This window comes from Gymnogyps californianus, chromosome 3, assembly GCF_018139145.2.
Source record: "Gymnogyps californianus isolate 813 chromosome 3, ASM1813914v2, whole genome shotgun sequence".
In the NCBI taxonomy this organism is placed as follows: Eukaryota; Metazoa; Chordata; class Aves; order Accipitriformes; family Cathartidae; genus Gymnogyps; species Gymnogyps californianus.
The window spans coordinates 18,890,473-19,018,485 of NC_059473.1; the positions used below are offsets into that span (position 1 = coordinate 18,890,473).

At 49.5% G+C, this 128,013-nt stretch overlaps 1 protein-coding gene across 1 annotated transcript; it reads right to left on the reverse strand.

Annotated features, from left to right (window-relative positions):
* Window positions 1–12,238: 12,238 nt before the first annotated feature.
* GALNT14 (polypeptide N-acetylgalactosaminyltransferase 14) lies at window positions 12,239–112,848 on the reverse strand. The gene is made up of 16 exons (XM_050894216.1): window positions 112,720–112,848; window positions 75,266–75,435; window positions 52,718–52,816; window positions 43,343–43,410; window positions 40,677–40,742; window positions 39,354–39,356; window positions 38,466–38,587; window positions 33,779–33,866; window positions 33,013–33,097; window positions 31,516–31,619; window positions 26,853–26,979; window positions 24,112–24,204; window positions 22,686–22,769; window positions 21,360–21,504; window positions 13,863–13,982; window positions 12,239–13,281 (listed from the first exon to the last, which is right to left on the reverse strand). The coding sequence occupies exons 1-16, from the start codon at window positions 112,846–112,848 to the stop codon at window positions 13,123–13,125; spliced, it is 1,662 nt and encodes a 553-aa protein (XP_050750173.1). The 3' UTR covers window positions 12,239–13,122.
* Between the last annotated feature and the right edge of the window lie 15,165 nt (window positions 112,849–128,013).

Sequence of the window (128,013 nt, forward strand, 5' to 3'; positions counted from 1 at the left end):
CTCTAGTCCCAGTAGCTTTCTCCAGAAGTTATAGCTGTAGGATTAACAACCTGTTGTACTGGCATCCTTCTGACATTATCTAAAATGGATTTTAATTTAGTGCAGAAGACTGACAAGAGGTAATGTTGAAAATTTTAGCTCAAAACGTCAGAAACAGTGAAGACGTAGCCTGCAGCTGTAAGAGTTTGGGCTTCGCCCAGCCCTGCTGTAAGATGAAAGCAGAGGATCTTGTGCCTGCCTATGAGATGCTTCCATTCAGTTCATCATGACAGGGTTCCCCCAGGTCTTACAAACCCATAACTGGCTCTGCACAGAGCCTCCCCGCTGCAGATGCAGCAGTGGGTTAGATGAGGGTAGATTCCAAAAGCACTCACAGGTGACACCAGAAGTGTTATTAGCTACTCATCAGATGACACTCCTGTCACTAGTCCACCATTTAACATTTTCACCAGACAGTAGGAAGCACTCAGGTCTTCCAGAAGCATCATCCTAATAGCTGTGAACTGAACCCCCTTCTGCATTATGTGACCAGCTATAGTGCTTTTGAAGAGTGTGGTCATACTCTTAACTAAGCATCAGTCTGCCTCCTGATACACACTCCCAGCCTGGTCTTCATTTCCTAGCCTAAATGACATGTGTATCACTTCCAGGTGGCACTTACTGTCATGGTGACATACAAATTGAGTTTATGAAGCTCCTTAAAATTCAAGTTGAGACCTGATTCCAGCTTCCCTGTACTTTGTGTAGCCATCTGAAGCTACACAAAGAGGACATGAAAAATGACCATTTCAGAGAGGCGCCATTTTGCACTCACCTTGCAGGGTTTTAGGTGCCTTCACAAAGAAGAGGTAGCAGCTGAGGTACTCTCTTTCTTTTGGTCAATGGAACACAGATCTTTGATATCTTCAGAAGAAAATCCTCCTGCTTACAGTTACATTGCAGCAAACAATGGGACTTGTCATTTGGGGATTGTGTATTTATTTTCTACGTGGACATCCCATACATGAGAATCAGCATAGGTTGCCCCAACAGGTGGGAGCCTGCAGAAGTGAGAGCCTGCTATAATGTGGAGGCCATATGATGACAGTGATGGCTTAGAGAAAGCGATGCTGCTAATTGCAGCAATTAAACAGTAATGATATAATTAATGCAAAAATTATGCATGGCTCAAATCCAAGCTATTGGAGTGCAAGAGGTATTCATCACACCTAGATGAAAATCATTCCCATTGAGATGATATCAAATCTGCTTTTACGACTTGATCATGGATAACGGTTACGGGGAATTCAGGGAACAGCGACAGACTATGTTCAGCAGTAGAAGCAGCTGATGGGAATGGCAATGAAACACAAAAGGACTTTAAATTTGATTGGACAAATTGAGCACCGAAGGTAAGGAAAACTGAAAAAGTCTTGCTATAGCAAGACCCATCAGATCCATGCCCCAGACCAACAGCAGATATTATGCCCCACATAGCCAGATGCAAAGACTGGCTTCAGTTGCCAATACACTTAAACAGACATTTGGTATGTCCCCTTCCAAATGCATGACAAGAAACAGGACCAGAAAAGTCAACTGGTTCATTTTACTTTTTGCAAAGCAACCTTTAGTGAAGAGCATGTTTAAGACCAGCATTAACTCTGCATAACCCACATCCTGCATTTCCAGTCTAGTATATTTACAAATCCCTAATTTGAGAAATGAAAGAAATTAATTGAAAGTGACATTACGAAACTTTAAGAAATTTGTATAATATTGCTTAAACTTCAGAAATCAGGTATTCCCAGATAGCTGGTAAAAAAGGGCTAGTTAGAAAGTTAAAAGTAGTCTGTTTTGTTTGCTCCATCCCTGTCCCAGCTCTCAGTTCATTCTGCAGTTTGGCTTCTAAATTTTGAAAATCCACCTTGTCATATTTCAAGGTATCTATCTCCCATCAGGGCTGTTAGGAAGACGTAAAAAAAAATGGCTGAGAAGGCCTCATAAATTGCAAAGAAAAGATTTTTTTTTTTGTGATGTTCAAAGCCAGTTGTGGCAGCCCACAAACGTAGACAGTCACATCAGTAAGATGGCTGTGCCCAGTAACTCTTTCCCACATTTAGACCAAAAGACTATTGCTGTGATTGCCATTTGATTGTGCAGCAACAGCAGAACTGCGAAATGCTTAGAGTTGTTTGGCTATGCTACAGATCGAGACCATTGTATGTTTGTTGGTCCTACAGAAATGCTTTGGATTTGCAAAGCTGGACTGAAAACATGGCCAGCCCCAAGCTGAAATCCAAGCCCACAAATCCAGCTTGAAATATTACTACATTAAGTGGTAGTTTACTGGAACGATATTATTTATGCTTCCATATTGGGTACCTTAATGTAGCGAAAAATAAAACCAAAATGTCTGCTGTGTATTACCATACATTTTACTGATTGGTCTTCCTATGGACAAGGACAGAGGTCTCAAGGAAAAGGGAAGGACTCAGAGCAATCTCTAGGCTGAAAATACACAGTGCATATTAGAAAGCAGTCTAGTTGCTAGCGCAGAGTTTTCTTGCGTGTTTTTTGTACCATGGCCCACATGCAACCACTTTTAACCAACCCCTCTGTGCTGAACCCAGAATCCTCTCTCTGGTTTCTTAGCAAGTCACTGGGGTGAAGTCACTAGGGAGTTTTGAGAGTCAAAATTAGCATATGGTGTAGAGCTTTGTCCTCCAGTAGCTTAAAACCTTTTGGTTTATTTGTCTCTAGCTAAACATAGAAAGCCCTGAGGTCCAGTAAAGCGGACCTAGTATTTGTGTGCATGCAAGCATACAATATATTGGCCATTTGGCTTTATGAACATACCTTGTTTGGTGTCTAAGAAGGAGTAATGGTTTTCCATTTAGACTGTGGAGTCTACTGCTTAATAATAAATACACTCCTGACATTGTTAAATGATAGCCTGCTTCTAATAAACCCCATGCTGATCCGAATGTTGGTTAGAGTGGGTAATTCATCTTCCTGGGCTGTTAAAACTTTAGCTGGGATTATAGAGACAACATGAATCAGACACGATCAGCATGTCCCCTGCTGGTTTGCTCATTTTCTCCCCATAACAAAATACCGGCTAGTTTTCTCTTTGCGTTGCAGATCTTGTTACTGGTTGATTTCATTATTAATGGCTCCTAAGGCTTGGGAGGCCTTTCCAAGGCACGTACATAAGGGATCCACATGGTCTACAGCTAAAAGATCACTATACTTTCATGCTCACACTTCTCCCAGGCTACTTGGTATCAAGTTGTAATCCCTTTGTGTTACTGAGTGAAGAGCCTGCAGCCACACTCTGACTCCACAAGAGTGAACTAAATGCTCCAATTTTTTTCTTGATTTGCTACCAGAAAAGAAAGAAAGAGGGGAAAAAGGGGGGAAAAAAATCATATTATCCTCAAATCTAATTATGGCCTCAATAACTGCTGAGGTTTTGGCTTTATGAAGTGGCTCATAAAAGCCTTCCTCATCATCATGCCCACTAATACCCTTTGGTCTCACGTGCTGATAAGGGCTTGTTTGAGCCATTTTAAATTAGCTGATAATACACCAACAAGTAGGCTGCAGGATGCATCAGACAGCCAAGTGCCCTAGAAAGAGCAGCCTCCAAGGAACAACTTGCAACTGCCTGAACAGACCTGGCTTCTTGCTCCATCGGGGTCTCACCAAAGGTAAACGGGCTCCCACTGGCTCCGGTGAGGTTGGCATTGGTCCCCCCAGCAGCAGGCGTGTCATACCAGGAAGGTATAGCATACCCAGGGCATGCACAGCTCACCACCAGTGAACCTCCACAAGCTATCACGGTAAGCCTGGGGAGATAGGACTCCCCAGGCCCCAGCACAGCCCTGCACACTTGAGCACACAGGACACACGATTTAGAAAGCAGAGCTTTTAACTCCCCATTGCCTCACATTAAAACAGCTCAGGGCTGACCTTTTAAATCACAGACCGGGTAGCGTGTAGTCCCTTTGCACCCATCCACCCACCCACAGCTGCTACTATTATTATTTGCCACAAAAAGTTGAAGTCAGGTTAAGGACATGTTCTTTTTCTTCCCCCAATCCAGTTACTTCTTACAAAATCCAGTTGAGGCACCATGAATTTTTCCTTTACCTTCTGGCTGCTTACGCTCTCAGGCACCTTTTGACAACTACCATTAATTATCGCGATACATGACCACGGACCTTTCATTTCCACAGCTGCATACAGGCAAACCAACAGGTGGTTTACTTTCTGCCACCAAAGGCAACAAGCTCAGCTGTGAATGTCACCCTGTCCCCTGCAGAATGACCAGTGTCTGCCCTAGGCCTGGTCAGCCAGGGTCTTTTTCCCTGTTGTCTCAGGGACAACCTGAGTTGGCATCTATTGTTAGGAGTCCACCTGCTCCTGTTCGGGGATAACTTCTCAGTGTTCATGAGCCAACCTGGCACTCCTGCCAAAGGAAAACAGCAATGCAGGACCCACAAAACACACACAGTCTTGGCACAACTGGAGCTGGCAGCGCTGTGCGGAGGGAAGAGAGGGGATGACTCCAGACAGGAGTTGCAATGCAAATGCATCTATATCTCCAGTACCAAAGTAATGTCCCAAATCCTGATACCTCTTAGATATCTATCCTAGTTTCGGCTGGGATAGAGTTAATTTTCTTCTTAGTAACTGGTACAGTGTGTTTTGGATTTAGTGTGAGAATGATGTTGATAACACACTGATGTTTTAGTTGTTGCTAAGTAGCGCTTATCCTAAGTTAAGGATTTTTCAGTTTCCCATGCTCTGCCAGCAAGAAGGTATACAAGAAGCTGGGAGGGAACATAGCTGGGACAGCTGACCCGAATTAGCCAAAGGGGTATTCCATACCATAGAACGTCATGCTTAGTATATAAACTGGGGGGAGTTGGTTGGGAGGGGTGGATCGCTGCTTGGGCATCAGTCGGTGAGCAATTGCATTGTGCATCGCTTGTCTTTTCTTGGGTTTTATTTATCTTTTTTTGTTATATTCCTTTTCATTACAATTATTATAATATTTTTATTATTATTATTGTTAGTATTAAATTTTATTTTACTTTAGTTATTAAACTGCTCTTATCTCAACCCATGAGTTTTACTTTTTTCCCCCGATTCTCCTCCCCAACCCACTGGGAGCAGGGAGGGGGGAGTGGCTGCGTGATGCTTAGTTGCTGGCTGGGGTTAAACCATGACAATATCCTAAAAATTAGATGTTAGCACACATCAGGAAAACCTATTACAAAAGACCAAGAGAGATGGGGAGGAAGGAGGGAGGGAAAGGTGGTGGGTTTGTTGTGGATTTTTTTTTTTTCTCACTGCTTTTCCCTTTAAAGCATACCCTCTGTTTTGCTGTTTTCTGTAGATTGGCTGCCAGAGTACCTGAACAGACAGGCACCAGCTGAGGACCAGACTGGAAGGACCGAATTGGTCAGAGGAGGGGAGAAGAAAGATACAAGACACTGAATCTATCCAGAGAGAAAAGCAAGCTGCATGCGTGACCCTCCAGAGCCACCGCTTACCGCCTGGCAGCCCAGGTAGAACCTCACAGACCAGCTTGCTGCCTCCTGAAGGCATCGGGAGCAGCCTGGCATCTTATTTGCAAGGCAAGTCCCTCAAAGCAGATAGAGTTGCCTCACTTGCCCTGGTAATATGCTCTGGGTTACACCACCAGGCCTCATGAGTCTCTGTAATATGATTGAGAAACATGATACACCTGTCCTGAATTAGTGTAGATAGGTTTATCTCATTTCAGAGCCAACTCACGGATGGGTAGAGATCAGATCAGCTGTAAGAAATTCCTTTTATTGTGCAGCTTGTTATTCATGGTAGGGTGAAAATGGCTTCAAAGGTGATCTCGTGCACTCTGAGGAATATCTTCTTATATCTAATGTAGTTTATACAAACCAAATTGGTTTTTGCTTCAAACATCTCTCCGCAGAAGAAAATCAATTTCAAGATGCAATGGCTGTGATCTTTCAAGCTAAGGATCCATTGCAAACATACTAAGTGTTTGGCAATGCAAAGCTGCAGAGACAGAACAAGTAATGCACATTATCAACGTATGTGCCGTGCCCAAATCAAGGTTTCACTTCCAAGGCACTGAATAATCGATTGCCACTCTAACAACAGTTTCACTAACAGAAGCGAAAATATGTTGTGACTAGATAAGCAAATTTCTTTTAACCCCTACAGCATCCTGGGGCAGCCATTTCAAGCCACTGGATCAGTTATCAGTCAAAATAAAAAACCCTTAAAGTGCAAGGTGCTCACCTGAGATCCGCCCAGGCTCTCTGCACCCCTGGGAGCAGGCATTTTCATGCTCAGATGATTTGTAATGCCCTTGGTTACTCCCCAGTCTCACCTGACCTGCTGCAGCAGCAGCAGCCTCACACCTCCACAACTTATAGTGCATCTCATGAACCCACCCACCTTGCCCCCTGTCAGCTCTTCTCTCAGTCAGACTACCTGCCAGTGCTTCCCACCACTGCCAAACGTCCAGGAAAACTGCCTTTCACCTTAGCTTATGCACAATACTCCCCAGATCAACGCCCCAAGGATTAGTACGGAGGTGAAAGCAACCTCAAGATGAGGATTAGGAGCACTCTCTCCCAACACTGCATGCTCTTTTGCTTCTCATGAAACGATCATTGCTGTGCGTGTCCTTGTTGTCAGTGGCCCGGGCAGCTAAAACTTGCAGTCCAGTACAACTTGCAATAGCTATCTAAATTGTGTTGGCTTAGCCCAAGAGGGTCAGAGCTAATGTTAGTGGATCAGGTTGTGACTGCACGTAGACTTTGGGTCTCACTCTGCGTTTAGAGAAAACAATAATCTCTGCTAGAGAAAATAGGCTGGATGTCCATGGGGTGATCCAGGATTGTCAGCAGGATCAGAATTCATGAAAACTGCTCAAAGTGCTTCTAACACTGATTTGTCTAAAAACTTTTCAAATGCAAGAACAGCATTACAGTACCAGGATGCCGACCTCCATTAAAATAGGCTCAGGCAACTTCTCCAAAGCTGAGAGCAGGAGGCATGGCAATGTATTTGTCTGCTGCAGAGACAGACAGACAGACACGTGGATCATTATGTGTCTCCATGGTCAGAGTTAGTTGGGACCATGTAGTGCATGTTTAATACCTGATACAAGCACGCTGCTCTGAAGGACCACAGGAGCACTGCAGAGTCGCATGCTCTTTTCAGTAAGAAAACCAAGGATTGGGGGGACTTTGCTCTGGTGCTGTGTTACAAACCTGACCCCATGGCGTAGCTCTGAGTCACTGGGGCTGAATTTGCAGCTCACTCGGACAAAGCACAGCCACTCCAGCCCATGGCCAGGAGGTCACGCTGCCACTTTGCAGAGGGTCCTGCCACAGCATTAAGGTGCCTCGTGCGCTCTAAGCGTCCTGGCAAAGGACTCCCTGCTGCAGCAGGGACAGCCACTACCCTACAGAGAAAGCAACACTCTCCCTCACACAGGGTAAAACTAAGAAATTTTAAAACTAGGAAGACTTACATCAACTTGACCTTTAGATGGGAGTTTCCTTCTTCCCACTTCTCTCAGTTTGAGTGGTGGGAACAGGCTAGCCAGGACACTTCGGTCTGCAATCAGCTCACAGCCCAAGGTAAGAAAGCTTGGGTCACAGAGACTGCAGGAAAAAGTATGTTTACAATCAGTAAATTTGTTCACACTTAAGATCTCTTTTTTCCACTCTTCTCTTAAAAATAACCCTAAACACATTCCTACTGACTTGCAGACTCCAAAACCTTTCAGCCTGGGAACAGTCCTGATTTTGCAATATCTTTCTTTTATTACATGTATCAGGTTACATACAAGCTTTCAATGCTCCTTTTCCTTTTTTTCCTCCTTGCTTGGTTGCTTGGTTGGTTTTACAACTGAATTTAACCCTGTGCAGTAGCAATGTCTTGTCTGGACACTTCTTTCACATAAATCACAGGAAAATGACAGACATCACTCATTGTGATGGACAGTCAATCATAATTACTAGACGAGCACTTATGCAAAACCCAACCATGAAACTCAGTCATGTTTTCTTTTGTACATCACACACAACCAGCTTGGATTTCCTTAGTGTCCAAGTAATACCACAGAAAACAAAACAGCCCCCTATACCACAAAAGCAGCATTCTTACCTGCAAATTTATATGTTGCTTTTTGTCAGCTTTAAGCTAAAATGCGGCTCAACTTGAAACGTAATTAGACTCAGTTGGAGAGGTAGTAGCTTGTAACAGGTTTTTATTCTTACAGGGTTCTGAAGGCACTTCCAGTGAGTAACAGAACAGTGGACATATGGAAAACATCCATAAATCTAGAATAATTCCACTGGATTTCAGCCCTTAAGTCTGAACATAAGCTGGACACCCATACCAGGCTTCCTTAAACTCTTCAGCCATCTAAAGTAGCCACATAATATTAAAACTGGAGCTGGACGGATCATTCAAAATTAACTTGGCCAGAACATTAATGAGCTACAGTTTCTTCTGCTGCTTGTGTGTAATCTGTTTGATTTCGATTCCTTTACCACTTCGACAAACAATTCTAGCCCATAGCTTTTCACTAAAGTTTAAGATCTGAAATTTGAGCAGTGCAGATCCTATTGCACAGTTGTGATCAGAGTCCAAGCCATGAAGAATACCAGCCTGTTACAGTACAGACCCTGGTTTGCTTAGGGCAATGTGGTGGGTTGACCCTGGCTGGCAGCTAAGCCCCTACCCAGTTACTCACTCACTCCCCGCCAAACGGGGTGAGGGAAAGAATCAGAGGGCAAAAGTGAGAAAAACTTGTGGGTCAAGATAAAGGCAGTTTAGTAAGTGAAGGAAAAGGAAAGGGAAAAAAAACAATCAAGTGATGCAAAGGCAGTCACTCACCACATGCAGACTGATGCCCAGCCAGTCTCCGAGCAACACCTACTGTGGAAAAACTCCCCCCTCGTTTTATTGCTGCGTGTGACATTACATGGCATGTGATATCTCTTTGGTCAGTTTGGGTCAGCTGTCCCAGCTGCGTTCCCTCCCAAACTCTTGCCCAACCCTAGCCTACTCACTGGGGCAGCAGAGTGAGAGATGGAGAAGGCCTTGACACTGTGCAAGCACAGCAATAACTAAAACATTGTTGTGTGTTATCAACACTGTTTTGGTCACCAGTCTAAAACACAGCACCATACAGGCTGCTGTGAGGAAAACTCACTCCATCCAAACCAGACCCTGTACAGGCAGATAAGGGCCCATGGAGCTAACTCCAGAGACTGCCAGTCCATTGCCAATCCAGTACTGCTGGTATAGCATGCAACAAAAACTAATACTTGGCTTTCTCTCTGTTCAAAACATTCAGTCTTCACTAAAAGTTTGGGAAACTGAGGCAGGAAAATGAAGTAAGCTATCCCAAGTCGCTCCTAGAAGCAGAAGGGATTAGCACTCAGGGCTGGTGCTTGTCTTGAACCACAGTCCTCCAGTCTTCATCCACCAGCCCCATTTTCCTATTGCATCACTGGATAATCAAAGATCTTTGAACTAAATTACTACATCAGCATGTCTTAAGCTGAGGTTCCAAGCACTGATGCTTTGGGTTATCACCTTATGGTACTGTGGTGGTACAGAGAGGATGAGCACAAAATACCTGGAAATCACATAAGCAGCAAGGTAGGGACTGTAACACTTCCCCAACCCAACTAAAACCAGATAGATTTGTTCTCACTGGAACACGGATCTCCTTTCAGAGGGAAGGGGAAGGCTAAGATGCTTTTTGTGGGTTTTTTTGCATAGCTTTTGTTGGCTCTTTAAAAGGCAGTAGTAGTTCTAGCCCTGAGTTTCCTGCTCTGAATCTAATTTTCCCAAGGCACAAGAAGTGACTTACCTGGAGATCATAAAGGCTGTCACAAAGCTCAACAGCCAGGATTAGAACCATATTTTCTACTTCATCATCTGTTCTTTCAAGTCAGTGCAAAATGTTACCAAAAAGCATTACTACCGAATGACATTAGGGCTTAAGAGGTATAGGCATAGGAGTCCATCTAGATACACCTATCAATGTCACGTATATCTCTGTTCACAGCATGATAATAAATGTCTAGGCAAGTAACAAATACAAAGCAAAAAAGGTTCATCTGTCTCCAGTGTATTTTAATGAGTGAAATAAACCTAAAGGTATGAGCTGGATTTCAGCAGCAGTTAACCTTTCCCCTGACACGATGGAAGGTCTCTTCACAGGGACACCAAGCAGAAGATTTGCTAAATGCCGTATTGGGGCTAACTCTGGAGACTGCCAGTCCATTGTCTGCTTATACAAAACTTCCCAGGAGTCAGGCTGATACCCTCGGGCTTCTCCAGAAACAGTGCTGATCCATATGGCTAATCTTATTTCTCGGACCATGAAATAAGCTGTAGTCTAAGGGTTACAGCTGATGGATGCGTGAGACACAATCACCAGTTTGCCGAGTGGCTGCTGCTCCCCAGGTCTGTTAGGTACTTGGTGGCTTTTGGGCCTGCAAGAGACTTAGCTGAACGATGCTACTCTCTGGTAGGGGACACCATGCCTGATGTCACCTTCCCCACTGCCTGCCTTTCACCGCCCCCAAAGAAGTTCACAGTGATCACCTTAGCGCCTGTGTTGGAATAGGAGGGGTTTGGTATAGCATTTGGGTTTCACAAAAGGCAAGAGAGCTGAAAAGCTGGTCAAACAACTTCTTCCTGAAATACATCCCTGCAGGTCCCATGGGTCTGTGTGCTCAAGCACACACACGTGTAGTGAGGTAGCTCTTTCTGCTAAGGCAAAGAAGAGCATTACCTATTTAGAGAGCTTTGGCTGTCAGCAGAACGGATACTTTCAGCTTTGGTGGAAAATAATAAAGCTAGATAGGTCTGAGGTCCTGCTCAGAGTGTACCTGCCAGGTGCTGGACTTCAAAACTGATGCCAAGTTGTTTGTCTCTTTGAATTTTCAGAATCGAAGTGCCAGCAGCTGGGCAGCCCCAGGCTGTAGGCACAGTACAGGTGTGAACACTTTAAGCTTCAAGCTCTTGGGAGCTGCTTTCCCTTGTAAGCACTAGACAGGGAATTACTACCACTTGCCTGTCATCACGGATGTGAAAAGTAGGTGTGATATTTCCCGGTTCAATTAAATAGAAGGAGTCCAAGGTCACTACCCTTCTTTGTGAAATGGGTCCATTCCATTTTAAGTGCTTCCCTTTGTTTCCTATGCAAAGTAGTAACATGGAAACAATGTCATCTCCCAGCCCTTTCCTCAGAGAAGCCCTTGAAGTTTGCACCAAGGGAGCCTGATGAGGTTAGTAATCACTGCAGCACACGGAAAGCACTTACACCCTGTGACCTTTTGTACATAAAGACTTATACTGGTTCTGCCTCTAAAGCTGAGGGAGATTTACACATACGGCTTTCTCCCAGCACTGAGGGAGGAGAAACTGAGGCAGTAAAATCCTGAAAACCAGAAATTTATTCAAGAAGGGATGCTGAGAGCACTTGAAGGCTCAAAGCTCATGCTATTTTACCTGTAGTTTGCAGCACAGGAAACAAAGGATAGGGATTTTCATTAAACCCTAGCATTTTTAGAGACACAAACTGCATCTTTTTTCAAGTCACATTGACAGTCCTGTGAAAGTTCTCTTGGAGAGTTGTTACTACACAAGAGCTGTGTGCACAGCTCTTGGTGATTCACTGCCTGTTACCTGTTGCTGTAGTGGGAGCTGCTCTGAAAGACAGGCTTGGAAGGAGCTTCCAGTCTTCTATTCCTAAGACCCCTTCTGAGGTCTTCTGTCCTAGTCTCCTTTGGCAGTCACCTCACTCCCACATAGTGATAGCACCTGACATGACCTCTGGGTAATGACTTATCTCCAAAAGCTGAACAAATCATTTCTGCCAAGTCTGCCTATGCTAAATGACTTTGGGAGAGAGGTACTTTGTGACCCAGGTTTCCCTGCTCACAGGTTTGACTGGGGGAATCCCAAACCTTTCCTTCAGTACTTCACATCTTGGGCTAAAGATACCTGGGAAGCAAAACCAGGTAATATCCCTTTTTCTTTCTCAGAGCAGTCTCTAGTATCAATTACCTCCTCTGTTCCTTTGGTAGCAGCACTTCATAGGAGTCCCCTCTTCTGTAGTTGGGAAATTGGGAAACAGAAATATGACACAATTACCTTCAATTACCAAAAATATTACTTTTATGGAAGAAAAGTGAAAATTTGACTTATTCCAGATCTGAAGCAGTGAGAGACACATAATGAGATTATAGGGGAGTTTTCAGTGACCAAGGCTCACCCATGGCCTTCAGAAAGGAGAAATAATCATGTTACTGCTTTTCCTCCCAGCTTCACAGCAGTTTATATCCTTTAATCTCACACACTGAATCCTCTGTTTGCTTGGGCTTTGGAGATTCAACAACCCCCATGTGCGGTTAGTACAGAGCAGGATTCCCCCATTACTTGCTGGTTTGATCCTGGCCACAGCCATAAATGACTGCCCTGCCTCTGTATACACAACATGTACGTGGATCAGATACGAATTCGAACGTGCAACAGGGCTCCACCCATGCTGTCTGCAGAAGACAAACTCATCCACAGCAATGAAAAGTGCAAAGATAATTCAGTGTTTTCCACTGGATCCCAGGCGATGTTTCTTAGCATCCCTTGGCACATCCCTCCTTGCGCACCTGCCTCACCCCCCAAAAGCTATTGAGATGCTTGTTTTGCTGAGTCCAAGTCTCCTTTTGGTCTACAAGGCTCTTCTGCGTGTGTTTCCAGAGAGATTAATCAATACTGTGCACACTGAACTTCTGTAGGGCCCATCACAGGACCCCCGGTATCCCTCTAAAACATTTCAAGTTTGTTTTTTTGCCAACCTTTCTCATTGAATGTATGACCGCCAACAGGCCAATACCGGCTGCATGTCTTGCAGACAACATCCGTTGTTCAACCTGGAGTGCCACATCCTTATTTTTATTTCAATGATTCTTCTCCTGTCCCGTAGTACACAAGGACCCCCAATGGTTTTGCATTTGCGCTCTATCTGGTGCATCTCGGCTGCATGTAGCAACATCTCAGTGCCCATCCCCGCTGTGTAAGTCCTCCAGCAGGTCAAGACATCACCATGTCCCAGCGCTGACTCATGGCTGTGCTCTCACAAGGGTTGATGACAAGCTCTTTGGTGCTTTCATTTGTGTCCCCAGTCGTCTCAGTGTCCAAACAGAAGCGTGAAGCTATGTGTTCAATGTGTGACCCAACTTTACCCCATCGCTGAGGAGAGACACACACAAGAGGAGAAACAGGGGTGAACAAGCTTCCTCCTCGTTATGCTTTTACTATACTGTTCCAGCATCAAGAGGACAGTCATCACTAAGCCTTTGTGGCCTGATGCTGGGAAGTACGGGGTCCCCAAACCCACTCCAAGTAGAGCACACGCTGAGCATTTCTCCCATCAGAAGCACACTCATTTAAGCTCAGCCTGTGCCTGGCTTCAGGAAGATAATATATTACTAACAGCTTTTTCCCCAGGTCACTGGTTCAAATGCCAGCTCGATGATTAACTGCAGAGAAACGTTAACATCTGCTGGCTGACTGGCAGCCCGTGTGAACTAAATTGCCAGTTTTGGTTTGACTTCTGCAGATAAGTATCCAGATCACCACCCGCACTAATAGACATCCTCATCAACACACTCATTTAAGAGGCAAAGGGTTGAACAGGCCAGAGTCTGTACTCCCAGATAGACTGTGCTTCCCAAATGAAGTCAGAGCACACAGGCGATTTGATGTGCAGTAATACTATGCTGAAAGAAAGGCAACTTCAAAGAAAACGGGGGATCAATGAAAGGGCTCACCTGCTTGTTGTCACCTTCTTTGCAAGGTGACAGCAGCACCTGGGAACCGGGGAAGAGAGTGTACACAGACAAGCACAGCTGCTGCTGGCGGACTTGGTGGTTGTATGTATATGTCCATTCCTGCAAAGAGGAAGACAAAGAAAGGAGGTGAGAGATCAGGGTTGATTCTTGGTATTCTTCTACCTGGAAAGCAAACACTTTGGCTTGGATCCTGCCCCCTCTGAAACCAAGCACAAACCTCATTGACTTCAAGAGGCATCAGGATGGGTCACTAGGATGTTTCAAGCCTCCCCAAAACTGCAGCTGTCATTGGGGGACTGCACGTACCAAAGAAAACGTTTACAAAAGCTGCTGGAAGAAAATGGCTCACAAGGCAAAGGATTTCATAGCCAGAACTGGGCTGTGGTTGGGGAACACGGGGATGGAAAAATGGCAAAAGAGAGGCAGAAATACTACACACGATGTGCAATCCTCTTTTTGTGAGGAAGAGCAGCAGAAATGCTTTGCAACTGGCAGCAGGAGAGAGAAGGTGATGTATAGCAAATGTGTGCAATTCCCAGGATTCTGTTCCCAAATATGACAAAAATCAGGGATAAAGCTCCCCTTTATATCAAAGGAGTGGGACCAAACTCCAAACGTTTGCTGTACTGGTTTGCTATGACCACTGCTATTCCTGCTCCCCTGGGCTGTCTTGGAGCTTGTCTCATGCTGCTTTTCATGTTCACCTGCTCTTTATCAGCTCCTCCGCCCAAGAAATAATCTTTGGCGGAGCAGAGACTCTGTCCTGTGCAAAGCTTACCATACAACAGAGGCTCTCTGGGATCATCCTCTTTGCCACCCATGGATGTTTTTCTTGGGAGAAAAAAAGAAGCAGCTGATAGTTTGACCAGGATTTCAAAATGTGCTAGACAAAGCATCATGCATGTACAGATACCCTGCTTAGCCCAGGAGGATTTCACAGAAGTTTACTCCAATGGTTATTCCAGTTGAACGTTTTCTATCATTCACCTGTGCTCACATTACCCAAGAGCACCTCCTGTGGGTCTGAGACTGTCCTGGCAGGGATGGCTCCCTGCTATGTGTGTGTGTACACAAGCAGACAAGAGCTGCTTTGGCTTAAGGGAAACCGCAAACCCTGCTTTTACTTAACCCCAGAGAGTGACTTCTGGAACAACTTTTTTGCTTATAACTTTGTGTGAGTATTAACTCTAAAATTAGGGCTGGAAGGGGTTTCTAAGGGCCTCTAGCCAGGGGGCAAAGCAGGATCAACTCCTGCTGTGTAAATGGCTGTGAGACAGCAGTCAGGCGAGCAGCAGTGGGAGCAAATGGAAAGCAGGTTGCTGAGCCATGGCAGTGCAGGGCAGCAGGACCAGAGGACAAACAGCGGGCTGGCTTCACTAGCACAGGGCAATAACCACGCTGGAGAGAGCAAGGCCAGGGAGCAAGAGGGTTTCCGCAATAGGCCCCAAGAGCCAAGGCAAATGCTTTGACAGGGTGCAGGCTATGGGAACTGGGAAAGCTGCTGTGAAAGAAAAGGTGCAGAGAGAAAGCAAAACAGTTGAGAGCTCAGATATGGAGGAGTCAGAGCTCCAGGGATGTTGGCAATGGAGGGGAAGGCAGTGCTCAAACATATCGCAGTTAGGCTGGGTCTGGAAAAATGAAGGGTAAAAGCTGCTCCTGGGAGATTGCAACCCTTTCTGAGTGCCAGAGGGGGAAGTGAAGAATGGCTGCCCGGACGTCAGAGCTGGGACGCCTGGAGCTCCCCCTGACTTTGAATGGTGGAGGCTTTGGGTTGCATTAGCATGAGTTATTAGAGCAGGGACATGCTTCCACCCCTTTGGTATTTGTCACCGTCAGCAGCTCTAACTCCTCTCCCCTACTTCAAAACAGACAGCTACAGGCATTTAATTCCTGGGAATATAAATCCCACTTCATTCAGGTTCTTAGCCACCTGGAAGGGAAAACACGCTTTTGCACAGCAGACCCAGATCCACAAGGACTTCACACTGTGATCCTCACACCTCGCGCTTCTTAGCCTACTACTCCCCACCAGCTAATGGAAATCAAACCTGGCTTTCTGAACAGCCTGCCCACAGGCTTCTCAGCGAGAGCTGCCCAGGATTTCAGCACATAACAAGCATTCATTTTCAAAGCCGTAGTCTGCACCCAAAGGGCCTTCTGGCAACTACTTCTTCTTTGTCAGATGGAGCAGAGTTTACCTGATCCTACAGTGAACATGTTCCAGACATCCCAACCATGCACGCTGTCAGCTGCTGTGTAAACCACCAGCCTGGGAAATCAGGTGCCAAATTAGTCCTGCATCTGTGAAGAACCAAGCCCTACGGGGCAAGCTCCAACACCTGTTCTTGGCGCCCGCGCTGCTACAAGCTGCTTTGAAAACCTTCTTTACGTTTTTAACCAATTGTTCGTCATTTTAGCTCAGGACAGGGCTGGAGCTGCACCCATGAGGCTCCTCAGCAGCAGCAAGCTCATCCTGTAACTCGTGTATATGTTGAATCCCCCAACTAACTCAGGCCATGGGACTTTTTTTTTTTTTTTTTTGCTTTGACCTCTTAACCTCCTCACTTCACTGAGGCACCTCATGGAGGACTGCTCCTCCCAGAGGTTCTCCATGCTTTTTTTCCAGGCCAGGCTCTGTTCAAGCCTTCCGAATATTCACATCCTCTCAAGGCAGGACCATCCTCTCATTCAGCAAAGCGCCATGGGATAGACAGGGTAGTGGTAACCATCTCTCCTAAGCTGTTGTTCATCATAAAAGTGAGGCCTTCAGAGCTAGATATATGCGTCAGTTCGATAGCTGACATTGGATCCTCCCCTCTTGCTCCCAGGCCGTCCTGCTATTGTTTTTATCTAAACTGACAGATTTTCACACGGCTCTTCTATTTTGGCAGAATGGCTTTTTATGGAAGCCAATCCTGTTGAAAATGTTTTATCCAGTTCTAATCACGTCTTGTCTCTTTTCAGCCCTAGATGAAAGCCAGACAAAATGATGCAGAAAATGAAGACATTCTGGGGGTGGGGTGGGGGGAAAGTCACTTGAGCACCACAGGATCCATGAAAAGCTTTGAGTTAAAATACAGGCAAATGGCCATGCAAATTTTTATCTTACCCCATCTCTTCCCTTATCTGTATCAGCTGGGATGAAAATTCCTGCTTTTTTTCCCATGAGAAACTACTTTGTTTTCTAAACCCTGGCACGCTGAGCACTCACGTGGCCAGCACAGCAGCAATAACAGCAGACCTTCGCACCCCAGAGGTTGAGGCGGATGGGGCAGCCCAGGGTACTCCTAAGAGAGACTTTCAAGGAGGTAACATGGCTTCAGGGCTGCAGTCTGGCCTGAAGAGATGCCAACGGGGTTTAGAGCTGACCCCGGCACCAAGGAAAAACAGACATATGAGGTGAAACTGAGATCAAGATTTCCTCCCTTTTCAAAGACAAAGAGGAAGTGGTGGTGGAGCAAGGAGGAAGAGGGTGGACTAGGAGAGCAGAGCTACCAGCTGCATACCACAACCAGCAATCCCCTTCCTCCAAAGCCTCGGATAACACTAACCCCCATCTGAGGCTTGCAACTATTTTTCAAGGCTTTAGCATCATTTGAGCAGGCACCTGTCACTGTTACTCAGCATCATTGTGAACTGAGGAAATTATTTTAAAATGTGACCTTCGGCTTGGCGTAGCCTGGCTGGCAGAAGGAGAAAGGAGCCCCTCAACCTAGCAAGGAGCAGCCCCATGGGAGCCCAGCATTATGTGACAGAGCTGTACATGCTCTGCTGCTGAGCAAGAGGTCCACTGTACCCTAAAGCCGGGGCAGCAGCTAGAGAAAAATGTTTCTGAAGAAGCTGGGAACAACCTCAGCCCTCAATTATCTTTTTAAAATCACAGGGAAGGATTTCCCAAGGCACGCAACTGCATGGGTCACCTAAGGATACCAAAGTGCTTCACTCATCAAAAGGCCCTAGGATGCAACTAGCACTTACACACATCTCAGGAGAGGGAAAGCAAAGTACAAAAGGTGCCCACAGCAGCCTGGGTGCAGAGGTGACACTGCTGCCAGCCAGACCCTCTGCTCTGCTGGCTCAGCCCAGCTCCCACAGCTCCAGCCGGCCTACAGCTGGGGCAGGACGTGCCCATGGAGGAGAAGAACGAAGACTTTTGAGGGGAGGAAGGTCGGAAGAGAATTTTTATGGTTGAGATGTCTCAGGAGGGACACTGTCAGGTTAGTTTGGATAGATGCTAAATGTTCTCCAAAGAAAGGGCAGATCTGGTCAGCCCACAGAGGTCCTCGAGCCAACTAGGGTAAGCTTCAATGCCACCTCAGGTAGATTATCACATTGCATTTCCTTCACAATGAGAGTCAAGGACATGCCAAACAAATGCAATGGCAGCCAGACAGCTCCAAGGCCCAGATATTTTGGGGTGCAGCCCAGATATTTTGGGGTGCAGGCCAAGGAAATGGATGCTGCAACCTTCCCACTGTTTCCTCACTTGTCTAGGAGATGACTAATTTTACACTCATCTTGCGGCTACTGCTTACACGTGCGTAAGTATCCAGGCCAAAGTGTCGTCTGCTTTCTTATGTGAAGTATGTCAGGTTTCATGGAACTGCTAATGATTAATGGTTTATTAAATAAATCCCAGAGTCAGATGTCTATTCCAAAAATGTATGTACTAATATCAACTGACACTTAGTTTGAAAAGAAAACTAATCACCGAAATCTTCATCAGGTAGACCAGGGCAAAATTATGATCAATTATTTTCCCTCAGATGCATTTCTCTTGTGAAAAACAAAATCAATCAGTTCATTTAGCAAATGAGACACAACAAGACATAGAGTACCAAGGCTCCAGTGGGCACGAGCGCAGGCAGAGCCCGCTGTGCCCTGGGGATGGGCAGCACTGCATAAAGACCTCTGCCACTCACTATCTCAAGAGCAGGTCCCTCTGAGAGCCACCCCAGGGGACAGAGCCTGCCCTGACTGCTACCAGACCGTTTGGAAAGGGAAGGGCCAAGTGGATCCCAGGGATGAGAAGACAGAGCTCTCCTACACAAAGATGAGGGGTTGTCTTGTGCCTCAGTGCCCCTTTTAGTAATTCAGGACTAACACCAGACACCACCAAGGAGAGTTTGTAAGATCTGGTAGGAGCGTAAATCTGATTTCACTGCAGTCAGAGTACTCTTCTCAATTTACCTAAACTACGGATGTGGCCAGAGGGCTCACAACATCCTTCCCCTGCACTACAGATAGAAAAAAAATAAAAGTATAGAGCAATTGATTGCCATCTGACAGCTCCTGTTCCTCTCTCCTCAAACCATGGTGATGTATGACAGCTCAGATCTTCTCACACCTGGTCCCAGGACTTCATGCATGTAATGGTGGTAAAGGGCTTGGGGAGCCTAGTAGGGAGACAGCTACAGAAGGGCAATCAAGCAACAAAATTAATGCTGCTAACGCTGATCATAAAGGATCTGGATGGCCAGAATATTTCCATAGTACTTACTGAATGCCAGGAAAGCACAGCTTTGATTTAGCTAAGCCTATCTTTCAAATAATGAAGCTTAGGGTAAACAAGATGTGACTTCAGCATGTTAAAAGTGAAGATTATTGCTCTATTCTGGTAAACCAAATACAAAACGAAGTAGCATTCAGGACTGCTGCATAATCTATCCTACACAGCCTGGTGACTATAACCCTCATGACATCCACAAGTTCAGGTGGTCTTGTAACAATTATGTAATTAAAATATAAGTTTCTATTCACAATGAAAATTTAAATATCCTGCTTTCATCTGAAATATTCTCCATGGGTACAAGTAACAGAGGACTATCCTAGAAAGACAGAGAAAGATAAAAGGAAAAGGTTTTTCTCTATTCCTGCCTGTGTATTGAATGTAGCTATTCAGCAATCTGTTTGTAGTGTATTTTTCTGTTCCCCTGCAGAGTTAGTCCCAGATGTGCACAAGAAATGGAGTTGCCATCCAGTGGGAAGTGCTGACCTATTGCAAACTGCTGCAGAATCAGAATGGGAAGATGAAAAGTTTGTGGCATGAAAAATTCCAAAAATCTACTCCACAGAAATGTCAAAACAAAATGTGTTTGATGGGAATGAAACAATCCAACTTGTTGGCATGACATTTCTCATTTTAAAATATCACATCAAATTGATATTTCAGAAAGACCAATGCCATTTCAATTTGAAACACTAGCTTGCAGCAGCATTTTCCATTCTGATTTTCCCAGATTTTTTTAAAAACATCAAATTAATTGAAAGTTGCAATTGTCACTAAAACATTTTTTTTTCCTTCAGCAGAGTTGACCCTGCAAAACATGATGATCTGCTCTCATCAGCTTGCTTCTCTTGCTGTTTGTGTAAAAAGTCCATGTAGCAGTGGAAGAAAGAAAAAGAATTCTAAAATGTGGAAACCAGTTAAACCATAAGAACTGTAACTATGCGGTACTTGCAGTTACATTCACTATATTTTCTGAACTGACTAAAACTCAAGTAGTCATTGTTGATTTTACCAGACTGTGAAGCAGATACTATTTTCCTGACTAAAGGCAGGCATGCAACTGCATGCAAAAGCGATACACATAATGACATGCTACATTTGCACGTACAAACTAGGGACATTTTCAGCAGCATTTCCAGGCTGGGCCTTTTATATGCACAGCTACCTGGTTTGAATGTATAAACATGAGGGTTAAGGTTGTACAGTCAAGTGGAAGCAAGCACACTGTTGCCTATTAAATTATTTCATGGCACCCCGAAGAAGCGAGTGATTGTCATCCTCCCTGTTTTATAGATGGGAATAGCGAGAGAACTTCCTGACATGCCCAAAATCACAAAGGAAGCCTGAAGCAAAGGCAGGTTTTGAAGCTGTGTCTTCAGGGTCTTGCTCCAGCGACTCCACTGCAAGGCACACGTGCCTGCTCTTGGCTCTAACATTTCATAGAATATGCTTTTGAGAACACTGATTCATATGGCTTTTTCTCGTCTCAGTGAGATTGCAAAAAACGAGATCATCCTCATTAAATTCTCACTAGTTTAATGGGCAATGTAATATTGAGAGAATGCAGACTATGAAGTTATAAATACCATTGCAATTCAGTGCATTTTGAAAGAAATAAGGCTGAAAGATGAGAGGAAATTATAGTTCTCTGTCTTCTTCTGATCTCTGCAGATGAATGGCGCGTGGCGTTCCTGAGCAGCAGTAAGTGCTCAGCGCAGGCTAGCACAGAGATAAGCGGTGCTTATCTTAGCCTGTACTGTGGCTCCTGCACCAGTCCCTGCTGCTGCCCAGGGCCTCCACCGAGGTAAGGAGGACTTACCAGGGTTTAACTACATGCTACCTTAGGAAAGGGGCTGGCAGAACGGGTAATCCTCCAACAGAGCTTTAGCAAACTTAGGAAACCACCTTGAACCTGCCGCGGAGCCTTCCCTCCAGCTGGCATCACGGGGATAGGCAACACATCTTACCTGTGCTGTTGCTGCTGTGCCTTTGCTGCTGATGCAAGGATTTAAGCTCAGGATGGGGAACTCTTGGGCTTCAGACTTGTGTGACTCCAGGCAGCTCTGCCTTTGCCTGATCATCCCAGTCTGATAGAGCGATTCCTCGGGAATCCTGCGGGAACAGCATGAAAACAACATCCCCACTCCCACAGGCACATGGAGTACTCAAAGGGACGCTCAGTGGGGTAAGGAGGGTGCAGTTGCACCATTTCACCTTCAGAAAATGAGAGCGGCAAGATCTATTACAATACCGAACCACTGAGAGCAGTACATGGACAGGGACGCTGCAGAAGCAGCACTCAGAGATGGATGGATGGCCTTTATAAGAGAAAAAAATAAATAACACTGCACAAGGCAAACAGAGGAGCAAGAAATAAACTGTGAGCAGGCTGAAGGTCAGCCTTCAGCCTACAGGAGTGGGGAACTTTATAACAAACCGCCACAGAGCCCTGGCATTCCCTGTGAATGCTGCTGTGCAATGCCACCCATGGCAAAAAAGCAAGAAAACAGCTATAAATCATTTTCACACTGTGATTCTGCACTCAGCCATTGCACTAGCAGGTCCCTAGAGGTATCTCCAAAACTTTTGCACCCTTTCTGAGGATGGCTCCTGACAGTGATCAGGGGAATGGATGCAATAGTTTCTGGAGTAATTTTGGTGACTAAAAGGGATCTGTGCAAAAACAACTGTGGAAGTACACATTAAGCAAAGCATTAGGCTAGGAGTAAGGCAGAGCCACCTGAATACAGGTCATAAACTCCTAGAGTGGATAGTTTCACAACAGAGACGTCTTGAGTATCACAGAAGAGTGTGAAAGGACTAGAAATTAGGTGCTTGTTTTGTAAACAAGAGTCATTAAGTACTGAAGCAACCCACCAGAGGCTATGGTGGATTTTCCACCTTGGGATACTTTTGTAAGGAAAACTGGCTATTTCCCTATACCACCTGTCCTGCAGCATGGGCAGGAGGATACCTGAGGAAACCCCAAGAGCTAAGAGAAATAACTGGTGCTTCGTCCCTCACCAGCCCTGCAGCAAAGAGCCACGGAGTCTATAAGACTGCTTAGAGAAAGCAGGATCACAAATGAACCATGTCACACTGTGAGCAAGCTGTGTTTAAAGCCAGTACAAAATTCACTATGCACTTCTGTGAAGCCCAAGGGAGGGGGTGCCTCTGTCTCTGGGGCAGGGGGAGGTGTGGGGACTGGAGGTGCAGAGGAAAGCTCTGTGGGGCAGGAGGGATGGGGCATCCCGCTGGCCTGCTAGAGACAGGCGGAGATCGCACATCCATACCGAAGTTCGGGATAAACGTTTTCCAGGTACCACTTGAAGCTGTGGCATTTCAACCTCTTCCGCAGCTCCACTCTGCTCTGGACGCTGTGGGAAGAAAATATAGAGATACAATGGAAATCATGGAGGTGAGACCCAACGCACCAAAAAGGGAGGCTGAGAGAAACCCAACAGATATGCACAGACAGCAAACACAAGAGCATCAGCAGCTCTATTTTCTGCTTAATTCTGCATGAGCTCGGGTGACTGTTTCGATCTGTGTCTCTTTGGACGTCTCACTTGGTAAAATGGCATGATGACATACTGCCATTTTGACAAGGAGCCTGGAGTTTGGTGGATGAAAAGGTTCATGGAAAAGTACAGTCATTTAAAAATTATTAGTAAAAAAATGTATGCTATCTACTATATGCAATAAGCATTAATTTAATATATTAATGCACTAGGAAATTAATATATGCTATTATAAGTTACTCTTAGTTTACAGGACTACAGAAGGCCTTGATTTCCAAGAGCCCCTAAACACACCTTTAAGTCAGCAGAAGTTAATCACATGGTGAAATACTTCTTTCTTTCATTAACCAGGGCAAAATTTCTGCTGAGGGATCATGCTGTACAGTGACATTATCCAAACTCCAGCTCCTCCCTGGGCCACCTGTGGAGCTGTTATGAGCTGGGATTTACAGAGCAGTAAGAAGCCTCCACTACCTTCCCTTCACATAGGCTATCTTCTCTACACCCTCATATATGTAGCAGGACAGAGCTGTTACTTCATTCGATGCTGACGGATGGGAAGAGGATACGAATTCAGTAGAAATAGGTTAGTCACCAGGACTTCAATTTATTTATCCTGGAGACTGAAGAGTAGCCACAAGGAATTTGGGTTTGGATTTGGAACCTGCTGTGGTCCCAAGGAAACTTTCTAAGGAAAGGAAGAGTATACGAAAATGAGAAATTAACACAAACACTTACAGTCCTCCTCACAGGGAGGCATTTCTGACTGTTCACAGAATGAATGGCAAACTCCCTGCATACAAAGCACTTGCTCCTTTCCAATAAAGCCTTAGCGGGCCCAAAATTTGATGATTTTCCTGCCCCTCAGCTACCAGCGAGACCTCTGGACTCTCCCTGTCAAACTCCGCTCTGGGACCAGAAGTACTTGTACCTAATGCCAAGGGCAGGACATAGGCAGAAGGGGTCTTCCCCCTGCTCGATTCGGTTCACTCACTGGGATAAACTAGCACAGCATATAAACTAGCTGTTTATATGTTTCATTGCTGGGCTTATAGCATCTGCCTACCATTAGCATTTAATTGAGCGTTACTACAGAAACAATGCAGGCAGGTTTCCGCAGCAGGGCGACGTCACCGTGAACACCCACTGCAGCAGGCAGGGCACAGGCATGGCACAGGCAGCAGAGAAAGACGCTTACTTTCCATAAGGCCTCCCTTGGGCTGCGGGACGAGCCGCGTAGTAGTACTGCTTGAATTCGTCCATCCACACCTCCGCGGTGCGCTTGGTGTTTCTGAAGGAGACAATGAAAGACAGGTGAAACCAAGGAAGCCTCCGAGGTGACATTTTCTAAAATGCATTGACTGATCCATCCTGCTCTCCTCCCATCCTCAACTTAGTCTTTCGCTTCACTTAAACCAGCTTTGAGCCAGCCCACCCCTCACTACTAGAGAAGGTACTCCTCCTCCCAGTTACTCCAGGGACCAAACACAACAGGCCAAAGCTTGCATGAAGAATTCACCATTTCAAACTCACTTGGATGCTTTGCATCCCCCGGACTCAGAACTGAAGCTTCTCTTAAGCATCATCTCCCAGGCAGGCATGCCTGGGGTTTTATTTAGTGGCTTGGATGGAGCTCTGAAAAGTGGTGCAAAATTTGCCAAAGATTGAAGGCAAGTATTTCCTTTGCATCAATCCTGCATGGACTCTTCTGCTTTGCACTCCTGGATTTCACTGAGGCAAATCTCAGCATTCAAAACTTAAGAGAAACCACCCCAGCCACAGTGCTGTAGCATAAATCAGTCTTCCACATCAATCAGGTGCCTGCAGAAGGTTTATGAACCTCAGGAAATCTTCTGTTGACTTCAGATGGCTCTAACTCTCCTTGCAAATGGCTTTGTTGCCCCATGCCTATCCACCCATCCCTGCCTGGGTCAGGGGAGTCCTCCAAGCTCCCGCTCCAAGGCAGGCCAGTGCCTCCAAGCTATTGCTATCATGCCTCTGGGCTGCGGGTGCCGCAAGGCAGGCTCTGATCCAGTCGAGTCCCACATGGTCAGAACAGGAGATAGTCTGCACATGAACCCAGCACAACACTGGAGCCTGAGCTGTCCCTCACACTGAAGAAGAGGCTGTGTGGGAAAAAAAAAAATCAATATCTGGCAAAAAGCTGGAGATATTTTTTGCTAACATCTCTGTTTAAACAGAGGTACCACATAGCATCAGGTTGCCAGAAGCTGCTTCTCCTCTCAGTCTATATACTACAACATTAAGTTTAAGGCTGATAGATACCATCAGATTAATAAAATCCCAGCTCCTAATGCCTACAGATATGTTTCTCCAGAGTGCTTTTCAGTCCCTTGCTGATTCATGGTGCTTCTTCCTCTCTCTCTACAGCCACTGCAATAGTCTAAGTGCTCTTGCTCAAGAGATGCCAAAGTCACAGTGTCTACATCTGTATCTAACCTTCCCCAAAGTTCAGAGGTTTTTTGTCTTGGCTTCCTGATCTCACTTTGGTTTATAATAAACATGGGGATAAATGCCGAGGCTCACACCTAGGCGTTGATTCAGACCTCCCCAAAGTCCCTGTGCGCCTGTGCCTGGGGTGCAGCCAGAAGAGCTGTACCCATTCAAGCTCCCCTTGCTCCTCCTGCAGGTGATGCATCGCAGACGCTGCCTTTTCACTCAGGTTTGCAGCGACTCCGACAGTGGAGATTTTGCCACATCCCAGCCTCTTCTGTAGGAGTCTTATTTCACTACCAAAAGCAAGAGCCCTCCTCGTGACTCTCAAATTTGTGCCCTTCTCCTTGATGCCAGCAACGCCCTGTACCCCTCACCACCATCTTTTTGAAGCAAGGTGACAAGGTCCCCTTCCTGCCCCACACACTGTGTGGCTGGAAATCACGTTATCAGGTATAACTGAGAGGTGTAATTTGCACTCCCCCAGTTCGTTGTCTCATGCCAGGCGTGGGGAAGCTGCAGAGAGCCCGGGTCAGTGGTAACCTTGCTGCAGGCGGCTGGGTCTTCACAAATACTGTTGGCTCTTTATAACACTGGGAAACCCACACTAAAAGGAACGCCGGGTGCGTAAACACACACATATGCAGTTTAGCTGAGAAACAATCCTGCATTAACTGTAAGTGCCCCTAGTGCTTTTCTCTGTCATTTACTTTATGGACAACCTTCAGCATCATGCTCTAAAAAAGGAGGAAACCCTTCCTGACTTCACTAGCTGCTCCCATCATCTTTCCCATGCCGATTCCCACTTCTGGCCTGCCTCCTTCCTTGCCTGCTGTTTCCAGGATCTTAGCCCATTTCAGCCGGCTGTTTCAGTACCTGATTCAGTCTATGTTCCTGTGTGCGAGGACGTGTCCCCTTCAGCTGGGATGCCCTGGCAGTTCCTTTGTGTCCCCGCCAGCGAGGTGCAGCCCATTGCTGCCTCTGCTTGAGAGACAGCACCAGCTCGGAGGCGAAGCCACCCGCTCCGGCACGCTGCTCGGCTCCCCTCTTGGAGAGGCATTGGGAACCAAATTTTCTGGTTCAGCTGAGCCATGCTCAGCCCTCAGCTAAGGTCACTGGGTACTGACAGACATTGCTGGCAGCCTGATTTCAGGTCATTATAAATGTGTTCTGATGACCTTAGGGTCTAAACCATTTGCTGTTACGGTAGCTAGTGCTCAGGGATACGCTGGGGCTGTCCCTCCATTTCTGTGCTGATGAAAGGTACAATATAAGTGTCCTATTTCTGTCATATTCTCGACACTGTAGAAATCCCAAGGGAGAGTTGTACTGACTTGCATTTTCTTCAGCTCAGGAGATTCCTGCCCAGGGATATTTCAAAGTTTTCCAAACAAACTTTCCTCCCTGTCTTCTCTGCTCCCCCCTCCCCACAAGGCAGCACCTTATTCTGTTTCACAAAAACCAAAGCAAGCACAAAACACTTACTTAATGTACGTATTGGCATTTCCCTCTGGAAAGACATATGGATGTTTCTTCCGGAAGACGTGTCCAACGCGGCTGCAGGGGATGATTTCCAGGCTCCCTCCACACATCCACACACGGAAAGAGATTTCTACAAGAGAAGCAGCTTCAGCATTTTGTCCTTCTGTCCTAGAGCAGGCTGGATCCTGGTGTTACCTCTCACTTCATCCTCTGCCACATTAAACTGGGGTAAATCAATTACCAGAGGGGCTTTCCTAGGCACAACTGCCTTAAAAGTGCATTTCAAAGCTTCTTGCAATCTGTTTGAAGTCAGTGCACTTGAAACCTGCCTATAGCACAGCAGGTGCTATCACAATGGCAAGAATGAGACGGTAAGTAGGTCCCTTTTCATGCAGCTCCGCTTACATCGCAGAATCATCTTGCCAGTTTTGTGCTCCCCTAATTACTTCTGCACTGCCTATTTCAGAGTCACTTCCCTCCAAAGGGCTGTCAGGTTCACCAGGAGAGGCCACGAATTCTGTTTATTAATGACTACAATGGTCATTATCTTTATGAATCCACCATTGATTCTGCAAAGTGAACAGAGAGCTGTGCATCCATCATCTGTCCCAAAACGGACAGGAGCTTACCCTGCCCAGCACGTACTCTGGGCAATGAGGGCCGACGTTGCGGTCCAACAAGGCACACACCTTCACACAAGCAAAGGTCAGTGGTGGGAGGGATTATCCCCCCAAAATCTGGATAAACTGTCAGTACGGGCAATGTCTCCCAGTTGCCCCAAGCTGCTCTCTGGCTGGTCCACGGGGCCCTTCTGGAGGAAAACGAGCCTGTGGCACAATCGACACCAGAAGTTACGGGGCTCTTGGCAGGGAGCTGGATGAAATCCTAGCTGGCGAGGTAGGACAGGTGAGCAGAATGGCTGATCTAATGGGTCCATCTGGTCCTAACACCTGTGAAGCTAGGAATCTGCAGCTATATTGTCAGAAAGTCATGCTTAGACAGAACCAGCATGGAAAAGAAATGAAATAAAAAAGAAAAGGCTTCTGCAGTTCTTTGCCTCCTGTTTTATCATCTGTTGACAGTATAGAGCTACACATAGCATGTATTTACTCCAAAATTACAAACTCCTTTTCACTCCCCGCCTCCTCTTAACTACAGAAGTCAGACAGGAGGCCACCCATCACCTCTGCCAGCTCTTGCTCCTGGCAGTCCCCTCACACACGCCAGCACAAGGATGACTTGTCCCCAGGTTGGATGTTGGCAAGACAAGTGCCTGTGGCAGGAAGGCTATTTGGGCAGTATGGACAGGAGTCCTCCTCCTCCTCCTCCACTGCCAGCCCGCAAAGCTGCCATCCCTCCGAAAACAACTCACAGCTTCAAGGAACAATGGAGAATTGGAACCTGGACGTCCAAAGCCACCTACTCTCAGCACACATGGCTCAGCCACGAGGTGCACGCCGATGCAGAGGTGGGAGCCGCCTTCACTTTGCTCCCATCCCCACTCCCAGCACACCCGCCTGCTCTTGAGCTGATAGAAACGGGATGCTGGCACAGCCACAAAGCCCTCTCGCCTTGATGCCCAGGTCCAAAATTCAAGGCTTGAGCCCATCCCCAACAGCTGGCCCTGGCAGCAGGGGCCAGCAAAGGCTGGGGTGGGAAAGCACAGCAGGGAGAAGTATTTTTTCCCAGAAATCCCCTCCCCTTCTCTTCACTGCTGTGTTTACAGGCAAGAGCTGCCACAGCAGCTGGAGCCTCACCACTTTCCCCAGCGCTGGATATTAACAGGGCAATAAAACATGCCCTTGTGCCGTGTCCTGGTACTATATTGGGAGCAACCTTAATCACTGCTGCAGGGAAATGAGATTACGGCAGGATGCAGCCGCTCTAAGCTGCTGTGCTCGGTTCCCCTCGCACGTGGCTGTTGCTCTCATTTGCCTGTGTGTCACAGCGCCGGCCACACCACCAGCGCTGCTGTGTAAATCAGAAGGGCACCCGATAAAGGGGGACAATCAGCCAAGCAGCTGTGAACCACAGGGTGGCTGCTGCATCGTGCCTTCCCCTCCTCTGGTCCTTCTGCTCAGCCTGGGAGAAGAGCAGCTCCCTGAAGCGCTACAAGGGAAAGACTTGCACCTTTCAGTCCTCGCTTGCTCTTAATTTAAAGCCTAACGAAGAGGTGGGCTTAGGTGATCTCTGTGCACTGCGAACTGGAATGAGAAGACAGTGCTGGGGAGGCAGGAGATGGTGAGGAGTGTGAGCTCTCTGCTTCAGACATGTTGCACCCTGCAGACCCTGCTCCAGTCCCAGCAGAAGCAATTAAAGCACAGGTTTCGGCAGGTAGGGACGACCCGCAGAGCCTTCCGTGGCAGCCAACAAACAAGGTCTCCAGACAGGCAGCCGAGAGCTAAATGCCTCGGGAGGAGGGAAACTGAGGCACCAGCAAAGGCATGGCATGGGGCCAGCTCAGAGGAGCCAGGGGAGCAGGCACTGACAGCATGCTTCACCTGACCCTCGAGAGGTGTCTCCAGTGCGGGTGGCCCCTCCAAGCAACCCCCACAAGAGATGTGAGCAGTACATATTGGGGTGCACTGGGCTTGGCCTTAGCTTGGCAAAATACCTTTAGCGCTTCTTGCTAGCCTGCAAGTCCTTCTGCCATTACTCATCAATTCACCTACAGGGGACTAAGTAAATTTAAGAAGTAAAACACCTACAACGTCCTCCTCTTAACCCAAACACACTTGCTTTTGTTTTGCCTGAAGTCTCCAGCCCCCTCTAGCTGCCCAGTCAATAACATTAAAGGCAGCAGCAATGCTCCCCAGGACCAGAGTCCTGCATCCCCTCAGGACTAAGCTACCAGAAAAAGCACGGTTCACTGCAATTGCCCAAAATGAGCAGCTGCTCGGTCAGCTCCTGCCCTCTGTCATCTGCCCAGAAGTGACCAGGGCCAGCACGGTCACAGCTGCCCTTGCCTGTGTGCGAAGGAGAGGTGGGACACGCTGCCCTTGACTGCTGAGCCTGCAGGAGACGCAACTTTGAGCTGGGCACGCTTCTGCTCTCAGGGCGATGGGGAAGACAGGATCTGCCCTGCTGCTATGCAGACTTGCACCTTTTATTGCAGTGTTAACCTGCCTGGCTTCCCTTTGTCACACCGATGCCCTGAGGTAGCGTTATGCCCTGCAGCCCAGCCAGCTTATGTTCAGTCGGGACCAGCCTCCCGGGGCATAACACCAGTAAGGGAAACATCGCGCTCCGTAGGATGGGCCATAACCACGCGTAAGGATCACAACGCCTGCTGTTGCAAGGCATCGGACAAGCTGCCAGGACGGAGCTTCCCCGGAGGGCAGGCTGCCCTGTCACTGTTCATCTCCCAGGAGCAGCTCAGGCTGGCTGCTGTCAGAGATGAGTGATGAGCAGAGACAGACAGTGGGTCAGGCATGGCGCGGCAGTCCCTCTCCTCCTGTCTAGTTCCCTTCTTGAATGCTTTGTTTGGGCCACTGATCCAGAGGGGGAGGCGGGAGGGCTGCCGCTCCCTTCCTAGGTTTCCTCAGAGCCACCCCACCCAGAGGAGCAGATGCTTTGGGTCAGTCTGGTGGCAAGACACCCACCCACAGAGAGAAAGCAGGAAGGAGTGAGATCCTACTGCACAACGAGATATAAAAAAATAAAATATGCTAGAGGAAAAAGGCATGTGAAGGAAACAACAGTGCCAGGCAGCGGATGGGTTACTGCAAGGCAGCAGCATCTGTTCCCTTGGATGACTGACAGCATCGCTGTATGTGTTAAGACACAAGATCCTTCCTTCCTTGCTAGCCATACTCCCCAGAGGTGTGAGCTATTAAAGCCAGGTTCTGATCTGTCTCCCTCACATTGAGTGCCTCCCCTTCTTTCACGGATACAGTCTATTGCTCTGATCTGCAGCATCACTACAGCTTCAAAGAGAGAACAGCCCAGCCTGATCCAGCTCCGCTTGACATGGGGGACAAGGGACAGGCTGTTACCTCTTTCATTTGCGCTCTCAAGTTTGCATGCAGATTTCTTAATGCACGTCTTGCCCCGTGACAATGGGCAGAGGTGACTGAATTTAGGTCAGCTCTTGACCTTTTTTTTTTCCATGCAGGAAAAATGATAGTGTCAAGGTGAGCCTGGCAGCACTCAGCCATCTAGGGATACAGGAATGGATAAGCAGCCATGTTACTTTGCCACCTGCTTGCAGCATACCGATGGAGCTACCGTTTCAGGCACTCTGCAAATTCAGGGCGGCACTGATGCCTCAGTTCATAGCTTCGAAATGCTGTCGTCAGACAATGGAATAAGACACATCTTTGCTTTATTAATGAGAAAATAAGATCAGGAAGGAATAGGAGGCTCTGTGTGGTGTTCTATCATCTGTTGGTAACACCAAAGCTGAAAACCCTGGTTTAGAGTATTTACTTACAGAAAATCAAAGCAGCATGGAAGGCAGGGAGTCCCGAGTACCAACAATTGCTCACTTCCCATCGTTCATGGTTGTTGGATCCCTTACTCACCTGAGACCGTAACTTATGAATGTAAGTGAGGGAAACCATGCAGAGCATTCAAAGCAAAATCCAAAATGACCTTGTATCCATCTAGCATGACTCAGGAAGAGAAGCCAACACAGCAAGGCATAGGAGGAAGAAGAGTTACTCACCAAAGTTCTCCCCACCCCAGATGTCCATGGCACTGTCGTACTTCCCCAGGTGGTTGAACCAGGCTTTGTCGATCACAAACAGCCCCCCAGCAATGATGGGAGTCCTGCAGAATGGGTAAGGGAAGAGGGGACACATTCTCAAACACTGCTGCAGCACCTGGATGCACAGAAGCAGCCCTTCCCTTTGCCTCCTCTTCCATCGTCAGGACATTACCTATGTATCTCCTTCTCACCAAACAAGGACAACACACCTCAAAAAGCATCTGAGCCTTTCTTTCAGCTGCCTTGGTATTTTGCTGTCAATCATAAATTGCCTGGCACTTAATGACTGGCTAATGCACCCGTCAGCACAACTCCTACAAGCCCAAAGTTCACAGCCGTGATTGTAGGCTTCAGCATCAAAAATGCACTTAGCGCTCGGGGGGTTATTCACTCAGACGGGCTTTTTGCCTGCAGCCAGCCTATTAAGAGCACCATTCCACTGGGGAGGGGAAGGCAGAGCCAATTCAGAAGGGCTTTTTAAAATTCATCACTAGCTGTGTGATCTTTATTTCAAAACAGGGTTATTTTTCATTCTTTGGATTAGCTAAGAAAACTGCACAGAGAAGGTCCATGGAGGAGGGGAGGGCAGACCCAGAAGATAGCTCGAGGAGACCTGCCATTTGCTGGCACAAGTCCCGTCTCCATTCAGTTGCAGACGGTGTGGATGCCTTAGCGTAGGCTTGGGAGGAGCTGGGGTGACTGCTGTGCCCAGGCTAGTCTCCACAACGCCCTACATGGCAGGATGACCAGGAACGCCAGGTGAGCCTTTGGGAAGCCAGCAAGAGCTCCTGTTAACAACAGCATCCTAAGGAGAAGCAGCGCTTTGCTCCCCTGTGAGCTTTCTGAGGCCCTCAGCTTCCCCAACACTTGGTCTCCTCCATGCCGCACACCCCAGCGCTAGGCTTGCTGCCAGGAGAGATTTTCACCAGAATGAAGGACTCCCTCCATCCCACGGCATCCCACGGCATGAGGACAGATGGCATCTCTCCCGTTCAGTTTCGCTGTCTCTCCTGCACATCCTGCATTTCTGAGGAGCCTTCAGCGAGGTCCAGAAGAGCAGTGCTGATCTGGAAAGGCTGGACTAGACACCACGTTTTCATTAAGTGGGCTGAGGACACTGCCTTATTTTTAAGTGATAGCTGAGCTGAGAGAAGCAGGAGTCTAGAGCACTGAGCTTTCTCCCTAACCATATTCAGCCTCCTTAGCGCTACCAAAACACAAATAACCATAAATATACCCCTTCTACCTTTGTAGCACCCTCAGGCTTCAGTGTTGGGAGGTAAAGCTGTACTGCAAAACCCAAGCTAGCCAGGAGCTTGCTATAGGATTAGAAGTTCAGAGCTGTCCTGGAAGGAATATCACACTGCAATGGTGCATGGTGACACACATGAGGTCAGATGATATGCCTGTCCTGCCCCACGTTCCTCAGGTGCCTCCTTCCCCCTCTTGACTTACTTAATGGGTTCGGTGGGATCAAGTCGTTTGGCTTTCTGCTCTGGGGAAAGCTGCTCCCATTTGAAATGTAGACTCCAGTCAAAACCTAAAACCAAAGTAGAGAAGTACCATGGGGAAATTAGAAATGGATATGGATTAGGAGGCAATGCAGGCTGCAGAAGCCGTGTTTGATGGAGTATTTTCCCCACTTTCAAATGACTTAAGCCATGGAGATGCAGCTCTTGGGAGAAGAGTCCAATGACTAACATATTTTACTACCGCATACAAACAAGAAACAACATATTGCATTACAATTGCAAAGTCAAGCACTCCAAAGGCAGGAAAAGTCAGAATTAAAGCTGCTGCTGAAACCTCGCTTTGTCCCCTTGTGCACACAGATACACGCTCTGATGGATATTGCGTGCTACAAATAGCACAGGCATACTAATAAGCGCTACAGTCGCATCCTCCATTTGTTGCCTAGACATCCCCCGTCTCCTCTTGTCGGCAGCCCGGCTTTCAGTGCTGCCAGCAGTGCCTTCGACATGACCCTTCCTTCCTGCTTGACCGCCTTATCCACTGTAGCAAACACCATTCCTCACGCCACGCTTACCTGTCTCTAAAATAGCTTGAAAACAGCCAGCGGGGAGCACTGAACAGTGCTAATGCGCTTTTTGCAAGGTAGCAGGAGCCAGCGGTGTGGTGCAGGGCCACCAGCTCCTCAGGCCAGTGCATGTTCACACCGTGGGATGGATGCCCACGGGGCATGCATGTGGCTTGGACTTACCTCCTCTGAGGTCCGAGGAAGCCGCCACATAGGCAAAAGTGTCCAAGTTGATGATGTCAATAACGGGGCTGACCACTCGGGTGGGATCCTGGAAAGCAGAAGCGAAACGACCCATGACTTCAGATCCCACCGATCAAACTGGTCAAGGGATGCTCTAAACTCTTGGAGACACCAGGTGGCTGGAAATCTTGGTGTCATTCAGGTTTGTCAGGGACAAGTGCCCATCACTGCCGCCTCCTCCTCAGCCATCACATCAGTTCAACCAAGGAATTAATGGCAGCAGCACCAAGCGGCAGAGGTACTGCTGGGAGCCAGGGGCACGCTGGCAAGAGAGGCTGGGAAGGCAGGCACTGCCTCTCCTGGGAAAGAGGACCGCTGGGCTGCTGGGCCGCTGAGCTAGCATCTCTCACTGGCTTTGGCTTCACCCGCAGTCTCTCCCTCTGCAGGCTATGCATGTACTCGGTGCCCAACTCGGCTGGATGCAAAGCTCCATCTGCCTTTTGCAAATTCACCAATGTATTCCCCCTTCCCCTCCCTTAAATACTTTCTACTGGATTTCAGAAGTCAGGCGACAAACAGGCAGTTGAAACGGTAGAAGGAAAACACAGGCAGTGAAGCAGCTTAAATACAGGTATTTTTTAAATGTACAAACTATGGTTATACAGTTAGAGTTTTGCCAAAGGTGTGAAAGGGTTAAAAAAAAAAGACCTGAATTATTTTAAATAGTTGGTGGTGACTTAATTAACGTCTTGTTATGGGCAAAGAGATTATACAAACAGTTATGAACAAAAATATCTACAGGAGGAAGAGACTCTGACAGCTTTGACTGGTCTCTTATCTCCCTTTTTCTTTTCAAAAATCCCAAACTCCAATTATAGCTCAAACTTCAAGCTTTTACCCTCGCCAGATCAAATTGTTTTTCACAGCCATGCAAAGGAAAGCATCTGAGCACACACGGGCTTGCTCTCTCGTTGGAAAAGTCTTTGTTTTAGAAATTAGTCCTAACAAAGAAGTATTCAAATGCAGCTGTAGGAAGAAGCAACCAAAGGCCATGAGCTGGGAGCTGGACTAGAGCTCAGGTTTTCCAAATGAGCATGACAAATACTTGGTATTTCCATAACAATGTCAAGTGAGGAGTCTTAACATGACTTACTTTCTGTCAAACATCCCTCTGAAAGGGCAAGGTCTGCTGTACCTACATATCACGTGGGGAAATTCAAGTCAGGGCCAAGCACAATGAGCCTTTCAAACCCATCGTAGCTGCTGCATAGTGCCCCCCAAGCTGCCACAGCTCAGTAGACCCACGCATCCTTTAGTTGCCTGAGGGCAGAGGAAAGGTTTTAAGCAAAGCATCTGCTTTGCGTGATGAACACTGCAGGGAAAGGATCATATCTAGTCATTTAAAACTTGCCCCTCAAGCAACTTACTGGTGAGCACTAACTATTGACACTCATCCCCAATTTCGATTCTACTCCTACTCATTGCACAGCACAACTTCTTGCAAGAAAATCCCCTTTACATCTTGGCCGAGTGCATTACTGCAAAATCCTAGCCTTCAGCATTGCAACCTTCTCCCTGCCTCACTTTCCCTGCCATGTCCTGGGAACATTTATATTTACTCAGCTTTCATGAAGGTCTCTCTGACCTTCAAAAGAAAAGCACGGCATGCTCAAGAGCACAGCGCTGTTGCTATGATTTATTTTGGGTTGAGCACCAGATCTTATTACAGGCAGCTTCACCTTTCTGGTTTTTTTATACCCTCCCATGCCAGGCCATGTTAATATTAACAACACCCAAATCTTCAATCCTCTTTCACATGAAATTCTCAAAAACCTGAGAATGCATTTCTCCAATACACTTCTCAAACAAACCAAATTATGGAACTAAATCAACACAAAAAAACTCTGAAAATGGTCCTGAAGACAACGGATATATTTCAACCTTGGAAAAGGACCTTGACTCCAGCTTGTCTCCTAACCTCTACATCATGACCTTGTAACGGCCAACAAAAAGGGCCACGGTTGCTCCTCTGGCCCCACAGCAGCATTAGGCAAGGCGAGAGGGCCAGGCTGCCCCTCACCTGCCTCCCCCTGCCCCAGGAGAGCACCAAACCGGGGGAGTGCTTGAGCTGGAAGTGGGGGGTCACCATCCACTGGTTCATCCCAGTGCCATTTGCAAATCCAGTTTTGGGGCGAGCTCATTCAGTCATACTGTAAAAACGCCTTGGGCTGGATAATTACATTTTTAGAAAAGTTATTCAGTTGAAATGCACCATTAATGGCTTTAGAGATATTTGTTCCGTAAGTAAAAACAACAGCCCGTGCCCACGTGCTCACAGTTATATGCTTGCAAATGTGCTGGTGCAAAACACCCACTGTTGCTGCCGCTCCCTGGGACACGCACCCTCCCACGCACAGGTCTGAGACCCCCCCGCACCCCTTCTCTTCCCCCCACCCCCATCATGTCTCTTGCACTTTCTAGTCCTGCTTGTTTCCAAATCCATATGTTGGGCACATGCTGCCCACACCCGAAAGTAAGCGTTAGCCTGGGGGTATGCCATCGGCTGCTGGGAAAGCTCGACGTGGGGCTTGAGGGGCAACTTCACACGGGTACATGGTGGCACACATGGGCTCTGGCGTTTCCCACCATGGAAAGCTGCAGCAGTAGCTGCTCCGGCTGTGAAAATAAAAGAGAAGCAACACACAGGGTGGCTGGTGGTGGTGAAAGTGCCGGGTGTGCTTCGAGGCACTCACCGCTCCTTTGCTTGAAACTTAAATCACGTTAACTCAAAGCAGACTGTTCCTAGGAGCAACACGGTAAGAAAATGCTCTTTCTAGGCGGCTAATCCTCACCGCAGTGGTCGGACAGGGAAGCCATCTCTTTAGCACAGCCTGAAGGTGGCAGCAGTAACATTTCATACACTTCATTGATCAATATTTTAACCCTGACGGAAAGGATGGGTATGGTGGGCCTGGGAAGAAGGAAACTGAGGACTCTCCGCCCTTATCCTGCAGCTTTTGCGAGCAGTTAAAAAGCAAGCAAGTGGGATCCCACTTGCTTTGCAAGTCCCTCAACACTCTTCACACGAAGTCTCCCTTGCTGCCTGGGCTGCAAGACAGTGGGTAGGGTAAGAGCAGCATGAGCAGCATGAGCAGCAGTGCAAGCTTACAGACTGCCTTACTTCCAGCCAGAGAAAGATTTAACCCAGAAGAGCAAATAAAAAGAAGTTTACGGAAGTGATGTGTGCATTTGATCCTACATTCAGACCACAATGCAGTAAAACTCCTATGGCAATGCTGCACGTGGCATTCACATTCACCTACCGCATGGGAAAGCAGCTCTGCCTGCCTCCTTCCTGCCACCACCGCTGCCCTTCTCCTGCCAAAACACATCAAAAGCTCTGCCTGGGAAAGAGGCAATCCCTCTGGATATGCCTCACCGAAATACAGCAGGGCTTTGGCAGAGAACAAGGAATGCCTACCTTAAAAAAGCTCAGAGGAACAACCAATGCAGTAAAGTTTAGTGGTGAATGCCACCCTGGGGCAAGCCAACTACAAGGCTCAAGTGGGGTATCATAGCACGTGTTCTTGTAATTCCACTGGAGCTCCGATCGATAATATGAAAAGGCCATTTTCATTATATTACCATTGATCAGCAGCACTGTGGCCCAGCCTGCAAACCGAGGTTGGGACCTCTCCAGCGCTGGCTGCGCCACGAGTGCCAGCAGCACCGACTGCCCTCGCCCACTGCGGAGGGACCTGACCTGGTGCTGTGCCCCTTTCCCCCTGTCCCATCGCTGCTGCACACAGGGGACGCACAGCCCAGCCAGCACAGCTATCACGTACGGAGGTGACAGGTGAAAAGCAGGACGCCTTGGATGAGGGGCACTGTGAACGCCAGCTGAGCAGGTTTCTCCATAACCCACCGCCTCGGCTTCCCCTTGCTCCTCAGCTGCCCTTATTTCAACATAATTCAGTAGTTGTAAAATTACCGAGTAATAGATACTAGCAATCAGGAGCCAGAGGTGTAGCAAGGGTGGAGGAACGAGGCACAGCGAAGGGAAAGGACCATGCATCCATGCTGGAGCTGAAGGCTTCATCCCCTGCACCATGCCAGCAGGTCGCCAGCACAGAGCTCCCTCTGGCTCAAGTGACAAGGTGCCGGCAGCCTCCGTGCACACGTCTGGCAAGAGAGTTGCTGCCAGCAAAAGGCGAATGTCATTGTCTGCTCCGAAATCAGCAGAATTTAAATCCTATTAAATCAATTTACTAGCGCTTAATTTGCATGAAATTAAATTCGGCCCCTATTCAAGGAGCCGTCACTCCCTTAAATCATCAGCACTGAGCATTTTACATGAGCCTAATTAAAAACTCTGCTGGAGCACTGCCCACATATTCCCCTTTCACCACTCAACCTGTGCTTGCCCGTTAGAGCCCCACTGCCCCGGGAAGCATCTTGTCCCACCCACCCACATGCTCTCCCAGTCACGGAGACAACCCCACCTGGCTGCTGGGTGGAGGAAGACCAGCAAAGGCCACTTTGCACCCCAAAAGCTCCTCGCTTTCTTACTCGGACGCCTGCATGCAGTTGGTTACGGTTGGGTGGTCATCCCCATTGAGAGGGAAGAGGAGGTGGACACCAGTGACATGACCCCTGAGGGTGGCTCTGGTCTCTCAGGAGCACTCACCTCTTTGATCCTCTGCAGCAGAGGGAGCAGCCAGTCCTTATTGACCTCACAGTGACTGTCAAGGAAGGTCAGGATTCCTGCTTGTGCCACATCTGCCCCTCGGATTCGGGACCGGATCAGACCTGTTCAGGGACACACCATGTCAGCTGCCACCCAGATGGATGGGCAATGTCCCCGGGCTCCTCCAGCATGGTCTCCTGCACTCATGCATCTCCTGGGTTGTGACCCATCTAAATCCCACTTGGATAAAACATGGATCAGGTTCATTGCCTCCTTCCTGGTGCTGCAAGGCACACCAACTGTTTCCCAAGGTCACCAAAGCAAATAAACGGCTCCACCTAGATTAATGATTTATGGCATTTGTGCCAATCCTTAATTTGTGCAATTATTTCTGCTGTCACCTTCTGGGGCAAAACATGACTCGAAATGCTTCCATAACCCCCTGCAGGTAATAAATCTAACGTAGACCTAAGTCAGCGGGAAATGGGCCAGGGGAGTCAAGGGTGGGATCACCTCGTGCCAGTATTAGGCTTTTCTTAGACTGCTGACTTTCCCTCACTGTGCCCCTTTCCATGTCCCAGTGACCCCCAGATCCCTCTCCCACCCTGGGGGCACCGCTGATCTGCAGCTCAGTGGGAACACATTTTCCACCAAGGAAAGAGGGTCAGCTCTCAAGGTGCTAAGAGCCCCCTTGGCTCATCAGGGCCCTGACGGTGAATTTAGAGTCCTTCAGAGCTGGAGATGGATTGCTGCATGCATTTGTGAGAGAGAAAAATGAACAAAGAGGGAGGTCATGGAAAACAGCTGCACACATGGATTTCACACCAGACTCTTTGATAAGATCACTGCTCTTACAGATGCCCTGTGTCTATTTATACAGGAGTCAACCGGCTTTCCAACACTCCTCCTGCCTGCAGCCAATGCTCAAGTGAATTGCAATGTAAGAAAGGAGATGGTCCACTGGCAAACAGGAGGACAGGCAGGTTGCTCAAGGGGAGCGGAGCTTCTTGATGAAGGAGAAAGAGCGGCAATACGAGAGGAGACAGGGGCAGATAAAGAGAGACAGAAGGGTTTTGGAAGCCACTGCACCTCTAGTCCATGCAGGAAGTGGTCACTGACTTTCATATTAAAACTCCCTAGAGGAAAGGGGCCAAGGAACAGCCTCTGAGCAGGAGAGAGGGGGACAGGAGAACGAAGCCTGGAGCAATCCAGCATTTGCTGAGGTCGCCTCCTGCAACGCAGGTTGTCCCCGTATCTCTCTCTGCAACTTCTAAGACCTTGTACAGTCTGCTGTACCCACCCCAGCCCTCCACAAATCCTGGCAGGTCCTGAGGGACACAGCTTCAGTGACCTACTAAGTGAGGTAAGCCCTCCAGGCTGGATTTCCAAATCTTGACTGCTTTATAGAGCACCAACACCTCCAGGTCCATCCAGTGCTAGGGGTGAGCACATATGTCCCCCAGTAACACAGGAGAGAAGGGTGAGAAGGAGGTGTATGGACACCTCCCCCACTCTCCTGCCAACACCGATATGTCTCTTACACCCGTGGGGGTGGTGATGCCACACTGACACCAGACCTGCGGAGCTGAAACCTTCTGCAGAAAGAATCCACAAACCCTCTCCGTCTCACAATCTCCCCAACCCGACACACACCTGGACTCATGCCTTTGATTTTCAGCACGAAAAAACTTCTTTGTTTTTTGTCTTCCTAACACTGCAAAGCAGGACTTGAAAACACCCATTCAGACTATGGGGAGCTGGAAAATGTCTCAAAAGGTTGCCAGCAGCAGCCCAGTAGGACATACATTCATCCTCCATATAGCCCTTCTTAATCTTTCAAATATAATTAATTTTTTTTTTTTTTTAAATCCCACAGAAGCAGCAGGAGCAGATCTCCTCTCCTTCATTAGAGCAAACATCTTTAAAAATAAGACCCGAGGCTTTGTTTTGCCTGTTCTAATTTTCTGGCTAATAAGCTACAGCTGAGCCTCATTGGATATCTTAATAGTCCCATCTTTTTCCGTGAGAGAGGGGGGATCCATTTCAAATCCCAGCCCTTTATCACATCTGTTTTTATCAGGGCCCCCCATCCCCAGGAGCCGCTGACCTCCCTCATCACCCACTCCACGGAGGTCCCCCCTCCCGCTCCATCACTCTCACGCCTCCCGAAATCTGGGTTTCCCACCTGGATTGTGGGCAGGCAGCTCTTACCTTCTCGACGGCCGTTCCGCAAGCACTTCACCTTGGGGAGCTTGCCCAACAAGCGGCAGTCGTCAGCTTGGGAAACACAAAGGGAGGACATGTCACCCTCAGCCCTCATGGTGGCTCTGGCAGCAGAAATGGTCCTAGGGGAGACCGGGAGCGGGGAGAGGACCCTGTCCTGGACTGGCTGACGGCTTGTTAGGGCAATGGCACTGCTGGGGCACAACAGTCTTACCCCTCAGCTCATGCAGCATAAATCAGGGCTGGCAGAGCAGCAGTCTTCATAAAACTACTGTAAACCCAGCAGATTTACACTGACAACAGCCGAATTACACTGTAAAGTCAGCGTAGAAGAGCCGTGGTTGGGGTCATAGTCAGAGGTTTTGCACATTAATGCAAATAACTATCTTTGGTAGCTGCAAAGCAACACATAAGCCGTTTGATGCATGTCTGTGTGGCGGGGCAAGAGCCTCCTGAGGTGGCCTGCGAGCCCTGAGCGAGAAGAAAGGGATGGTCAAGGAGAGACCCGTGGAGCATCCAGGGGCCCCTCATGCCCAGGGCAGCAGCTCTATGGGGCAGAGAGGCCCCACAGCCACCCACACCCAAGCTAGGGAGGTCCTGCAATCCCACATGCAGTTGCTGCCATTGCTCTTGCCCCGGTGCTGCCTGCAGCCCCGGCATCCCTCCTCACCTGGATTTCTCCCAGCAAGAGCTGGGTCTGCGGGCAGGTGCACCCATCACAGCCCCCTCTACCTCTGCACACCCACACCGTGACCTCCACAAGCCCTTCGTGCCTCTCACCACTTCTCTGCCTCTTCTTCCTTGGCACTATAGACACACATATGCATGTGCCCCATCCCCACCACCCACCCCGTGCGCCCATATGGACCTCCAAGTGCTTTCATCCCCTCCAGTAATCTTTGTTGACAAGAGACATCACTGTACCCGTATCCCTAACTCCTCAGGTATAGATCTGTGTTGCTCTGTGCACACCAGGGCAGCAGAAGTGTCAGGGGCTGGCTATGGACCTACGATTGAGATTTGCCGGGAAGAGCGGGACCCCACGTGCAGAACGACTGCATCCCAGCGAATAAAAGGTCAGCGGGCAGAAAGAGGTGAGAAACGAGACACAACTGGGCAAGAGATAAAGGCACCAATTGCTTGGGGTGGGTTGGAGGGAGAAAACTGACCGTGTGTGTATAGCATATTATGCAAATACATGTATTTTATGTAAATGCATGCAGAATAGATGCCAGCAGGCTCAGACTATCACAGGAAAGAAGATGTAAGACAGCTGAGAAGCGCTGATTTCGAGTAGCCGAGGGGCTGCTCTAAGTTACACGGGAAACAGGCTCCCCCCTGGTGCCCTGGGATGAGTTTAAACCCAGCCCTGCTCCTTCTCCCCAGCTCATGCCACTGGGCATGCTGCAACACGGGAGCTGCTTTTCTACAAACCTTTCTCCTTTCAGGAAGGCAAGCGCTTTGCCTATTTAGCCAAATACCCAGCATTTACTTCCTCCACCCTTCAAAAAGCCTGCTCCGCTGTACGTCAGGGCAGCTCGAGTCCTTGCACCTGCTCCTTTTCTCCATCGCAGCCATTCCACCGGTCCCCAGACTTGCCTGGCCTGCCCCCCCCATGCACTGGAGTCGCTCCAAAGCTCACTGTAATCACTGCAACCCCTTCCCCTGGCTTCAGCGACTTCCCAGGGAGGTGTCGATGCCAAGAAGTGGGTCTCGTGTGAAATCTGTCCCTAATGCTCTCCGAGGCAGTGCCTATTTACAACATCCAAGAGCAAAGCGTAGATCCTTTTTTTTTTTTTAAACCTCTCTGGCTTTGTTTTCACATTTCCTGGTAAATGGCTACATTTTGCAGCTCCTTGAAATGTAAGTGCCATGGACTGCTCAGCCTAGGTGTATTTTATCATCCTTTTTATGCCCGAGAGGTTTTTTTGAGCATTTCTCTCAGCACCTGGATCTTCCACTCACCCATCTCACCGGGCAAGGTCTTTAGCTGTGGTGGTTCCCTGGGAGCCCCCAGGGCTTCAGCTATGGACTTCTGCTGGAGATCAGACCTATTGATTTCACTTGAGTCACACTATTAACTGGGAAAGAATGGCAGGAGGACGTGGGCTGTCTGTGGCATACAGCGCTATTTATAGTGCATCTCAGAAATGGGCAACCCATGCAGGAAATCCTCTTTACATGGGTGAAAAAAAAAAAAAAAAAAAAAAATCAATCAAGAGTTGCTGGCCACCTACATAAATGTATGCAGAACATATGCATACATCAAGAGGGTCAGACTATCATTATCCTGCACAATTCCAGTGGTGTCAACCCAGAATTGCTCCTGGCTGCAGCTGAAAGCCAGATCAAACATACCATGGCTGTGGCAGGATACAACTGGGTAAGGAATGGATTCACGTCTGCTGGGCATAAAAATTATTTGCCATGTGCTCTTCTTGTATTATTTTCACAAGAAGAGGTTTGATCATTTGGAATTTGAATTCTCCACGTGGTGATGCAAACCTGGCACAGCGGGGTTTGCTCTCCAGACCTACAGAGCTTTAAATTTCCTTCCACTTCAACAAACTCTCCCCCCTCTCTGTATAAATCCCAGTCTCTCACAGGCTCTTTCTATGTTAAAAGCGAGGGGCCAAACCGAAAGGGTCACTTACGATCATCACTGAAGTCATCCACTAGTATGATTTCATGGACGAGGTGCACTGGGGTGCGGTTCAGCACACTAAAGAATGAAGAGAGAAAAGCCATGACAGTGCTTGACCAACTCAACAACCCAGCAAACGGGGCGGGAAAGCCTAGGAACCGATCCCTGCCAAAGCACAGAAGACCAGGCTTGGATTTCCAGAAATGATATACTAGGTAAGACCCAGAAACCACCCCCCACCACCCCGCAGTAATCTACAGTGCCCAGCTATCAGCTCCCTGGAGCCTGATCTAAGAGCCGAGTGCCTGGTGTTCCTGGGAAATAGCTGAGATTCACCCTTACCACCTTTGTGAGCAAAAGCAGAGCGCCACATAAAGCCAGGAGAAACAGGCTGTTCAGCAACATGCTCGTCGCACCAAGTTTCCTAACGGGGCTTACAGCAAAGCTGCTGTCACCCCACCACCTCTCTCGGGGCTAATGATATGGTGTCCGCTGACAGCAGGGCCAACACAGAGAAAATTACCCAGCTCAAACCCATCTTTACAGAGCTCACAGCCGTGGCAGGACAACTCCTGTTTTTATCCGTGAGCTGACTGCATTTCAGAGACTGCCGAGAGGACAAGAGCAGGGTTGGAGCCCGCCTATTTAACGAAAGAGAGAGGCTGGAGGATGTGGTTCACAGCTCCCTCCAGGTGGACAGACACTGTGGAATGTGGCTGAAAGCTACAATCTTCCCTTAATTGTGCCACCGAGAGTTTTTTTATTATTATTATTATTAAAAAGTCTAGACCTGTTCTTCGCCTTTCTCGCATGATACAGAGGTCGGCAGAATTACATGCGCTTAAAATCCTGCCCCAGCAAAGGGTCAAGGCTGACTTCTTGAAGCAGAAACCCCAGGGCATCCCAAAAATCTCCTAAGTGCTTGACTTGGGCTTTGATGACGCCGCTTGGGTTGTACGGGCATTTCCAGCATTTAAACCTCTTTGCCTTCATCCTAAGCGTGGCTCCTTTTTCACACAGGATTTAAAATCCCCCCAAATTTCACACCTGAGTCTGCCTTCTGGTCTGGGTTAGAAAAAACCTTCAAACATCCCACTGGCATAAGAGGGCAGACACCCCACGGGCTAACAACCTTGAAGCCCCTGATGCCTCCAGATCCTTATTCACAGGTTTCCCTGGTCTCTCAGGCTCCCAAAGCTCCAACAAAAAGCCTGGAAGTCTGGAAAACCACATCCCTGGCCCAGACCCCAGTCAAGAGGGCTCCGAAGGGCAGGATCTCCGGGGCACCTGGGTGCTCAGGAGCCACCAGCCCAGCTGGCAGGAACCTGGAGGGGTCTCACGGCATCACCCCCGGATATCTGAGGACATTCAGCCAAAGGGCTGCATTTCTCTGATGGAACCTTCTTGATGAGAAACTGCAAGCCCACCCCACCCAGAAGGGCTTGGAGTATCTATGCCTATTGCCAGGTGCCTGCTGCCTGCACTGGTGCACCCCCATCCCACCAGGTGCTGGAATTACAACCCTCCAGAGAGAAAGAGTTGAGCCAGATATTTTTGGAAGGAGAACAGGACATCCCAAGGCAGATACTTGAAATGGATCCTCCCTCCATGGTTTGTTGGTTTGTTTTTCCCCCCCAGCAAAAATCCTGAAAAAAAGGGGGCTTTATCTCAGACCAGAGTGGGTAAGGCTGGCACCTCCCTTGTGGAGCTCCTCAGAAATCACTTCCAAGAATTACTTTCCCTGGAAACACAATCCCTGCCTCCTCCAGTTTCAGGATCTTGGCAAAAGCCATGATTTTCCCCCCACTTCAGATGCCTTGCATGTTAAGGTTGGGGTGGGGAGGAAGAGAAAGCCTCTGTCCCCTAAGCAACAGTCATGGTGGGAGCCCTAACAGCCGGGAGCTGCTGCGGCCACCCCGGCATCACCAAGGCTTGCACCAAGCAGGGTTAGACAACACCACCTCACCAACACCCGCAGCCCGCACAAAGTATTAGAAAAAGTGGCTGAACGCCCCTCCTCCCGCTGGGGCACACAGAACAATTTAGATGTGCTGTTCCCACCTGTCAAGTGTTTTTTAATTATTATTATTAATAGGTTTGTTATTTTTAAAAAATCCCCATATGTGAGAGCTGAGTTCAGCAAATTACCGCAGCTGAGCGTCAGTACAGAGAGACAGGAGAGCAATATCATGCTCAGTGGAATATTTAACAAGCGCTGATTGCCTGGAAACCTAACTTGGTGAAACCTGCAGGAAAGAAGCAGACTTGTAAAAAAGCCAGCAAAATAAATAAATAACCCGCTGAGAGCAGGAGGAGGGGAGGCAGCGGGCAACTTGAATATTCAAAGCCTGCCTCCGCCCAGTCTCCCCTATAGATTCAGCTGCCAGAAGTGCAATGCAGGGCTTAACTCTACAGCAAGGTGGTTGCAAAGGGGCTGATTCTGCTTTTGCTGGTACCAGCAAGAATAACTCAACCAAAACCACTGCACTGGGCTGTAGACTCAGACCTGGGCTCATAGGAGCACTCAGTGCCTTGGAGGAATTCCCCCCAGGGCACCTCTTATGGAAGAAAATCCAGCATGGACCGTTTTCAAGGCACTGGGCTGGGGAGGTGTGCAGCCCAGTCTCTGCTCAGCTGCAGGCTCCCGCTGTTCCCAGGTCAAGCAGTTTGCTGCCAACTCTGTGCCTCGGCTTGCTGCCCCCTAAATCAGGGATATGTCCCCTGAATGCCAACGATGGCCATCTGTGGGATGCAGAGGGCTGACCAGAGCAAGGGGGAAAAAGCCAGCAGGCTGACTGAAGAGGGAAGGATGTCTCCATGGGGTTAATGACAGACACCACCATGGGTGGTGCAGCATCCCCTGGCACTGTGAACAGCCTCACTCCACACCATCGCAGCCCTCTCCCATCACTTCCCTTGTGGGACTCGCCCACCGCACAACACTTTGCCAAATCCAGAGTGAACAAAGCCCTGGTGAGGGTGGTCCAAAGGCTGGGTCTACCACTGCTCTAAGGGACCTGGTGTCCACTGATTTCTACGGGCTTTGAGCTCATTATTGCCCTTGCAAGTCTGTGCACAGACACGCGCAAGCCCCAAAACTGTCGCTAAGCTAAGGGCCACTTGACGCAGGCACAAAGAGATCCACAGCAAAGGCTGCAATGCCGTGACCGCAGCCCGCTTCCCAACACAGCCGAGAGCAAGCATGCCGGCTTTTCAGCAAAGCCAAATTCATGTCTCCAACACATTTTCTACCTGTGCTATATTAATCACACAATAACGCACCCATGCCGCTGGAAACACAGGAGATTATAAACACCCCTCCTGCGGCGCTCCTCGGGGAGGACGGGAAACAGACACACCGAATCCTGCGCGTTTTGACGCTACAGGGATTTTTTTTTCAGATGGACTATAAAAGCACTTTTAAAAATTCAAAGCCAGCTTTTCTATTACTTGTGCCTTTGCTCAGCTTTGATTTTTTTTTTTTTTATACTTTCTTGTCTTTCTTTATGTGTGTGCATGGCTTTTTTTTCCTTTTTATATGGGTAAAATCAGAAGACAATATTTAGTGCTTTGAAGTCCTCTGTTATTTATAGATTTTTTTCCCCTGAAATCAAACATAGGTAGATATACTGCAGTGACGGGCATATTTTAACAAATCAAAACAGCTTTTAAGTTCTGTTGAGCCAGAGATCACAACACTTTCTCCCTTAAATTGCCAAAGGACCTGTTACCATCGAAATGAAAACTCATGCCTCTAGTCCAGAAAGTGCTTACGCTTACTCAACCCATTAAGACCAGATTCGCTGCTGAATTATCTTGAAAAGTTAATGCTGAAATTTTCTTTCTTTCAATGGATTTAGCAGACATTATGCAGATGTAGCCATGGAGAATTTCACCTTAAATTTTCATCGTAAGGTCCTTCTTCTGTCCTCCTCAACAATTTGTTGGGATCCTTTTCCACCTACGCAGAGGTAAGCACCAGATCCAACAATTTCATCTCCAAATAAATACCAGTGCAAAAGTCATCCTGACACGTAAGACATGGAAAATGTTTGCAGGGAGGAGTTCAGATCTTCTGACCAAAGGTCGGTATGCTTTTGGTCATCACCCAGAATACCAGTTGCTTTAGAGAGGTGACTGTGGACATTGATCCTCAGGAACTCATGAACCCATTAATTCTCTCCATGGCAACATACTGGGACTTGTTAGGGGGAAAAAAAAAAAAAACAAACCTTTGGGAGTATAATAAAGTGTCGAACGGACCAAGGGTCACAATTATCGAAATCAGACCAAGAGCGTGGAGAGAAAATGCCCACCAAAATGAACTGCTTCAACAACCCAAAATGGCTAATTATGTAGGAAGAGAGACATCACACCAAGAATAACCATAATGAGCTTTGATTACACTGCGGCTTTTGCATTTTATTCTTTCAAATACCCACCAAGCTCTTTGAAATTCAAGAGTTCTCTTATGTTAACATCAAAAGGTAAAAGCGCATGGAGGGCTGTGTACTTAGTCACTGTGAGAGATAATTAGCAAATTAAGAAAAAAAAAATGTCCAGGGTTTAAGCAAAAAGAAGAAAAAAAAAAGAAATAAAAAAATAGTCAGCACAAAGTGCTAATTATACAGTTTCTGCGCAACACCTGGCTTGTTTTTGCTTCTTTAATCAGACTCATTTCAGTTATGGCACAGACTCTATACGATGCCACCACTGCCTAAGGAAGGAGGCGCACAGCTTTGTCATTTCCCTGTCTCAGATGTGTCTGGATGCAGACAAGGTAGCAGCACGAGGGGAAGGTGTGAGGTGCTGGCTGTCCAGGACATCACTTCTTTTACTTACGAGCACTGGAAAATGGAAGGCATGATAGTCTCCCCACTAACTGATGATCTAAATATTTGATGTGGTATTCATAGCACTCGCATCAGGACTTTTGCCAAAGGATGTGTTTTGGTTTGTCAGCGAGAGGTAAATAATTAAGTCTCTTTATTCCTGTTCTGAGCTCCCCAGCTGCAAGTTTGAAGAATAAATAAATGAAGACCACGCAGCAGAGTAAACGGGACTCTCTCACCCTCTGCCCGGCAGGTTGCTGGCACGACAGCCTCCTACGCTCCTCTCCTGCCCAGCCTGCGCCAGCACTGACCGGCCATCGAGCTCCCAAAATTGCCTCGCTGGAGAAAGTCACAGCATGTTGGTCTCTGATGGTCCGGGAGCAGAGCACCACCCCAGGCTGCCTCCCCCAGCCCTGTCTCCAGGGCAGGTAGTGTTTCTTTCCCTGCCACTTCCAGGCATGCTCCCAGGGACGGGGCACGCACCAAGCCTTGCTCCCCGGGGACCTCCGCAGGGGATGCCACACCGCATCGAGCCCTGAAAGCACAACTGGTCCCCCAGCAGTGGCCACATCTCGGCATGTGAGCGAGCATGCCGATGCCTGCAGAGGAGGGACAGCAAAGGAAAGGGGATGATGTTCTCATAAGCAAGCCATGGAATAGGTCCCCCTAACCACACAGGGTTACATGATGGGGAGGCACTATTACCCATCGCTGTCGAGAGCCCCAGCACCCAGCCCGGCCCCAGCTGACGAGGAGCGCATCTCCTTTCCCGGCCACGCTGCTCCTTCCCCTCCAGTGACTGCTGTGGCCTTAGGGACATCCTTAAGCTCTCCCTCTGCAGGAGCTGGGCATCTAGAGCTGGGCAATGAGCCAGATTGCCTTCCTAAATCCAGGCTAGCATAGGAATGAAAGAGAGGAAAGAAGAAATTGTATTTTTTTTTTAAAAATGCCTCTGTATTGCTTATTCTCTCCCTTGCTCCTGCCTTCCCTCCTTGGGTTTATTCGCACGGTCCCATCCCTGTACTGTTGGAGACTCTCACCATCTTTAATGCATTGAGCTTTGGAGCTTGAAATATGTGAAACCGAACCGTGGGGGGATAAGAAACTTGCCCAAGGTCATTCGAAAAGCGAGTGGCTGAAACAATAACCCAATGGCAGTTTCTTCACTGTCTGCACAGAAAAAAAAAAAAAAAAAAAAAATCTCAAGAGCTACTTTGCTAGTCACCATCTCCTCCTTTCTGGCCTCTTCTCCCCTCTTCTATTTCCCTTTCTTATGACACCCATCCTCTGCTACCTGGACACTTGTACGTATTCACAAGCATAGTTACATATGCATTTATAAATGCTGACTACATCATTTGCAGAGATTTGGGCATTTGATTAATTTAGCTTTTCTTTTTTTTTTCCCCTCCTTTTCTTCCAGCTGGCAAACAGTCAGAGAAAAGATCATGAAACTTTTAAATTAATTCATTATTCAACATAGTCCACTAGCTTTTCTCAATAGCTCTGACAATGCAAATTGTTCATAAACGAACCGTCCCAAACACTCGCAACGTGACTTGCATAAGGAGTGCTGCTGAGGCCACGTGTTGGTTCCTCTGCTTCACGGGTCAGAGCACTCGCATCCTCACCAAGAGCCACATGCAACACACTGAGCCTGCAATACAGCTCAGCCTCAGCACTCGGTGAGCATTAAAGCTCTCAAGCACCTAGGAAAAGCATAGGAATAGCAAAATCCCTCCTGCTCATCATGTGCATGGTCCCTCCTGCAAGAGCTGATTTCGTCCCCTGCAAGGGGGTGCCTTCACCAGCATTTCCCTCTGCCATGCCTCCGTGTTTACATAGGGTCCTGTAAGAAGTGCTCCCTTTGGGGGGACGGTGCCCCATCACCCATGGCTTTGAACAAGCCAAGCAATGTCCCTTTGCCCTGTTTCTTGCTCCTGCCATGGTGGTTAACTGAGAACATTCACTTTGCAATGAGGCTGGAAAACGCAACTTGCTGGAACTCAGGAAACCAGGTTTGCAACCCAAAATCCTCCACCAGCCACAGACAAATCACCTCTCTGTTGCTCAGTCTGTCCGTCTGTCACCTGGGTTATATCAAGAGCACACCGTGGAGATGTACTGGGGAGAACAGGGTAGAAGTAGTGCCCATTTTACTCACCACTGTGCTCAAAGCACTTGGAGACACTTGGCTACAGACTGCTCCAAAAGGCACAAAGCAGTGTCAGGAGGACAGAGTTTGTTTTGAATGGCCATGGAAAATGATCCATGTTGTTACAGCCACTTTGGGATGGAGTTATCTGGAAGATCTAATTAAACTAAGCATTTGCCGAGCAAGGGGGAAAAAAACAGAGCAGTCAGAAGGCACAGCAAATTAACCTACAGAGGCTGAAGAGGCAGATGAGCTTTCAGCTGGGTCCAAAAACAGGCAGGGAGGTGGCAATACGTGTAGAATCACGGCCGGAGAGGAGCAGAGCAGAAGCCACGTCACCAGCATGACTTGCCACCAAGGGCTGGTACCCCTAGGGCCAGCTGGATCAAAGCAAGCCTCAAAGTACTACATCCAGGAGGAAAATGGCGAACCCTGATGCCAGGAGGCCACCTCCAAACCATGTGGACCAGAAAAAGGAGGGTCAGCTCAGGAGAGCTCAGGATCTCAGCCCAGGGAGAGGCAGGGGAGATGGGGACCCAAGGCTGTCAGCTGAGTTCCTCACTGCCTGGGCTTGCCTCTGCGGTGCAGCTCAGTGGGATGCTCTGCGGGGCTCTGGCACCATTTGGAGATCAGCCTACAGGAAAGAGGGCTCAGAAGGGGTCCCAGAGCTGGGGAAAACCTCCTCACAGACAAAACATGAGTGCTGGAATTGCCGGGGCACGTGAGCGGGGAGGAGCAGTGCATGGGAGCAAAGCTGTGGCGGAAATCACATGCAACTGGGTAAGGAAGGCAGTAAAGCCACCTAATCAAGTCAAGCAAAGCAAAGAAGAGGAACAAGGAAGAAAGTCTTTTTAGAGCTGGAAATCAGAAACTTCAGAGGACAATATCCTAGAGGAAGAAGGAAAAATTCAAACTACCTGTATTTCTAACCTTGCCATCATTGCAATGAACAGTTCTCTAATGAAGCCAGATATGGGGGATCCAGGCATAAGAGCCATATCATGGGTCTAACATCTCTCATGTGACAACATCACTCATGATTGTACCTGCCAGGACAGTCAAGTGCTGAGTTGTGGGGAAAATTGAGATTAAAGTCCATCCCTGCACATCCTATATCTCAGGGGCTAGAGGACTGCACTTGGCTTTGCTTTGCCACCTCTGTTACAATGGGTTCTGGAGGACGGTAAACCTATGCAAGGCACTGCAAAGATAAAAGAGAAGGTCCAGGATCAAGGAGGTGGTACATAGCACCAAGTGTCAGTGCTACGCACACCTGAAATCCACACACCCTAGAGAGAGAAAGTGGTGATAGATTATTAAGTGTGAAGTGAAGGAGACGGGATTGGGCATGAAACCATAAAGCAAAGCAGGAATTCAATTTCAGGACTGTCAAACTCACTTGTGGCACTGGGTGCGTTCACCTGAGGAAGGATGCAGTTTTCAGAGGAGAGCCCAGCGAGGACGTGACAGTGAACAGGGCACAACTGAAGCCTCTCCCAGCCAGCAACCCCAGTCTGACCAGTACCGACGATGGCAAGGGGTCTCTGGGGATGCCAGGGTTTAACTGACAAGGCTTGCAGCAGGGCACAAACCTTCACTATGTGAGCATGAGACACACCTGCAAAACACTTATTACTGGCACAGAGCAGAGCACATGCAAGCTTGCTACATAGGAACCCAGCAGCCAAGACCTGGAGATAGACCCCTCAACGGTCACTAAATCTTCCTGCAAGAGAACCTGCAGATTCAAGGCACACATTGGGATTAAATGCTGATTTCAAAAACCTGTGATGAAAATGAAGCCTTTAGTCTATCCACTACAGCAAAACACGGCCAAGAACAAACTGACAAATGAAGGAATGGCCACATGCTCAGAGCGCTCCACCATGTATCCAGAGGAGTACAGAAACCATCCTTGAAAATCTAGTCTGCATGTGCAACATTAGGGCTTCTCAATTAGCAAGCCTTTCTGGCACTCGATGCGTCACTGGAGAAGCTCAAACACCAGTACCGGAGCAGACATCTGCAGAATAATAGCTGTCCCTAGAGGACTGGGACAAAATACAGCTGAGCACTGATACCCAGCTGGATATAAAACCTCTTATCCCAGACTCTAATCTTTTGCTGCTCCCCCAAGAGCGCCCCGTGCTAGACCCTGCAAAGGGAGCACAGCTACTTACTTTCCTGAGCATCCCACTGTAAAACCTACTTCTCAGAGACCAGCTTTCACCCTAATTTCTCCCGGTAATCATTTGAGACCGTAGCTGGTAGGTCCAGTCCTGTTGCTGCGGTGAGTGCAAACAGATTCTGCCTTTAACCACGAAAACCTCTAGCCCGCTCACCCTTTTTTAAGAGCGTTTATAAATAAGAGCATTTCCAGCAAACCAGGAGCTCTTACCTCCGAATCGTCCTTAGCAGGGTTGACCTGGCCTCGTTGTGGAAGGTGATGATGACGCTGGTTGGCGGGAGGTCCTGGCGATAGTGCAAAGTTGTACACCTGGGAGGGAGAAAGAGGAAAAGGCTGCTCAGGCGCTGGAATTCAAAGTGGGAGCTCACTTCATTAACGCAGGCAGTGGAGTCCATCAGTAGATAGTCCTCCAGCTGCTATTAAAAAAAAAAAAAAAAAAAAAAAAAAAAAGTTTTTCTGTGTGAATCCTCTCTGAAGGAGTCCAGAAACTGCCAAGTAAGTCACTGAGGATTAAAGCAGCAAAAAGAGCTTAACTGTCATTAATAGGAAGAGATGAGAAAGGAGGCACCCAGCTTGCAGCCCTTTTCTCTAACCATTGCTTCCCAGCTAGCACACCCTCCTGGTGCCACCAGCCTCCCCCATCAACAGGCAGCGGGAAGACAAAGGCCCTTGGTTTTTATACCAGTTAAGGCAACACCACCTTCAGCAAAGATGCTCCTCGCTGACGTTAGCATGATGGGATCAGAAACGAGTCCTTCAGGCCAAAGGTAAGGCACAGGCAAGATGCTGGCAGAAGGCCAGCTGCAAGTCTTATGCTGCCTTAGTGGCTTTGTAGCTTCATGGGGCTTTTGGTGTCATCCCAGAAGTACTGGGTTATCGTGACGACGTTTTTTTCTTTCTTAAACTGAGACAGGGGCCCAAGCACTCTCGCACCCACCCGGCTGGTGGCACCGGCAGAGGTAAGAGCACCATTGCAGCTGCAGCTCCGAGCCACCTCATTCCCACCTCCCAAGGCAGCAATTTCCACTGGCCAGCTGCAAGGTAAGCCAAGTCCTGTTTCTAAATTGATTGTTTCCTTATTCATTCTGCCTTAACGGCATAACCTGACTACAGGGAAGATTGGGATTTAGCACTTTCCAAGCCAGCCTGCAGAAGGTGAAAACCCACAACTGCAACCACAGCCCCTGCTGCCTCTTTCCCAGGAGGAAACATCGTAGACTCTGTAATTACTTTGACCTTTAGCTGATGAAATTTGTGGCTTTTATAGACCAATGCCAACATATTCCTAGCTCAGGAAATCCAGATACACCTCTTACATCTGTGCTGCTCTTTCCTGGTCCCCGTCAGTCCCTGTGACGGCCTTAAGATGACACACCACAGGCAGGAGGGCACCGTGTGCCCAGCCTGAGGAGCTCCCCATCACAGCCATCGTGTCCCTTCCCATCCACATGCCACTCGCCTGCTCTTGTGTCACTGCCTGGGTGCTACCACTACCATAATCAAATGAAGCAGGAAAGAGGACTGAGCAACGACTCTTTCAACAAACGATCAGTTTGCTCCCCCAAAGCTCTGGACCACAGTATCTGCAAGGCGAAGTAAAAACAGATGGAAAAGTTAAGTTGGGGATGGTGAGGAGAAAGCAAGTAAGAGTAGCTGGGTATTGCTGGTTTATGCTATCATCAGCATGGCATGTTGCACCTCAGAAATGCCAAAATGCTTGACATATTCGTTTTAACAAGGTTTTTCATCTTTTCATTTTGAAATTGCATTTCTGATTATTTACAAAGTGAACTAAATGAAAGGAAAAAAGAGTGTGCAACAGGTGAAATAACTCCAAAGATAAGAAAAAAATTACACCTTGGGTAGGACAAAATATTTGCAAGCTCACGCTAAATCGGTTGCTGCTTTCTCTCATTGTTTCACTCAAAACCTTTCCCAAATCCTGCCTCAACTTGACCAAAGCAGATTTCTCATTACTACCCTGTTCTTTCAGCATAGTCACCAATCCCAGAAAATCATCATTGAACCAATTCTAATTCTAGGTCCATCCTCAAAGGACGCCAAAGTTGCATGGCTACTCTGCATGCAGGAGAAAATTCAGTAACATTGCCCCGTGCGACAACACCCTCATTCATCAAAGGTACATCTCAGGGATGCTAAAAACAGAGGGTTTCTGCATTATTAAACAGCACTGGGTCATGCCCCAAGCTGCTCGTCTGGGTCACTGTGGCCCCTTGCATCATCCAGTAACCAACTTCAGCTGAGCTTTCCCAACCTGATATGATGAGAAAGAAGCTGCTGCTTGGCGCCTTTTTTGCCACGCTCAGGCTCAGCTCTCGCTTGCTTTGCAGAGCTGCAGGGACAGACTACGACAATTGCTCTCCCTGTGCTATTTATACACCATTATCTCCTAACCGTTCCCAGATGCATGTCCTTCCACCCACTTCCAGCACAGCATCAGGAGGGGTTCTGTGGAACAAACAAGGGAAGCTATTTCTGGAAGAGAATGAAAGAGGGTGAAAAATATAAAGTCATCAATACTTATGTTATAACAATAGTTAAGGAGCTAATAAATAAAGCCACAGCGGATGCGTGCTGTATTACCCACCAGTGGGAGTGCTGGGGATATTGCACGCTGGCTGAGCCTGCCAGCGGTGCGATGAAGGCTCCTCGTGCGTGACAACAACTTCCTTTTAAAACTCCAGATGTCTATGAACCAGATCAGCCTAACTAGACAACGTGCATGTGGGAAACACTGAAATATCACATATGAGCACTTCCAGAGCTTGGTCACTGGCTCTGCGACTCACCCCTGACTTCTGTCTAACGAGGCTTGTCGCAGCCCAAAGACAGGACCGATGACTGCACTGCTGCTACGGAGCAGGCGGGGAACTGGCAGCACCCCTAGACTCGCTTCGCCTCTGTGACCAGCACTGCACCGCAGGTGGGACTCGCCTCTCCAAAAAACAACCCGAAAAGAGTTAGGCTGAGCTGCTGCATCTGCCAGGGCTCCTCTGGGGTCCCAATGTGGCCCTGACTCTGCCCTTGCCCAGGATTTTACTCCTGGGCCTTTCTTTCAGCAGCCCTCCCAAAGTTTCCTCCAGTTGGTCCCTTATCTTTTTTTCCTTCCTCCCCCAGTGTAACTGCAGCTAAACATCCTGGCTCCCCAGAAGGCAGATTTCAGTTTAAGTTGTTGACTACAAGTGTTTTTTTGGCACTTGCTTGGGTAATAAAAACCACAGCTTGGAAAAGCATTAAATCCAGCACGTCCAGAATTATTTTGTGTGACAATTACATCTGGGGTAATTTCAATTTAATACCTCACTGCAAGTGAAAACTGCAGCATGCAGCCCTAAAATTGCTGTAATAATGAAAATAAACATGCTAAGAGCTGCCTGTGCTACCTCAGGCTGTCACTGGATAAACGTTTTGTGCTGCTTATGGTATTTCATAGGTCACCCAATTGCCAACATGAAAAAAAACCCAAAACAACACCCACAACATTTTCAGGAAACCAATGAAAGTCTGAGGGGTTTTTTTTTAGATTGTTCCAAAAAAAAAAAAAAAAAGGAAAAAAAAAGTAATAACTGCATTGCTTATATATGCAGTGTATTGAAACTCACTGGCTAAAGTCATTTAAAGTTTCATGCTTTGAAACCTTGCAGCAGGACTGGGGAGCAAACTTAGCACAGCAAGTGCTAGCAGGAACGCTGCCAGGCTGAACTGCCTGCAACGTGGGCTGTTCCACCAGCTCACAGCATCTGGGGGGCCAAAAGAAGACAGAAGCTAGGCTGGCCTGCCCTAAAAACCCCAGAGAGCGCATCCAGCCAGAGAAACAATTATTATTTCCTCCTGGAAACCCAGAAGTCAAACTTTGGTTTGATGGGAAGTTTCACTTTTCCATTTTAAGGTTATTTCCTATTCAAGTTTGAAACAATTTCACAATCAAAAAGTTAGGAAAGGGGCATTCTGGCTGTAGATATCTTAAGAATCACCCTTGGAAAATCCCAGCCTGGATGGGCTGCTCACCATACCTCCTTCAGGGTGGAAGGAGCAGCATATCTCATCTCCATGTTCCCAATACGCCGTTAACAGCTCAGGAATAAATTATGGTGCACTCATTTGCAGGGACAGGGAGCAGACGGCCAGAGCCCTGCACTCATCAGAGGAATCGCAAAGCCCTCCTGCAAAGTCCCAAACTTTGGACAGGCCTCTGAAGTCCCCCACTCTGGTGACTTTTTTCTTGGGTTGCTTCAACCCTTGTGCTCCTGGTGAGCGATGGGGTATCACACTCCGGTGGCCTCTGCACACAGCCGCCCCTGCATCCCTAGAGGTCCTCCTGATGGGGCAACGCACGCCCATTCCCAGGGCATTTCAACCCGTTTTATGTTTAAAATGGCAGACTTAACTCATAGTGCCCCTCACCAAACCAAAGCCCACCTTGGAAACACTGCTACGCAGCACAATGGTAAAGACTAATGGTGTGAACAGAGATGGATCCTGTTCCTCAACCCCTCCTGGTCCACCCCTGGGCTCATCCAGAGTGTGTTTTCTCCTTGACATCTGTCATCACACACCCACAGAGCTGCACCATGTCTCCCAAAACCCACCTCTCACGCTCACCCTCTCCTGCACCTTGTTAACTTCCTTCAAGAGATGATTATCCTCATCCCGCTCCCCCAGCTTCCCCTGCCAGGCTTCTGCTCATTCCTCTTTTCTGCTTCGATGGCCATCACTTGCCAACAGCTCTGCTTTGAATTTTTAACGTTTTCCATGAAGTCCAAGCTCTCCCTCAACACAGCTTACCACTTCCAAAGTGCTCTCTGCATATTTATTTCAAACAGCCAGCCACATCAGACCGAGCTACACCATCTTTCAACTCCCTCCTGCTCCTCTCTTCTCCTTGGAAACATGTGGGAGAGCAGTCTCGTCTCCACACTGTGCACTCAGGGGGCTCTCCCTCTCACATCAACCCAGAGGACAGGGACCTGCCATCAGAAACAGCATGGGTTCACACCACCACCGATGGACAAACCTACAAGCACTTTGGGTTTCAGATGACGTTCCTCGAGTCTGACTCACTCTCCGAGCTTGATGGCTCTCGAGTGAAGACATGTGCAAGAGACATTCATAGCAATGCAACTACCATAAGCTGCATATTATAGACTTGGACGCTCCACCAGAAGCAGAGAAGAACTTGGTGGAGAAAGGGGAAAAGCATAAAAAGTCCTTTTAGCTCACAGAAAAAGTGAACTAAATTACACAAATCTCCACAGCAACTTCAAGGAAGAGTTAATACTAACATCAAAGCTCTCAGCTCACACCCATGCTGGAAGACGAGATCTTGCCAGCCTGGTGCACACCTCTGAAGCGACTCAGCCAGTCAGGACCAGAGCAAGCCTCTGTTCCAGTCTGGCCTTGGGCTGGACCAAGTCATCCATGCCTGGGAGAAGCTTCTACAGCTTTCCTCAGGCTACACACCAGTCAGTCAATGACTACCTCCCAGCGACCTTGCTGTCACCCCACACCCAGCCAGAGAGACAGAGTGGCAGGGAAAGTGAAGGAGAAAAACCAGAGATGCTGAAAACACGTCTGTACCTTACCAAAGGGACAGGAGCCAGTCTGCTTCTGGAAATGGGTGGCAGTCCAGGAAAGAAAAACAAAGAGAGCTTTCTTTTACCATTTTTCTTTCTTATCATGAAAACCAGCTCAGCCCTCTCTGGTTTGAGCTGCTTCACCTAACTATTGTGGCTGGGTGTCCTTGGTGTAGTCACTGCAATTCGTCCCTCCAGGACCCCAGAGGAAACTGGAGCAAGTCTTGACAACCAACCAGGTGTGAAAAATTACTCCCTTGGAGGAAAATGAAAATTACTGCCCTAGGGAGCAAGGAAGCCACACACCGTAGGCAAGCAAACAGTCGCTGGTGGGAAGGAAGAGATTAGAGCCCCAGCTGCCTTCCCCCGCCAGTAGTGAATGTGCCCAGGCTCCGCACACCTGCAGGGATGGCAGGACATGCGGGCACCTTGGTCATACCTCTCAGGACAACCTCTCAGGGTGGCATAGCCCCCAGCCAGTGGGAAACCATTGTACCTAAACCCTACCTTCGAGATGAAGCAAAATTACAGGCAACTTCCATGAAAATACTCTAAAAATAGGGACCCTGGACATGTTGCAATTAGAGCTATATAGCAATGTATGTGCCAACTCATATGGAAGCTAATGAGTTCACAGAGCTTACTGCTGGACAGGACCGTGCACTGTCTCACCTGACCTCTGGGTAACACGGTCTCTGGCATTTTTCCCAGTTATCCATGCATTTCTCAGTTATCCATGCATTAAGCCCAGTGACTTGTGTCTGACTGCAGAGTACCTTTCAAAATATCATTACTTCATGCCCTCCAGAGATGGGAAATCCAAGCAGCACTGTTCACGTTACAGTCAACGCATCAGTCTCGTACGACAGTGTAAACGGGATACAATTCAGTATTTGCATGACTGGAGCACATAGAGGGGTCAGTGGCCTTCTTCATGACATTCACCTCCCATCACCACCCTTGGTTCTTCTTGGCTTTCCCCAAGCCATCCTTCCTGCACGTTACCTCAAAATATTTTGTCACTCAGCTTTGAGAGACCTTCAAAATCCTACTTTGTCTCCCCAAGATATGCCAGCACCTCCTCCTCCTTCTATGGGTATGCTTTGCACCCCCTCAGTCAGGATGAGGCTGCCAAACGGAGGGCTGACCATGCCCTGCCTTGCTGCACATCTCCAGCACCACCATGCATCATGTGCACTGGTTGGCACCCGGGACCATGCCAGGGGATGGCTGCTAGCAGCGAGCAGGCTGCTTGCACATCCTGCACTTGGGGTCAGGTCTGGGACAAAGATCTACTGAGAAAGCTCTGGGGTTTTCTCCATAACGCCAAGAGCTTTGATGCTGACTGCTCCACCAGTACACACCACAATTTGAGCATGAATGTCACTGCTCAGAGCACATATGTGACCTTTGTGGCATGATAGGAAGAGCAATGGCTGCAGGGATTGCCACCAGCTACGGACCCTCTTGTGTCTATCCTGGTTCTGCAGGTCCACCTCAGGCTGGCCGTGACCGTGGGCAGGTTGGTGCTACCGAAACACCAAAAGGCCTGGAGAAAAGAGAGGCTGAAAAACCAGCTGGAAGGCGGAGGACTCTGGAAAGCAGCTGTGCCAAAAGGAAAGAAGAAGGGACAAGGAGTCAGATGTCAGCTGGCGATGCCACGTGATTGCAGGGAACGCCAGCTCAAGTTTGGCTTGCCAAAGTGAAAAAATACCCTTGAGAAAGGTCAGTGGGACTTCTCTGTGCTGGACTGGCATGCGCATCAGGTTTGCATTCCCAAAAAGGGACTGAAAAATCCCCAGGGTGGCATGCAACAACCCCAGTGACTGCTGGGGCTGGGAGAAACCGGGGCGATCCAAAGAAAGGAATCCCCGGTTGAGAGACGACTTGGGGGTGTGCAAGGGCTTGAGCCAGGGTGAGGCGGCACATCTGCAACAAATATTCAATGGTGGTTAGCATCAGAGTTGACAAGGAATTATTTAGCAGGCTTTAACAAGATGTAATTGGATAAAACTGTAAGGAAGATTATCAGGAAAACACTGCCAGGGCGCTGAACCAGTTCTGGCTGTAGATTAGACTCCCAGAGGAACCTGTCCAAGTCCCCACCTCTCCCCTCCCCAGCACATGCTACCACAAAAATACTAGAAAACGCGCAAAAGAGAAGAGCCCTCCTGAGGACAGGAGAAGATGCAGCCGCTGATGAAAGAGGTCTTCTCAGCCTCTGTGTTCTTCTGAAGTCAATGCGCTACCATGAATGTGATGGTCACAGCTAGTGCTTGCCTGAAGGTAAGCAGCTCCAAGCATTGGCAGGGGACCTCCACGCACGCTGCCCACCAGGGCAGGGACCTGCAAATGGGAACCCAGGTTCAGCTGAACTGCGGGTTGACCTGAGAAGGTCAGTCTTCTTGGGTTGACCAAGAAGGACATTTTTCTACACAGCTTCTGGAAATTGAAACAGTGCTATATTTGGCTAGTGCACAATTAGTATTTCCTCTAACTCACTGCCGCATTTGGTCTCCTTCTTTCTTTCTTTTCCTTGCAAGATAGATATCTAAAAAATTAATCAAACAGCTAAATTCGAAGAAAGGGGGAAATGCAAGAAGGCAAAAATAACCTTCTGTGCACACGACGTGCTGCTGCCTGCAAACCTCAAAACTGATGAGATGATGCATTTATAATTTATTAAAAATTCACTGGATTTTTGTCTTTGGAAAAGGGGAGGGGGAAAAAAAAAAGAGAACCTACTAAAAAGGAAGGAGAGAATAGCACGGCTGCATTTAAAAACAAGTTAAACCAGATTGTGTGTCTTGATGTTCTGAGCAGCTCATTAATAACTCAGACTTCTAGGGCCCTCCACACAGATTCAGGGTCTGTCTTGTTTCTTGACTCCCCCCTCCCTTCCTTCCTCAGAACTGAGGCAAAAAGAAAAAAGGAGCCAACAAAAATGAAAAAAAAAGAAAAAAAAAACAAAAAAAGAACCTTCTTTGTTTTCAGTATAATTTTAAATTGTGGCCAAATTTCTGATGCCAGTTTTACTGGAATACCAGAGCTGACATCAAAGGTTTTCACCTGGTGAAAGTAAAAGCAAAATCTGGCACCTTGCACCTTCCTGGAAAGCCACCAATCCTTCATTAAAGATCTTTAGAAGCCAGGACAACCTGAAATTACATTTCAGAGGGTCAGAACCACGGATGTAAAGATTCATTAGGGAGGACGCTTTCTGACCAGAGCTTCCTGGCACCACGTGGCAAATCAAAGCAGAGAAAGTCCCCATCCCCACAACGCCTCCTTAGTCATAACTGGAGAACCACAAACCCAACTCCACGCTGTGATAGCTCAAAAACACTTTAAGCATGCAGGGATCTGCAGCACTTACAGCAAAAATCCTCCCAAACAGCCCTGAAACACTTGTGATCGTCCTTTTGCTACAGTTGATGGAGTAGGACTTTAAGGCACCGGGTAGCTGAAAAAACAAACAAGAGTTTGATGGAAGAAACTGTCTCATGGCCTTAATTATCAATAGTAGTGAGCCTCAGAGAATTAGTTCCATCGCTTACTAGTACTCGACTTCGATTTCAGCCTACGCAAACATACTGGGTCAATAGAAATACCGAGACAAGCACAGAAGTTAAACAAACAACTTCATTCTGTCAGAATTACTTGGAGCAAGTTATCAAAGTAATCAATGGCATGTAATAACTATAAGACAAGTGGTCAATACGTTACAGCAGTCAAAGGCAGAGGATGGCTCTAGCAGAGAGTGATCAATGGCACCCCGGGAATGCCGAAGCACTTGGTGATGAAGTGATGTCCATCATGAAGTCATCAGTGGGCCCTAGTACTGTTCAGGTGGGCGCCGCATTGCTCCCTGCGAAGGACACTGAGACAAGCAAGGCTTTCTCTTCCCTATAAAAACCCCAGGATCTTCTCTGTTCCTTGTAGGGAAGGAGGCACATGGAGTTTAAAGAGGAGACCCCATGCCTCCATGGATTGACCAGCGTTGGCACGCCCACCCTGAGGGCTACAGCTGGGGCTGCGGTCGATCCTGGTCTATCAGAGACCCCCCACCCCTCCCTCCAGCAGGAAGAAGCCCTCTGCCCACCACAGTGACTGCCACGGCGATACCACGTCCTCCCACCGGTGGTTCCTGCAGCTGCCGACGTGCGTTGCGGCATCACTTCCATTCCAGCACATCTGTTTGTTCCAGAGGAGCCCAATGTGTACTTTTCATCTGATACTCAAAATCACTTGCTTTTAAATACAGCCTGTCATTTTTAGATGACTAGACGTGTCAAAAACATTTGAGATCTAAATGAAATTTTTTCCTCTTCAGGATGAGAAAAACAGATCTCTTTGGCCTTAAGTTTTCCTGTATTTTTACTTTGAGATTCACCGAGAGCTTTGCTTTTGGTTTATCCTGAAATTGCTATCTCCTGTCTTTTCTTGTTCTTAAATAACCAAAGAACCAAAACATGGTTATTCACTCAGCTCTACCGAGCCCTGTCCACCCACACAGCCCCCAAATTCAGGTTCCAGAGACGTGGCACTGACAACATGGACGTAACCCAGGTGTGGGGAGTGGAGCACATCGCACTACCCACTCCGTCTCCGTTTCCAGCTTCAGCTTCTCGAATGAAAGCAGCGGTGCCCGTGCCCAGACATAGTTCATCTTGAAATGGAGCAGTTCGTCCTCAGGGTGCAGTGACTGGCAGGTCACTGTCTTTTATTAAATTCCCAGCTCTCCCCGCTCCCCATCCCCCATCGTGACAGGGACACGCAGAAAGATCACCGCACCACAGACAGACATCTGGGGAATGAGCTTTTATCTCCGGGTGAATGTCGCGCAAGTGGAGCTAATTAACTGGGGCTCTGTTTTTGAAAAAGGTTAATATTTTATCACATGTCTTCTGTCTTGAGGAATAATTAGCCCTGGCAGTACTAGCTCTGCCATTTCCCAAGGGACTGAGCGAGAGACTGGAGGCTGGAGAGAGACACGTGGTATTGATGGATAGACAGCATCTCAACTCTGGGTGAACAGTACATCTAACCAGCAGTTACTTCTCAACACAAACTAACCTCCTGTAGAATATTAACAGAGGCAAACCCTGCTCCAAAGGCTGTACATGTTCTGCTTGTCCTATTCTATGCCCTGAGGAACAGGAGATGCTTTAAACCAAGGCACTGCGACTCAGCCAAGAGCTTCACAGCTCTGGCACCGGAGCACCAGTCCAAGCCCCTTCTCCCCAGGGACCGCCACCAGCGCCAGCTCTGAGGCAGTCTCTTCCCTCGTTGCTCCGATGCTGCCCGTCTACACAACAAGAGGGAAATCGCAAGGGCTCTCCTAACTCTTCCATCCCAATGACAAACCCATTCGCATGGGGGGAACCAACCACTGAAGCAAATTCCCATGGGGACTGCGGAGAAGAAGGTCCTCCCAGTGCTTGCACAGCAGCCCTCATCAGGGGGTACAGCGCACAACGTCTCTCCACGAGGCTGCTAAGAACGGGGCTGGGATGCAAGCAGGCTAAATGGAGGAACTGGAAAAGGACGAGGGAAGGGTCATTTTGGATCGACCCAGAACTATTTTGTGCATGCATTTTTCTTGGCAAAATGCAACGGACAGGTGGGTGGGGAATTTCCAAAATGAAATCAAAACTGTCTCGTGGGGAAACAAAGCCAAAATAACTTAGGTGAAGGAAATCTGTCGCCTGGGGGGGGGGGGGGAGAAACTGTTTTCATCTTTTTTTCTCTCTGAAACAGCAATTTTTGGCAAGCAAAACATTAGTCCAACCAAAATAAAGGTGTTCTCCAGGGAAGGGACAGCTGGGATGGGGGCTGTGCCTGCTCCTGAGTGAGCTCCTCGGACTCTTCTCAGCAGGATGCCTGTCCCATGCATATGCTCTTCCTACCCAGCGAGGCACTGTGGGGCTGGGACAAAGGACAACTTGGAGAAACAAAACACAGCAGTAGGAAATTTAATATTATACCACAGTGTTTGCTGGAACAGTCCAGAGCCACCCCCACTGCCAGGAGCCAGACTCCGAGACACCGAGGTCCTACAGGCTCCCCCGGTACCCACACTGCTGATCTCTTTTGCCCTGCAGACACCTTTTAGCCGAGACCACAGCTCAGAAATCATTTCTGCTCACTGTGCAGACAGGTGCCATAACTCACACTCCTAGCACAGCTCTTTCAGATATAACTAGCTTTGCCCTCCAGAAAAAAAATGAGTAACACAGCCACTTAACTGACACATCCTCTTGCATTCAAAACACTCGCCTATACATTTCCATCAGCTCCTCATGCAGTCTAGCTCACTCTTCCACTCCTTCCCAAGAGTTGCCCTCATCCTTCTCACTCAAGAAAAAGAAAAGGAGGGGGGAGGAACAGCACTGCAAATCCACCGCTGCAGAATAAGCACTGTCACATTTGCCATTTCCCTACAGCATCCATGATTGAGACACAACAACCCTGCTCCTGAAGAAACACCAGCCTCCCCCTGCCCCTACCCCAGCATCCCTTCCCAGTACCATTTTTAATTAAGGCCCCTCAGCCTGCCTTTTCTCTAGGCAGCCCCTCGAGATACAAAGCCACGGCATCTCATGGCACTTCAGATCCTGCCCCCTTGGTGACCACGAACGTCCAGCGCCAGAGCCTGTGACTCCAGAGCATGATTCGCAACCTGGGATCAGTTGAGCTGTGGTCTGAAAACCTGAGCAGAGCCACTGTGCTGCCAGGGTGAGGAAGACATAGCACCTCCGAAACCAACAGGGTAGCTGTCCTTTCGCTATGATGCAGTTAGCCTGGTGGCAATGATTACCCTGTGTCTCTGCCAAGGAGGCGGTGTTGACTGACCTGACCCACCATCTCCGGCTCCAGGGAGTGAAGGGCAGAGCGGCATCACAGGCTGCCTCAGACATCAGAGCAAAATCTGGGGTTGGGTTGGGATCTCGGCACTTGGAAGCCTCTCTCCTCCCCAGGGAGGTCTGCGCACGTCACGCGGGGTGGTTAGGATGTCGATGAGGTCCAGGGAACACACTAACTCCCAGGACAAGCACCGGCAGAGCCGGCACGGACCGTGGCAGAAGCACGGTCACATGTGAGGAGGGAAGAATGGGCTCTTTGCGACAAGTAGATGTTGGGATGATGGTCTGGCCAGCAGCGTTGGGCAATGATAGCCTCCAGCTCAAACACAGGCAGCCACGTCAGGGGAGATGCGATTTCTCTCAGTGCTCAAGCCCACCATAATCCCACTTCATGCAGACCTTTCTCATCAACTCTTCCTTCCCCCCATCCCATTAACAAAACCCAAAAAGCTTCAAAAGAGGACACTACATAGAAAGATGGTTAAAAAAGATCATCGCGTTCATCAGCTTTTGTCCCCTGAAGCCACCAGCTCCTGTCTCAGAAGCCATCAGGTCTAGCTGGCCTGCTTCTCAAGCCCTCCACCTCCTGCCAAGCTGCTCTACGGGCCATCAGACAACAAACACGGGGCAGCAAATGTCAGACGCTGTCACGGGTTGGCATGGCCACAGCCATTCCCAGTATGGGGACGTGGACACGCACCAGCCGTTTCCCAGGACCGTACGTTTCTAGCCCAGTTCGCAGCCAGTGAGTCCCCAGACCCATCACGCTTCTTGCGTGAGCTCTCCAGAAGCAGTAGGTGCAGCTATCGGAAAGAGGCACCTTACCGCCTTCTTATCAGGTGTCCCCCCATCTATGCAAGATGTCAACTCCAGCAGAAGCAGGAGAACATGAAACACTATTTATTTGCAGCGCTAAAATGGTCCAATGAATATTCTTCTCCACTTTCAGACAATGTCATGGAGTGGAGACTCCATAGGATTTTTGTCTGTGACCAAGTTTTATCAAGCCTTAGGAAAGAGCAGTTCCAGCTTGAAATGAGAAGTCTGGGTCACCTATTTTTTTCCAATTTTTTCCCCAATTTTCTCTAAGCAGAGGTCTGGATAGATCGCAGCCCTGCAGTCTAGGCAGGATTTAGCCAGGACCTTCCTCTCTTCCATGAGGAAAGGCAAAGCAGATGGTCACGGTCAGTTCTCCAGTGAGTTCAGGCATCCCTAGCAGGAAACACTTCAAATTACAGGTCCTATTCTCTCAGAGAAATGCACATAAACCAAGAACCTCTCTACTGGAAGAAGTGAAGTGGTTTTGGATTTACACAAATGTAAAGCAAAAAAATGTGGAGTTCTGTGTGCACAGCATATTCTGAAATACCAGGGACTAAGAAGCGCATGGCAACATAGGAAAAACATAGCGTGCTGCCTACAGCCCAGCCATTAAGGCTTTCTCCTTTGCTGATGTGGACTGTAAGACAGCTCTGGCCAGCTGTCACGAGGAGACTGTGTCTTTACGGCAGTCTTGGATGGATGCAGGGCTAAGGCACCACATCTCGCACTGGATGCACTGCAGAGGTTGCCCAGTGGAAAGCAGGGCATGAAAACAGCTGCAGAGCCCAAGCAGCATGAAAAGCTGATACTGAAACACTGTGGGGACTGCGATGGAGTCTAAGCAACCCCACCACTGGCAAAGCCTTGCAATGTCAAGCCAGAAAAGATACATGAGTGCGGTAGTTAAGTGCATCGCTCTCAGGTGATGAACCCCAAAAGAGGAGATGAGAGAAGTCCCCTCACTGCTGTCTCCCCAAGAATGACCTGGGACCACCAAACATTTCAGTGTTGCCCAGGCAGCAGCACAGACTCTCGCTTGTTAATCACATGGATGAAGGTCTCCAGTCACCTCAACAGTCCTCCATCAGGGTGACTGACTGCACAGCGGCACACAGATTTGAAACACAGATTTGCTACTGACGTAATGATCAATCCTGGAAAAGATGGTAGGCAAGGAGGACGGGAGGCTTTAGCAAGTGTGCTTCGATGTGCACCTACCCCTCCTCTCATTGAAATGCACTTGCTATGAGTGACTGGACAATTAAAGATACGGGTAACGCAAGTGCTGCAAGGACAGTGACTCAAGCAACTTCAAAGCTTGTTACACAGACACAGGCAGCTGCAGGAGAAGAACTACAAATTACGTGTGCTGCAATCAAGGTTTGTAAATTATGTCAGCTCTTGCAAAACTGTGGGCCAAGCCTGAGAGGCAGAAGCCCCAGGGCTCAGTGGTTTCTGCAACAAGAGAAACCTGGGCTGATTTCGTAGCTGACCCTGCTTCAAGCAGGAGGCTGAATCAGAGACCTCCTATGGTGTCTTCCAACCTGAATTATTCTCTGATTTTATTAAGTGCCTGTTTCTGATTAATAGCTGCCTTGCTTTCCTTGCTTAGCTGCCAACAATTGCAAATCTCAATACTCCTTGTTCTCTGTGCTACCTGAAAACTATCTCTCTGGGTTTTGATCATATACCTGTTCCTCAAACCTCCTTGGAGTTTCAAGTTCGAATTCACCCAGAAGACCAAGTGCAAAACTCCACTGTGTGTGGTGAGCACTCCAGATGGACTGAATCTACAAAGTGCCGAACTGAGCTCCTTTGAGTGAAAGACTCAGATTTTGGCCCACCTATAGTCATAGGTGGGTCAGGTTTAGCCAACAGGCACACAAAAGCCAGTGTTGGCCCACGAGTGTTGGGCAACAAACCGGCCATCACAACCTTGAGATGCTGGTACAGCTGTCTGACAGGGGCTGGGAGGCCAGAATAACTAGTGCATGATAGTCTGGGGGACCACAGTGCACACCCTTACTCAAACTACGCCTCACTCTTAAAGTCTTTGGCCAGATGGGACCTTCCCAGTTTGCATCCTCTAAATTGCACTTTGGGCTTCACGCTTCAGTTCATTCAAAAGCCTCAGCTCTCCAGCAACACATAGGTCCAAACTGTGAGTGATAGCAGGTATAAACTCTAGCAGAAAGCTATAGATAGTGGGTTTTGATAAGGGGAGCTCCATATTGGGTCTTTTGTTAGCAGACAGCAAATTTTCCCAACTAGGGAACTGACTGTGCTAGTAACCAACTTGTATACCAAAGGTCTGAATTCCTGGAGGGCTGAAGAGCTTGAAAACAGGACAACTATGATGAGAAGAGATAATAACAACAGTTCCCTAAAAAATAAAATAAATCCCAGCATCACATGATGATCCCCTCTTACATAGATGGTACGGCTGGATCTCAAATGGTTGATCAGTGGTTGATGATAGTGTGTGGAGAGCGAGCTGGCTGCCCAAAACTGTCTCTCTCACTGACTTTGAGCTGCCCAACTGCATTAATAGAAGCAACAGAACATATTAAGATACTTTCCTTCACATCGCCACCCTGTGCTAGCTATTTCTACCATTGCCAAAGAGTTACCAGGTTGCACAGAAGAGGCATGAGCAATTCTCTCAAGACATTGCCCAGCCTGTCAAAGTTTCAAACTTAGGCCACAAAAGCCAGCTGATCAACGGCAGAAACAAAACCTTGGCCAGTACAGGTGGTTCTAGTTTATGCCCAAGACACAGGCCAGCCCCTGCTCTACTTGATGGACTGTTCTCATATCTTCATCCCCAGAGATCTCAGCCTAAGGAGGTGATGGAAAAACACAGTGTCGAGCGCTAACCTCTTAGGGTCTGGTATCCAAGAGACAAAAGCAATCACGTTGTTTCCTAATGGAGATACTTTTGTCTCAAATGTGTTTCCCGCCGTTCATTTGTGTAACTGCTCGCCTGCAGGGTCATGCTGTACTCTTACCTGTCGTTAGAAATAAGAAGGAGACCAAGACCAAAGGCAGGGGAATCCCAGATCTTCTCCTACCCAGCTAATTCAGCCTCAGAGTACGCTCTGCAAGCAAGAGATCCAGGGACAGCCCTCGCACATACAGGGCTTTGCCCAAATGTGATAAATCTTATTTTGCAATGAAATTACAAGTGCTCTGTCTCTGCCCAGAGAACAGTGTAACAGCTGGAATAACAGATCAAGGGACAGAAAAACTCTTCGGGATATTGCTGGCAGTCAAACAGCAGCTAATAATGAACCCCAAAAGCAAGAAGAGACCCATACACCCTTGCATCCAGCCACCCCCAGCCCACAGAAGGTGCTGCCAGCCCGCTCTCCCCAGGGCATCACGCACTTCTCACAGGGAAGCACCCACACAGGGACCCCCAGCCCACACAAGAGAGTGCAGGACAGAGCAAAGCCAGCAGCACGCACACGTGGCCGCATAAGGACACCTCTCCTGCTTTCACCAATGCCGAGTCCGGAGATGTGGCAGCATTTGGGCACTCCCTCTCCCCCATCCTCCTCACCTGGCTCCCTCCTTCACATCTTAGACTGTACAGCTCCATCCATCCTCACAGACGGAGGTTCATCCACCCCCACCGCACTCAAGGCACCTCTGCTCAGACATGCCGCGCTCCCTGCTGTCCTACCACCCCTCTGCCCCGAGCAGGTGCACCCAGCAGCATCAGGCGCAGGGAGGCCACGTGCACACACACCCGTACCCGCACCACTTCTTGCCCTGGTCTACAATACAGCGCATCCAGAGCCAGCAACTCGCAAGGCGCTGCCTGAGTAAGCAAATTTTAAAAATAACAGAATCCCTCGGGACTTAGTCTGCATTACGCAGGAAACCGGATTAGCTCAGCTACAATCCAGAGGCTGCAGTGAGAAACGTATGGAGTCAACAAAGGGAAAGGCAACAGCAGACCAGGAAAACCTCTAGGTTTGGTTCTGCTCTCAACTGCTCAAGGTCCATCTGGGTAACATCCCTGCAAACCTTCCCTCGAATTCAAAGTGGGTTTGGCCACCTGCTAGGTACCTACCTGCTTCTGCAGGTCTAATGTTCAGGTACCGCTGAGGACAGCAGAGCAGAGCCCCGCCTCTGTCCCGCCCATGGAATAAGACGGACTTTTCCACACATGTCTTCCTCCAGACATTAAGTTCCTCCTTTGGGGACTCTCAAGAAACCAGGCAAGAAAGATAAGATGCCTAAATCCCTATGTCGGGTACAAAATGCATTTCTAGCTGCTGAGACCCAGTGTTCACCTTGATTCATCTCAAAGTGGTTTTGGTCTAGCGGGCAAGGAAGTCGAAGGAAGACAAGGCAATGCGAGAAGTCCAAGGGGATCATAAACATGCTAAGCCAAAGGCAATGCTGTCAAAAGCTACTTTTCTCCTCTTCGACTCTTCACTTCCAAGAAGATATTACAATATTTGCAGTGCACTTGACTGCTTGCCACTCCTGGGATGCAGTCATCAACTCAGCCAAAAACAGAGCCACTTCAAAACCTGCATGAGATACAGCTGCCCTCATGCAATCTGCACGCTGATGTCTATGCACGCTTTCACGCGCCGTGTGCCAAACGCGTTCGCACGGGACACGGGGACACATGGAAGGTGTGCAGAGGCAGAGATGCACACTCAGCCCCACGTGCCCGTGTACACAGGTACCACACCTGGCAGAGGCAGGACCACCCTTGGGACAGCGTGTTCCTCCAGATCACCCACATGCGCAGTACAGTCAGGTATTTTCAACTACACCAACTAGAGCTGCTCCAACGTAATGCTGAACATGCAGCCTCTGCACCCTTGGGATGCACACTGCAATTAACGGGTCAAAATAACACTGCAGCACGTAGAGCTTCAGGGATGAAATCCCAACTTTTCTGGACCTTGAGAACTCAAAACAGCAGCTCTCTGCCCTAGGGGAACATCACAGGCATCTCCTCTTCCCATCCCTCCATGAACAGTCCCTACGAGCAGAGCCACCAGCCCAGGCAGCTCTCTCACCCAACGGACACTCTCAGCTGGCACTGCACTGCGGTTTGAGTGAGGAAACCTGGAGGAAGTCTTACAGTGTGTATTGTTCCCTGCAAAGGGAACAGGACAGGCTACAAGGGCAGAGCTTTTCTAGGGAGCACAAGTTGGTGTGACCAGGCTGCCAGGATGCTCTCATCTTCAGCAGACAATGCAATGCCTGATCTTCATATCTGCCAGTATCCCTGCCAGCCTCGTATTTCAATTGCAACTTGATTTTAGCAGCTGCTTTCTCTCTCTCAGACATGCACATACATACACAAATGCACCCCCTCAAGCAGCTGTAAAATTCAAGCTTAGCTGGGTAGGTAGGGCCTCTTGTAAAGCACTTGGGACTCAGGGACGGAGGGAGCTTCAAAAATTCAGAGGATTAATTCCTTATGCCAGGATTTGTGAGGGCTCCATCCCTGGCCTCCTTGCTCCACCAGCTCTTGAGACAGCACTACTAAACTCATATCGGCACTGTGGAGGAAAAAAGCAAGACGAATAGAGGAAGACAGGCAGGAGGGGATGCCTGAGGCTGGCTGACATGATTTGCAATAGCTAGAGAAGTCTACTGGAGGCTCTTACCTCTCCTCCAGCCACTACCCTCTCATCTACTCTCCTTGTCCCCGATTTCACCTCTGTACTTCGCTGCTGCCAGTGAGCACAAACCCCAGCTCAGGTTGGTGCTGGCCGCGACTCGTGGTCCCAGCCTAGTCTGGCAGCCACAACAGCATCTGCACATCTATTAAACCTAATGGAGCGTTTGGGAGGCGGAGGTCAGCCTAAGCAGCATATGGAGCAACCGTGTGGCGAATACCGGCCTCCCCGGGAGCTGTCTGCCACAGATGGAAAAAGCCCAGGAGCCATCATGACGAAATCTTCTGGCTGGGGGCGACGCATCCTCCCTGTCGGCTTTCCAAGCTGCTGAGCAATACTGGAAACCTCAGCTCCTCTCCCCCCGAGCGTGCGCCTGGCACTGACTCACTCGCTGCCGTTTTGGTCCTGCGGTTTGCCGGTGGGAGTTGCAGAAGGCGGGATGTGGGGATGAGGTAATCCCAATGGCGTGTGGCTACGGCAGCAGAGGGGGACTAGCCACCCACTCCAGCAGCATGAGCTGGCTGCGCATGACGTGGACATGCCAACCAGATCTGGGCCCAGCCTGCTGCTGTGGTCACAGGGGTTTTTTAACCTTGACTCTTGGTGTGGATGGCATACACCACCATGGGACCGTACATGGTCTTCTCCTGGAGAAAGACATCCCTTCACATGGTCCAATGGCTTAGTCAACGTGCAACCAGCAACACAGTTAACAGCAGGGAAATGCAGGCAGGTCACCAGGAGCGATGCTCCAGTTGTGAGATCTCCCAGGCCGAGGGACATGACATGGCCCATGGAAGCCGTGCCATTTCCTCAGCTGAAATCACCCACAAACCGAGCACAGGCTCGCAGCCCCGAGCTGGCCGGAGGCAGGCAAGGGGAGCCACCGTGGTTTCTCCAGCTCAGATTCCTCGGAGCACTGCAATTCCTCTCCATCTGAAACTATTCTACCAGCTGCAATTTAAAAACAAAATCAATCCAGCAAACTTTGCTAAGCAACTGGCTGTCAGTGCCACATCCCACCCCGCCGAAAGTATTTGCCCTCTCCATGACCTTCTGGCAAGGAGCTTGCTGCTCAGCCCTTGCCAGATTTTGTATATTCAGCTATTGTTGGCAAGTCCAGATGCTTGGCTGGATTAGCAAAGAAAACTCCAGGAAATCTTCTGCAACCATCCTGGTGAAAAAGACCCCACAGAGAGGCTTGTAAGGAGCAGCGCTCCCACGTCCCAGGCACTAGGATCAGGACTACGAGGTGCTGGTCTCAGGGCATCACCGTGGTCTGTAGTCTCAGGTTTTGCCATGCATCGTACAGAGGGGACAAAAGATGGAGAGCCAACATGCTGAAAACCTTGCCGTAGAGCAGAGCAAGCTGCTCTGGGCAACAACATCTGGCTGAGAGGCTGAAGGACAACCTGCTTGCCCATGGGGATGAGCTAAAGAGGTGGGTGAGACCTCTCCAAAGCCTCCTAACCCCTCATGTGAGCTGGGCAGGAGTCCCTTGGCACGGCGGTGCCCCTCAGCACAGCTCCTGGCATGGTGGTGCTCTTTGGTGTGGGGCCCATGCCAGGATGCACCTTCCCCCGAGCTCAGCTGGAGCAGAATCGAGGTCCAACTCTTTGGCCTCACTGTCATACAAGAAAGCCTGAGCGCTTCCAGTCTGGCTCACACAAAGCAGCCTTAGCCAGGTTTGCTGTTGAAACCAAGTCTCTAAGCACAGCCTCCAGCAGGTCACGCAGGGGTTTCGCATCTCTCATGCTAGCCTGGTCTGTGGTACTCTGCTCTTCGCTTCGCAGGAGGGACCTCTCCTAGTCAACTCCATGCTGGACTCTCTTTACACTTTCTTCTTGCACAGCCACCAACAATTTCTCCCTGCTCCAGGAGCAGGCCATGCTTGTCCACACTTTCCCACCCAGCTCCACCGGGCAATTCAGGACTCGCTTCCAGGTTGCACGGTAGTGTCAGAGCATCGCCCGCAGCAGCTCCGCGGACACCTGCACTGTGAGCAAGGATTTCTTTCCAGAGAGGGCTCTGCTAACTCTGCACCTTCATCTCCCTGTCAACCACCATGCCTGGACCCTTCTCCCTCCTCCATCCCCTACATCAGCGCCTGCCTCCCCCAGATCTTCCGGCAGCCCTATTTCCTCCGTGGCTGCTCTAATGCTCGGCTAATGGTGCATCATCCGCAGCATTGTTCAGACATATTCAATAAATCAGAATCCAATTACCGGGTTAAGGAAATTGGAAGCAAATGCAATTAGCTCCAGCCCCTCCCATGTGCTGTGCCCTCGCTTCCTCCTTAATGAGAACTTTTCTTTTGCAGGAGCACTCAGTGCTGCATTCGCCTGCCCGGGAACAAGGTGGCTGCCACCGTGCAGCGGGGGTACGGTGAGGGGGCAGCCAAGTCGATCTTCCCTTTTAATAGTGCAGATGGTTAATATCCCTGGCATTAATTCTCTCCAGGAATAGCACACTCGCTCTCTGCACAGCTATAACAGGCGTCCGTCAGGGCTGACAGCTCCTCTCCGGAGAAAGGAGCATCTGGTCCTTACTACGAAAAGGAACTAAAAGAATAAATAAATAAATAAGCACATTGCTTGCTATAGGGCTGGAGAGCTGGTGCTGTTTCAGCATTTCAGCCTAAGTGCTGCATTTGGACTGGAATAAGGGAAATTCAGAGTCGGGTCAGACACCGGAGTTGTGTCGCTCTGACCTGGGAGCAAGGTGCAGCCTGGGCAGCGTAGGCAGCAAGGTGCCATGGCTGGGCCCAGCACAGAGCTCCCACTGGAGCAGGACGTCCCCCCAAAGGGCTCCCAGGAGAAGGCAGTAGAGGATGGCTGCTGCCAGTGGGCTGGGACGTCATGCCAGGAACAGCTCCTCGGGAAGGGCTTGCACTGGCTGTGGGGCCGGGGACCGCTGGCAAGAGCCAGGCATACACTGTGCCTTCAGAGGACAAGGAGGAAAACTGCATCGAGGGAACCTTGGGAGCATTTCCTACACCAGCGGGACACTCCAGCATCGCTCCGTCCAGCAGACTAACAATTAACCCCACTGACCATCAACAACCTGCAGCCGCAAAGGGCAGCTCTTCCCCGATGAGTTTGGAGAGGCGACCGGAGGGAGGCTACAGCTGCGCTCACGGCAAGCGAGGGTGCACCAAAAATCCCACCCTGCCCTTCCCATGATGACAGCAGCAAGGGAGTGTGGGTCCTGCAAGGCAACCCTCGCTGCGATCCTCCCTGCCTCTCCCAAGAGGTCCTCTGGGTGCTGAAGAATATTTTTGACCCCAATGGTGCTGGAGGCTAGTAACCCAACAAGTTCTTACCTTCCTCTCCCCGCCACTCACCAGTGGTCCCTTATTCCCCACATTAACTCCCCTCTCTGCAGAGCAAAATAAGTGCTCAACAGCTATTTTATCCCCTTGCACCATCTCATTGCATCCTCTGCAGAGGAAGAGTTCCCAGCACCAGTGAAGACTTTGCCCATCATGGAGATGCGCTCTCGCACACCCATAACTTTTCTGAAGGGAAAAAAAAAAAAAAAAGGCTTTTCCTTTCTTTCCCTATGATTCTGGAATAATTTATACAGGTTTTAATTAATAGGTTTAGGACTTCCAGACATGCTAAGAAATCAAGCAAAGTGAAAGATTCAATCCTAAAAATATAACCCAGGCAGAACCAATCCCAAGCGCACCCACCGGGTGTGGGTGAAGGCCCCAGACCCACCTAGCATCCCAAAACCATGGCCCTGAAGAGGAACGGGACTATCCACCCATCTAATGAAGTTTCGTGAGGAAGATCAGGAGAAACCGGGGGGAGGCAGAACCTGTGATGGCGGGTGTCGCGGACGGCGCGGTCACTGGGGATCCTCTCGCTCTCCCGCTGGTTAAAGGCATGGAGCCGGTACGGGTCCTCGCCGCCCTTCCACCTCCGGGCACTCAGGTACCTCCGCTCTTCAAACTGATCCCAAAGGTCGTCCCAGTCCACATCCGAGCCCTGCGCGCACAAAGTCAGCCCCGTTAGAGAGAGGAGAGACCGGAGGACACCTGACCCCGCTCCGGAGTCCTCCCGAGCCCTGCCAGAGGTCGGTCAGCCCTGTGGCACGGGCAAGCATCGCAAGAGCAGGCTAACAAGGAGCCTCATCAGGTCTACAGGCTTTTTTTTTTCCTTAGGTCTTGAAACAGCGCGTCAAAGACAGCCTGCCAATTTGAATTTAAAATGACTAATTTAAAACCAAATTCAGGTCTCTGGTGGATCCCCCTCTCACACAGCACAGTCTCAAGAAATATAAAAGCGCAAAGGTCCTGTTAGGGTTTTAATTCCTCTCCAGCCAAAAAAACAAAGGTATTTTACACCACATGCCCCACTGCCCCTGTAACCCTTCAGGCGGGAAAGGGCCATCAGACAGGAGCAGTTTCATCAAGCACAATCCCACGTTTCCACCGCCGTACCCTGGCCCCAGGGCCAGCTCCAGCAATGGGACCCTGGAAGAAGGGGGCCATCATCCTCCCAGCCCGATTTCGGTCCATCTTTGCCGCAACAAGCCTCCCACCAAGGACTTCAGCCCTACCACAGGGAAACAAGCAGGTAAGCAGGTGCCCGTGCAGTCCTCCGACTCCAAAAGGATGGAGGAGGTGCATTTCGGGGTTACCTGACAGCTCCGACAGCCGTCAGGGTTTAAGCATCCCTTGGCGGCCTCGTGCCATCAGGGGGTTTAAGCATCCCTCAGGAGCATGAATGTGTTGGGGGGGTTTAAGCATTCCTCGGCAGCACGGTGCCTGAGCCATCGAGCACAATGCAGCGCCGATAAGATCTCATCGTTACAGCAGCACAACCTCTTTGATCTCAGCCTACGTGTAACACAGAGAGATGCAAACATTTACAGACATCTCAGCCCTAAAGAAAATTGTCATCTTATCCAATAATTGATCTTCTTCTTTTCTTTTTTTTTTCCCCTCCTGAGTTCACACCATCTCAAAGCCGATTTTGCCTGCTAATAGTGCAAAATGAAGCTTTTGAAATGGGCGATTTTTATCCCGTAATTGATTTTACTCACATCTGGCAGTGCGTTTTCTCTAGTTGTAGGAAGGGGAGGAGGGAGCACCAGCTCCTGCAAGTGAACCCCGGCAGGACCAAGCCGGGCGCCTCCAGCCGCATGATGCCCCACACCGCCCTGGGTCACAGCAACACGAGGACCCCCAAAAAGCCAACAGAGCCCAGGGATGCAGGGGTTTCCAGATATAAGGTCATATTCATCCTCTCCCGGTGTGACCCCATGGCCTTCTCAGGAGCTCCTCCAGCACTTACCCCAGTGCAGGGAAGGTCAGAAGAAACCCCCAAGCCACCAGCCATACTGGGAGAAAGTTATTCAGGACCAGGAGAAAGTTATTCAAGGCTGGGAGAAAGTTATGAAACCAGTAAGGTCACTGCAGGAAGTTTACGAGGAGGATGTACATAACCCGTCTGCGGGCTTTCGGGAGGACCGACGTACACAGGGTGATAAATATTGTTTATGTTTTTTCTAAGGCATCTTGCAAAACATGATTTACTGCCGCAGTAAAAGATCAGGGAAAAGTGAACCGATTGCATCACGGAGCCACTGGCAGCCTGACGTTTATAAGATTTCACGATGACCCTGGGAGGCCTGGCACCATTAAAACAACCGCTGTGGAGCTGCAGTCCCTAAATTTTAATGCTGTGAAGAAAAGTAAAAGTTGGTTATATCAAACTTAATAAGAAAAGAAATGGCTTTTAAAAGTGGCCACACAGCACTTAAGGCTGTTGGATGTGTATATATTTTTTTTTAATGTCAGTTAAACCCAATAGCCTTGGATCAGCTAGAAGGGTGCAGCCGGGCCAGCATCCGACGACTCGAGTGGGAGGGCTGGCAGATTCCCGCAGGCACCCACGGCTCCAGGAAAACTGGAGCTTCTGCACATGCTGCAAGGGCAGCGAGGCTCTGGCCAGGCCAGCAGAAGCAGGGGGCTGGCGTGCAGGACGGTCCTGGCACGTGCTTCGAGGTCTGGGACGGCATTTCCCCAGCGTCCATCTAACCCCACTACCATCCTGTTACTGGGGGGTCCCAGCAGTAAATGGATATGTGGACATGGACAAATGTCATGTCCATTTGTCCATGGACAAATACCAGTGCCTTATCCTACGGCATTTGCTTCTCAACCTGCCCTCGATATACCTTGCATCCAAGGGTTGCATTCTTCGTTCACACCGCAGTGAATAACTAATACCCCCATGAAATCTCCACCTGAAAGACATCAGCTCACCTTGATTCACCCAGGCTCTCCTTTTTGGGTCGAGGAAAACTATCAGTAGGATGGTTCCTAAATATCGGGTAGCTAAATACACATCTGAGATCAAGAGCAAATAGATGCCAGATATAGATTAAAGAGTTATTTTAACCACTATCTGGCTGCAAAACAAGCCCAGGGATTGGGTTAACTTTCTCAGCCATAAGTAGATACCTGGGTTGGGTCATTTGCTTTCAATCCACATCTCCTGTCCAAATCTTCTGGGTGTTTTTCAGCTTTCCATCCCAAGCTTCCCCGCAAGGGTAACCAAAAATGGAGCAGGATGCTCAGACACACGCGCGCACCAACCTCTGCAAAAAAATACCTGTGCAAAGCAGTGAGGGAAAGCGGGGCAGCAGCCTCAGATGAAAAGCTCCCAGCTACGCAAGCAGTGGGAGGCAGGAGACCTCCCCAACCTGCACGCAGGGACTCACCTGTTTCTCAGCACCTGATCAGGGACGGGGAAAGCAAGTTAAAGCATAAGGAGAAATCCCCTTCGCTCACCCAGGGACAGCGCATCAGTTACAGGTTACTGGGTAAGGTCTTCATTATAATATTTCTGCCATGTATTATCACCTCTTCCTCACACCAGAATTCTGTCTTGGGAGTTAAATAACTGATGTGCAGAAATCTAAATTTAATTTATTATGATCTAACTCACTTTAGAAGCCAAATTACCCTGCACTAGAAAAGGATCAAGTCAATACTCCACTTGCCTTTCTATTTATCTTCTACAGGGCTCTTCTCTCCAAGTTTCATATTCATTTTCTCTCATGTACTAGTAATAAATTTTCATTTTTTTTCTTGGAATTAGGTAATTTCTCTTTCAACATTGCAGTTTAATGGTTGGTATTAATTATAGGAAATACAGTCAATGCTTAAAAGAGTTTGAGACTCAACGAGTCTGCAGGAAAGAGGGGGAAAAAATATCCAAGGGGTAGCCGGCCGCTCTCGGCAAACAAGTGCCGCCCCTTCCGACACAGCACTGGGGGGTCCCTGGAGGGATCAACGAGAGGAACCCCCCCAGGCAAGAAGACATGGACAAAACTCATTGCAAAGAGGAGCAGCCGTCTCACGCCAGCACCCAGCCAAGAGCAGGGCTCACTGAGAGCCTTCTCCCTCACCAGCCCGCTAAAAGCACTCCCCCAAAACCGCCCACTAAAGGCACCCCCCCAAAACCGCCCACTGCCTCGCCAGCAAAGAGCAAACAGCAAACCCCAGAGCAAGCACAGAGGCAGCTTTTCACCACAACTGTACATTAAAGATCGAAAGCCTCTCAGTGCAAAGATGTAATTCGTCATCTGCCTCTCAAATCACGGCTCAGAAACATAAAAAAAAGGGAAAAAATAATATTAAAAAAAAGAAGAGAGTGGTGCTGTGGGGGGAGAGCGGGTCATTAGCAGTAAAACTACAATTTTCTGGCAACTGCTAATGCTTTGTTTATGTGGATTTCTGCGAATATGACATTTTAATGGCATAATAATTGTGTGATTACAGTACAGCAGGGATCGCTGGAGCGGGAAGGAAGAACGAGCAACCCAGCCGGCTGCTGCTGCGGGCCCGCAGTGTCCCCACGGGACGCTCTGCCCGCTCCTGCCTGCACCCACAGGCAGCCCCCGGCACCCCTCGCCAGCACGGGAGGCCAGAGCAGGCTGGACACTGGGCAGGGGGCCGGCACGTTGTGGCAGCACCTTGGCCACAGTGAGGTGGCCCGGCAGGGAAAGGGCATTTCAGGTGAAAAGCCTGGCCCAAGCGAAGCCAGCGGTGACCGGGGATGGGCAAGTCACACGGGTCCCCAGGGCCAGCCTCCAGCTGCCCAGGAAGAAAAAGAGTGGGCGGTGCGAGCCAAAAGTGGACTCTGATTCACTTTCTTCTTTCGTGGCACTGTTTTAAAATAGAGAACTTAAGCCTTTGCTAAAATAAAAGCCACTTGCCTTTTGGGGCTGCTGAGTGTTGCCATTAGACTGAGGTGAATTGGACCAGCACCATGCGCATCCTTTCAGGAGGCAGCAAACCCAAGCCAGCCCGGCAGATGGGCAGAGCTGATGGGGTTTGCCGGGGAGCCCCAATCTTTGGCCAGGCAAAGGGGTTTTGCCCGTGCAGGTGCAATGATGACCCCAAGGGGGCCTGGCAGTGGCCAAATGTGCCTCTACCTCGGCCCCCCTCACACCCAGCTGTCCCTGGAAAATCTCATCCCTACATAATCCCTGACCGAGCACTCGCCGCTGAGACCCTGTCCTGCCTTCCCTGGGACTCAGGCATTTAAAAAAAGGAGGGGAGGGGGAAATAAAAAAATACATCAGCCTAGCAAAAGCTCCAATAAACAAGCAAAAACTCTAGAAACTCGGATGCCGCGTGGCATGTTGCTGCCTGGCCGTGCTCGGTCGCTCCTCTACCTGCGGAGGGTTGCAGCATGTGTGCGTGTTTGGCATAGCTCGGGGGCACTGGAGGCAGAGGGCAATCTTTCAGCTGGAATTGCAACCAGGCATTATACAAATGAGATTTAAACGTCTCGCTGAAGCACGGGGCCCCTGCAAGCAGGAGGTTCAATTATAGAGCTGTTACCGGCCAAGGCGCTAATGCCATCTGAAAGGATTATAATACTTCAAACAGGGTAGGACTCATCCCTCCTCGTTCCCTGGTGCCAGTGCATGCACTAAGAGAGTCAGCAGCCCCAGAGGAGAAAGAAGCGGGGCAGCATCATGCTACCTCTGTCCTCTTCCCTGTCTCCCCGAACAGCCCAGATGGAGCATCAAGGTATGAGATCCTTCAGGCAAGCTTTGGTGTAGTTTTCCCAACACCAGAGCCCAGCAGCTTGGCTTAGCCCCGTGCACGCAGTGCTGTGCATCCTGATGGCCTCATCCGCAAGGTACAAGGGGGAGACAGAGCACCATGGCCATGCTCTTTGCCCTGTCCAAAGAACACGTGGTGGTGCCAAAATCAGGCTGTGGGTCTCTGGAGAACAGGCTTTGTACCCACCCTGCAGCACGTCCTCCAGTGCATCAGGTACCGCTCAGCAGCAAACCACCCCAGACCCTGGAAGGGTCCTGTCCCACACCTCCTTTCTTTTATCCCCCTTTCCCAAACTGCACAGCCTTCAAGCCAATCAAACACTTAAATACAAACTTAAGCGACTCCAGGCATTTTGAGGAGCCCACAGAAATCCCTGTTTAAATGCCTGAAGTACTTGCTTAAGTGCTTCATTAGCTCAGTGCTGTCTTCTCCAGCTTTCTGCTGACACCAACCACGCACTGGAAATGGAGGTAGCTCTGGGCCCCAGCTATCATCCGCCCTTAATTAGTCTTTTGCCCCGTGGGGATTTTTAGCTCCAGTTCCTTTATCTGAGGGCTGTGAAACTCCTCTTCGTCTTGTACCGGTACCTGGGCACAACACCCAGGTGCACCTTGGTGGCAGCTCCTCCGGAACCCCACGGGGCTGCACAGCAGACCCATGTCTGCCAGGATCCCACCCTGTCCCAAGGAGGACCGGCATCTCCCACTGCTTGGAGGCAATTTACTGCCTCTCATGGGAGACCTGCAGATCTGACTCAGCTCTGACCCCACTTGCTGGGGGAAGAAAGAGAAAAAAAAAAAGAAAATCAAATAAAATATTAATACAGATACCCAACTAAAGCAAAGCACTTCTCCAGCAAAGCCTGTCCTGCAGCTGGGGTCCCTGGATAAGCTCTGAGCATTCACCATTAAGCTTCTTGCTGCCACTGACCTTTCCCTGCTCGCACACATCCATAGGCATGCTGCTCCATCTTCAAAGGATGGAGCATCGCCTCCTCCTCTGCTAGCTCGGCAGGGACCACAAGTCCCTGAGGACCTTCCAGTAAGTGTCCCACTTTCTCACTTGGCCCTGAGGCCAAGGCCATGCTATCACCATCTTTGCTGCCCTTCCTGCCCACCACCCAGTTTCCTCTACCTGTCTCCCTCCAACCCGCCTCTAACGCCCACTCCTGCGTGGGCAGCATCTGGATCTCTCCTGTGGGGCACACACACATTTATGCAATCAAGACACCTACTGCAACAGGCAACAGGACTGACAAAGGCTGGAAAGTGGCCATGGCAGAAGACTTGACCTTCAAGAACTGGAAGAAGACTTGACCTTCAAGAACTACAGCTGCAACCACTGACTGGATGGAAACATCCCCATTCAGGCTCTGGAGAAGGCTCTTCAGTGTCTTCCTCTTATCATCCCCACACTCAACTAGCATCAGCATAGGCTGTTGGCCACTGATTCAGTGCAAGGAGCCAACCCATGGCTAGGGCAGCTGGGCCATCAAAGTCGATCACAGCTAGAACCAGCTCTTTGTGTATCTTCTTGTCCATATCTGTGGTAAGCGATATACACGGTCTGAAACACCCTCCAGAGGCTTAAATCGGCTAGTCTCCAGCCAAATACAATGGCATGAAAAGCCACCGGAAAATTATTGATGCTTTTTCCAGTAAGGGCACCAAAGCTTTAATTTTAAAATGGATGGCCAGGGCAGCCACCTAAATGGGGAATTTATTTGCAAATCAGGAACAGGGGACTCCAAGTTGCAAGGAGGGAAAGATGACAGATTCATTGCTTTGATGAAAGGCCAAATTTTGTTTCCAGGGCTTCCCTTAGGAGAAAGCAAGTCAGCTCAGAGTTCACACCGCACTTATCAGCAAGCACTTGCCGTGCTGGCAGCGGTGCCAGGTTAAAATATACCCCCACCTCCCGCAGGCAGCCTGGGCCTGAGCTTCACGCGTGGACAATGCTCCTATCTGCTGGCTGTAGCATCAGGCCACCGTCCTGCCTCTTGCGGGGAGAGGCAATTCACGCTGCCGGCCAGCATCGCACACCCCAGCCAGATCCCAAGAAACTCCCGTGGTGACCCACATCATCTCCAACATGCTGGGGAACCTCCCTGTGACAATGGAGAGGAGTGCAGGATCCAGGCCACTGACCTCTAGAAACAACATCCAGCTACAAAATTCCCTGTGTTCCCACTTGGAAAGATGCTCTTCCTTCTCGGACTCCCAAAATCAGGTGCGTGCAGAAGTGCCTCGCTGCATAAAGAACACAGACTTTAATTCTTTAAAGTAATAAATTAGCCCATAGGATAGCCTGACACATGAAGACAAATCCTGTATAATTAAAAAGGAAAGGAAGCCGATTATATCCTCCTGGAGAATATCGCTGCCTGCTTCTGTTTTATTTATACATTACACTGTATAATGAGCTGAATATTTAGGAGGTCAGCACAAACGAAGCTGCTGACTGGAGAAAAGAGAAGACCCAGCTCTGTCTGTGCCAAGAGCCAAGCAGGAGGATGGAGAGGATTTTTGGTCATCTCCTCCTCCCCCTGCCCGCAGCTTCCCTGAGATGCTGCAGGACTGCTCGGCTCAACTGCTCACTCCCAACTGCTTGTGCTTGGGCTGCATCAGTCTTCCCAAGCCTCCATCAAAAAAGGTCTTCTGAGCTCCCCCCAAGAAAGGATGAGTGAGGCCAACCCAAGCCCATTGGCACCTGTGAACTCTTCTAATGGGTCTGCAATCAGTAATTCTGAACGGCAAACAAGACCAAATAAGTTTTAAGAGTCTATAAGAGAGCCTCTCCTTCCACTGAGATTTTTTTTTTTTTTTTAAATTTCAGGTTTGAAAAAAAAAAAACAAAAAAGGGGGAAAACTGCTGGTCTGGCAGCAGCTCTGCTCCACGGCGAGCCCCCCAGGTTGATGGCAACAGTCCCCCACCGGTGCCCCCACTGCCGCTCCCATCAGCAGTGGGACACCCGCAGCAACCTTGGGCCCTCTCCATCCTTTGCTGATGCCAGCTGCCCCAAGGGCCTTTGCCCCCTGCCAGAGGGGGTCCCCTCAGCACCCTCCTCCGGGCTCGCCGGGGCGCCGGGAGATGGCAGAGAGCATCTTTGCAGCCACTGTGCCGCGTTAACCGGAGCACCACAGGCAGCCCCTCGCCACCACTCAGTGCCACTGTCCGCTGGCTGCATGGCGTGGGAGCAGCAGGCAGGTGAGCACGAGAGCTGCTCCCCAAAGGTCGTCAGCAACTACACGGGGCACTAATTGGGAAAGAAACGAAGGCAGCATCCCGTGTCCCCTCCACACCAGCCAGGTTCAGCTCATTCCCAGGATCATCAGAGGTCAAACACATTGGGAAGAGCCCAGATCCACGGAGGATAAATAGAGTGGCAAAAGGGAGCTCCTGCGTGGACAGACGGTGTTTTGTTTTCCTTCTGTGCCTTTTCAGGACAGACATGAGCTGCTTCCCAGCCATGAAGGTCAAACCAGCCTTCCCAGGCTTCAGCAGGAGCAGCAGATGATTTAGTACTTAGGAGCCCATAGCTGCACTCGGTCTCCAGCTGAGCTTTGCTCGTCCTTCTGTGTAAAAGCCAAAACTCCTACCAAACCACAGAGCATCTTGGAGGTTGGGGAAGGTCTCCCCCTTCCCCACAGAGCTGCAGGTCCCACGTGCCGGAGGACAGCCCGTGGGGGGAAAGGGAGGGGGAAAGGGGAGCAGGGAGGGAAGAGTAAAGGAGCCAGCAGATGGAGTCCTGCTCTGAATCCAACCCTTTAAAAAGCAGGCGGCTAATCCGAACCGCACCTCCCAAGCAACGAAAGGATCGTGCTGTTAATACACTCAGCATCCTCGACCCGACGCGGCCTTTTCACAGCAGCAAAGCCAGGGGTAATCCATCTGATAATTGCTTCCATGGGGATCTTTAAACAGCTTTAGAAACTAATGCTACTATCCTTCCCCAAGCAGCCGCCCTTCCAAACCAAGCAGCAACGAGGGGCAATGGATAACAGCAGCGTACTAATGTGAAGGGAAAAGTGCCTCCAAGGGAGGGAAAGCTCAGCCTTTATTTTATCTTGGTTTATTCTAACAGGAGGAAAAAACCACAGAGATTAGAAAAATAGATATTCAAGCAAAATAAAATAATTGCAAATACACAAGGCAGTTATATGCATGGCTTTAGCTGTCTTCAGGAAGCCACCAGCTTGCCTTTCCCCCTCCCTCTGTCAGCTAACTGCTTTTGAGGAGCAGAGCTTTACCAAGTGGGCACTAAGGCACAACCTGCTCCAAGGAAGGAGCTCAGCAAGGACAAGAAATGCCGTCAGTCAAAACTCCCCACTCCTGCACTTGATTTCCAGCTCTGGAAAAGCCGCGGACTCCCCCCAAGCCGTGCCTCTGTTTCCCTGCTCTTACAATTAACTCACAAGGCTCCTGCTTGGTGAGAGGCTCCCCAGGGAGCATCACCTGTGCTGAGCAGCTGCAGCACAAGGGCTTTTTTTCTCTTCCCATCTCTCACTCTTTGCAGAGCGGGAAAAGCGGAGGAAAACCCTTGCTGGTGACTAACCAAAATGCACCAAGCCTTCTCAGAGAGCTTTCCTGGTGGATGCACACTGCAGTGATGTCCTGCGGGCCAGCCCAGCCCAAACCACGCCAAGAAGCTACCCTGGTACTGGCAGAGAGAATCTCGGTCAGAACATGACCTCTCCCACATGTTAAAAAGCACCACCAGAAAACACGCGGGCTGCCGTACCCTGCATCGAGAGGATGGAGGAGCCAGGGGCAGGTTTTCTACAGTTGGCAGGGGCAGCGCAGGCTGTGAGGTACCGACCCTCAGTGCACAGCCGGAGCACAGGACCCGCCACTGCCCGCCTGTCAGACACCATCCCACCAACAAAAAGCGCCAAGGCTTTGATATGACCGACCTCCTCTTCTCACACACATGCATTTTGCAGAGAGGCAGGCGTTTCCATAACCCGGAGCTGGTCCTCAACACGCAGGCGGAGGGGGATGAAGCTCAGGTCACGGCGACAATGCTCCAGGGCGCGTGTACTACCCAGCTGCCAGCCCATCCTCCCCTCAACTCTCCTCAAGGAGAAATTAGATATAAAACATTTCTGACAGCAAGAACTGATCGAAACCTTTGATCCTTAGGTACCTGCTGCTGAAGTGTCTGTGAGATCCCGGGCCTGGGAGCAACATGACTGACAGCACCGGAGATACAGCAGCATAATTTAGAGCGTATGTGTCAGCCCAACCTTCTCCTATCTCAGCTCAGTAATGGGAATAAAAAAACCCAATGCTGGCTGGATGAGAAATGCACCGTAGCAAGGTATGGTGAGATAGAAAATAAATAAGCCTGTTGAGGAAGGACTGCAGGTCCCTGCCAGCCGCAAGCACAGGCGCTGCAGGAGCCTCAAGAAAGTGCTGCGCCTTGGGATGATGCAGGCTTAGCTGGGGATGGGGGAGACCAGAGGCAGGGCATGGCTGATGTGGCCTGGCCAGGCAGATCACAGGCAGATCTCCAGGGTCTGGCCACCTTCCAGAAGCACAGCGCTGCTGCTCGCACGAGCAAACCCCAAGCAGAGCTGTGACTGGGCACGGGAGCCAGGGCACGGGACATGCCAGGTCCATGCAGCAGGGACAGCCAGAGGAAGACATGGGCCAAAGCTCGTATTGAGCCATGAGCAATATTTTAGGGTAAATTTGCCCCCAAAATCATCCCCACAGGGAGAGAAGAGATGGTGCTGGGAAAGAATCACAGCTTCTTCTGGAGCAAAGATCCCCTTCTGCCACCGCAAAAGCCACCTGCTTTCCTTGAGGGACAGGCTTAAGCAGCATTATCCTTCCCAAAAAAAGAAGCAGGCAAACGAGCATGGAGATGCACACCCCACCGCCCCCTCCTGCTGTGCTCATGCGAAGGCACGAGCACAGCTTCCCACATTGCCAGGAAGATCAGAGATGCAAAAGGAAAATGGGGCGAGGGGGGATGATCACACGGGGGGCGGGGACACGACACAACAAAAAACAACTAAAGCTGTAATTGGGCTTGTAGCAAATGACATCTGTAATTTGGAGGACAGCTGTGTTACCACCAAGGGCCCATCACTGGAGCTCTCACACCCAGGAGGACGCTGGTTCAAAAAGCACTGCTATGTCAAAACCCCAGAGACACAGGACAACCTTCCCTTCCCTCTTTCCCTAACACATTGGCAACATCTGATCAATCTCTAGAAGGAAAAAAAAAAAAAAAAAAAACCAACCCACACCTAAAAAAACCCCACTCATAATAAAAATAAAAATCAAACCCAGTACTAAGTCACCTGATGCAGCAAACTCAAAACACCTCCCAAGAGCATGGGGATCTGGATAGAAACCAGCAACCAGGCACTGAGCTTTGTTGTTATTATTGGAAAAAAAATAAAATCTGCATTTGGCACTCATTCTCTCTCACACATACACACACATTTCACTGCAATAAGGAAAAGAACGTTTCTGGAGTTATCAGTCGTGAAAACGTAGCATGGAAGTCTTGATGGGCAGCTTATGCTTGGGCATGCACCAGCCCCCTTCGCTGACGCAGGAAGACGTTTCCTCCACCACGGCGAGGCAGTACGGCTAACAGCTCCCGGCACACTCCTGCTTGGCTCCGCCATGACTCCGCACACCGTGGTTAACCCATGTCTGGAGGCAGCAAACCTTGCCACGTACCTCAACGCATCAAACCCCAAAACCTCATCCTCTTCAATGCAGACATCAAAGCACTCCCACAGATGGCATTTTGTATTAGCGCACAATGTGAGGAGGCACCATGCATGTGGGCAAGCAGAGCAAGCGTGACACAAGCCAGCAGCAGGGCTCAAATCAAGGCAGAAATAAGCCCCCCTAAATCTGTTGGCTCTTGACGCTTTGGCAGCATCGGGCTTGGAGGGGGCTGGTAGCTGCGGGCATAGTACAGCTTCTCACAGCACAGTTGGGTGGCAAGTCAACACATGCTCCATTCATTGGCCGTAGCAGCATGGAGGTGTCACCACACAAGGCTTGCCCACCCGTCTACCAGAAACAAGTTGATAGGTAACACCTCCAGGACCTCCAAACTCAAAGAGTCAGCACTGAAACAGCTCGATGCTCTCTTCAACAAAGAGCATTTCGCTCTGGGTGGACATGTTAGCTCCACCAGAAGCTGTGCAATATCTACCAAAGGTAAAGGCTCTCAGAAAGCCGTGGGGGAGAGGGGAAGTGCCCCACACAACGCAAGGAGTGGAGAGCAGAGGCTGCACCCACTTTCAGGCAGCCCCACGCCCGTCCCACACGCCTTTGATCACCCTGGCTCCTGCAGCGACACGCTCCCCTTGCCAGCAGCACTGCATTAAGGATTAGGTGGGATCAGATGCGGGATAATACAAATGAGGTCACGTTTGCTGCTGACAGTAGCTGCAAAGAAATGAGGAGCCAGTCTTCCCAGCCGGAGGGAAATGAGATGCTGTTAAACTCCGGCCAGGCAGGAGAGGAAAAGAGGGGTACGGCTGAGACCAGGCTAACGCAGCTTCTCTGTCCACAGGTTTGGGTATACCACTACAGTGCTCGATGGCCTGCAGCTACAGGTGGAAGGGACTCTCCTTGCACGGGAGCCACGTCTCCAGCCAGGCTTCCTGGTGGAAACCAGGGGGTGCGGGGAATGGAAGCAGCAGGGAGGCTCCCCACAGCCGGAGGGAAGTCTCTCGCACCACCCCTGCACGCGTCTGTGTAACCGGAGATGAAACAAAACTCTTTCGTTGTCTGGATGGTCCTGAAAGCATGAGTCAAGCCCTAAATCGGTGATGCTGCTTCCCTTAACATTGGGCATCCACTGGCTCATTCTCCTCCTGGGACTTTTTCCATCTTCACCTTCTCCTACATTCCTCAGCAGCTCTCTCCTCCCAGGTACAGGCATGCCTCTACTTCCCCTCGTTCCCTAGCCCTTGGCACCAGCCACGGCATGTCTGGTGGAGCGGAGAAGACGGCGATACAAAGGGCTCAGGGGTGCATTCAGGCTTTGATAGGCATGCCGGAGCAAGCAAAAGCCACAGCACCTCGTGTAAGGAAGGGTGGGGAGCAGAAACCCTGTGGATGGAGAAGACCTGCCAAGGAGCAGATGTGCTCCATGGACCCTTCCCAAAAACACAGCAGTCAGTGCAGAGGTCCTACCAGCTGCAGGGCAGGCAGGCTTGAGCATCTCAATCAGCACTGGTCCTGGTGGCTCTAAAAAACCCCACCTGACTGCTTTTATATTTGATTTACTGCTTGTAAAGGCACCTCCAGAGTACAAGCTCCAGCTGAGCGTTTTCATACTCCTTCTGCCCTCATTGGAGCCCAAAGGAGAAAAAACTTTCATAAGATGTGAAGAGCTCCGGACACACCACCGCAGGCTCCCAGCTCTGAGCTGGATGACCTGCCACTGGCTCATGCATGGCCCTGGGAAAGGCAGGGACGCAGAGCCCCAGCTGCAACGCCTGCTGCAGCCCCAGCAAGCCTGTGCGCAGATGGCAACGGGACCAGTCCCTCTGCAGCCAGCAGCATATGCTGCTGCTGCTGCCCACATCAACACAGATGCCTGGAGAGACGCACCAGAAATAACTAGTTACACAAGCCAAGACTTTTTCTCCTACGCAGGCAAAGAGTTTTAATCCCAAACTACCAGGTACAGCTGAGCATCTAAATGCATCCCCCCTTTTTGCAGTGGAAGGAACAACATCTCAAGGGCAATGAAATGGACCTAAAAAAGTGCTGAGACAAAAGAAGGCCAGCAGGAGGTACCAGTGGCTTGTGACAGCTAGGCTGGTGAACATCTGTATGGCAGAGAGTTTCTGCTCTTGGTCTGCCAGCGACCTTTATGTCTGCTCTAAAACAGGGGCAATAATGCTCACTTAAGAGTCTCATGCTGAATTAATCGTTGCAAAGTGCTCTACGGTTCAGCAACAAGAGATAGGAAGGCAGCGCTAAGTATGATCATAGCCGTACTCAGCAAGACTAATGGTCTGTGCTATGCTACAGTCCCTGGTAAGCTGTCTCTAACACCGCTTAATGTTTCAGAGAAGGATGCACAGCAGCCCCGGCAGCAGGGGTGCACCCTCCTCCCTGCCCTGGATGGGCACCAGCAACGTCTGCCCAGCTCCCTGCGTCGTCCCAGCCAGGCACAGCCACTGTGGTTGTACCCGGTTGCACTGCCTGGCTCTAAAACTGCTGAGCTGAGGAACGTGGTGTTGGGAGGAGCAGGGAAAAAGAAAGGGGAAAAAAAAAAAAAATCTAGTGATGCTAAAGGAAACGAGTTATTTTAAAAGGCTTCCTCCTCTCTGCCAACTTCTGACCTGCTCCTGGGCTCTCTGCCCAGCAAGCAGCATCAGGCAGGGTGAGGTGCAAGCAGGGCATGCATGGCAGCGCCTGTCCAGGGGTTGGTATTTCCCGGGTGAGGGCCAGAACGGTGTAACGCAGCCAGCGGAGGGGCGCAGAGCAGGAAGGGGAGGGATGAGGGTTTTGGTCCCCTTTCGGCCCCGCAGATCACTTCCCTCCGCATCCCAGGTGGTAAGGACCGGTGTGCCCTGCCGAGCTGCTCGTTCCCACACCCAGCCCCAGCTTTCCACAGCTCAGTTTCCTTACAGGGATGTGGTAAGTTAAATATATCAGTGTATATGCATATATATGCATGCATGCCATGTTTTTTCTGCTCATTTACACAACCTTCCCTGCAAAGGGCCTCCAAGCTGAACCACTAGAGCTGCCCTGGGGATGCGCTGGGAGCATGGAGCAGGAAATCTAGCCCCCGCGGAGCAGGGTGACAGCCACGCACATAAGGGCTGCTCAGAAAGGCAGCGGTGCTGGGTTACACCTGTCTAAATACTCCATCTCTGATGGGAGTCTCGACAGCAAAGACCTGGAGAAAACTACAGGTGAGTGAGCACAGGGACACCTCTTCTGAGCACCCTGCTGCTGCCAGCACACTCCCATCTTCTTGTTTAACACCTGCATGGACCTTTTTCCCATGCATCTGTCCAGTCACCACTGAACCCACACAGGCTTTCAGCAGCCAGAAGACGCTGTTGCAGGGGGCTCCACAAACACCCCACATGTGGATGGATGCACATCCACGTTGAACCTGCCCCTGACAGCTTCCTTTGATGATCCCAGGTTTTGTCCAGGAAGAGACAGGAGGTATTTCCTATCCACTCTTTCTCTGCCATTAATGATCTTCCAGATCTCCAACATAGCTCCCCTCCTCCATCCCAGGCTAAGCAGCCCAAGCCTACCTCCCGCAGAGAAGCCATCCCAAAGCCTCAATCGCCCTGTGCCCCCTGTCCCTGCACCATTTCCAGTTGTACAGCCCTCTCTCCAAGTCAGCAGGGAGCAAAGAGCAGGCAGGATTCACTGGGGATTCATGCGGCAGCATCCTGCTTGCCCTTGCCCCTTGACACCCATGGTTCACTAGCAATGCAACCGACCTGCCCACCGCTCTCCAGCCCTCGGTGCTCGCTATGGGGCCGGCTGCGCTCCCCGAGCATCACTCACCTCCACCGGCAGCACGGTAAAACCCAAGCACAAGTCAGGAGGCTGATCAACAGTCCTGTCCTCTGCCTCACTACTTAAATGTGACTACAAAAAGACAAGCAGCAAAAGCCTCATTATTCTAAAATATTAGCCCAGGCTGCTAAAAGGCACCAGGGTCCTGGTACACCAGGACAAGAAGTTCTTCCCCTCCACAAGGCATTTGGCAGGAGCTCTGCTATTTCCAGCACCACAGCTGAGCTCTGGCAGGCTCGCTGTGGCTTATCCCTTATCCCCTGTCCAGCACCCGCGATGCCAAATGGGAATGGGCAGCCAGTGCTACCGGAGCAGGGCTCTGCCACCGGCACCAGGCTAAGCCCATCAGCCCCTTAATTTCCGAGACAAAAGTGATGAACACAGGGAATAAAATAAAAATTCTTCCTTGTGTTTTAATTTAACATTTTATCTGTATTGGAAGCAGCAGGGAACACACATGGGAAATGTGAAGTGAGTAACCGCTCCGGCTCAATAGCGGGAGAAGCCAGAAGAAACAATAGGGCATCTAGGGCGAGCTCTGCGAGGCTCATTTTATAATGTTCCCTCCGCCAACACGGATAAATATTTGAGCAAAAAATATTACAGAAAAATTCAGTTGACTCACAAAGAGCAAGCACGTTAAATATAGAAAATAAATTAAATAATTAAAGGGCAAAAGAAATGGGATTTTAGCCCTGCTGTTAGCATAATTTTCATTACAGCCTTACATGGGGAGCTACCAAGCTGCTTTTAACCCTCAGAGTGGGTGAAGCAGGCGGTGAAGCAAGCTTTTGCCATGCTCCCGGGCCATATTTCCCCCTGTCGGGAAGTGCAGAGCAGTGGGGCTGGTGCGGGGAGCTTGCCTCGGCCGCTGCCGTGTGCCCCCGGGGCACAGCAACAGCTTCACCCAGGGCTCTCCATCCCTTCTCCACAACCTGATGGGGCAGCTGAAGTGCAGAGACAGCAACTGCTTTGCCCACAGTGGCCCAGAAACTCTTTGTGGGATATAAACCCACCAGGAATGTGCTATAAGCTCTTAGCCCAACTGCTGGGCTCTCCAGAGCTGTAGGTATACATGCTGCACTAGAGCTCTTTGGTTAAGGCTCAACAGCCCAATTCAAGTTCTTAAAAAAAAAAAAAAAAAAAAAAAAAAAAAAAAAAAAAAATTAAAATCCCAGCTCCAAATAGACTCCAAGACCTTGGGACAGGCTGAAATTTAGGCTACAGATGTTACAGCCAGATCCTGTTATTGCCAGGAGCCAAGCCCTGCAATTTAAAGGTGCCCTGGCACTAACCCACCCCAAACGCGGCTCCCGGCCTCCGCCGCACTCATAAATTACACACTGCAAAAAGGGCAAGCTCGAAGCGTCTGCACCGCTTTTGAGAGCTCAGCGCTGTTCTAGCTTACCAAAGCTTTTAATGGTCCCCAGGCAGAGCAGGGGAGCTCCTCACTCAGACCGGCGGGGAAGCCCGAGGCTGCCCAGGAATAAAAGAGCCGTGTGTTCCTACTATCCCAGAAACTATTCCCCAACATCGAGGCAGGAAAAAATTCATGGCAAGGCTGTGCTGGCAGGTGCCTGCCGTGGCTGGGGGAACAGCGGGGCTGTCGATCGGGCATCACTGTCCACCCCGATGGCTCTCTCCTTCCACTGCCTGCAAGATGCAATGGACGAAAGATGCAAGCAGTAGGGTAAAGAGCCAGGGAGAGGATAAGCTCAGAGCCAGGCTCTTTTATTAACATCCCTCTCCTTTCTTCCACTCACCCCAAAAAAAGGTCCTTTTCTCTTTCTAGAGTGACATCCTCAGAGTCTACACTGCAACGAGGTTGCCTTGATGTAGGGGCAACCTGGGCAGCCCACAAAGGTGAAACAGGAGAAATGACTTTAAGACACATTTCTGTGTCTGTGATCAGGAGGCTGAAAACCAGCAGCATCAGCTCCCTAAATAACACGCAGCGTCTGAGGCTACACCACTGATCTTGGCAACAGCCCCCTCCCTCTCAGCTACAGAAAATCTATATATAGGAAAACATACATATAGACATATATATGGCTTTCATATTATTTTGCCATTTCTAAACAGTCCAGTAGAGCATCACGGATTCGCTTTTCCCAAGCAGGAGACCGACATGCCCACAGCTAAGCAGTGTCCCCTGATCGCTGTGCGACATGCCTCTCTGTCTTGAGCCCCAGGCGCCTTCTCTTCTCTACTAGTGATGCTGGAAGTTGCAGAGAGGAGGATTAAATCACTAGGGCAAACTAACTGAAACAGATCCAAAATATTCCTAATCTTCGTCAGGCCACCGTCTCTGTATTTATCCCAGCATCAGCTTTACAGGGATGGAAGAGAGAAGCACGTGCCTGGGGCTGCCGGGCCACAAAAGGCACAGCCAAAGCGGCAGGGACAAATACAAGCAGTTAATAACAGGGTTGTGGTTAATGGTTTGCAAATGTTTTATGAATGGGCTTGCATCTTCCTCAGTCGTGAGCGAATGCCTGTTGCTCACAACAGGCTCCGCATCCCTACCGCAGGCACCAGCGCTACCGATGTTCCCTTCAATATGTCCGTAATGTACCACGCTTGCAGCAGGACCACGGGGAAGAGGAGGTGATGCTGGGTGGCATCAGTCAGTCTCCTCCTGGGGGGGTGTGAAGCATCAGGATGTCACTCTGCACCCCAAGGCATACCGGCCACTGCAGGTGCCCCCTAAAGCATCCCCTCGGCTCCTGGGGTAGCCATATTCAATCTGAAGCACCAAATTTGCCCACTCTTTCCCAGACTGTAGAGCGACCCTTAGAAAACCTCTTAATACTGAAAGTGTTAACCTGTTGCTTTTCCTGCCTCACTTCAATGTCTGCAGCTTGGTTTTGGTTTTAATTGCAAAGTTCCCACATCCTGCAAACCAAATGTAGCTGGAATTGAAATTGAAAAGTAAAACCACCTATCAGCAAAAATCAAAGCACTGCACTGCCAAAACCAAGTGAGATGCACAAAGCAGGGAGCTTAAATAGGGAGGGGAAAAAATGGAAGTTACATTAATAGCATACTTTCATTCGTAATAATCAGAGAGACTGGTAATGACACTGGAAGGTGAGCTATCCTCGGCCCAAGGAGACGTGGCTATTTATGAAACCATCTGGCTGTCAGCTGCTCGAACACCGCGCAAAGGTGAAGTGTAAGCGGCTGCTGCAACACATCGCTGTGCCAGCTGCGGTCAGGTAGAGCTGGGCTGGCAGCAGCCCTCTGGGTAGGGAGAGGATGCTCCGTCCTCTACCTGGCAGGGCAAGAGGCGAAAAAAAATCCAGAAATCGTCTGCATTATGGGGAGGAGTAGCAGTCTGCAGTTTACAGGGGTTTTTTTTCATTGTATGTAACTTGTTTATTTAGGAAGAGGTTTATAAATCATTGCTTTCTCAAAACTAGGCACCAAGTAACGGCTACAGGAGAGTATTTCTTTGCTTTTAAGAAAGCATTGCGCAAAAATTATCAGATCTATTTAATGGGCTGTTGAAGCAGCGTAATGCCAGCCTCTTATGTTATCCTGGTTCCTAATGATTTTATTAACCAAAGAGCTGGAAGGAGATCGACTTGGCATTCCTGGTCTCTGCAATTACATTCTGCTCAGACACAAGCAGGAACTATAGCTGAACAGCAACAGGTAGGACAATATTTAATGCCCACCTCTATAGCTCGACATTGTCTGGTTTGAAATAGAGTCCTCGTGCCATTTACTGGCAGTGAAACTAATAGGATTCTGTAAAAATCAATCCATAAATGCACAGACGCTAAAATGAATGGTTTCCTTTCTGTTCCGTTTACGGGAGGGCTCTTTTATGGATATCTATATGCCGGCGTAAAAACTTCAGGAACAACTTTCTAAGTCTCCATTAAATTCAAGGGGACTTTTGTAGAGAAGACTGCTTTAAAAAGAAACTGCTATTTCACACCGCAGCTCGTTATTACCCACAAACCTAAAAGAGCGATGCTCGCTCGCCCTGAGCTGCCCTGACCGTGCCGTGTTCCCGATGGGCACACAGGAGCCGCGGGGGGGGGACACCAAGGCTGAGGTTAGGATGGGACACTGAGCCCCACGCCCAGCACAGGAGCTATCGAACTGAAACGACGTGCCATCGTCCACCAGCATCCCCGTCCCTTCGAGAGCAGCCGCCGCACAAGAACACTGCCGATGGCGAAACGCTGCCCGGGCTCGTCCCCGGGGACCCCAAGAAAGCTGCAGTGCCAGGGTCTGCCCTCCCAGCGGGGGGACTGCTGTCGGTGGAGGGTTTCCAGAGGGGAGAAATAAATTCATTAACTAAAACTGAGTGCTTTTGGGCAGGCCAAGGTGAATGTTTCTTGATAAAATATTTAATGAAAGCAAATGAAAAAAGGAAATATTTCTTTCTTGCCCTATCCACTGTGTTAATGGCAGGGGGTGGGTTTGGAGGGTTTGGGGTTTTTTGGAGGAAGCAAAAAGACTGTGTGACCTGTTTCTCGCCTCTGAAAACAAAAGTTTATCAGAGCAGCCCACAGACTGAGAGATTAGTCAGATTTCTGCCTTCACAAGGATATTTCTTCCAAGACCACTTTTCTGAAAGCACCACAATAATTCCTGCCCCAGAAGTGAGGTGCGGATGCCGGGCAAACCCCTGCCTTGCTCACCGAACCAGCTCTGCATCCGCTTCTCACCTCCCAGCAGTGCAGGCTCTTGGGTTAGCCTTAAGTCCCATTTTGTGGTCCCCAGCCCTGCTGCTGCAGGCAGGGATGCTGCCACATGGCTTCCCCGGCATCAGCCCACCTGACTCTGATGTCATCGGTACCACTCTGATGCAACGACTCTGCCAGCTCCGAGGGCTGAAAATAGATGTGCGGACAAGAGCCAGGTCAGGCACATGTGGTCCACAAAACCACATCTCCAGTCCCTCCTGATCCACAGAGGACATCAGCTCCCCGGCTTTCCTCAGCAGAGGAGGAAGACATGGTGACCCCACGGACCAGCTTTGCCGCTGCTGGCCAGTAACACTGACACCTCTTGGTTAGTCCACTGGGACTGCCTCCAGGAAAAGCCAAAAGGCAGAAAGCCACTAGCACATCACCAGATCCTCTACCAGGAATAATTTTCCATGGGGCTTACAACTACGTCGAACATAAATTGGGATAAAGGGAAAAATGTACGTCCAAGCCCTTTGTACATCTGCAATGATCCGTCTTGTCTCTAGCAACTTAACATCTTCAGAAAGATGTAGCTCTGCTGTAGGAAAAATAGCTCCTAAGTGCTCCCGGTCGTGACAGATCCCAAGGCACATGGCAGAAGTTCACCACAGCCTCCTGGCTGATGGCCAGGCTCGCAGAATTGAATTTCATCTTACCCTCTTTCAACTCCTCCTTCAGCCACAGAGGCTTTTCTTCATCTCTCCTTCCTCACATTTCACTTCCAAGGACGTGGGACTACAACAGCATTGTTTTTTCTCCATACCTAACCTCAGAAAACAAATCGTTCCTAAACCATCTGACCAGACACCTTGCCTCCAACACCAGCCAGGAAGATGCAAACCTCCCACGCTGGTTAGCTACACGCAACTCTCTTACAAGTGACGCTTTTCCCCAGTTTCTTGCCAGCAAGAGACCGTCTCGAGTCACAAGACTTTTTTTTGCCATCTCTTTTTCCTCCTCTCACAAAAGCTGTGGCTGAGGATGGCCATGCAGGTGTCAAATCCTCCTGCTGCCAGCCAGGAAGTGCTCAACCCCACAGAAGCCCAGCAGCAGCAAGGTGAAATCTCTCTTATCTCTTAATCTCTCTTATCTCTTAATCTTAATCTCTCCCTGCAGATAACTTCCCATCATCCACCTTAATTTCTTCCAACCCAGGACCCATCCCAGAGAGATGCCCAAAACTCAGAAGCATACTCGAGGCAGAGGCACGCTCTTGAACTACTGACCAGTGTTACAACTTCATTAGCATTACTAACGCTTCACTTTCCCCTCCAATTTCTGCTTTTTCCCCATCAAGAATGACAATTCGCCGATGATTTTAGCTAAATTTAGCTCAGTTTTAGTTAATTTGGCTAAGATTTTGCTAAACTTAGCTAAGTAGCTAATTTTACAAAGCATCCCCCCATTAAATCTTCCCGTGCCTCAAAGTCCCCATCTACAAAAAGAGAACCATTATCACCAGTTTGTCTCCAGATGACAGAGGCTTTAAATCACTGCCAACCAACATCTGGTTTGCAGCCCACGGGGAGCTGCCAGGCTCCGTTCAGCTCTGAGTGGATAATTACCCACCGGTGGAGATGCCACCGACTCAGCTCCAAACACCCTTCTCCATCCCCAAAGTGCGGGCCGGGCTGAGGGACACTGTCTGGGGCAGCCCAGGGACCCAGAAACCACCGCCGCCTGCAGAAATCAGTAGAAGACTTAAGCCTTGGAGGGCTGTCAGCCTTTCACCAGCAGGAAAGCACTTTAAAATTTAAAAAAAAAAAAAAAAAAAAAAAAAAAAAAAAAAAAGGAAAACCCAGCTAAGGCAGACAGCAAATGGAGAGGTTGCAACCTTAAGAGCTACAGCGACATTCAAACAATAGTATCTCAGCTCAAGCCTTCCCTGCAGCTGTAGACGGCGAGACTATAAATTGGCCTATGATTTAGCTCCATTTGGCGCCCTCTATTCAGTCCCGCGCCTTGGCCCACGCTGCGGATACCGGCTTTCAGCCTTATCTCCGCCATCCATTAGCTGCTGTCAGCAAGCGAGGGAGAGGAAGGCGGGGTGCCAGCGCAGCTCTGCACACATGGGAACCCCCTTTTCCTTCCCCAGCAGGTCCCACTGCAGCACCTCGAGTCATCGCTAGGACCACGCTGCTGTGCCGAGGGGCCTTGGTCAAGGTAGGTATTTCATTTCATAGCCCATCCGTTGTTGAGTACACTATTTTCTTCACAATGTTTCCTTTTTTTTTTTTTTTTATCTGCTCCCCCTCAGTTCACATTACAGCCATCATTTATCTCCACAGCACCAGCAAGCTGATTTACTGCCTCGATCAGCGCAGCTCCGGCATGAGCTGCGTGAAAAAGGGACGCATCAAGCCTAACATGCAATGGGGACCTGGCCGCGGACCCGGCTGGCAGGACAAGAGGGAGAGACAGGGCAGAAAATCATCCCACGAACCAAGAGCACCAACAGCGCAATTTTCTTCACTCTCTCATTGCAGCAAATCTGCGAGGATGGGGCAACGCCAGGACAGACGGACAGACATCCTGCCGGGCACCCCTGGAAGATGGGAGGCTTGAGGCAGAGCGCTCTAGGAGTAGAGGAGATTTGGGCAAGACAATTTTTTTCCCCCCCTAACCAGGCAGCAGAGAAACCTGCTCCATCAGGACTGACCCGGAGCATTTCTGCTAAGCACCTAGTTCTCTCTCCCTCTCCTAACAGCGCGACAAGCTTAAAAATCAATGGAGGCTCAGCGAACCCTGAGCAAAGCCTCCTGCCGGCGCCCAGCCAGGCATCCCCGCCGCGCTGCTCTCTCTAACTGAAACTGACGGGGGAGCGATTAACCGACAGGTTCGTTAATGGCCACCCCGTCAGGACTCTTCTCACCGAGACCCCGTGAAAGCAAGCCACAGAAACGAGTCATTTGTGGAGGTGCACCGGCGCAAAAAAGAGGGGCTGCTGAGGGCACTGTGGTGCCTCCGCGAACCAGCGTCGGAAAAGCCCCCAGCATTTCCCCACAGACAAGGATGTTCGGCTCAGCACCCTTCTCCCAGACACCCACAGGCCTTTTAAAGCCCCTGGCCCCATGAGCTAAATTTGAGTCTTTATGGCCAGATAGACACCGCACATTTTGGGGCCAAATGGGAAGCACTGGGACACCTCCGAGACAAGCCACCCGCTTGCAATACCTGCGGTTGAGCGGGGAAGCAGGCAGGGGAGAGAGGACACAGCCTCAGGGGACCGAGAGGGAAGGGGAGCAGCCAAACGAGTGAAGCAGGGTACCAAGAAAGTGCTTTTGGCTCTTTTCACTAAAATACCTGGCAGGCTAAAGCCCCCTCTGCAGCGGCTGAGGCTGCGGTGCGAGGGACGAGGCTTTGACGGGAAAACGGCTGTGTCCCAGCGCCAGCCAAGGAAACCCGGGAGCTGGTACGACGGCGTGGGCACGGCAGGGAATGGACGCTCCCCAAACCCAACACCGACCAACCTGAACAGAAAAAACCAACAGGGAGCACCATCCCTCCAGCATTCAGAGAGGTTAGGATGGATTGGGGCCCTTTCACAATACGCAGCTGCTGGCTTCAGTTCCAAATGCCTCCCCACGCCGCCACCGTAGCACCCCCTGCCACTCTCCCATTTGCCGCACTACCAAGTATATATCAGTATATATATACGTGTGTATATATATCTCTCTCTCTTACTCAGCACACTGCTTTTTCCACCCATGTTTGAAAAGAGTACGAGGAGAAGCGGCGCGTACAGCAGCGTTGCATCATGCATGTGTCCCCCTGACCCCCTGCCAGCTCCTTGCCCTTGCAGTGCCCATGCCCTGTTCTCTTAACCTCTCCGCAAGGGGCTCGTTTCCCGTCTCATCTCATGGCTCTGAACCATTCCCTCTGTGTTTCGTTTGCTTAAAAAATGTCATTATTTAAGAGACGGAGAAAAAAGGAGGTGGGCAAACGGGAGGGATTTAACTCTGCCTTTGAATCTCCTGGCTGGAGGAGCTTCACACACTATTCAATGCAGCATCAGTGATTTAATCATCGGTGAGACGCTATTGCAAACAGCAGCAGACAGCAGAGCCTGCAGGAGTAATGCTCTCTCTAACAGCATGAATATTAAGGGCATTTAACAGCCCTTGTAATCACACTGTGGCTCCTTGCAAGAGCACAGCCAGGTAGCATGAGGGAAGGCACTAAACCACGCTGCTGGGTTATCAAACTTCGCCATGCTCCTTACGGCATCTGAAATCAGCCCCACTTACAGAAAAGCGAGCGTTGGCTTCCCAGTACGTTCTCTCAAAACCGAATCCCATGCGGCAAAAGCCCTTAAGCACGTGCTGGGATGAACTGGGTGGCTTTAAAACCTCCTTCAGTCAAAGCTGGCCCCGTGTGGAATTTGGGTCCCTGTAACATGGAACAAACATTAAGACCTTCAGCAAATTAATCTCCTGTACCTGTGTTTGATGCACTGGGAAAGGGTTACTGGGGGAGGAAAAGAAATCCTGAGCACGGCATGAGTTTAGCTGTGCCTCAGAACTAGAGCTGTATCATGCTTTTCAGGTCAAGCATTAGTCCATTGTCAAAGGAAAAAGAATCCCAGCTTTTACACTTTAAAAGTTTTTACTCTTTTATTGGATTAATATCATTCTGAAAAGTTCCCTGTGATTTTGATGCAGAAATGGCCAGTTAGCTATTGCAGCCGACTGTAACGAAATGCCTGCAAAATACAGCCACTCCTGGCCTACAGACTTGAAACACAGTTTCTGGAAATAAGGAAAAAAAGTGGGAATTCATCTGCTTTATCTTTCGGATACAAGTAATTGCTGCTAGTTCTGCCTGAAGATGGGGAGAACATCTTGAGACCCAAGCCTGCATGCAGAAAGATGCTGGCTTGCCCAAGGCCATACACGCAGCTGGTGCTAATGCCCAAACCGCTGTTAATACCAGCAGATCTGCACCAAAAATTAGTTGATCCCAGTTGATATTTACCTACAGAAACTCAGAATTGTTTGGCTGTGAGATGGCGCAGGCAGGTTTCGGCTGGACTAAGACCCACATTGCCGGCTGCTCCCACCTCCCCAGTTATCTCAGCACAGCCTGTGCACCAGAGGGAAGGGAAGTAACTACCCGGCCTTTCATTCACACCTTTAATTATTCAGCTTATATTGATATAAAACTAATTGAAGCAGAATAAGCTTTTATCCCAAATAGGTGTGCCCACACGCAGACATCACTGAGATTAAAGGGTGCAAATTACACTTTATTTAATGAGCTCATTTCCAGCTATCGCACGCGTAAACCCCTGTGCTGGACCTGCATGTGCTGCTCCACCTACGGCAAGTGCCTTTATACCAGCTTCTGCCCCAGTTCTACAACTGCGGTCTAAGTACAACGCTCTGGTTAAACAGCAGATGTACAAGGGTTTGGTTAAATAGCAGAGATGTTCCTCGCTTCTGGGACACATCCAGTGTCAGGATTTGGCCACAATGCCAGCAGTGGGACCTGATCTCCAAAGGATGCAATAAAGCATTGAGAGCAAAGAAATCCTATTTTGCAGAATGCCACTCGTGCCCGTTGGGGAAGGCTGACTGCACTTCACCTCCCAACAGCCGATGCCCTCGAGTGCCAATGCATTTTCCTCCTGCCTCACATGTGCTAGCGGAGCTTCTGCTTGCAAAGGCCAAATTAGAGTTGACTTTCCTTTGCTGACGTTGCCTCCAGAAGGCAAGGTGTCCTCACCTCCCCAAGCCCCATGGTGCCTCAGGTGAAGAACAACATCTGAACGTCTTTCCCTAGCATTTGGATGCCTGCCAGAGCTCGCTCTCACCTTGCAAGGTAGATTGTGTTTGTATTTTATGTTTGATTTTGGAAATGTCGTGTTTCTCGAGTGCGTGGGTGCATCCAGGAGGTCCCTGTTGAGGAGATACGTCTCTATCTCTGCGCAGTAATGGGGGCCATGTCACCAGCAGCAGCAGGGACCACTAACATACCACTCTTCTCATCATCCAATTCTCTTTTTTTGCCACTTGCAAGTCTAATTTCAAATTTCAGCTATTTCACTCAAAAATGTCCTGGCTGGTTTTCTACTGCAGGGGGATTGAGGGTTGGGCAGGGAGAACCAGACTCTCTTTCAAATAACAAAACCAGGGAAGAAAATTTTGGTCCTGTTGCAAAATCCTGGTGACCTCTGTTTTGAGATGTCCTTCCTTCTCCAAGCTCTGGGGCTGGGACTTCAAATGAGGCAGATGACAGCCTCTCTAATGGGATCAGATATCTCACTTTTCCCCCCAAGAATGCACAAAGCCAGGCAAAGTGAGAAGCCTTTGTGAAGCCTAATTTTGCACAAATATCTGACACTTCCTAAGACCGCAGCAGCTGAAGTCTCAGCAGATTTCAGGCTGTTTGTAGGCTTGATCATCTCACCGTTTCTAGCGCTGACCAAAGCCTTCACATATCACCTCTGCAAGGGGGATGTACATCCTTATTTATCCAGGAGCTTGTGCAAATACAATTATTACTGCTTGTGAAGCCCTTGGCTGCCAGAGCATTGAGCACGACAGAGAAATCTGTGTGGAAGTGCATAACGTTGTCCTCCATCTATGGGCTTGGGGTCAGCAGGGAGCAGTAAGGTATAAAACAAAATAGTTGCTTGAAAAGGGAGCAGAGGCCATCCAGCACGCTGTGCGGGTACTCTTGTACACCATTGCATCAGACAGGATTCAAACTACACCCTCTTAATAGGGGCTAAATTAAAGTGGTGATGGGTAAGGCAGCACGCTCCACTTTGAAATCTCAGTCCTGGTCTGCAAACGCCCAGAACAGTATTTTTGTGAGTACTTAATTATACAGTAAAAAATGACAAAACTTAAGAAAAAAGGCAAATTGATTGTCCTTCTCACTTCCCAGAATTTCAACCCCACAGCAGAATCGCTGCTAACAGCTTCCCAAGCCATGTGCCATCCCTGCGCCATAGCAAGCTGTCTGTCCATCCCTCCCTTGCTCCGTGCCATGGCAGCAGGGCAGGGAGAGCTGGTGCTGGCCGGCCCCAGGCAACACTTGTCGTCTCCTTCACCCCAGAACGGGCTCCTCCCGTGCCATGGCCAGCAGGCAGGACCGCTGGGGCACCACTGGGCTGAGCACCCATCCCCAAGGGCTGCACGGTGGTTGGTTCGTTCTCTTCTTAAGAGACCTAAACCAGAGATCTTCCTGCGGGATGGGAGGGCAGGATGGGAGGGTTTTTCACGAAGTGTTTTGCAATACCACAAGGAGCACACCGTATGCAGCCTACACGCCATACACGGTTTAACTCTGAGCATTATACAGATATTCATCCGTTTTAATCCCAGTCGCATGAGCAGATGGCTGGTTAATGCATGTTTAAGTCTCTCTCTCTCCAAATTACACCGTATTACGGCACTAGGAAAATGCAACAGGCATTATAAACGCCACGGCTCTTCCTCACTCCCTCCCTGTCCAGCTCCACTCTTGCCAAAAGGCAGGACCATGTGACACAACAGCTCGCCTCCCAGCTTGGCTCCCAAACACCAGCTTCCACAGTCCCCCTGCGTCTTCCCGCTGCCCACCCCGCTGGAAAAACCACCTGCCTTCCCCAGCCAGACCCCCGAGTTTCACATTTTGGCGGTGTGAGGTCAAAGTGCAAAGGGGCTGCATCCCAAACATCCCCTGAGGCAGATCCCAAAGGATATTCAAGGATATTATTCCATCCTGAAGGACCCTGAATCAACCCATTGGGTAGAGCAGATTACCCTGACTCAGAGGAAAAAAACTTTAAAAAAAAAAAAAAAATGTTTAATAAAAAGAAGTGACCCAAGCCATTGAAAATGAGCCTGCTCACACCTGTAACTCCTCCCTCCCATCTTTTCTCTGTCTCACCTAACAACAAGCAACTAAAAATTTAATGCACGAGAAAGAAAAGATGTGCACGAACTCCCCCCGGCCCAGGGGGGCTGCAACCGAGGCCTGCGCCACTGAACATATTCGTGTCTTATTTGCGAGCTGTGCGCCTCCATAATGTGTTATGAGGTGTGGTTGTAACCGGCGGATGCCGACAGTGGTCCTTGAGGAGGAAATGGTGTGTGTCTAAATGCAGGCAAAGCTATTTAGAAAGCCAGGACAAAGCAGCCTTGCTCTCCTTGCTTGGGCCAAATTACATCCTTTGGACTTATTCCTTCAGTGGCTTCAAAAAAAAAAAAAAAAAAAAAAAAAGAATAATTCATCTCAATTTCCTTGGCTCTGCGAATAATGTTTAGAGAACAGAAGGTGATTTCAGAGCTCGTTTGTTTTTGCACCGCACAAACCCTGTTCTCCTCGTATCACTTTCCAATCAGGTTTATTGTTGGTGTTTCCGCTAGAAAACCAAGGAGGGAAAGGCTAAAACCCTCAGTTGCACTTGAGACGGAGGGGAAAAAAATAAATTTAAAAAAAAATTTAAAAAAAAATCTATCTTTTCCTTGTCTTTCAGCCTGATCTGAAAATGAACCTGTTTTGCTTCTGAATCAATTCTCTTCCAGCACTGCACTTCCCGCAGTCCTTTCCGAGACGAGATGCAATCATTAGCTCACTTGCTCCTGCAAATAATACCACAAAGCCGGAGCTCGAGCTGCTTTGCAGTAAATCATCACTAATTTCTGCCTATGTGCAGCAAGGCAGGGTTTGGCAAGGGACACAAGGCCCCCCCAAGCCCCACAGGTGCCACCACCAATGCCTCTGCCCCCCTTCTGGCTGGGGACAGTCCCCAACCCAGCACGTTCCCCCCATGGAGAAGTGAAACCGGCACATTGTCCCTTCCCAAAACGCTTCTCTCTGACATGTAAAGGACCGCCGCACCTCTCTCGCTCCCTCAGGACGGCAGTAAGGGTTAATTAAAGCTCCTAAGGAGCTTCCAAACAGCCGGATTGAAGGCAAACTATTAGTACTACTAATGCCACCTCCATAAACAAAGCAGTGAACTCCTGCTGAACCTGTCACCACTGATCATTTTCCAAAGGCACATGTTAATGATCAGAAATCCTCTTCCTCCTCTTCCTCCCAGCACCCCCGTGCCATGGGGCCCAGCCCCCCTGGGACACTGAACACCCATCCCACAGCAGGCAGCTTCCTGGGTACCCTATAGACTGATCCAGCCCAACCCAGGGCTGCCTTCCCCACCAGAGCAGCAGCTATATGGGAAAACCTATATCTAGGCAGCCCACCTTCCCCAGCTCCTATGGAAATACACAGGAAGCGTGGAGCAATACTGATTTAGACGAGCAGAAGATGGGGCCCAAGATCTCCTCCTTGGCTCACTCTTCCCATAATGCTGACTCCTGCTGAGATTTTGGAACCAAAAAGGGGAAAGAGGGTGGGAAATCAATTTAATTGCAGCTTAGTAAGCAACTGTGCTAAGTGTTGCTGGCAAAATCTGAACATTTCGCTATGAGAGAAAGGGGGGGAAAATGGCTTTTTCATTGCACGGCAAAGTGGATTGAGAGCAAACCTCTCCCCCCCATCATCTGCTCCTCCTCACCCCTTCCTTCTCTAAACAGGAGGAAGCCAGCAAGAAACACACAGCTAACGCCAGCAATCTCCCGCTCGCGCTACTCCAATTAATAGTCAATCCACTGCACCCTTTGTCATTAGGCTACACGTAATTACCCCTTCACGCAAATGTCTTTCTTAAACAGATCCTACTTTTGCTTTCTCTGCAGATACATTCCTCGTAATTGGTTTTATTGCACCAAATGCTGGGCTGCCCTCATGGAAGGGAAATGGTTATAACTGTGTTTCTCTCTCCCAGCTGCAGTAGGTTGCTTTAGCATTTCCACGACTTCTCCCAAGCTTGCTTTTTCCACCGGCAAAGAGACTAGAGCACCCAGAAGTACCAATCTGGCATCCCATGGGCTGTGCGCGCTGGACGTGCCCGTCCACAGATCCAAGAAAAACACCCGGCTCACAACACCTCTGCTCAAACCCCGTATTCAGCTACCCGGGGATTTGCCAGCCTGGCACAATAACGCCACACCTGCACTTATACGGGCTTATAAGACGGTGCTATTTGCAAAGCTGCCTCTCTCAGCACTGCCCTTCCAGTGTCTGTGCTCGCCCAGCTCATGCCTGCCAAACCACAGCGGTTCGGCAGACCGTGCCCTGCGTGCTCTGCCCTCGTCTCTACACCTAAAACCAACCTCTCAGCTTTGGGAGGGAAAGAAAAACTCTAGTCCCGGTACCATAATGCTCCATAGACCTGCCTCCCCCAGGCACAGCCGTTTATAGCCCTTACCCTGCAGCCATCCCACGTGCCAAGTCCCACTGCCCGCAGGGAGGCACGGATCATGCTGCAGGGCCAGGGTCAAGAGACGTGTCAGCAGAGCAAGAGGAAGCAAACCCAGCAAAGACAGGCCCTGGGCCACAAGCACATCAAAATAAATCAGGATGATGTTCTCTTATCATGGAAAGGAAAAGCGAGGAGGAGAAAACAGCCTGGGTTTTTGAGTAAATAATCCACCTCTGTACATATCTGATGTGGCGAAAGGATAAATAGGAAAAAAAAAAAAAATCTTCCCTGACAGTCAGCATCTTTCTCACGCATGGAGACACTTCACAACATACATGCTGTGTCTACGACGCCTCGGCATCCAGACACAGAGCTGATTTCGGAGACCTCCCTGCTCAAAAGCAGGACTTTCTTTTGTCAAGCCCACCCCTAAGGGTCACCAAGGACTCAGGGCCACGAGCCAGAGCTGAGCCCTCCTAAAAACCCAGCTGCAGGGGTGAGGGCTCAGGCCCGTCCCTGTCACCTACCGAGGGGATGCCGCCACACCACGCCACGCCACGCCAGCCGGTGAGGGACGCTGCAGCCCAGAGTGATCCCGCTGGCAGTGTGCAGGGTGCTCTGCAGGGACCTTGCCAGGAGAAGCGGATTACAAGAGAGACCATGACGCTCCTGAGCTCAGCTCACCCCGGGAGCATCACCACCTCCGACACCCCTTCGGAGTGCAGCAGCAGGACTTTTCCAGCTCTTTCTAGCCTTCCAGAGCAGAATAAAAAGTATTTTTCTTCTTCTAGTGCTCAACACCTCTTGTCAACAAGACACATACCGGCTGCAGAGAAATTTATTTAGCATCTTACCAGCAAAGAAGTGGAATCCTTGCATCCTCTCCTTCCTTCCCTGATACTTTTATTTAAAAGCACCAAGCTAGGAAAGGTGCCTGGGCATCGCGATGCTCACTGTTTTGCAAAGCAAACAGGTCTTGTTCAATCAATATTTATGCCCCCATCACTCACAGCTGCAACACGGAGCTCTACCAGAATGCAATGGGGGTAAAATTCATTCATTCATTGCAATTACCAGTGAAAAATTAACAGGGTTTTCATTGACTGCTTATTGTTTCACAGGTATCTCAGAGAGCGCCTTGATGCGCAGTGGGTAGATTAATTAAGCGAGACGTACAAGGCAGGCTGCTCACCATTTGTCCGCAGCTGGTTTAGCAGCCGAGGTGACTGGGTGCTGACTTTGGCAGGACTTCTCACCTCACTCCTGCTCCATGAGGACGCAGGTATTTGTACAAGGAGGTGGCCGTGCTGGGAAAACCTCTTTCCCAAGCCCACCAGAAGGAAGGCAAGCGCTTGAGAAACAGCACCTGTTGATGCACCAGACTTGTCCTGTCTGGTCCCACAGACGAGGACGGCTTGGGCATGGTTTTCTGTTTTATATTTCCACATCCATCACTAAATACACCAGCAGGAGAGAGCAACTTTGTATTTCCACCCCACCTCCTGCATCAGCAAAGCTTGGGACATCCTAGAAAGCCTGGGTTTGCTCCTAGAGATTTCAGGGTGGGATTTCACCAACAAAGCATGACAGAAGTTTCCTCTTCTCTCCCATCCTGGACCTGCCCATGCCCCCAGCCAACACGAGCTTCCCTGGTATTAAATGCTCTGCCTTTTTGTTCCCGACAGCTTTGCCACTTCAATCCCTTAATTGTTAAGATCTGAATTTTTGCAGGATACACAGTTATTTTAATCTGTTAAGTGGCTCTGCTGCTATAAAACTGACAGGAATTTAATATCTGGAGACTGTCAGCTGAGCTCCAGGTGCTGAGGCTTTCTAGATGGCGATGATGCAGAAGGAAGCACAGGCTGGTGCGAGGCACACAAGCGCAAAGCTGGCAAGCGTCCCTTCGCATCGAGGTCCAATCCTTGCAGGGTGCCGAGTACCCCGGAGCACTCTGAGCAGGCAGCGAGGGCGCTGAGCCTCTCATCATCTCCCGGGAGCCATCCCCCAGCTGCATTTGAACACACTCGGAAAGGAGCTGTTGCATCGCAAACACTCGTACAAGTCAAGTATATCAGGTCACTTTTTTTAGTAAAAGGAACTTTTCCTCCATAGCTTTTCTCCTACAATCCAGCCCACGACGGACCCGCTTTCCCTCCAGAGGCAGTCAGCTATGCTTCAGCCATTCATCAGAGGGAGCAAGCTGGCATGCAGGAGGGAATGAAGAGAAATAAAAACCCCAAACCCAACAAAACACATCTTCCTGCCCCTCCTGCACACACTGCCGGCACTGAGCACCAAACCCCAGAACCCCCACCAGCCCCTCACTGCTGCAGGGCTCTGCTATACAGCCAGCTCCCCACTTTGGTCTGATACGGATTCACCAGGTGGAGGAGATGACATGACCAAGGGGTTGTCACCTACTCCTCTCCTGCTCCCTCGTTAGCGGCCCCCAGGGCCACGCGGCTGCAGCCTGGCACAGGGCACAGGCACCAGCACGAACCGGGGGAGCCGGCACACTAGCAAAACATCGCTGCAGAGCCAGCTACACGTACTCCTCACAAATCAATTTGGGAATTTGCTTGTAATTAATCCCGCGTATCAGTTCCTCTCATTATTTCTTAATGTAATTAAGTTATTAATTTATATGTTCCCCCCACACACACCTTCCCAAAGGAAAGCAAAGAGCCGGATCAGAGGGAGGCAGGGGAGATGCCGGGCAGCAGCACGGGGCCATGAGCCTGGATTACCAGAGCACATGCCAAGTCCCAACGCCGCCTCCCTGGGCGACTTCAGGTGGGTCACCGGCAGCCTGATTTTCCAAGAGGGCTGAGCGACTCCAGTTCCTCTGGAGTCAATGAGAGCCAGAAGGATACAAAGTTCAATTAACCTCTCCGGGTCCCAGTTCATCCAGCCGGAAAACTGCTGGGGCAGGGAGACAGGCTGGAACTAATTAATGCTTGCAAAGTATTTCAAAACCCTCCGCCAAAAGGCGGGGAGGGCACGAGGCATGGACAAGTCCCAGCTGATCCGTAACCCCGACCAGCCCCATGTCCTTACACCCTCATCCATCAGACTCGGCTTTCCTGTGGGCTGAGCCCACGGCTGCTAACTAGGCACCCGGCCGGGCCATGCAGGCAATACACCCTGGCAGAGGCAGGCATACCGCTACGGCTCCTCTTCTCAGCCAATTTATAGGATTTTATAAAGGGCAGGGCAAGGGCAAGGGCAAGTTTTGCTTACTGCACTAACAGGGCTTGATCTGCCCTTTGGAAAAGGAAAAAAAAAACCAAAACCCAAAAACCCAAGCAACAGCAGTAATAACAGCACCGGAGGGACCCAGGGAAGGTGTCCCGGGAACAGCTTCACAGTCCTAAATGGAGTGAGTTATTTTCTTCCATACCCGACCAGCCCTGCAAGGTTACTACACCCCACAGCCAGGAGGGAGTCCCACACCCTAAAATCCAGCCTCAGCCTGCTCCGGCTGCCCTGGCATGTACCGCCAGCGGCTGCAAGTGGCGGGGAGGAGGAGGAGGGAAAAGAGGTAACAGGGATTGAGGGGAGCAAGGGCTGGCAAGAAGAGGGGCCCTCTGAGCCTGCCTGCCACCAGGCAACGGTGAGAGATCCACAGAGATGGGATCAGAGGGGAAAACAGGAAAAAAAAAAAAGGGGGAGGTGAAGCCAAGTTAATTACAACAGACGGCTGCGCCTACCTCTTCAGGCACGAGCAGCTCGGGAAAGCTCAGCTACCACCATCGGACCTGCCCCAAACGCCCACCTCCACTGGGGCCGTAAGAGACCAAGCCAGCAGCGTGTTTCGGGGGTAGGCAAGACTCAAAGACTGCGGCAGACCCCTCACACCAAGGACCTGCTCCTTGGAGACCTTGCCAACCCCAACACGGGGTTCTCCGGCTATAGGAAAAACATCACAAGCCTTCCTTTGGGAAGCTGAGCGCTGGATCTGGCACAGGATTTGGGATAAAGGGCGAGGTGGGGGGGCAGACCAAAATAACAGCAATGGACGGGCAAGCCCTCCGTGCAGCCGAGGGCTGCAGCTCCGCGAGCAGCAGCTCTGCCGCTGGCCCTTGGCAAGCCACCAACGTGCCGCAGCCGGCCGGCGAGCTCGGGCACCACGGCCTTCCGGCATCGGACACGTGCCGCAAGCCCTGCCAGGAGACAGGCACGGGCAGGAGGAGGCATTACCAGCTGGAGCCTAGCTATAAGGGTCTAAAGGTTAAATCCACATGAGGCATGATATATGGTGCGCATATGGCCGCAGAAATAAAGCTCAACTGAAAGAGAAGGGAGAAAGGAGGGGAGGGATAAAAAAAAAAACCACGTCAGAAAACGCTGCCAGGAAAGTTGATGTGGATTCGCTCCATTTCTCCACCGTAGCTGTGTAACAAAGTTTGCACTGCCGTTAGCAACCTACTACCTCTACTTGTTTCTCAAGGAATTTGGGAGGACAACTCTAACTGCTCAAGTTTTCATCATCGGCAGCCGGTCCCGCTGGCCAGGGGAACCGGACATACTGCCAGGCTCTTCTCTGGGCTGCAGCATCCCTGCCTCTGGTACCCAAGTCAGCTCTGCAGCCATTCAGAGGGGTTAACTGAAGTGACACCACGTCCCTGCGCTCACAACCAGCTTATAATTCATACTGCTCAAAAGTGGCTTCCAAAGCCAAAAAATGTAATGCATTAAAAAAAAAAAACAAAAAACACCTGCACGCTATGGATCTCAAGGGGATGCAACTGTTTTGATGGAAAATTCAGAGGAAATAAAGGAGAGGCAATTTTAGCAGTCAAATTGCTGGAGTTATGGCAACTTGGCAGTTGGAGCTTCAAAACTCGGGGCCTGATCCTGTGTGACAGGAGAAATTCGCTTCGCCAGCTGTGGGAGCCCAGCCGAGCCCCTAACAGCGTCAGCAACCTGCACCTCGGGGTGGGGGGAGCCTTGAACAGGAGCAGAAAGTCAAAATGGGCTGCAAAATGGCAGCAATTCAGCTGCAGCTGGTGCTAAGTGAGAAGCGAGGTTCATTTCAAGGAGAATATAGGAGCTCACGTCAAACAGGGGAGGTCTTATTTTACAATTTTTAAGAACGCAGTTCCAATAGAAACCTATTGACACCAAAGCACAGTTATGGTTAAGAAAGCGCTTGTCTTCTAACTCTGTTTTCAGGGACTTATTGCCTTCCCCCACTTAAATAAATAAATAAATGTAAATATAATTATTTATTTTGGGGCCTGAAATTGCATAGATTCATTCCCCTCCGCTAGGACTGAAAGATTTCTGAAAGCCTGAAAAAACCTCCTCAATCATTTTTATTTAAAAAACATGGAAAACCAATAATTCCTCAAGATGAAAAAAATCAAAGTAAGCTTTATGAGTTCTGACTTTTTTTTTTCCAGTCAGGTCATTAATTCAGTTGCAGAGGTGACACATATATGAGACTCTCCAAAGACCTGGCTGACACGTATAGTTGCCGTGTGTCATGGGCAAAACGCTCAGTTGGGTGTCACTGGTGCAAAAAAGGGGCTGAGGGCTCGCACCCTTCCTCTGCCGCAATAACCCTTAATCTCAGCAGATTTTCAGGACCTGGGCTCTAACCCCGATTAACTTATTCAAGATTTACAACGGTATAACTAAGAGCAGCATCTAATCCGTGTCCTTTCGAAAGTTAACCCTCAGCTAATCTCAGGCCACTCTCAGGCGTTAGAGAGGAGAGGACAGGACACGGGACCTTGTTCAAACGAAGCTGCTTGCAGCATCCCCTGCTTTTCGCAGCGTTTGGGCAGCGAAACACCTCTGTTCCACTCCCTGTGTCGAGTGGGATGCTCTTCGCATCTCTCCCATGCTATCACTCCGGGGACTCAAACACGACACACAAACACGCGACTGCAAATGCACCCTTCTTCCACCCAGGCTGAGACTGACAGGGCAACGCTCCTACCTGCGCCCTGTCTTCAAACAAAAACAGTAATTAAAAGTCCCGGACGTCTAACCCGGCTGATGTACCTGCAGCTCTGCCAGCCGACGTGCCCCAACCGCGGACCACCTAAAGGCTCTCCGTCTGCTCCCCTCCCGTTTCGGCCAGGGGAGAGGACTGAGCCATTCTTGTTTAGGAGAGGGGTCGGAAACGCTGCGTGACCCACGGGGGAAAGGAGTCGCCCGCCCCCCACGCGTGACACAAAACACGCGCTTCGCTCTCTTGGGACGCGCCAGTCCCCCCCGCTCCCCAGGGACCCAAGGCCCGAAGCGAGGGATGCTCGAAGTTGGCAGCGGGGCAGAGGGCCGGTACCGCCGGCGCCCCTGCCACCCCCGGCGGCACCCGCGGCTCGGGGAGCCCCGATGGCTGCAGCCCCCGGTGAACCGGGGCGGGCTGGGGACGGCTGAGGATTGTCGCTGCCCGAGGCCGTGCGGAGGAGGGGGCACCGCGACCGGGGGGGTTAATTCACCAGGGCGGGGGGGTAAGGAAAGGGCCCGACCTCACACCACCGCCCCCCCCCCCCCCGGCACAGAGCCGGTGCAAAACTTTAAGGGGAGCGCCATAGGGTAAGGGTCCCAAAAACCGCCGGGAACTTCTTCCCCGGGCGGCGGCGGCGCGCCCTGCCCGCCGGCTGCATCTCGCCCGCGTCCCGCCGGGGCGGCCCCGGCCCCGCCGCCCCTTCCTTACCTCCGGCGGGCGCCCCTCGGTTCCCGCCGCCTCCAACTTCCTCCTCGCCCCGAAGAAGAAGAGGAGGAGAGCAGCGAGCCAGAGCACCCCCAGCAGAGACAGCGCCAGCCGCCGCGTCGGCCGCCTCATCCTCGGGAGGGGTGGGAAAAGTCCGGTTGGGGGGGGATGAAGGAGCCGGGGAGGGGGGTAGGGGAGGGCGGTGGGCGCCTCCGGGGGCAGCGGGAGCGGGGCTAGGCGGGGAGGAGGGTCTCGCCCGCCCGCCCGGGAGCCGGCGATGCGAGTCCCGGGCTGTGCATGCTCTGCAGGGGAGGGGAGGGGAGGAGGAAGAGGAGGAGGAGGCGGCGCCGGGAGGAGGGGGGGCTGGAGCCGGTGCCGGAGTCGCTCGCCGAGGGAAGGTGCTGCGCGCAGGCAGCCGGGCTGGCACCCCGGGCCCGACGGGGGAGCTGCGGGGCCGCGCCGTTGCCCTGCCCGCTCCGCCGGGGACCGCACCGCGCCGCCCGGGGACGGGGACACCGAGCGCACCGGTTGGGGTGGGGGGGGTGGGGGGGTGTAACCGGGGCCGCCCATCTGTCTCCCCTCCCACACACCGTGCGTGGGTCCAGGCCACTTCCCAGCGCCCCCGAGCCGAGCGCGAAAGGATGTGCGGGGCCGGGCAGCGCCGCTGCGAAGTTGGCCCGAGCCGGTCCCGGTCCCCATCCCCGTCCCCGTCCCGGTCCTCGTCCGGCTCCGGGGCGAGGGGAGGCCACCATTCAACAACACACAGAGGAGGCTCAGACATGACGGGAAGATTAATTTATCCAATTGAAACAGCAGGGGGAATTCAGGTAGGTGGAATTTAATTACTGGATTTGGAAGAGAAGATGTGAATCTCCAGAGCTGTCAAGAGCACTTAAAAAATAAAATCATAATCATCAGCTGTTGGTATGCCAGCAGCGGCGGGGTGCCGGGCCATGGTCCTGCAGTGATGGCCCTCAGGTGTCATCCCTGTCCTGTGGGGTGTTCCCTGCTGCCTCCACACACAGCCCCAGCGCAGCAAGCCTGTCCGCACAGGGCAGCCAAAGTGGGAATTACAGACATTGCTAAGGGAAAAAAAAAACCAGCAGAGTAGGACTCCAGAAAAGAGCTGCCTCACCTAGCTGTCCCTGCTCACCTGCCTGACTCGCTGCTTTTCCGATCCTGGCGCTGACAAGCATTGCACGAGCTGAGCAATCCCTTGCAAAAGACATTACGGAATAAATTAAGTATTGGAGCAGATGTGAGTCATTCATGTTAGTACAAAAACTATAGAACAAACCCCATAAAAACAGGAATCCATGCATAAAGTAACATATGGAATGAATTGGAGATAAGATGTCAAATGCTGGAAAGTCCGATGCACATGTTGTAAACAACCTCTCCTATGCATTTCCCACACACTCCTCCTGGTTTTATTATTTCCTGCAGTTGTTTTCTGTCATTTGCTAATTTATCATTTGTGATCTTCATCCTCTGTCCTCCTCCGATATATTTCCAGGGCTCAGTAAGCCCTTCTCCCCTAACATAATCCATGCCTCTCAGGCCCAACATTCACAGAAAGATGCCCCGATAAAAATTTCATTAGCATCCACAAAAAGGGACATTTCTCTGTCTTTGTTTTAAGGCCCTCTGACTTTGAAATGCCTTTACCAGAACCATGAAATCCAGGTCCAGCGGGCAGGCTTAGGTTGAACTTTGTTTTGCAACAGCAGCAGCAGCACAGCCAAGCAGGAGCAGAACTAACCAGGTGGCAAGAGAGTGGAAAGCCCTCATGAGCCACCAGCCTGATGTTGCGCGGGAAGCCCGCGCCAGCCTGAAAATGTCACCTCTTCCCATGGTGTGCATCATTTGTCACACCAATTAACCTTCCTCAGCCCTGTGCTCAGGGTAGCTGGACCACCATGCTCCGGCTCTGCCACCATAAGACATCTCTGCCTAACCTAGAGGGGACCTGCAGGTGGATGCAGGTGTTACTCTCTTCCCCAGACTGTTGCTTTATGCTTTCTCCTGAAAGCTCAGGTGAAGCACCTGAGCAACCTTTAGCAGCTGAGGCACATCAATGGTGGCTTTTCACATGGCTTATAGTTGTCTTCTTACTTTGTGCCCACCCCAGCTATTGGCATGGGCTGGTTGCTGCCTCTCACGTACCTCCCTCTAACGCCTTTGGAGCAGGAATGGCTTTCTGACCAAAAAGATTATCTTGCCAGAAGTAGAAAGTAGCTGCTGCCATTTTCCTGGCTGGGACAAAGCGACCTCGGCCGCTGTAACACAGCATTCCCCTGACACGTTTGCAGAGGGTGCTGAGCTTTTCCTACACCACCTCACTCCGCGCTAGGACAGCTTTTCCAGATAAAGGCACCTGGGTGTTATCATTCAAAGCTGGATTAAAAACCTCATCTTTTTTGTAGGTCAGACTTTCAGCGGAAGTTATTACAAAGTATAGGGGGGAAATACAGAAAATATCAGGGAAATACATTACAAATTAGATTACAGGTAAGGTAATAAATAGGACGGACCTGACAAAAATGCAATCAGATAATGCTATCTTATTACCTTGAGAAACAACTCCCTCTGCTGAGGGAAAGCTTTATTGGCAGGGCTTGGCGCCGTGATGAATAACCCGTTGTGCCCGGCCGAGATAACGGGCAAAGGCCTGACTCTTCCCTGCTGGCACCGCCGTTACACCGGCAAGGAGGGTGACACCACCAGTGCTACAGTGACGCTGTACAAATCCCTGCCTGCTGGAGCCCTGTGGCTGCTCTGTGCAGGCGTCCAGTGATGAGACAGGAGATTCGAGGAGCTCTAGCAATGCATACGATCTCCAAGAGAGTATATTCCTCCTGACCGTGTTCTGGGACAGATAATACATCGAGCAGATGATGGTAACAGCTATTTAAACAAGAATAAGGCAAGAGTACAAATCTGTAGGTTTAGAGTTATTTGAAGTCATAGACTTTCAGAGACTTGTGTAAAAATCCTACTGCAATTCCATTAAAACCATGGCAATAAAAAAACCTTCTGTTGTATTATTGATACCCATATCTTCCCCATTTTTCTAATTTTTCATCTGCCAATCTCAGATGCTTCACAAGTGAGGTCCATAACATACTACCTGTTTCCAAGAGAGCAAAATTTAAGGCCAGCAGTACAGCCAGAGAGAGAAAAACAGTATAGGAAATGGGTATTTAGCATTTGTTGGTATCGGCATTGCAAAGTTGATGAAAGGGATTGTTTCATGAAAGCAAAAATAGGACATCATTTCTGAGCGGAAGGGGGACTCTTCACAATTGCAGCCTCAGGCGATGGCCCTTTGGGGTCCTGCCTTTAAGGAAAGGTGGGGGGGGGGGGAAGTAGCTCTCCTCGCTATTTCAAGGCCATCTGTAAAGCACATTTCAAGGGAATTTCATTTCACCAGGTCTACAAACCAGCTGGGCACTGCCTCAGTGCAGTTTTTACTAGGAATACTGCTGGGTTTGAGTTTGGTTCACATCCGAGATCCCATCCACAGAGAAAAAACACGTTTCTTTTCCAAAAGGATCGTGAATAGTTTGCAGTTTGTTCTGGGAAAGTTGGAAGGGGCTTCAACAGGTACACTCAAGAAGTGATCAGAGGAAAGGATCAAAATCTACCCCCAACTTGGGATGCTGAGGAGTCTCAGCTGAACATCACAGGTTATTGTAAGATGGAGCAACCCCACTGAGCTCTGGCTGAAAAGGGGCTTCTAGGACATGGAGCCCTGCTGCCAGGGGAGGATCTGGTACAGTCAGTGGTTTGGGGCAGCCCAGCTCTCACTGCTGTTTATGGCAGTGCAGCTTCTCCATGAAGAGGTGCTGCTTGCAGTAGCAGATATATCAGAAAGAATATGTTTGTTGGCAAAAATAAGAGATCAGTGTTCGAAAGGGTCAGCATGGTAAGATGTGGTTACACAGGGAGATGGATTTCATTCAGTGGTCAATGGTACCCTTGTGGTCCCTGCTCCAGCCTTGGGGAAAGAAGCTAATACAGAAGTTTCTCTCTCACCCCTGGAAGAGGGCGTGCTACACTTAGCGAATTTAACCACGCTGAGGACAGGGCCAGGAGAGGAGGGAGAGCACATCAAGCTGCTCCCAAATAGCTGTTTTGGCAAGTGCTGAGCATTGGCATGTCTCACAAGAAGGCCAGCTGTCCCTCGTCACCCAGCAGCCGAGGTGCCAGCCTGGGTGCAGAGCCTCCAGGAGAGCAAGCCCACACATGCCCCTGGCCCAGGCACCACCCCAACAGCCCGACCTGCTCCCAGGGGATGACTCAGAAACCATTTGCTACTTGTCCAGGGGTGGAGTTGTGCTTCGAATGCGAACAGTCATGTCAGTGACTCTTTCAAGTTTACATTTCATACAGGAACAAAAATCCCTTTTTGGATCTGCAGCTATTCAAAAAGCCTCCAGGTCATATGGTCTGTTCCTAATCCAGTCAACGTGGGCAGAAGAAGGGGAGAAGCCAGCAAGGCCTTTGCACAAGGGCAAGGAGAGATTGTTGCTTTGCCATGGGGGTCCACCAGCTCTGCAGCGCTTGTCACCACCATGCCTTGGCCCTGTGGCATGTTGCTGCGAGGGTGCAAGTGTGTACTGAGCTGGTGGTTCCTAGCCACAGCTACCATCACACACAGCCCTCAGGGTTCTGAATGGCAACGAGGACTCTCTGCCACCTTAGGCAGTAGCCTACCATCTCAAAAAGCAGCTTCCATGAAGGCTGTTGAAGGTACTGTGAACATTGTCCCACATTTTTGTGGCAGGTAAGCTCTGCCTTTGCTTTTGTGCTGTAAAGGGAGCCAAAAAAAAGAGCAGTGCTTATGCTGAACAATATTCTCCCTGTGTGCCCTCAGAGAAGACCACAAATGTTAGAGACAGCTCTGGCCTAATTGTAAGTTAAAGTTCTTTTTAAAAGTAAAAGCTTTATAGTTGGCTGTCTCCTTTCCCTCACTGATGACATAACAGAACTGTAGCTTGTCCTACATCTGCAGCCTAAACTGGAGGGTCAAACATGAAGCTGTGAAGCACTCACCTTCTCCACTTGGGTGATGATATCGCTCTGCACCTCCTCACCTACTGCTGCAATCAGAAAGGGAAATGGAGGAATTCCTGTGGGCTTTTTGCCACTATTGGAGTTGAAAGCAGATCTTTTTCAGTAACTGTAAAGGATTTTTTTTGTTTTTAATTAAACCACAAGCATTCTTCTCTAGAAACTTTCTATGATGGCATCTCCAGTTAATTAAAGGTTTAAGCTGTCAGGAAATGCTATACATAAAAAAAATAAAATAAAGAGGAGAGCTACTTTAATAGCATTTGTTAATTGAAGTTCTCATCAAGTCAGCTGCAGGAACACAAGCTGTTCCCTGAGTAGGTGGGCACCAGCACACATCCAGACATTTGCCTGCAGTTCCTACAAGTCAGGCTCCCACTTTCAGCCTAGCTTGTGTGGCACCAATGGATGAGGCAGTGCTGAGCTCCCTCACCCCTCACCATTGGGACAAAGACTTCTCCATAGTAAGATTGGAGGAGGGTGGGGGAAATTCTTGCCTACCACAAGGTATTATATCTTGCATCTTTAGCAACTGCAATCAAATGGCCACCCACTTGCACTTGTGTTTAATTCACATTCTCCTCATTCTTTGTCTCCCTTTGCTGGCGCACAGATTTTTCTGGATTAGATGCAGCCTTTTTACTAGCTTCCAGCATTTCCAGGTGCTCAATGGTGCCAGTACAAGCAGGTGCGGGAGCAAGGGCCAGAGGAACGGAAGATTTGAAGGGAAGACACATTGACTTCAGCATGTGGCTGGGGGACATATTAGGGAGCACAAGAACAGATCCCTTGGGCAGTGCTCTTCCACTGTGATCACCTTCAGTACTATTCACGGGTTGCTTTTGACCAGCCCTGCTTTTGTGTAGCTTATTGCCACAATAGACTTAAGTCTTCTGGGTCCTGTCTGTCTCCAGATGTCTCTGGTGGTTGATAGTCTCTCCTGATGCTCCCCAACACAGGCATTTTCTGGGAAAAGCCCACAGATAAGCAATAGCTGCTGATCCCACAGCCTGTTTTTTCAGTGTTTTGGCCAGGGCGAAGCTGTATAGCTCCAGGTCACTGCATCAGCAACCAGTGGCAGCCACCGCAAATGGCCACAAAAAGCATTTGACACAAAAGGCAGCAGATAGCTTTATGGGCCAAGTTGCAGCAAATGATCAATAAGCAAACATAGCACAGGGCAGACGAATCTTTACCAGCAGCACCTGAGCCTGTAAGGTCCTGGGCACCCTGCAGTCCTCAGCACAGCTCTGGCAGGCACCCATCCTCCTGGGGGACCCCAGTGCTGCTGTAACGCTACAGGGGAAGCAGAGCTGCTCAGCTGCCTCCCAAGGAGATGTGCTCCTGTGTGCATGCACGCATGTGCACACCCCCCCCCCAGCCATCTCTAAGAAAGCGGAGAACCCTGCCAGAATTCAGACCAAACCCTTTTGTTACTTTGAATATGCTAAATTAGTCCTTTTAGCCAGCTGCAGGACTGTGTCCCTTAGACACATTTAAGCCCGTAATTGCGGTTTGGACAGGTGACACTCAACAGAATAAAGAACAAGTCAGGTGATGGATAAGAGAACACATTAGCCAAAATAAAGCTTTGTCCTTAAAGCACCTTTAATGCCTCTGTCCTTTTGTGTGCAGGTGTTAAGCAGACTTGGAGCCAAATCTCTACTTCTGTGATATGTAAGTGTGGCCTGATGCCAACTGGGATTTAGGCATCTATTAACACAGCTGGCAATACATAATATTGCACCAGGCATTTTGTGGGAAGGAGCGTTTTCACAGCTGGATGAAAAGTTTTACCCTCATCTTGCTCCTATAAAATTTTTCTTAGCAAAAATTCTTGACTGTTCATCCCTCCCCTCTCCTGAGGGATTCAAAAACTGAAGACAGTGAGCCACACACCAACTAACTTCTTAAGATTTCAATCCCATTATTTAGGTGAAGCGTCTAGGAATACACATTCCTTCCATATACAATCCAACGCTTTAACTATAAGGACGGAGTGATTTATATTTGATCAGGCAATCTCCTCCTCTCAACGCAAAAGCTCCAAGGGGCTAACAACTAACCCCGCATCTCCTTGAAAAATAGTTAAAAGCAAGCAGTTACTCTGTGCAAAAGGAGTGCATAACGTCAAGGTCTACGCTTGCTCCACGTCGATCTTTTCATGGGATCCACTGTGATCTCCTGCAGGAAAACACACACGGTGCTACAAATCCTGCCTACCTACAAGGGAACAATATTCTACCCTGAATGTGCTCAGGTGGATTAACATCTCATTTCCCATCACCAAATCATTGCTGTTGGTTAGAAAGCAAAGCAGCAGCTTGATTTCCCCACTAGCAAGACAAAATTTCAAGGCTGCTGTTTAGAAAACAAAGTAATGCTTAATTGCACACATTTGTTTTGCTGTTATTGAGCAAGAACAAGTTAGAAGCCCAACAGCATTATTTTGCCTTCCCCGCATAACACCTCATTAATGCATTCAAACCTGTTAGAATTTGTTAGTCCCAGAGGCTCTTGTTGAACCAGAACGATCAATAGATGCAAACAGAGCAGCTAAAGAGGCAATCAGGGTCCTAGAAAGTTGAAATATTTTCCATTAGGACACCGTAATAACTTCCCCTGAACAAGCATTTCAACAGCTGGTGCTACAAGCAAGGGGACATCCCAGGTAGGAGCAACCCAAGCGAGACACGTGAGGGAAGAAACGTATCTTGATTTAACCGCACAGAGCAAAATGTGCTCTGGACAGCAAGATTTGGTCCAAACAGCTTAGGCCATCGCATGCAGGAGAGCTATTTCACAGGAAATTCTGCGTATGGGAGATAATTGGAGGAAACCGCTCCAACGTTTCAGGTTCTGATCTCCTCGCAGTAATAAGCGCACAAGCAGATGATGCATATGCATGAGAACATAATTAAGAGTGGTAAAACCTGGAAGATTTTCAAACTCTATGGCAATTACCAACTTAAACACACAAAAAATTAAGATAGCCTTATACCCAAAGGAAAGTTATTATTCAAAGTGCCTTCCCTCATTATAGTTAGCTGAAGCTCAAACAGCAGGCTAGCGAGCAGGGGAGAGCTGCCTTCCATTAGCAGCAGGTGCTCTCCCTGGGATGGAGGCAGGATGCTGACATCCTTCTGCTCTTGCTGAGACATCTCAAATGGTCCCAAAATGCTTTATCGAACAAAAATAGAAAGCGGAGGGCGCACATGACTGGCAGCTTGGGCTCCCCTGTTGCTCTTTGGGCCTCTCTGGTGAAGAGCATTCATGGACAGAGAGCTACCCTGTGTAAATAGATTCACTAAATAAATGTGGTAATTATACTGAATATTATTCTCAGTAGAAACAGCAGCAGGGAAATGATTTGCATAAGAAATGTGGATTATTCATGTAAATGAATGTGTTGTTTGCTTATAGAAAAGATTAAGTCTTGTCTAAAGACCTAGAACTCAGCTACACATAAAAGCTAACACTTAACCAGAGTCTTATGCCTTGACTGTGCTCTGCCCACCTTTATCGAATTCATCTTGGCAGGACTAGTTATGTTTTTCTCATCAGTCCATTTTGCTAAAGCTCAAACTCCCCTCAGTTCAGGGGATAGTTAATCTTCTCTAGGGAGCCTGTTTTGGCTGCCATTGAAGTACCTTTACAGGAATTCAGGCTTTTAATCTTTGTTTCAGCAAGCTGAGCCTAGTGGCAGGAGAAAGAGGAGCAGTTTCTAGGTTTGAAGAGCTGTACAAAAAGCCTGACTTGGGAGGATGGATCCTTTCATTTTCTTCCTCCACGTGCTGGATGCAAGGAGGGGCTCAGGTCCCAGGCTGGCTCTGCCCTGCACAGTCCAGAAACAGCCAGGACTATCCTCAGTTTTGGGGGGCAATAGTATGTCAGGGCAGGTTAGCATAGCGTTGCAGCCCCCAAGAGCTGGGCTACTGATGGAGACACTGTGTGCCCACCTCACACCCTCTCTGCCACCCCATGGCATGCTCACCCTTGGGGTACTTTCACCCTGCTACCTGAGCAACGCAGAAGGGGTTGATCCCATTGCAACCACCTCCTGTTAACATCAGGACAGCTTCATCCCTCATCACAGCAATCCCAAGCCCAGGGTTATCTAGCAAGGGAGAAACACTGACTTAACACAAAAAGCAGAAACGCAGCCTTAGCTGATGCTGCAGGACCTTCACCCTGCCACTCACCCCTGCAAAACAGCCAGCTCAGCTCCTGGACCCACGCTGGGAAGGGCACAAGCACCCAGCACAGCCTCTTAGAAAAGCAGTATTACCAACAATCAGGAGACCTTCTCACTAGGCTTTGCCCTCAAGAACCTGCTAACTAGAGGCAGCTCTTCTTATATTGCCAACCATATCCCGGGCTGCATCAAAAGAAGCGTGGCCAGCAGGTCGAGGGAGGTGATTCTGCCCCTCTGCTCTGTGAGACCCCACCTGGAGTACTGTGTTCAGCTCTGGAGTCCCCAGTACAAGAAAGACATGGACCTGTTGGAGCAGGTCCAGAGGAGGGCCACAAAAATGGTCAGAGGGCTGGAACACCTCTCCTCTGAAGAAAGGCTGAGAGAGTTGGGGTTGTTCAGCCTAGAGAAGAGAAAGCTCCGAAGAGACCTTCTTGCAGCTTTTCAGTACTTAAAGGGCCTTACAAGAAAGATGGGGACAGACTTTTTAATAGGGCCTGCTGCAATAGGACAAGGGGTAATGGTTTTAAACTAAAAGAGGGTAGATTCAGACTAGATGTAAGGAAGAAATTTTTTACAGTGAGGGTGGTGAAACACTGGAACTGGTTGCCCAGAGAGGTGGTAGATGCCCCATCCCTGGAGACATTCAAGGTCAGGTTGGCCGGGGCTCTGAGCAACCTGATCTAGTTGAAGAAGTCCCTGCTCATTGCAGGGGGGTTGGACTGGATGACTTTTAAAGGTCTCTTCCAACCCAAATGATTCTATGATTCTATATGCCAAGTCATTGAGGAGAAACACTCTCAGCTGATCCTAACTTTCATGCATATGCAACAGTGTGGGCCAACTGAGCATCTGTTGCCTCTAGTTGCTTTAAATAATTTGAGAAAGGATGAATGTCTGCCTCACAGCGGGAAGGGCTTGATTTCCTGTCACGGTAAGCTCTCCAGTGACAGCTGTGTTTGTAGCTCAGGTTTTGGCACCTTAATTCAGCAAGGCGATATGGACTTCTTGGCTTGCTTCAGCTGTTTCAGGTGGTCGGAGCTGATAGAAGTTCTTTGATGTTCTTCAAATTTATTCAACATTTTACATAATTTAAAGAGGAGTGTTGAGGAATGGCAGCCCCGTATGGCCTTTCCACCAAATTTCTCCTGCGATTTTGTATTTCCAAGTACTTGTGCACCATTAAAAAGAAAAAAAAAGATGAAGAAGAAATAGGGGTTCTTTCTACCGGACTCAGCAATTTATTCCTGCAGCATATGAATTATTTTCTGTTAATTTATCCCCCAAATTCTTTATGTGCTTAGCTATGTGTTAGTTTGATAGAATATCCCTTTCTTTTTTGCATTTGATACAATTAAAGTTCTGCAAAACTCAGCGGTTTAAACTCTTGGAAACTTGTGCACATTGGAAAATATTGATCCAGACGGTGGCGGCTGTGAAGTGCCCAGGCCTTGCTTCTGTGCTCTGACCTGCACAAGGCTGAAGTGGAAATTGAGTTCTCAGTAATGCTCATCTCAGCTGTTCAAAAATCATGAGCCCTTCAGATCAAACTACTTTGGAGGTGCATAGGGTTATTTCTGTTGTCCATATTTGCCCGATGAGCATTGGGAGGCCAGGAGTCATGGTTCTCCACAGTCTGCAAGGATGAGCATCTTATCATCAGGCTAACATTTCTCCAGTATCGCTGAGAGGCAGGTAGCACAATGCTGGTAGAAGCCGGCCACGATGGATGTGCTCAGCACATGCATCACCTTGGTTTCAGAAAAGGGGTCTGTGACAAGCATGGCTCCAAGTTAAAATAAGACCTCCAGTGGTCTGTCCCACCAGTCTCATGGATGCGGTCAGACCCCAGTGCTGGGACACATGTTGTGACATGAGCCAGTTCCTGCGTGACTTCAGACATCAGCCTGCAGAGCTGGAGCTAATGAACAACTGGAGCTAATGTTGGTCAGGGGATCAGGGGGAACACCTCAGCCCTTCAGCTTTAATCTGTTGGTACATGTGCACCCGTGCCCTAAGAGTAGGAGACAGTTTTTAAGACAAGGGTTATGACTCTTCTGAGATGTGTGTAAGATTAAGGAGCAGGTAGGAAGAGTGTGTGATGTTGAGTTTGTTTTCTTTTTCCTTTTAAAAGGAAACACAATAAGTGACAACAAACACCCAAGTTAAAGAGAAGGGACAACATGAGATCTCATACCCAAAGATGTGCTTCAAGATATTGACTGCATCCAAAATGGCCTGCGGCCATTTCCATGACCCGTTCTCTGGAAGGGTTGTGCTCACCATGTGCTCCAAAGCTCTGCATCACCTGCTCCATTTTTAGGGGAAACATGCTAATAGGGGGCTGGATCTAGAGACTTGCAGAGCAGGCATGGCCCCAATTTCTGGAGCGGTATTCCTAGCTAACACTTTGGTTTTGAAGGGGGCAGCAGGAAGGGAGAGACAGTGGTAACAAGGCGCTCTCTCTCAGACATAACCCCACTCCTCGCATCCTCTGGAAACTCAGCGTTTAGCTGCAGAGGCAGGAGACTTCTGCAGCCTCAGCCCAGGCAAAAAGCAGCGCTGCCACTGCCAGCAGCCAGGCTGAAAGCACCCAGGTCAGGGTTGCTTAAGATCCAATTTCTCACTCATGAGCTCCAGCTCTTCAGCAGCACAGAGCTGCTTTCAAGCAATAAGTGGTTTATATCTAGCTGCAGCGTATTTATGAGAAAGAAATCGTGCTTTTACCTGAGGAAAAAAAGCTACTTTAGAGCAACTACCTCTTTCATTTCGTCTCGCTTAATGAGCACCAGCTATAGACATCCTTCTCATAGCCACGTTTGCAGGAGCGTGAGGATCTCCACATGTTTCCACAGGGTGGTTGGCTCTTAACCCTTCCCTCCACATGAGATGTGTACATGACTTGTTAGAAAAAAAAAATGGGTCTTTTAAAAATATGACTCTTCATAGCAATCCATATTCTGGGTCATCTGAATCTGAAAATGTAATTCCCACATTTGTACATAGTTTGCTGTAAATATTCCATCAAAATGGGCTTCAGGAAAAAAATGGATTTTTAATTGCATGCTTTCTTAATGGAGATCCCCTGTGCTAGATTACGAGTGAAAGTTTTCCTCCTCAACAGCAGTAGCAAAGTCCATTTCCATTGTCTCACAAAACAACTGAAAATTTGTACAAAACCCAACTTTGTTTTCAACCTGACTCTTAGGATGAATTTGAGCTCCAAGGACCAACCTGACCGTCCAGCTATAACATTAATAGTGATAAAGGTGACGTGTAATTCACCCAAGAATAATTTTCTGTGGCACTTTTCACCACTTCAAACAACAAAAAAAGCAGGAGATAAGCCCAGGCAGAGAGCACTTCTTCTGCCCGGTATCCACAGCCACCATAACACCAGGTGGGTGCTTTGCAAGCAGCATCAGTCTCTGGCACTGCCAGGCTGGGTAGAATTAATCAGGATTTTGTAGGTTTTTTCCTTTATCTGTGGAACGTCAGCTTCCTACATTACATAGCTGATCTGAGCAAAACAAAGGTCTGCCTGCATTGGAAGGGAGCACGATGGAGACATTCATTTCCCCAGAATAGGTAGTGTAACAAATCAATCCTGACTGCACTGATAAATTGAACTTCAAGCTTGGTGATACTGCTTTTCAGGTCTAATCCGGTGTTAAGACACAGCAGGAAGGAAAGGCAAAGGTGCTCGTTAGCATTTCATTCTGCAAGGAGCTGCTCCCTGAGCAGGGAGAAAAAAAATTAAGATCATCTTTCTTCCCTTCTTTTTCAGCACAGCATTGCAACTATTTTTGAGGAAGGTGTTGTGGGGTGCGCGGGTGTGTGCCAGGGGTGTGCGTGCAGATAGCAAGGTGCAGAAGAACTATCCAGCAATCTCTGGCTTCTTGCCAAGCCCCAAACCTTGAGATGGGATCATAACTCGAGCTCCTGGATGCCAGTGAGAAAGAAGCATTGCTTACAGGAAAAAATCTGGCTCACAGCAGTATGGGGATTATAGAGCAGCAACGCTCTGGTACGCAAAGGGAAGAGGAGCTGGTGGGCTGGGCTTCAGGAGGCTGAGGTTCAGATCAAGTCTTGACTACAGAGCCCCAGGCTGAACACAGACAGATCACTCCCCCCAGGCACTGCAGAAATACTTCTTTTTCTAAGTAGATGGCAAGTCCTGCTCTCTGGGTCACACAGCAGCCAGCACCCTGACGACCTAATCTTCCTCCCCTCAGCACTGTGGCACTGTAAATAATAGCAAAGGCGATTTTTGCCCTTAACTTTTCTGAATCCGGACGTAAACATCATACCTGTGGGAAACTCCAGCTTTTCACCCCTCTTCCACATTGGAGCACAGGGTTGCATTCAGCCAGAGTCCAGCAGGACTACTGTTGGAAGAAAAGTCTCCACAGCCCTCCGTGTTTGGGCAGAAAGCTTGAAACATTGGCCTGAAAAGCTCACAAAGGCGATAAAAAAAGACTTAAGATTTGCAAATTTAGAAATCCCATTGTTTTAATTGAATGTCCTGGTGGGGTTGCAGGACTGGAGAGGGGGTGAGCAAGGACTGGTGGACACTTAGATTTGGCAGTGGCTTTGACCCCACATCCCCACGTTGCCTCTTCGTTCCCATCACCGCCCTGTGCAAAGATCTGCGCTACTGGGACACCTTGCACCCACTCTGCTCAGTGGCCAGCCTTTGGGCACTGCCTGCCCCAGGAAACAGGCTTGTCCTTCCAAAAGCTTCAAAGGCCTCAGTTTTATGGCTCCAGTGCAATGACAGCTTGCCCTTTAGAGGTCCCTTCTGTGGGTCATGGAGTTAGGCTTACATGTACTGCTTAATAATTAAAGACAAAGCAACATTATTCATTCTACACAGAGCATCTCGTGGTATGGTCAAAGTCCACTGGCACAGCTTGGCCAGCCACGATGGTGGTTTGTGCAGTAGCCACTTACCTGAATATAATACCTCCCAGCAAAGGACTGTAACATGCTTTTAGGTAAGGCAGGAGTCTTGTTGGCCCCACTGTAAAACTGGTGAAAAGGAGAGATGTGACCTCAGACAGAGAACTACACTGCAGTGTCTCAACAGCATGTAGACCTTCAAATTTTAATTGATTGCCCAGAAAGAAATACACAGATAGGCAGAAATACTCGACCTCAAACCTGGGCCAGCTTGGTGTCTCTCCAAAGGTGGTCATCCCTAGCCATCCAAGGGCAAGAGCCCCATGATCTTGGGGTGATTTGCCTTGGGGTAATTTGCCCCCAGCAGACAGCTCTTCCCCTTTTGCCTGAAGCCAGATGTCAGGGCTCTGCCACAGCTCTTCGCTGATGCCATGACCGCTCCAGCCATGCTTGTCGTTCCTGTAAGTCTTAGCCCCTTTTTGAATCCTGTTAGGCTTGAGAGTACAGCCTGTCCTGTTGCCATCTGGACAGAAGCCCTGACCACGCAGAATGCACGCAGCGAGGCTGACAGGTACCTGCTGTACCCCGGCTGCACACTAAATGTGCGCACCAACTATATCCAGAAAACAGGAAATACTTCCAGTTGCGTGTATCTTGCAGCAATAAGCTCTAGCTGAATATTTTGTTTGCAAAGGGTTGATTAGTTTCTTTCAATTTCATCTCAGTCTTACAGTATACCTCATCATCCAGCTCCTCTTTGCACTCCAGCTATTATTTGCTATTCTTGTTATTTGCACCTGCCTTTTCTAAAAAGGACCTTCATTAGCAATACTAGTCTCAAGCCGCAGCCCCACTTTTCTTTCATTTCTGCTAGAGCAATACCACCCACTGCAAAGCTCAGCATCTCTATAAATGCTGTGGTTACAAACGAAAGCATCCTTCAGCAGCCTGTTAGACCATTTTTTCCACAATGTACATTGTAAATGAGGACTAATATATCTTCAGAATTGCCCAGAAAACGTTATTCTGCTAGCAATATAAAAGCCTCACAGTGTCCGAGCAGGTGCCCTTGCCAAAAACATTTTATTTTGAGCCAGATAATTCAGTTTGAATTGTACATGGTTTGG

Excerpts from the sequence above, each read along its gene's own strand:
- GALNT14 (XM_050894216.1), bottom strand. The coding sequence starts at position 112,848 with ATGAGGCGGCCGACGCGGCGGCTGGCGCTGTCTCTGCTGGGGGTGCTC. Across the intron at positions 24,205-26,852 it reads AATGCCAATACGTACATTAA|AAACACCAAGCGCACCGCGG; the intron begins GTAAGTGTTTTG and ends TGTCTCCTTCAG. Across the intron at positions 21,505-22,685 it reads AACGTTTATCCCGAACTTCG|GATTCCCGAGGAATCGCTCT; the intron begins GTATGGATGTGC and ends CTGTTCCCGCAG.